Source organism: Carica papaya, chromosome 9 (genome assembly GCF_054855325.1).
Source record: "Carica papaya isolate Zhongbai chromosome 9, ASM5485532v1, whole genome shotgun sequence".
Classification (NCBI taxonomy): domain Eukaryota; kingdom Viridiplantae; phylum Streptophyta; class Magnoliopsida; order Brassicales; family Caricaceae; genus Carica; species Carica papaya.
In genome coordinates, this window is record NC_142317.1 from 28899249 (window position 1) to 29016309 (window position 117061).

At 36.3% G+C, this 117061-nt stretch overlaps 4 protein-coding genes across 15 annotated transcripts in view; 3 read left to right on the top strand and 1 right to left on the bottom strand.

The window, feature by feature from the left end:
• LOC110807564 (S-adenosyl-L-methionine-dependent methyltransferases superfamily protein) overlaps positions 1 to 563 on the top strand; it is a 2697-nt gene extending 2134 nt beyond the window's left edge. For both annotated transcript variants that reach the window (XM_088211762.1, XM_088211763.1), the window contains exons 4-5: positions 1 to 88; positions 193 to 563. The exon at positions 1 to 88 is cut by the window's left edge and continues 26 nt beyond it. In XM_088211762.1, the coding sequence (XP_088067888.1) occupies positions 1 to 88; positions 193 to 320 (216 nt within the window). In that variant the 3' untranslated portion in view covers positions 321 to 563. The remainder of the gene's footprint in view (positions 89 to 192) is intronic.
• A 13230-nt stretch (positions 564 to 13793) lies between these two features.
• On the top strand, positions 13794 to 58634 carry RHL1 (root hair initiation protein root hairless 1 (RHL1)). Of its 8 annotated transcripts, XR_015816430.1 has the most exons (13): positions 13795 to 14176; positions 14824 to 14934; positions 23770 to 23856; positions 23954 to 24150; positions 37967 to 38085; positions 39903 to 40108; positions 44083 to 44119; positions 44203 to 44252; positions 44442 to 44487; positions 51148 to 51440; positions 51544 to 51664; positions 52766 to 52800; positions 57889 to 57933. XR_015816430.1 is itself a non-coding variant. In XM_088211660.1 (12 exons), exons 1-12 carry the CDS (start codon positions 13865 to 13867, stop codon positions 58228 to 58230), a joined length of 1281 nt encoding a protein of 426 aa, XP_088067786.1. In that variant the 5' UTR covers positions 13796 to 13864; the 3' UTR covers positions 58231 to 58634. The 8 variants fall into 8 exon arrangements, 6 of the variants coding, with proteins under 6 accessions (XP_088067787.1, XP_088067791.1, XP_088067788.1 ...); XR_015816429.1 differs by having other exon boundaries at positions 51148 to 51664; XM_088211660.1 differs by lacking the exons at positions 51148 to 51440; positions 51544 to 51664 and adding an exon at positions 58195 to 58634 and having other exon boundaries at positions 13796 to 14176.
• Positions 58635 to 61941: 3307 nt separating this feature from the next.
• Positions 61942 to 66835, bottom strand: LOC110807563 (putative metal-nicotianamine transporter YSL5). Its single transcript, XM_022032724.2, has 6 exons — positions 66227 to 66835; positions 64102 to 64259; positions 63822 to 63919; positions 63577 to 63711; positions 63246 to 63435; positions 61942 to 63131 (listed from the first exon to the last, which is right to left on the bottom strand). Exons 1-6 carry the CDS (start codon positions 66774 to 66776, stop codon positions 62019 to 62021), a joined length of 2244 nt encoding a protein of 747 aa, XP_021888416.1. The 5' UTR covers positions 66777 to 66835; the 3' UTR covers positions 61942 to 62018.
• Positions 66836 to 91178: 24343 nt separating this feature from the next.
• On the top strand, positions 91179 to 104325 carry LOC110807561 (uncharacterized). 4 transcript variants are annotated; one of them, XM_022032720.2, is made up of 8 exons: positions 91179 to 91887; positions 94531 to 94656; positions 94734 to 94777; positions 96306 to 96414; positions 96490 to 98849; positions 99389 to 99493; positions 99581 to 99755; positions 103966 to 104325. In XM_022032720.2, exons 1-8 carry the CDS (start codon positions 91825 to 91827, stop codon positions 104140 to 104142), a joined length of 3159 nt encoding a protein of 1052 aa, XP_021888412.1. In that variant the 5' UTR covers positions 91179 to 91824; the 3' UTR covers positions 104143 to 104325. The 4 variants fall into 4 exon arrangements, with proteins under 4 accessions (XP_021888412.1, XP_021888411.1, XP_021888410.1 ...); XM_022032719.2 differs by having other exon boundaries at positions 91181 to 91887; positions 94543 to 94656; positions 103948 to 104325; XM_022032718.2 differs by having other exon boundaries at positions 91182 to 91887; positions 103948 to 104325.
• The last annotated feature ends 12736 nt before the right edge of the window (positions 104326 to 117061 follow it).

The following is a 117061-nucleotide window of genomic DNA, read 5'->3' on the forward strand; positions in this document are numbered from 1 at the left end:
GAAGGAGCTGTTGCGGACCTGTTGGACACACTTCGAGAACTATGTGGAAGTCAAACAACCATCTTTTTGGCTGGAGAACTTCGAAATGGTGAAAATCACTTGCATTCTCTTTATCTAATGCGTGTATGTGAACATGTGAATTTAGTTGTGATAAATGATCTTTTAGGTTTCTTACATATTCTCATATTTCAGATGCTATCCTTGAATACTTTTTAGAAGCTGCATTGAAGGATTTTGTGATTGGACGTGTTGCTCAATCACATTGGCATCCAGACTATCGCAGCAGTCGAGTTGTGCTGTATGTCCTAGTGAAGAAGTGAGATAACTGACGTTGCTGATTCCTTCTTTTTCAATCTTTGTCTGTCATTATACTGAAAACTACGTGTCTATGTCATATGTCTATTTTATGAGTATTAGATAATATAGGGATAACTAGGAAGATTATTACAAATTATGTTTCGTATCTCCATACAGAATGGTGACTGCTTAACAAATATTGTGCTTTTCTAAAGATACACTTCTAGGCAACATCATATATACCCCATCCATACCCATTCTAGTAACCATGAACAATGTTGGATAGTTTCTTTACGAGTATGTTACTCTCTTTATCTACTAAATCATGCATCATGATGTGAAACCAAGATCAACGTGCAATTCAAATATACAAATACACAATTAATATTAAAATTTATTCCTAAATAGATTATTTTATTTAATCCACAATTAACTTGTGAAGAATTAAGGTATTTGAGATAAAAGAAAATGAATTGATTAAAACCTCATAAGAATATTTTGATAAGTTGAAATTAATTTTTAGTGCAACAAGAAAGTCGGAGAACCTTACAAATAGCAAACTAGTCATCGACTATGGAATAACTATATTGATTCATTGGATGATTAAACAATTATAAGAGGGTCTATTCATAGGAGAACTAGTAAGATTCCTAATAGAAAGATTACTTAAAATATAACTCTTATCTAACAATCATACTATTTTTAGGTGGCATAAGGACTCTTGATAAGGAGGACTCTTACTTATATTATAATTTTTACATGATATATTACACATGATAGGGCTCTTTATTCTTCATGACATTGAGGTGGAAAACCAATCATGATTTTGTGAGATAAGGATTCTTTTACTTGGTCAAGATATGAGGAGTGATATGAGAGTCCAAGATTTTAAAGACTCATAGGTTTTGTTTGGATAAATTTCAGTGATGGTTAATTAATGTATAGTAACTACAGTAATTGAATGACAATAACACATTATTGTAATGGTAAAAAAATTTTACGTTTGGATAATGGTATATTAATGTATGTTAATGATATATTTTTGTTTGAATGATAGGATGGTATGGTTATATTTTTAGCTAAATTATTAATTTATTCCTACATATTATATGTAATAATAAATGGTATAAAAGAAGTATGTAAGGAAAAAATAAATTATTTATTAATATCATTATATTTGTATTTAAATAAATAATTATTATATATAATTAAATTAAAATTTTATATTTAATAAAATAAATAATAATTATTTATATTATCACATTAATTTAATGAGTTTTTAATTGTCATGACATATATAAAATTAATTAAATTAGAGAGGGGATATAATAGAAAACAAATAGAATGTCCACTAAATACTACTAATTTGTTTGTTTAAAAATTCACTCTAAAATTTGTCAGTCAAATACCATTTGTTACTATTGGAAATTGAAACAAATACGATTTTTTCACGCTCGTAAAATACCGTACATTAAAATTTTACCATTTATTATGATTCAAACAGAGGGTTAATGCTTAGCTTTTAGAAGAGTGTTTGGCCGAATGTCCATGCTTTGTAAGGTTGATATGAGTTGTAGAAGAATTACTGGCCTCCTCTCCCAATGGCTAAATGAATTTTGCCTCTATCTTTCATGAGTCTTCAAATCCGGGCCAAGCTTTCCTTCTTTATTGATATATTCTTGAACATAAGCTTGAAAGACTTGTTTCAATTTCTTGGTCATCTTGTGATTGGTTCACTTGACATCATGATATCCCTTCCATGTGGCCCATATGTACCTTGAGTTGTGTCCATCTTATGCTCATCTCTGTGTGGCCTTATCTCCATCATTTCCTCTTTCTTCAAAAAGATTCGTCATCGAATCAGTTTGTTTATATCAAATTGAAACAAGAGTAAACTAATTGAATAAAAATTAGAATATACTAAATTTAGAATCGGTTGGATAAGAACATAAAATAAATAAGATAAATTAATATTTATCTAGTGCTTAAGCTCTGATACTAATTTAATGTGGAACCTAGGATCAACATGTAATCTAAACTCACACATATATAATTAATAAATAAATCATTTATATTTAATTCACAATTAACTTGTGATTAGAAGTAAGGTGATTGAAATAAAAGAAAATAAATTGATTAAAACGTCATAAAAATATCTTGATAAGTTGAATAAAAAATGATTGAATTTAATTTAAATATTTTTAAATAAAATATTTAAATAAAAATCTATTATTTTTTAATTAATTCAAATAAATTAAATACATTTTAACACTATTAACTATACATCTACATGAAAGTTAACCTGTCAAGACTTTCTCCATTAATTCCATGGTGTCCACATAACACTAAAAAAGATTAAAAGTATTTTTATCTCAATGCAAATATAATAGTTATAAATATTTTTAAATATCAAATGTTAATAAATTATGTTGTAAAATATACACAAAATTTATTTATATAAGTTATTTTTATTATATATAAATTTATTAGACTCATTTATTATATAAAAATAAATTTAACACCCGCGTGGAATGTAACAACCCCAGAAATTTAAAAAAAAATATATAATAATAATTTGAGTGCGGAAGTAAAATAAATGTTAATGTTAACATTCCTTACACAATAACTCAAAAGTACTAACAAACATCACAGAACAAATTTTCTGAAAGAAATACGAAAAACTGAAAAAATAAAGGAAACTATAAAGTATCTAGCATCTACTTGTAGCCTTCTTGCGGATTGGGCTCGGGAACCGGGTCTTCCTGATCTGAAATGGTTAAATAAGAGGTGAGCTACACTGACCCAGTAAGGATATCACACTATATCGCCATCACAGAAGTAAAAATTGGTAGAAAATCAAAACAACCAATGGAGCAGTAGATTTAAACCAATACATTTATTTAAAATAAAACCATTTACCCTTTTTTCTTACCATTGGGGAATTTATGAAAATAAATTATAAAAGCAATAATATCATACAAATCATAATTTCATGCATAATCAGTAACATAAAACATATCATAAATTCGTATTCGTTAACAATAATTAATCATTACCGTTTCTCGTTTCACCAGCCTACTAATATCCATGAGGATCCATAGGGGTGTCCCCGCTACACGTGAACCATCTTAATTCAAGAGCCGTCTCCATATCCCATCCAGTATGAGCGCCAAGACATTAAACCTCAATATCTCATCTGGTATGAGAGTAAAGTGGGCCGTCCCCATACTGTAACACCCAAAAATTTCCTTTATTATTTTGTTATTTATTTTTATTTTATTTCAATTTTTATTTCAATTTTTGTTTTATTTTGTTTTATTTTAATTTTTAATTTATAAGGTTTTAATTTAATTTAATTTAATTTAAAAGAAATAAAAATAAAAATAATAATAAAATAAAGTAAAATTATTTTTTGGATTTAGAAATTGATTTTGGAAAAAATATGTGAAAATTTGGATTCTGGAGGTGTTTTTGAAAAGAAAATCGAAAACCGGGAGTTAAAACGAAATTTAGAAAAATAGTGCCACGTCAGCAGCCCGGTCAGCAGCTCCGGTCAACCAAGACAAGCCGCGTGGCAGGGACGCTGACGCGGGAAGCCACGCGGGACGGAGACATGTTGGCGATACGCGTGCGCGCGATCGGACGACCCAGATCCGTTTCCGCGCGCACAGACGGCCCAGATCAAAGGTGCAGTGGACGACCCATATCTCACGTGTGCGGACGATCCAGATTTGATCACGCACGGACGGTCCAAATTTATTTCTAATTTAATCGCGATCGGACGGCCCATATTAAATCATGATGGACGGCTTAGATTAAAAGGGAAGGGTTATAAATAATCGCATCCACACCCAACCCCAAACCTTAGCCAGAACCCTCGCCGGAGAAGACGACCCAGCCACTAGAGGAACCAGTGGCCGCCACCCGCCGCCGCACCGGAGGCCTTTCCGGCCGCCAAATGAGGTAAATTTTCTCTTATTGACTCGTTTTTCGATGTCGAACCTCCATGTGGCCAAATCGGAGCCAAACCACTAACTGATTGCCTGGAAAACACCGTTGAAGTCCAGCGGCGCTGCCGCAGGTTTCCTCAATTTTTGCCTCCGATGAGGCCCTTCCCGTTTTCCGTTCGATGTAATTTTTATACCATTGTGACCACCATTCTTTTCTCTATAGGTTGACTGGAGTAAAACACCGAATCCCAACTCGCGCTGGAGGAGCTGCCGTACTCGAGAGTTTTGCCGCCAGTAAGTCTCGGTTTTTTGAAATTTTTTGGCCCACCAAGGGTCCTAGGGGTATTTTATCATAGGAACCAATGCAAGTTGATCGAATTCAGCCAAAAAGGGCTAACTCGAGGTGGATCGCCTCCGCGGGCGGCAACACCGTCATCAAAGCACGGCGGAGCCGCCGTGCCAGAATTCTTAAATTGGTCAAAAGGGCCCTGGGTCTTATTTGGGGTTTTTTTTAGGGACATGTGCAGGTACCAGAAGTGTATTTCAGTTTCCAGGAAAAAATTCAGGGAATCTAGGGACTGCCCATAGGCGCAGTGAGAACCCGATTTCAGATTCCAAAAATAAGTAAGGATCTCTCACCCTATTTCCTATCACGACATTAAAGCCTAATAAATGATAAAACGGTATTTTATGAATTAATAGATATGTATAATTGATTAAGGTTGCCAATGGAGCCCGAATTTGATATATTTTCGGTGAGGTGTTGTTTGATTTATTTTGCAGTTTTGAATGCATTATGGTGCCTGATGTGTTTATTCTATGGTTTCGTGTGCATAAATCACGGTTTCATTTATTATGCTTTGAATTATTGTGAATCCGATGTTGTGTCGCCGTGTTTGGTGTCCATTACTGATTTACATATGGTTTTGGCACCCATACCGGACGGGGTATGGGGACGTCCTTGGAATTAAGTTATTAATATAAATGGTTCACGTGTAGCAGGGACCCCTTATGGATCCCCATGGATACTAGTTGGCTGATAAAAAAAGGGATAATTGTTGCCTGATGATTGAAATATAAAATCATGATATGTGTTATGTTGCAAAGTGTGCGTGATCTTATGATATTTATGATATAATTGTTTTCATAAATTGTTTTCATGAATCTCACTGAGGTAGGTGGACAGTAAAGGATTTTATTATTGATAAATGAGTTTATTATAAATTATGCTCCATTGATCGTTTTCGTTTTCTACCAACCTTTACTTCTGTGACAATGAGATAGTGTGATGTCTTTACTGGGCTAGTGTAGCTCATTCCTTACTTAACCATTTCAGATCAGGAAGACTTGGTTCTCGAGCTCGTTCTGCAGAAAGACGGCGAGTAGAAGCCAAAGAATTTATTAGTTTTTCTTACAACATTCATTCAAAGTATTTCCTTTAAGTTAGTTTATTCTTTCATACTTTAATTCGTTTTGGTTATTGTGTAAGGGATGTTAATCATAATCTATTTTATTTCGCTTCCGCACTTAGAATAAATATATATACATTTCCTTTTAATTTTCGGGACCGTTACAGTTGGTATCAGAGCCGCGTTCTCCGGACCCGTCCCTTACACAATAATACTTAGAGGAATACCAAACTGAGAATTATTACTCAACCCTTCCTTGTGAAATGCAGGTGCAGAGAGATGAGGAGAGGGAGACCCCCACTTAACCGAGCAGCTCGGAATGATTCGCTTCGGGAGAATGTTGACAGAATATTTGAGATGCTCGAAAGGATCATGGCTGCTCAACAAGGTCGAGAGGAGAGAAGGGAATTACCTGACCCTCCCCCACTACCATATTTTGAGCCAACGCTACAGCGGGCGAATTCCGAGCCACCCCGCCAAGAGCCTGCTCCTCCACAGTACCATCCGGTACCACCGCCGCAGTATAATCCGGTGCCTTAGCCACAATATTACCCAACACCGTCACAGTATCCCCCACTATATCAGCAGGTGCCACCATAGGGCCCCCCCAGTCTATCCTCAACCCGGCCCAATCGCTCTTCCAAGGGACTCAACTCCTTCCCTAATTGACCCGGGCTATGTAGAGAGGTACATGAGACTAAACCCTTCTACTTTTGCAGGGGAGTCCTCTTTCAAAGATGCCTAGTACTAGTTGGCGAAGACAGAAAAGGCTTTGAAGACCTTAGGAGTGGTTCCTGAGCAGAGGGTTACTCTTGTTTCCTACATGCTGGTGGGGGAAGCAGATCGTTGGTGGGAGCTCAAGCAGATCACCCTGCCCACGCCTGTCACTTGGGAGTAGTTCCTAGCAACCTTTCATGCTAAGTACCTCCCCGAGCACATCCGATATTTAAAGGAGACGGAGTTTGTTCAGCTGGTCCATGAAAACATGACAGTGTCAAAGTATGCTCGTAAGTTCCTAGAGCTAGGCCGATACTCCCCTGAGACATTGATGGATGATGGCAGAAAGGCCAGGAGGTTCTAGTGGGGCCTCCGCCCATAGATCAAGCGGCACTTGTTGGTACTAGAGCTCAAGACATATTCAGTTGTTCTGGCAAAGGCGCAGATCGTGGAGAGGAGTTTCAACATTCTTTCCCAGTCATCAGGGAGTCACAGACTCTCAGTTCCACCCCGCAGACCAGCACCTACTGCACCTGTCCAACAAAATAAGAGGCCCAGACCGACGATCCAGGCTCCCCCTCAGGCTCTAAAGGCAGCACGTGGCAAGATCTGTCAGCATTGCGGCAGAGATCACAGGGACCGACCATGCTATCGCCTCAACAACACCTGTCGCATATGTGGTAGTGCCCAGCACTATGCGAGAGAGTGCCCGAGGAACCAGAACCAAGGAAGACCTCCTTTTCAGGACAGGGTTTATAACCTCACACAGTAGGATGTCGACGCCGACCCAGACGTGGTATAGGGTATGTACACTATCTGTGACCATATTGCTCATGTTTTATTTTACACTGGTGCATCGCATTCATTTGTTTCACATGTTTTTGCATCCGAACTTAATGTATCACCTGATAAACTCGATTCAATGTTGTTTGTGTCTATTGCTAGGGGTGAAACACTATTAGGGGAAGTTGTCTATAGGGCTTGTGCCGTGGAGATAGCAAATAGGAAACTGAGTGTAGATCTAATAGAGTTAGACACGGAAGATTTTGATGTAATTTTAGGGATAGATTGGCTAGCGGCGTATCACGCCACCATAGATTGCTTTAACAAGAATGTTGTATTTAATCCTACTAATGATGAGCCATTTACAAATTAATAAAATTATTTAATACTTATTCCTTAATGGCAAGTTTCCTTAATTTTCAAGTACTTTAACCTTGCTATTTTCTCTAACTAGGCAAGCCCAAGAAGGAAATTTGTATTCAAGAGATTCCGGTAGTCCGAGACTTTTCAGATGTGTTTTCGGACGAACTGTTCGGACTGCCAGTGGAAAGGGAAGTTGAGTTCACTATAGACCTATAACTTGGTACCCAGCCCTTTTCGGTTGCTCCTTATCGCATGAGCCACATTGAGATGGAAGAGCTGAGGAAATAAATCACTGAATTGCAAGACAGTGGTTTTATTAAACACAGTGTGTCTCCTTGGGGTGCCGGAGTCACGTTTGCCAGAAAGAGAGATAGAACGTTGAGACTGTGTATTGATTACAGATGATTGAACAAGGTCACAATCAAGAACAAATACCCCCTTCCCAGAATTGACGACCTCTTCGATCAGCTGCAGGGTGGACAGGTCTTCTCCAAAATAGACCTGCGATAAGGTTACCATCAGATGAAAATAAGAACAGAAGACATCCCCAAAACGGCCTTTCGAACCAGGTACGGGCACTATGAGTTCCTAGTCATGCCATTTGGGCTAACCAACGCCCAAGCCATTTTTATGGATCTGATGAACATGGTCTTCAGAGAATTCTTAGATCAATTTGTTATTGTCTTCATCGATGACATCTTGGTCTACTCAAAAAGCAGAGAAGAGCATGTTCACCATCTAGCCCAAGTTTTGCAGGTCCTCAGAAAAAAGAAGCTATATGAAAAGTTGAGTAAGTATAGATTCTGGCTTGAGCAGACCACCTTCCTAGGACACATTATATCGAAGGAAAGAGTATTAGTGAATCCCGAAAAGGTTGAAGTAGTACTTGGCTGGGAAAAGTTGACATCAGTTAAGGAGATCTGTAACTTCCTAGGAATGGTAGGTTATTACCGCAGGTTCGTCGAAGGATTCTCTAGTCTAGCGGCTCCCCTAACCCGGCTCACAAAGAAGAATGCCAAGTTTGAGTGGAATGAGAACTGTGGGAGAAGTTTTTCAGAATTAAAGGAGCGGCTGACCACTGCACCCGTACTGGCTTTACCGAGTGGATCGGGGGGGATATACAGTTTATAGTGATGCCTCCTATCTAGGCCTAGGTTGTGTTCTGATGCAATATGGGAAGCTCATAGCTTATGGGGTCAGACAGTTAAAGAATCATGAGAAGAATTACCCCACCCATGACTTGGAACTTGCCGCAATCATACGCGCCTTGAAAACCTGGCGCCATTATTTATACGGAGAGACCTTCCAGATCTATACCGATCATAAGAGTCTGAAGCACATATTCACTCAAAAGAATCTCAACATGCGTCAGAGAAGGTGAATGGAACTACTTAAATACTATGATTGTGAGATCTTGTATCATCTGGGTAAGGGCAACGTGGTGGCAGATGCCCTCAGCAGGAAAAGTGCAGGTATCTTAGCCCATTTAATGGTTTCAGAACGCATGCAAACTGGGGCTACACAACAGGTTCTGCTTCAGGACCTGAAGAGAGTCGCATGTTTGGGTTGTCTGACCATCCAGCCTGAGTTAATACAGAGAATAAAGGAAGCCCAGTCAGTCGACCCCGCCCTGGTAACCCACAAGAATGATGCAGAACAGGGAGTGAGCTCAGAATTCTGAATCTCTACCGATGGGTTACTCCGTTTTCAGGACAGGGTGTGTGTCCCAGACGACAGTGAGTTAAAGAGAGACATCATGACAGAGTCCCATAGCTCCAAGTTTGTCATGCATCCCATAGACACCAAAATGTACCAAAGCATGCGACTCCGGTTTTGGTGGAATAGGATGAAGAGGGACATAGCTGGCTTTGTATCTAAATGCTTGGTATGTCAGCAGGTCAAGACAGAGCATCTACACCCAGGCGGGTTACTTCAGCCCTTACCGATTCCGTAGTGGAAGTGGGAACATATCGCCATGGACTTCGTAACGGGATTACTCAAGGCACGTTCAGGACATGACGCCATCTGGGTAATTATTGACCGGCTTACCAAGTCTTCCCACTTCTTAGCCATCAGGATAACCGATCTCTTGGACAATTTGGCAAGAATGTATATCCGAAAAATAGTCAGATTGCATGGAGTTCCAGTGACAGTGGTATCCGACAGGGACCCTAGGTTCACTTCTCGATTTTTGAGTAGCTTTCAGCAGGTCATGGGAACAAAGCTGTCTCTTAGGCCTTCTATCCTCAGACTGATGGACAATCAGAAAGGACAATCCGCACACTTTAGGATATTCTCCGAGCTTGTGTCCTTGACTCTGGGGGCCATTGGGACGACCATATACCCCTGATAGAATTTACCTACAACAATAGTTACCAAGCGAGCATTGGCATGGCTCCGTATGAGGCATTATATGGGCGCCCATGCATATCACCGATTTGTTGGGAAGAAGTGGGCGACAGAAAATTGTTCGGCCCGGAGTTGGTGGAGGAGACAACGTCTAAAATAGTTAAAATTAGAAAGAACATTTAGACGGCTCAAAGCAGACAGAAGAGTTATGCGGACACCTGAAGGAGAGATTTAGCGTTTGAACAAGGCGACCGGGTGTTCCTTAAGGTCACTCCTTTCAAGGAAATTAGTAGGTTCGGCGGAGCCGCCGTGCCGGAATTTCGAAATTGGCCAAAAGGGCCTTGGGTCTGATTTGAAATTTTTTTGGGGACATGTGCAGGTACCGGTGTTTCAGTTTTCGGAGAAAAATTTAGGGAATCTAGGGATTGCCCGTAGGCGCAGTGAGAACCCGATTTCAGATTCTGAAAACAAGTAAAGATCTCTCACCCTATTTCCTATCACGGCATTAAAGCCTAATAAATGATAAACGGTATTTTATGAATTAATAGATATGTATAATTGATTAAGGTTGCCAATGGAGCCCAAATCTGATATATTTTCGGTCAGGTGTTATTTGATTTATTTTGCAGTTTTGAATACAGTATGGTGCCTGATGTGTTTATTCTATAGTTTCGTATGCGTGAATCACGGTTTCATTTATTATACTTTGAATTATTGTGAACCCGATATTGTGTTGCCTTGTTTGGTGTTCATTACTGGTTTACGTGTTTGTGTTTGATTGGATAATTGAGATTAAGAAAAATGGTCAAAAAGTATGTGAATTGATAATGGATAATGTCGACAGGCTCACTAGATATCCTGGGAGATGGTGGATGGACCGGGTCCATAGGGAACCCTACCGGGAATGTGGTCTCTCATATCGGACGGAGTATGGAGGCTTTATGTGTTTTAGCGCCCATACCGGACGGGGTATGGGGACGACCCGTTTTACCCTCATACCGGACGGGGTATTGAGGTTTATGGTTTTGGTGCCCATATCGGACGGGGTTTTGGGACGGCCCTGGAATTAAGTTATCAATGTGAATGGTTCATGTATAGCGGGGACCCCTTATGGATCCCAATAGATACTAGCAGGTTGATAAAAAAAGAGGTAATTGTTGTCTGATGATTGAAATATAAAAGCATAATATGTATTATGTTGCAGAGTGTGCGTGATCTTATGATATTTATGATGTAATTGTTTTCATAAATTGTTTTTATAAATCTCACCGAGGTAGGTGGACAGTAAAAGATTTTATTATTGATAAATGAGTTTATTATAAATTATACTCTATTGGTCGTTTTTGTTTTCTACCAACTTTTACTTATGTGACAGTGAGATAGTGTGATATCTTTACTAGGATAGTGTAACTCATTTCTTACTTAACCATTTCAGATAAGGAGGATTTGGTTCTCGAGCCCATTCTGCAGAAAGACGGCGAGTAGAAGCCAAAAAATTTATTAGTTTTCCTTACAGCATTCATTCAAAGTATTTCCTTTAAGTTAGTTTATTCTTTCATACTTTGATTCGTTTTGGTTATTGTGTAAGGGATGTTAATCATAATCTATTTTATTTCGCTTCCGCACTTAGAATAAATATATATACATTTCTTGTTAATTTTCAGGGCCGTTACAGATCACAATTTCATGCATAATTAGTAACATAAAACATATCATAAATTCGTATTCGTTAACAATAATTAATCATTACCGTTTCTCGTTTCACCAGCCTACTAGTATCCATGAGGATCCATAGGGGTGTCCTCGCTACACGTGAACTATTTTCCTTAACAATCTTAATTCAAGAGCCGTCTCCATACCCCGTCCAGGATGAGCACCAAGACATTAAACCTCAATACCCTGTTCGATATGAGGGTAAAGTGGGTTGTCCTCATACCCCATCCGGTATGAGCGCCAAATGACCAAGTCTCCATACCCCGTCCAGTATGAGACAACGTTTACGGTAGAGTTTCCTATGAACCCGGTCCATCCACTATTTTCTAGGATATCTAGTGAGCCTGTCACCTTATCCCTTATTAGAGCACATCCATTCCTATTTGTCCTTAGTCTCTGTTACCAAATCAAATATAAATACATAAATAAGTAAACATGCATCCGACAATGCAATTATATCTTAGATCCTAAAATCAAATAGTGGTCAAGTAAAACAATAATACATGCATTTAAACCATACAATATATAAACCAGATATCATCATGCGTTTAAACTGTAAAATAAATTAACAGAAATCAATAGGAAATGTTGTCAAAATTAGGCTCTATTAACAATCCGTAATTAATTAAGCATATCTATTTAATTTGTACAAAATAAACCGTATTATTTTTTATTTAAACTTCAATTCCATGATAGGAAATAGGGTGAGGGGTCCTTATTTGATTCGACGGTGAAAACTAGATAGTTACTGCGTTTACGGGTGGTCCCTAGGTTCCTTGAATTTTTTTTCAGGAACTGAAATGCGCTTACGGTACCTACAAGTATCCCAAATAAATCCAAAAATCAGACCCAGGGCCTACTCGACCAATTTCAGAATTCTGGCATGGCGGCTCTGTTGTGCTCCAGCGACAGGCGGCGGCGATCCGCCTCGGGTTGGCTGTTTTTGGGTGCTTTCGGCCGAATTCAGCCGAACTTGCACCGATTCTTGGGAGAAAACATACTTAGGACCCTCGGTGGGCCGAAAAAATGCAGAAAACTGAAACTCACCAGCAGTGGGGCTCTCCGGTGCGGCAGCTTCTCCGGCTTACATTACGGTTGTGTGTTTTGCTTCGGTCAACCTGTAGAGAAGGAAACGATGGTCACAACGGTGGAAAAATTACATCGAACATGAATCAGAAAGGGCTTCATCGGAGGCGTTTTCTGAAACACCTCGCGGCGGCGATGCTGAGCTTCAGCAGAGTTTTTCGGCCAATCGGCCGGTTGTTTCACTTTGATTTAGCTATGGGTGGGTTTAAAATTGAAATTAGTGCAAGAAGAGAAATTTTTACCTCGTTTGGATGTCGGAAACTGCTCCGGTACGGCGGCGGGTGACGGCGGTTGGCTCCCCGACGGCTGGGCTGTCTTCTTCAGCGAGGGGCTCTGGCTGCTAAGGTTAGAGTTTGTGTACGAATTGGGTTATTTATACCCATCTGCTTTTGATCTGGGCCGTCCATCGATTTTAATCTGGACCGTTCGATCGCGATTAATAGGGAGTGAATCTGTACCGTTCATCGCGATTCAATCTAGACTGTCCGTGCGCGATGCAATCTGGACCGTTCGTGCGTGCGGGAACGGATCTCAGCCGTTCAATCGCGCGCACGCGGATCGCTCACGTGGCTCCCCTCGCGTGGCCTCCCGCGTCAACGCCTCTGCCATCTGACACGTCCTGATTGGTCGGGGTTGCTGACCGGGCAGCTAACGTGGCGTAACTTTTTTAAATTACGTTTTGACCTCCGGTTTCTGATGTTTTTTTCAAAAAATATTCTTAAAACCTAAATTTTCACATATTTTTCTCAAAATTATTTTTCATTAAATCTCTAACTAATTTTTACCATTTTTATTATTATTTTTATTAAATCAAATTAAAATTAAATGAATTAAATTAAAATTATATAAATAATAATTATATTTATATAAAAAATAATAATAATTAATAAAAATAAAAATAATGAAATGTTTGGTGTTACATGGAATAAGCTTAAAAAATGTATGTACAAACACCTTTTGCAGTCTGATTTATTTTTTCTTGCTTATCATTTAATATTCATTAAAAAAAATTTAAACACCTTAAAACATAAATAAAATTTAGTACTAAAAAAATAAAATGTTTTCTGTATTAATTTGGAAAGGTAGCTCAAAATTAATTATTCTTCTCGTTTAAAATCATAATATATCGAAATTGATTTCAATTTTCCACCCCCTTCCCCTCTCCAAACACTGCCATCTTCCCGCTTTTCCTATTGAATGGCGCGAGGTGGTTCGTCGTCTTCAAAGAAAGGCGAAGAAAATGCTGAGTCCATGGAGCGGGGGAGACTGAAGAAGCTTGCCTTAAATAACAGCATTCTCTCAGATGCTCCAGCAAAGTTCTTTACGCTTTTAAGTCCATCGAACCAGGTAATCAAACACCATGGCAAAGACATTCTCAAGAAATCACAGCGCAAGAATCGTTTTCTCTTCTCTTTCCCTGGCCTTCTCGCTCCCATATCTGGCGGTACGATCGGGGAACTCAACAATTTGGGTACCAAGAACCCCGTCCTCTACATCGATTTCCCTCAGGTTGTCTTTCTCCCATTTTTTTTTCTCTCATTTCTTTTTCTGAAATGCTCCTGTAGATTTGTTTGTCTTCTGGGAGAAGGCAAGCTTTCTTGATTAATTGCACTTTGTTGGTATTTTGATAATTTTTATGAGTCGGGTGAACATAACTTGGGGATTTCTGTTTTTGAGTTTGAATTAGTGAAGAGGAGCAATGAAATTATGATTCTCAAACATCTAATGAAACAAAAAGGGTTAGCTACTCTGTGTTAAGTAAATACAGTAGGGTTTTAATTTTATCGTCGGTCGAAGAGCGAGAAGGAAGCATTCATTAATAATATTTTCATAAGTAGAATAGAATAGGAGATTAAGAAAAGCTTCAGCCCGTTACGCATTCCTTTTTTTGTTACATACAAACATGAGAAAACCAAGTCTCCTATGTGGTTTGAGAGGTAGGTTTTGTATGAGGGCGTTGTTTCTGCTTCCATAAGGGTTAACGAAAAAAATAAAAACACGGACTTCAGGTCTTATTGCTACTCATTTTTTTGGGACTTTGAAGACATGAAGAACTATTTGAGTGGTACATAATTTCTAATATTGTATTTTCTGCAGTAACTAGATGTTGCACCCCAATCATTTTGTTTAAAAATGAAATTTCTTCTTTCTTTTAGGGTCGAATGAAGTTGTTTGGAACAATTGTGTATCCGAAGAACAGATACCTGACCCTGCAGTTCTCTAGAGGAGGAAAAAATGTTATGTGTGAGGATTGCTTTGATAACATGGTTTGTTTTTCCTTCCCTTTCTTTCTTTTTCTCATTCTCATCAATTATTAGCTGCTTACTTGGTAGTGATAGTTTTTATGTTTGGCTTTTCCTTCCCTTTTCCACTGTCTTATTCTCTTAAATTGTAAGTGGCTTACTTGTGCAGTGCTAGTTTTTAGGTTTATGTGGTTTATTTTCCCGTTAATTTTTTTTATAGAAAAAGAAATGGCACCACTAAGAAATATATTGTCTTTGGTTGAAAAAAATTGTATTAATAAGAAAGAAGAGATTACAAAAGGAGGTAGATTAGGTACGGGTTTAGGAAAAAAAGGAAAGAAAAAGGAAAACGAGAAAGGCCAACTAATCTTGCGAAAGAATAGCTAGCCAATCTCTATAAAATACCATGGGCCTTTGCCTAAAAAGACGCAAAGAAAGAAATCTTGTCCCAAAGAAGCAAGAAGTGGGGGAGATGATCCCTAAAAATTCTAGCATTTCTCACCAGCCAAATCGTCCACATCCTACCAAAAAACCCTCGTTACGTATGGTTTTGATCACCTTCTTAAAACTTACACCCTGCAGAATCGGAGAAATAAATCCATCAATTTACAAGGAGAAACTCAAGAAACACAAAAAGAGTATCACATGTTCATGCCAAATTCTCCAAGCCACTTTTCAATGCAAAGATGATAATGAGGCTTCACACCTCTAGGGCACATTGCATAAATCTCTGGTGACAAGACCCGATTCAGTCTGCAAGCTTGAAGCATATAATTAGTAAAAGCCTATCTAAAATTGTGGTTTGAAGGAAAAGTTTTACCTTAGAAGTAGGAAGAAGCTGCCAGAAACTCTAATTGAATACATCATTACATTATGAATCAGAAAGCCAAGATAGACAAAAGAAAGAAAACCCGAAAGATTGCAGAGACAAAATTTCACAGCTAAGGTTATTTGGAGAAGGCTGAAGAAAAAAACATGTCATCAGCTTCTTGATTGGCGATATTTTTCAAGAAAAACACTCCAAGAAAGGAATTTGTCCATATGGTCCAAAAAGAGGAAATGGAATAATGGTGAATATGGGACAAGTTATGGAGTCGAGGAAAAGGAGAAACTGGAGGGATATTCAATCAAAATCTTTTCCCAAGAAAGAAATTGAGAGCCATCCCCCACCTGCAATATGAGCAAGGGTAAAAATACACATAGATATTAGAAATAGTCTTATAGGGGCTCTTGTATGTGCTTGGAAACATTGAATTTGGAGTCTCATCCATTTTGACCAAAGTTACTCTTAATAACCCAGTGCCATAAAGAATTAGGCTCCAAACAAAGTTGCCATTATCATAAGCCCAAAAAGACACTTTTACAGAAAAGAGCCAATACGAAGATTCTGATCATTTTTTGGGCAAGAAACACTTCCCTTCATTAACTAAATAGTCTCTAACCAATTCACTTGAGCTCAATTGACAGAGAGATCTCGTAACTCTCTCCATTTTTTTATCAACACCTCTAGTCAATCAAAGAAAAGTGATAGAGTGGGTGTGAGAAGTAAGAGGGCATGTAAGGGTGATGGTAAGAGAATTCAAATATTTTCATTATGATTAAATCAAATATAGATTTGGTTTTAGTATCAATAAAATCTAGCATGTGATTACTAAGTGATCATACTTTTTGACATTAACACAATTGTGCTGTTTATAACATAAAACCTAAACTGCTTTAGATTTATGTTACATACCTTCTGAATGGTCCTTTTAGGGTTTTCCACGTTCTAAATCCTAACTGTAAACTTGAAGTTACAAATTATTGTTGAGCCTTGGCGGACAAAAACCTTACCCAAAGTTGAATCTACCATGAGAAAAAGCTTATAGTCAAAACCCTAAGATGTACTAGGTTGTCAGGGGTTGGGATTTTCTTGAAAAAAATTCTTTCTTCATTCTCCTTCCTAATGGTTGATGCCTTGTATGCATAGATCACACACATTACACAAAAGGTACAATTTCAGATGATAAGGTATCATCTTAAAAGAACAAAAACAGAGAAGGAAAAGGAAAAATACATAAGTTTTGTTTTTATTTTTTTAGCTTTGGGATAAAAGTATGTGATGTCCCATAGAAGCCTAGAGGAAAACTCGTAATTTTCCCAGAAAAATCTCTCATAATTTTCTGGTACAATTTGTGTAAGTGCTCTATATATTTCAAATTGTCCAAGCCATGAGGAGCTAAGGGCTATATTTATAAGCACCCAAGGAAGAACAATTTTCAAGTAAAGGTAGAAAAGTTAGTTCTACTTGGAAACTCTTAGCAAGTTTGGACAAAACATGGTAGTTCCATGTCAAACCCAAAATTTTCATTTCTTGCAAAGTTCCATGGCCAAATATGGTCTTATAAATGTATTTAGTTTCAATGATTAATCTTATATCATTATCTCAAAAAAAAATGATTAATCTTATATCATGTGTAGGTTTAGATTCAGACTATGATGACACTTTTCTAGTTCCATAGTATGATAAGAGAAATAAGGAGAGTGCTAGATCCCTTCCCAGTCGGCCTTTGGCTGGCCATCAAGGCCGACCACACCGGAAGGGGGTCCAATGCTTCATAGTGACTGAAAGTTCTTGGCTATAGAGAACAAGTCATTCAACCTGATTTGCGATGGATGGAGATTAGAGGGATTAAGGATCTGCGAAAACGGTTGAGGATTTTGAAAGTCCATCTTCCTAGACAAGTCAGAGTTCAAATGATTCCTGGATGCCTTTGAGGATTTCTGGTGGAGGAGAAAAAGCGTAAGATTCACAAAATATTTTCTGGGGTGGAACTACGAACTCTGGTTTTCGTTTGGCAGCAACAAAAGGGGATTGTATCTTGTGCAGTCAGTGGTATGGGGAAAAAAGGTAAAAAGAATATTCATTCCGGCAGGAGACCAGAGGAAGGGGTGGTGGATGTTCATGAAAGTGGCCTTTGAGCTGACAAACTAGTCGGTTATCAACCCGGAGATGAATACAAAAGCTGGTAAGAAGACAAGATGATGTTGGAATGAATGGCCACAAAAACCCTGCAAAGTATCAATCAAATGCTCTCACTGTGAGGTACCAATTCATTTTTCTACAGAAGTAGGGAATTAGTAGTCGTATGTGGTAGCGCTCCAAAATGGGGGTGGGGGGAGGAGGGCAGAGGAATCGGGTAGCGCAGAAGCTCCCATTGAAGAAGTTGGGTTGGGTTGGATCTAAACCAGCTGGGCCAAGAAACTTTTCCAGTTACGCCCCAGGCCCAAGTCGCTTTGGGTCAAGGAAAAGGGCAAGTGAGAACCATTTGGGCCCGGTCCAGAAATCCTTTGGGCCAAACGGGGAAAATTGATTTTCTAGAGCAGAAAAAGGAAAATGGATCATGGACCAAGCCTTGGTGGCGGCAATCCTTGAGCCCAAAAGCCCTGAATATAAGAGGGAGTGGGAACCTGTTGGTAGCATCTCGACCAGAGGAGAGGCTTTGGGGTTGAAATATCCGAACACTGTTTTGAACCCTAGTGAGGGCTCTAACGAAGACGAAGAGGTAGAAGAGGAAGTAGATGCTGAGAAAAAATCGGAGAATTCAGCAAAGATTGCTTGCGGTTAGGAGTTGGGGAGTGAAGAAACCTATAGTTCATTCCCAAAGGGTCAAATTGTCGAGGCTCTCGACCCTATTATGTCCCTGAGGAGTGAGCTTGATGACAAAAGGGTAATTATATTGATGAAATATGGATTGGTGACAATAGGGTGAGAAGCAACAGTGACATGAGGGAAGCTGCTAAAGGGTACTTTTAACATCTATACAAGGATGACTTTGAGAACGGACCCAAGCTTGATGGGATGCAAATCAGTAGGCTAACTAATAAGAGCTGTATGCTTCTGGAAGAGGGGTTTTCCGAGGAGGAAATTCATTTGTGCCTGAGGTTGTGCAGCTGGAACAAAGTTCTGGGGCCGGATGAGTTTAATTATGAAATTTCTTCAAGAGTTTTGGTATGTTCTCAAGGATGATGTGATGGAGCTCTTTAATGAATTCCATTCTTTGGGGAAATTTGTAAAATCAATTAACTCCACCTTCCTTGTTCCTATTGCCGAAAACCATGGAGTCAAAGACATTAAAGATTTTAGGTCTATAAGTTTGGTTGGCTGTATTTACAAACTTATAGCTAAAGTCTTGGTGAGAAGATTATCCCAGGTGCTTGGTGAGGTTATTGGGGAATGCCAGCATGCTTTTGTTGAAGGCAGACAGATTTTAGATGCTATTATGTCGGCCAATGAGGTTGTGGATGACTTGGTGGCATGTAAGAAGGAGGGCTTAATTTGCAAGTTAGATGTGGAGAAGGCTTACGATTATGTAAGCTGAAATTCTGTTGACTACATGATGGGTAGAATGGGTTTTGGGCAAAAATGGAGAGGTTGGATGAATACATATATGTCTTCTACTTCTTTTGCTGTTATCATAAACGATGGCCCTTCTTCTTTTTCCACCGCATCTAGGGGCCTTTGCCAAGGGGATCCTCTCTCCCCTCTCCTGTTCGTCATTGCTATGGAGGCTTTAAATGGCTTGATGATGAGGGCAAAGGAGCTACAGTTTATTGAGGGGGTTGCAGTAGGCAGTGGGGAGCACTTTATAGAGGTATTGCACTTTTTTTTGCTGATAACACACTGATCTTTTGTCCTCTGAAGGTCAAAGTCTTACTGTACTTATGATGTCTTCTTTGGTTTCAAGCTGTCTTAGGCATTAATATTAATATGAATAAATTTGAAATGGTGAGGATCGGTGGTGATGGGGTTGGAAAAAGGTTTACGAGGGTCTGGGCTGCAAGGCTGTCTGTTTACCTATTAAATACCTTGGGGTCCCCTTTGGGGGCTAAATTCAAAGATGCGAAATCTTGGGAACCAGTGGTTAACTTGTTTGAAAGAAGGCTAGCGAGGTGGAAGAGAAATTTTCTAAGGAGGGAGGCTAACTTTAATCAAGGGCACTTTTGCTAACCTTCTCGTTTATTTCCTCTCCACCTTAACGATTCCCGTATGTATTGCAAAGAGACTGGAAGTCCAGTGTCGGTTTCTTTGAGGTGACAAAGATGGGCATAGAAAATACCACTTGATCAAGTGGGACGATGTTAAAAAGCTGTTTAATCAGGGGGGATTAGGCATCGGGTCTTTGGTGGATATGAACAAGGCTCTCCAAGCAAAATGACTGTGGAAATTTCTCAAAGATGATAGTTATCTCTGGAGAAGGATTGTTCAGATGTGGTGGGGTAACATTGAGGCTTGTACTGCTGGGAGAGGGGACAGAAAACCTCACGGTCTGGGGCTTTAGAAGAATGTTCTGTTCCAGTGGCCCCGATTCAGGGACTGTATTTGCTGGGATCTTGGAAGAGGAGACATGATTAAATTTTGGTATGATGAATGGTAATTGAAGAGGTCTACAGAGAAGTTAATGGCAATATTGAGTGGATGATCAATGTCACTAGAAACTTAACTGATTGGGAGGTAGGCGACTATCTCGATCTTCTCCAAATCTTGGCTGCCCAAGAGGTTAGCTCTGCTAGCGATCAAGTAAAATGAAAATTGGAAAAGGATGGTGTTTTTCCAGTCAGATTCTTTTATAAACATATTATGAGGGAAGAGTTTGGTAGAAGCCATAGTTTTCCTACCCTACAGATTTGGAAACGGGGGTACCCCTTAGAATCGCCTTCTTTGGCTGGGAAGCTTGCGGAGAATGTATACTTACTATCGATAAGCTGAAATCTAGAGGACAGGTGTTTGTCAACAGATATTTTTTATGCATGAATGCTGAGAAAACTTGTGAACATTTGCTGCTGTGGTGTTCTGTGGCCTACGAGCTATTGACCATGATTTATGACTTCAATTAGTTGATTGCGGGATCTGTTATTGATGAGGTGTGGGCTTGGAAGGACTTGACAGGAAAAGAAATACGGTAAAGATGATTCCTTTAACTATATTTTGGATACTTTGGAAGGAAAGAAATTGTAGAGCATTTAAGGGTAAAGAAACTGACCTGTATAGGTTAAGGGACAGATGACTCCACTATTTTGGTGTTATTTTGCTAGATTATGATATTATTAGAGATATGGATTTCGGGACTGTCATTGACACTCTAACACACTTGTAAATTTTTTGTACATGACCTTGTTAATATACTTCTCACATTTTTTATTTAAAAAAAAAATATGATAAGGTAAAAGATAAAGTTACTAATTCTTAGATTAGGAATAGGATTAGGTTTTATCCAAAAACCAACCAACTCCCTTTAGCCTAATCATCCCAAACACCCAAGAGGGCATTTTGATCCTTTACCTTTCCACATGTAGCTTCCTTGATGGGCTAATTTAGTTCTCATAGGCTAAAGGTTTATTTGCAGTGACGCAAGCTGATTTGAATTAAAATCTCACCGGGATATATTCAATTAGTACCTTCTTTAATGAGGTTTGTACCTAATCATATAACCTAAACTCATTTAGAATATTTAGAATAATTCCTTAGTCCAATAATTAACCAACAATTAATTACATGGTCCATTAAGCTTTAAGCCCAATTAATTTGATTAAGGCATTTAATTAATTAATTGCTCTTATATATAGCCCACATTTAGTTAAATTGATGTAGTTAACTTAATTAAATATTTTTCTTGCCAATTAATTAATTATCTGATTCACCTCAATTCTCATCAAGAATTGGGGTCAAATTAAGATCCAAACAATTTTTTTGAAATAAAAAGTAAAAAAATTTTATTAAGTATATGCGCCAAGGGGGTACCAACCAATTTATAAAATTATTTATGCAATATCAATTAATTCTCCTACTTCTTCCATGTGATTTAATTGTTTTCCCATAATCAAAATGCTGAGTGTTTGGAACCACCGCTCTCTCAATCTATATATTCCTTCTTTCAATCTTTCAAAAACTTTTTTATTTCTTCCGTTCTCGATAACCAAAAAAGTTGCCAATGGAACAGCCTCCGACACTCCTTTCTATTGGCTAAGCCTTTCCATGCCGGGAGTTCTTGCATCACAGTACAAGGCACAACCCAATTAATTCTTATCAGCCCCATAGGCAATTGTCCACAAACTATGCACCACATGACACCAAAGTAATAAATGATTAAATGTCTCTTCTGCCCTCTTGCATAAGCAACACCAGTTAACGAATATCTTACCCCTCCTTTTTAGCTTATCAATAGTCAAAATGCTCTTCTTTACTGCTTCCCGAGCGAAAAAAGCGACCTTGGGGGGCTTTTATCTTCCAAATATGTCCATATAGGAAACTACTCTCTGCGGTCTCTTTCTTATTCAAGTGCCTTTAATAAGACATCGTTGTGAAATGCCCAGTTCACTAAATTTCCAAACCAGTTGATCATATCCTTCGTTGCAAATAGTCGACTCAAGCATGGACGGTAAGGTTTTACATTCATTTATTTCCCAATCGTTGAGGTTTTTCACTACCTCCACGTGCCACTCCTTCGGACCCTCAGTATCAACATTGACCACTTTAATAGAAATATTTTTATGTCTAGCGATAACATATATCTGCAGAAACCTATTCCTCAACACACCACCCTAAATCCAACAATCCGACCATATTAATTTTGACACCATCACCAATTTTCCACTGATACGCTCCTGAAACCTGTCTCTTCGATGCACAAACTACGCCGCATCCAACCCCCCATGCGGCCTTGTCATCACTTTGGCAAATCACCCTCAACCTGATGTGCCATACCTTGTCTCAATGATCCTCCTCCACAGGGCATTCTTTCCTTCATAATCATCACATCCACTTCCTTTGAAGCGCCTTATTCATCACAATCATAGATCTCAACCCCAGTCCCCTCTCACTTAAAGGTCTCTTTATTTCCTTCCATGCCACCAGGTGATATCTCTTCTTCTCTTTTGAGTCTCTCCACACAAATCTGCACTGTAGGGTTTCTAATGTCTTTGCAACAGTTACTGGCATCAAAGTAAGTGGCATGTTGTGAACAGGCAGCTTGGACAGAGTACTCTTTATTAGAGTTAGTCTTCCCCTCTCTGAAAGCAAACTTCTCTTCCACCTGTAAGTCTCTTTTCAAATTTTGCAGAAAATATAGAAGCATACATCTTAAGTGAAGAAGAGGATTCTCACTCAGTTGATAAAACACCAGAGTATCATCCTCAGAAGAATCTTCATTATCCATAAGAAACTTGATACTTCTATTCATGAGATAAATAGTTTTTGACTCTCTTTATGAAATATTTTCTAGATTTCATTTCCTAAATTTGTGTATTTCATTCCTAAAACTATATAATTTAGTTAACAATAAAGAGAATATAGTAAAAATAGTGATTAGGTTAGAGCTTTTAGTGTTTTTAAGAAAACTAATTTGTCTGTGCTTTGAATTATTCTGCAATAATGTACCTCTTACATGTTTTCGAATAAAGAAATTCATAAACACAATTTTGAAAATGAAAAATAGAAACATAAAGCAAAGGGAGCCTTAGTATCACTTATATGCTTTTCACATACAAATCTACATATGTAGTTAATGTATATCCAGTGGTTGGTTCACCACAATTGTTGCGGTTCATTCTTTAACTCCTAATGGAATGACAAAGAAATATGTTTGAAAAAGTTTTTTAAATAAAAAATTAGTAAACTTTCTTTAGCCTTTTTCGTAGTTATCTACCAGCTCTTTAGCTTGGTAACAACTCTTTTTCCCACCAAAAATCATTTGAGCTAGTTTTCAAAAAGTTAGAAGCTCTAAGATATAACCATTGCAAATGGGCCCATAACTTTTTTTATAAGTGATCTTTCTGGAAAGCTGTTGGATTCTTGACCATCAAGAATTTTGATTTGTCCAGGTCGTATTTTCTGATGTCTGGTGGATCGGAAAAAAAGATGAGAACCCGGAAGAAGCCCAATTGGACTTCCCAAAGGAACTGAGTGAGGTTGCTTCTTCTGTTGATATTTAGGTCGGAAATTTATGTCATGCTTTTTTGTTTTTGGCATAATTTGGAGACAATTCCCTTTGATTGTTGATTTCAGGGACAACCAACGGATTATGACTTTAAGGGTGGGGCAGGCGTGGTGTCTAAAGGGGTTCCTAAAATTGCAACCAGATACACAGAGCAGCAATCCCCTGAAGCTAATAAAGATGATTTAGATGATGAAAAGAATTTGAATGATAAGATTCAAGAAACACCACTTCGACAGTCTAAGAGAAATGCTCAGAAAAAATTCAAGTACTAAGCCAACTATCTCAATGTCTCCTTGTTTCCATTTCTCGGCTGATCTTGATAGCTCATGGCAATCTGTTTTTGCTTTTTAATAACAAAGAAAAATTTATCAGAGAGATAAAAAATACGTGGAGGAGGATAATAAGTAATCTTCTATAAGAAAAAGGTAACCAAGAAGTAAGGGAAGAAGCAATGAAATGAAAAAATAGTTTTCCAGTCCCTTTTCAGGCTTTGTGGATAAGAGTTTATCAAGGAGCTGGAGTTTGAGGACAGTAGGATGTCTATAGACTCCTCTTAATATTGAGGCTGATAAGTGACTCTGTGATGAGGAGGATATTTACCAACCTTTTGTTGATGAGTTTAAAGTGAGATGGTTAAGGAGGCCTTTTGAGGATAATGAAATTAGAAGTGCAAGTTTGGCATCTTGGGGTTGCCTGATGGTTTTTCAATTGCATTTTTCAAAGTTGTTGGGAGGTTTGTCAAAAGAGACTTGTTAAAGGTTTTCCAGTAGGTTTTTCTTGAATGAAAATATTGGAAACAACATGAATTCAACCTTTATTACTTTGATTTAAGAAAAAAGATATATCATTTTATTAAAATAGCAGATTTGACTCTTCTTCGGAGAACAAACTAAATCCTTTTTTGCCTTGTGAGTCTCTTGGTTACTTGAGTGGGCACCTGTTATGTTTATATTTCTCCAATGTTCCTTACATTTATTGTTCGGATAACATTTGGTTTAAATTCCTAATTAGTTAGGAATCTGTGTAAAACTAAATCTTTCTTTTCTCGTCTGAAGATGTTTAGCTGTGTTCTTTATGCTAGAAAGTAGCCAAAGGATTGAGATGAAGAAGTTCGGACAAACTCAAAATACAAGAACAGGACACTCATGATGCTAATGTATGTACTCGTTTTCTATTGGGTGTTTTTCCTCCAACCTTTGGCAGTCTCACAATTCCTTTTTTTCAGTTTAGCAATCCCATCCTTTTTTTGGGGCTAGGAAAAGAAATTTTATTAAGGAAAAAATAAGAAATGTACAAACAAAAAATGGTTAAAATCCTTACAAAAAGAAAAAAATAGGAAGAAAACAAAAATAAGAAGGTAACAATTTTTCTTAAAAGAGAAATATATTATCTTCAGAAGCACCAATGGGGTGCAAACCCATAAAATATTTACATATATAATAAAATATCTATTAGGGCATCTAAATTCTCACAAATAAAAGAGGATGATTCTTAATAAAAATATTTAGGTTGCGAACCAAGAGTCCTTAAATCTACCAAAATTATTCTATGAACCCTAAAAAGCTCTTCTATTTCTTTCCTTCCAAATTGTTCGAGAGGTAGTCAGCAGAATACGCCTTGAAGATCTCTTATCCTTGTTTTTTTTTTGAAAGAAAAGTATAAAGAATATATTGATATGAGATGTCAAGGGGACGCGCCCATGTGCAAAAGATTTACAAGTTAATAAGAATATCTACAACTGACCCTAAATCTTCAAAATGGTTAATGTTATATTCCAAAACAGTGGAACCAAAAAAGTGTAGCCATTTGCTCACAATGTTGCCAAATATTTCTTCCTTTCCTTCAAAGGCTCTATTGTTTCTCTCTTTCCAGATAACCCAGAAAATTGTGAGCGGAATGAGTCTCAATTTTTTGTCTCTCCTGCACACTAGATCCCAAGCAAATAATTCTTCTTGAACAGAGCCAGCCATTACCCAACTAATGTCAAGTAGACTATATACCATAGTCCACAGCTTGTGAGTGATAGGGCACCAAAGCAAAAGGTGGTTACTAGTTTCAGCATTGTTTTTGCATAGATAACATATGTTGGAAAGGGAAAAGCCTCTTTTCATAAGGTTGTCAGTGGTCAAAATGCGTCCCTTGGAAGCTTCCCAAGCGAAGAAAGAAATTTTTGTGAGAGCATTTGCCCTCCAGATCAATTTAGCAGGAAAAAAATTTACCACAATTATGTTATATCCCACAAGATAATTATAGTATGAGTTTACGCTGAAGGAGCCTTTGTTTTCCAACTTTCAGATCAACCTATCATCAGTGTTGCTGAGCTGAATGGTGTTCAATACTGCCAGCAAATTCTCGTATTCCACTATTTCCCAATCTTTTAGATTCCTATTGACCACAATGTTCCAACCAATGCCATTATTTTTGTCAAAAGCATCCTCAATTGTCATCTGTTTATCCTTAGCGAGGGCAAAAATAAAAGGAAACCTGATTTGCAGATTATAATATCCACACCAGAAATCAGACAAGAACTTGACTTTGTTGCCTTTTCCCACTTTCCATCTAGAACACTCAAGAACAGAATGATTAGTGTTAGAGATTCCCTTCCACAAGCTCATACCAAACTTACTTCTATTCAACAACATCTGATCCTGTCTTCCCTTCAGATTCCATTTGCAATCCACCACTTTTTTCCATTAACTGTTAGTGTCATTCTAGTATCTCCAAGCCCACTTACCATGCAAAACCTTATTCAGAATTTTCAGGGACCTCAGACCCAAGACTCTAGGATTTGATGGGACTTTTGACGTCGTCCCAATTTACAAGATGAAACTTTTTTTTGCTATCCTCATCCCCCTATAGGAAATTACATTGAATTCTTTCGAGTCTTTTAGCCACTTTTTCCAGAATAGTAAGGGTTGAAAGGTAATAAGTTGGGAGGTTGGATAGTGTACTCTTGATAAGGGTCAATCTCCCATCTTTAGACAGATAATTTCTCTTCCATGAAGCAAGACGTTTTTCAAAGTAATCAATAACCGGTTCCCAACAGTTTCCATTCTTATGCTTCGCCCCAAGAGGTATACCAAGGTATTTAATAGGTACATTTGCCGTTTTGCATTCCAGAACCCTGGATAGGTCATCCAACTTGCAGTTATGCCCAATCCCAACCAATTCAGACTTGCTTAAGTTGATTTGTAAACCCGAAACAGCTTGGAAGCAAATAAGAATACATCTTAAATGTAGGAGCATGCTAACTTCCGGTGACAAAAAATAAGAGTATCATCAGCGAGGAATAAGTGGGTTATCTCCATTTTCTTTTCATTGCCCACCGAGATTCCTTTGATGAGATTTGAGTTCTTAGCTTGTTCAATGAGCTCATTTAATGCTTCCATTACTATAATGAAGAGTAATGGGGAAAGGGGGTTACCTTGTCTTAAGCCTTTAGATGCCTTAAGGAATGTAAACGGGCCGCCATTTATTATAACCGCTTGATCCATTTTCTCCATTTCTTACCGAAACTGAACCTGTCAAGCATGTAATCAACAAAATTCCAGCAGACATTATCAAAGACTTTCTCTATATCCAATTTACATAAAATTCCTCTTTTCTTAGTTCTCGACAGCTCATCGACGACTTCATTAGCTATCATTATGGCATCGGTGATTTGCCTACCTTGAATGAAAGCGTGTTGACTTTCTCCAATGATTGAATTTAGGACCTTAGAAAGTCTTTTGGCCAAAACCTTAGATAAAAGTTTATAAACACAGCCCACAAGACTTATGGGTCTAAAATCAGAAAAGCAGTTGACACCTTCCTTTTTGAGGATAAGAACAAGAAAAGTAGAGTTGATAGTTCTAACGAAGGATCCACGCTTATGGAAATCATTGAAGAAATTTAGAATATCGTCTTTTATCACATACCAGAAATCTTGTAGAAATTTAAAATTGAAACCGTCGGGTCCCGGTGCTTTATCACCGTCACAATCTTTTAGGCAGTAAGTAATTTCATCTTCAGAAAATTCAGCCTCAAGAAGTAATCAGTCAGACTCTTCTATTTTATTGAATTGAATGTTGTCAATTTAGGGTCTTTTTTCAAACTTTTCTTGGTACAATTGACTGAAATGATTTTTTGCAGCCTATCACATAGCCACATTGCCGCTGGTCTGATTACCATTAACAATGATTTCCTCCACATAATTGGTCATTCTTTTGTGATTAGCCAAACTGTGAAAGTACTTTATATTCTTATCCCCTTCTTTGATCTATTTTTTCCTAACTTTTTGCTTCCAAGAAATTGCTTCCATGTGTAATCTGTTGGGTAGTTCCAATCTCAAATTATTTCTTTTTTCATTGAGATCTGCAGTCAGCATAGACTTACTCTCTAAACTGTCTAGAGCATCCATCTCCTGCATCAATTCATTAATTTTGTTTTCTTCCCACATCTTTAGTCCATTTCCTAATCTCATGCTTAAGTCTGGAAAACTTCCTAGATAGTCTGAAGCTTACTACCATCCTCCACCGGTTCATTCCAAACATCATTGGCCATGATTTTGAATCTATCAATTTTGAGCCATTTATTATTCAGACGAAATGGTATAGGTCCCCATTGAATCCCATCAGAAGATAAACCTATTGGAAAATGGTCAGAGATAGGGCGAGTGAGTACCTTTTGGTTAATGCCCGGAAGAGACAAGAGTATATTGATGGAGACCAAGAATCTATCAATTCTGGAGTACGAAGGCTGTTCCTTTGATTACTCCAAGTCCATCGACCCCCCTTAAGTGGTAGATCCTCTAAACCAAGTCTGTCTATTTTTTCTTTGAAATTCCGAGCGATGGAAGTAGAAAAATATTCACCCGATCTCTCTTCACGCTTCAAGACCATGTTAAAATCTCCACCAACCACACCTTTATCACCCCAGTAGTTCTGCAATTGAATCAACTCCTTCCAGAAATTTTCTGTGTCAGTGGCATTACCTCGGCAGTATATTACAGAGAAAAATCATTTTTCATTATTGGTTTTGTTAACAAAGAGACATGATAAAGAAGACCCACCACAGATATAGTTAATGCAGTCAAAAAGGTCTTTTTTCCAGCAAATGAGAATACCACCAGCAGTGCTGATGGCCGGAAGGAACAGCCAGTCAACATCCAGAAGATTCCACATGCTCTTGACGGTTTTGCTGTCGATGGAGGCCAGTTTGGTATCTTGAATGCAAATTAAGTCTGGTTTCCATTGATTCATGCATCCTTTGATGATATTTCTTTTTTTTGGATCATTTAGGCCCTTAACATTCCATGATATTATTTTTCTGATAATTTGGATTCCTCTTTCGCTTCCCCACTGCTGCTTGCCTTTTTGCTTCTCCCTTCATAATTAATAGAAAATTGCAGTCCTTTCAATTCTCGCACTCTCCCCTCAGTCAATTTTTTCTTTCCTTTACTGACAGCCTCATCACCTTTCTTTTTTTCCAGGTGCTATTTTTTCCAGTTCAGTAAATAATGCCATCGCTTGTCCCTTGTGACCATCAAAAGTGACCCCCAACAGTTTGCTCACCCGTACGATATTGCGTCTAACCCACGAGGTGTAGAATTGTTCACCGCAACTTTCAATCATATCAATAGGCTTTGCCATGGGCTCCTGAGTCATGTCATGTGAGATGGGATACACTGGTTCTTGTACTAAGACTATCTCCAACTCTATCTGTAAAGGAAGAGGAGTTGGAGGGCACTCACCTATAGGATTGCTTGATTTATCTGGTTCTTCAGACACTGGAGAAAGAGGAGAAATGTTGCAGTTTGTTTCAGAAATAAAACTTGTTGCAGAATACGTCTCCACATCAACCATTAAGGTTATTTCCTTCAACTCCTCGGAAGACACATTGTCGGGCTCACTCTGCTCAGAATTTATCTTGTTGCCAGCATTTGTACCCAGCCTTACCAGATTACATCGGGTCATGGGCTTCTGCTTGGGCCTCCAGACGCATTTAATTTTTTGGACTTTTACCCTTGGTTTTTTGAAAAGCCTCCTTGCTTCTTTGCTGGACCTAATATGGTGTATCGCTTGCCTTTGTCAGCCCAGGGGATTTTGGGTTTCTCCCCAACATCTTTAATCCCTGGATATAACTGATTGACTGGCTTTGATGGGGTACTGGTCTGATCCGAGTGTGTCTTCCGGTTTGGGAGATGAACTGAGTGCCCGCGAAACCCTTTCCCCTTTGAAATTCAAACTTTTTGTTTCTGGTTTCCTGGTCGGGTAGCGTTTTCTTCACTTGAGATGTGCCAACTGTGTCCGATTGCATCACTACGTCAAAAGTTCTAATTTTCCATGTGGACGACTCAACTCTAACATCTTGGTGGCAATGTGGACAACGGGCCGAAGAGGAAAGCATAGGGGAGATGTTTCGAGTATCATTAGCAGAGCGAGTCAATGTTTGTCCCTTCGGCAGTGAGTCCTTAAAAGGGTTCACGATGGGGAACTCCGCGAGTTCAAAGATAGATTTCATAATCCGCCACCATCCCCCCAACTTCGATTGCCTCTGTGATGAAGATTCTTCTATGTCTCTTACCCCAAGTTTCTGACATAACCAGAAAACGTGGTCTTTTGTTCCAACCGAGAGCTAAACTCAGTGATTGGTGTTTTTCATTCTGACATTTTCCCCACGTTCGGCCACCTTTGTTCCAGTAGAAATCACTTAGGATCTCAATAAGTCAACGAACTTCATTTTGTCCAGTGAAATCGAGATTCTAAAGCTGTGATCATTTTCGCTAATTTTCAGACTGTCCATTTTCTTACCAACCCAGGCAATGTCGAATGATTTACTCTCTTTGAGAATAAATTTTTTGTTTTTGTTGTCCGAAATGGTTGCTAGGGAATCATCTTCCTTACCCCATATGGCCGACATGGCCGAGTAGACAACCTTGGGAATGATCCCCTATCCTTTGTGCCAAATTTAGCTGCAATATTGTCCTCTAAAAACTGTCCTGCTCCATTAGAACCTCTGTAACCATTTTCCTTGGAGAGTACTATTAACTTCAACTAAGATCTCAATCCCAAGCCACCATTTTGAAACAACCGTTTCACCACCTCCCAAAGATGGTACTTCCTTTCTCACCGGTATCATTGTAGAGAAACCTACGCTGAATGGATTCCAGTTTTTTGGCCACACTAACTAACATCGTCAACAGAGACATAAAGTAATGGGGATATCACCAAAGTGTTTTTGATAAGAGTTAATATACTACCATCAGACAATTTATTTCAAAAAAAAAGAAAAACCACCATCTGGCATTAAATTTCTCTTTTAGCCTACCACCAAGATTCAAACCTTGCAACCACACGCTCTCAAGTCAAAACTTCTTTATACTTTGCCACCAATGACAATCCTAGGTATTTAATTGGAAGTGTGGCATCTTTACATTCGAAGATACTAGCTAGATTGAGGTTTCCACATCGAATTATACTAACTCTGATTTGGTTAGGTTAATATTGAGTCTGAAGACTGCTTGAAAGCTTAGTAATGCACATATGATGTTGAATAGAGTCTCATTGTCTGGTTCACAAAATAAAAGCATGTCATTTGCAAAGGACAAGTCACCTCTATTGCCCTCTCCTCTTCCTGCTTCCCTTCACCCACCTTTAAATCCTTGGAAAGCTCTAGGTCCCTAGCCTGCTTTATCATTTTGTTCAGCAACTGCATGACAATGATGGAAAGAACTGAGGTTAGGAGGTCACCTTGTCTTAAACCACTAGAGCCCTTGAAAAAGATGACTCTTATTCACCATTATAGTGACAAATGTAGAAGAGATGCAACACTGTTTCCGCTAGCATCATCTGTTTCCAAAACCAATTCTATTCAACATATACGCTTAGAAATCCCTAGTTCACATGACTGTGTGCCTTATCCATATCAAACTTACATAACATCCCATCCAGTTCCTTGGGGACAAGGTTGGTGTTGAAGGGGACGGTATTGTAAGTATCCGGGTGCAATACGGAGAAAATGAGTAAGGAACATTAGAATGTTGGGGGAACACAAGGAGAAAAATGGAAACGTTTGGAGGGAATCCAAACTCTTAAAAGTCTACTGTTTAAAAAAATATACTTAGCATGCATCCAGAGAATCCTGAGGGTGACTTGTCTTGATCGCAGGTGGCGTATTTAATTCTCTCAAACCCTAGGTCAACCAACTGCTTCCTCTTGCATCTTCATTCGATGAATGTAGGGATTTCCTCTGCAACTCTTTGGTTCCATGGGGATGATTGGCTATTTATGGACTTGTTCATTCATCTTTTCCTTGTCTATAATCCTACATTTTCTGAGATGTAAGCATGAAGTGAATTATTTTGAATATATTTTCATCATCTGCCTCAAGAACTTCTGTATTTCTCTCACGGATTCTTCCTCCTCTTGTCAGTCTATTTCTCTCTCTCAAACTACTCTATTTTTCTCTCGGCTTTTCTCTCTCTCTTTCTTTAAAACTTGAATCAATTACCATTCAGATGCAAACTATGTATCAGGTTCGTAATTACTGACCTACCTCCTTTACTTTCCTAATGCTACGTCAAAAAGTCCAAAAGAATTCCAGTTTTGTTTCTTGAAGGCAACCTACCTCTAGTTTTCATCTTGACATACAACCTTTAATAACCGCCATTTTATTACAATTATTCAAGCCTCTCACATTTCATGAAATTAATCAACCTAACATGAGGCCAATATTGAAGTTTCCCCTTATCTTCTCTTTACAGCTAATGAGAAATCAATCTTGTGATAGAGTTGCTAATCAATCTCTATCTAAAGCAAACAAAGATAAATGTATAAAGTGTTCATGTTTGTTAAACCAAAAAGAAGCTACCATGTATCAGGTTCTTAATGTTTGATAAATGTATAAAGTGTTCATGTTTCTCTATGCTTTTCTCTCTCTCTTTCTCTAAAATCCAAATCACTTACTTTTTAGACGCAAACCATGTATCAAGTTTGTAAGACTGACCTACCTCCTTTGCCTTCCTAATGCTATGGGTCAAAAAATCCAAAAAAAAAAAGAGAAAAAAAATTCCACTTTCATTTCTTGAAGGCAAACCACCTCCAGTTTCCATCTTGACATACAATCTTTAATTTTTTTGAAATAAAAGTATGAAGCTTGTATTGATGTAAGATGCTAAGGGAGCACCACCCATGTACAAAATTTACATCTCAATTAGTATATCTACGATATCACCTAGATCTTCAAAACAAGCAAGATGCTAAGGGACATACAATCTTTAATAATGACCCTTTTATTAGAATTATTCAAGCCTCTCACATTTCATGAAATTTATCAACCTAACATAAGGCCAATACTGAAGCTTCCCATTTCTTTCTCTTTGCAGCTAACATGAAATTAATCTTGTGATACTTGCTAGTCAATCTCTATGTAAAGCAAACACAGATAAATGTGTAAAGCATTCATGTTTGGCTGACCAAAAAGAAGCTAAGAAAGACAACTTCTTCCCAAAGAATCATAAATGGTGAAGGGTATACACCAAAAGTTCTTGCATTTCTTTCAAGTCAAATCACCCATAACCCAACAAAGAATGCTCCGCACCATAGAGCTTTAACCTTTTTCTTCAAATATGAGAAAAAAATAATAGATGATTTTGAGTTTGTGCTACTTTAAAACACATCACACAAATCCTTGGGGATACAGCTCAATTTGGTCAATAAACTTGTTGCAAACCACTAGTATTTAGCATGTTTACAAATTTAGTACAAACAAAAACGTTTTTAGAAATGTCATTATGAGAGGTAGGATTTTGAGTTAAAAAAGCATGATTGGATTTGCCTTAGGGTTCTAGATACTAGGTTCTATGGTTTCCTTTATTGCATAAGACAAGAGAATCAAGTAGGTGACATGAAGAGCACATACCATCAGCCTTGCAGTCATTATTTGTAAAGAAAGACATGTCCAAGAAAGGGAATCGTTAAAGTACCCTGAGAAAGAAGAAATGAAGACTGGATGAATTTGGGACAAATACCCAGACGAGAGAAAGTATACCATTATGATCAAAACAATTGGGAGGGTGTTGGTTATTTTTAGAAGTCCCTAACGGATGGCCAATATGTTCTTGTAAAACTTTAGTCCTCTTTGTCGAATGTTGTTATGTGCATTTCCTGCCTCTGTTGTCAACTCGATATCCTTTGGGCATTGCCCGTTCATATTGTTGGTTGGCTCATGATCCTCTGCTTTTGCATTGAGTAAATCTTGTATACATTCAATCATTTCTTCATCTCTCTCATTCACTCTATTTTCCACCAATCTCTCTATTGGATCATCCAATGGGGATTCATTCATAATGTTTTAACTCCATAAAGTCAAAAAGAAAAAAAAGGAAACCGTTTTCAATTGAGTCCACATGCTCATCCTGCTTCCCTTGGTCCTTTTCACCACTGTGCTCTTCCAAAATAGTACATATTTTCCCCTTACCTTTACAATTATGTGCACGCATCTCTTTTAGCTCTCTTGCCACTATCCATCCGGAACCTTTCCTTTGCATTGTTTTATGCAGATCTGACACCCTTTGCTTGCATGATAGTAAACTTTGCAAGGTATTATAACTCTCAACTTCTGCCTTTGATGATGCTGGGAAGGGCGTTGGTTTCACAATTATTGATTTTAGGCGAGTTTGGGTTTCTATTAATGGTAGCATGTCTAACAACAGTGCATCTTTTGTCAGCCACTTTTTGCCTCCGTCACATGCAACTCTTCTTGTTTTCCTCCCTTTGATAATTTCTCCAGTCCTTCCAATTTGGATCACTAGACATGGATTTATTGCATTGGTGGTTGGACCGTTGGTGATTGCTCTATCTATCCCTAGCTTCACTTTAGTTTGTGCTTGCTTTAATCAACTAGAATGCATTGGGCCTTTATCCTGTTTTCTTGGGGTCTAGTTGAAGCAATTAGTTTCTCCCTTTGAACACACTCTAGAGATAATTTTACAAACGCTCATAATTAAACTGGTGGAACAAAAATCGAACATCTTAGTAGAGCAACCTTTTGAGGGATTAAAATGATAAAAATATAGAATTCATACTAATACCTATCTTTCCATTAAAAATCACCTTTAATAATATACCAAGAACTTTGGAAGAAAGGCAATAGTAAAACCATCTCAAGAGCCTTATTAATTCCAAGGTCCCAAATGACTCTTGATTTTGATCTCATTAAATGTATCTGAATCCAACTAGCATGTTCCCTATTACCCAAACACCAATCAAGACCTTCCTGGGGAAGGTCGATTTGGTGATCTTATTCTTGTATAGTATTTCATAAAAATCTGTCTTTATTGGTTAAATGCTTTTTGGTGCTTCTGGCAGGAACCGAACTCTTATTTTAGCATCAAGTTAACAAAAACATTTATAGGGGTAGCAGGAATATATAGATGTCTTAGCAAGGGGGTCCATCTCTCATTGAGGTCCCTGGGAAGCCATCTCATATACTCGTTTCTTCCATCCACCCGCCCTAAAAATGGTAGATGGTTCTAGAGTGCTGTTTTGGCAGAACACATGCATGGGTGATTGTTCTTTGGCCAACCAATTCCTATGATTGTAAAACCTTTCATCCAATCACAATGATTCCATCTTTGCTTTAATTACATCATAGAGGGTGGAGTAGCCTGGAATTTTTATTTCGATTGTAACATATCCGATAAGAAGATTCCAAATAAATTCAACCTCCTAATTTGGTTGGAACCAATTCACCTAACCCCTCAGCCTAACACCAAAATTCAGGCATTAGATTCTACGAGTCAATATGCTTGTAAGTCACCCAAAACCATCATGTTGTTGCCAAGGACATCTGTAAAGCTCCAGTTCCGTCTAAGTTCAGCGTGTTTGTATGAACAACCATTCATTGAAGGCTCAACATTAAGGAGATGTTACAAGTCGGTCGGCCTAACAAAGTTTTGTCCTGGACAGTTGCATTATGTGTTACAAGGGAGGGGAGACTCATTCTCACTTGTTCCTTCACTGTGAGATGACATAAAAGGTGTTAGATGAGATTAGTTAACCAATTTGGTATAAGCTGGGTGACTCCTCCAATAGTAGAGAACTTTATGAGAGTGTTTTTAGGGAGTAAGGATAAGGAAGAAGGCAAAGCCACTATGGCAAGAGACTCTTTTTGCTGGTTTGTGGAGTATCTGACTCGAGAGAGACTGCAGGATATTTCAGCAGCGTTACTCCTAATTCAATGAGCTGTGGGAAAGAGTGACATTCTTGGTCACCTTGCCAAGGGTCGTCGAAAATATTTTGATTTATCAATTTTTGAGCTTCATTGGAACTGGGAGGCGATCTTCTATTACCATAAGCGGCTTTGGCTGTTTGCTTTTCCTTGATTTGTTTTTTCCTTTTACTTGTCTGAGGAGGATATCTTAAGGCCTGTTTGGCCGGATATTAGTTTTGGTTTTTGCATTTTAAAAGCATTTTTTTAACCAAACTGTAAACTTCAAAGTATGATTGGTAAAAACCAAAGTTAAAATATGTTTTTGACCAGTTTAAATACAAAAATACAATATGTAGTTTTTAAAAAACGGCTTTGACTTACAAAAAAAAATTGTACTTGAAATATCAAAAAGCCATTGAGTCCTTCCAACCACATGTATGCAGCTGCAATGATGAAGGAATTATTCTCTATTGCATATCCTTTTTAATTTCCTTTTGCAATAGCAAATTTTTGTTCTTTTCAGCTAGCTCTTATTTCTTGACTCAATTTTAGTTTTTCCGATAGTTGAAATTAAGAATTTTTGTTTTTCCAGAAGTTGAGATTAAGTTTCTCAAGTAAATGGAGCTGGCAACTCATTGGTGAAAGTTTCAAATATATAGACCACTGCTCATTGCCATCTGGTCTTCATAGTTCTACAACTCCTTTCTCTGGACCACTCTCTTCGTCCAAGCAGATGCCTCCTCTAGTGCTCTCTCAGGAGTCCATCACACTCACCTCCCTCATGATTAATCCAAAATTGATAAGGAATTCATCCCTTCACCAAAAGAAACAAGGTAAGTCGAACAGAAAAGTATTTAGAAAGATGGTGTCTTGGGGACAAACTTTTGACCCCCTGGAGGTTATTTCTCTGAAAATGTTAGAATTATCAATATTTATTCTAAATATCGAGACTAAGTGGTGTGAAAGCCGCATCATAGTAGATCTATGAAGATAATTCAAGGAAAAGTACCAGAATTTTTCATAGCACAAACTGACATTTGTTGCGAAGTTGTGCTCTTAAAGGTTCTACAGTACCTAACTCTAGGGTTCTCTCCAAGCAGTACTAAACCTGAATTCATTATCGGTCGGAAAGGGTGGAAATTCTTGAAGCGAGTTATCACTTGCATTTGTTATTGACTTATACTATAAGGCCTTCTTTTTTGGAATTGTAGTTTTACTTTCTACTAAGAGGGCAGCAGACTTTTCCATAGATCTTTACTTTCAACTTTCCTGAACCTAACCAGAGTTGATTCTATTGCAGAATTTGTTTCATATGGTACAAATTCTGTAAAATCACTCCTTTCGAGAATCTCAGAAGAAATTGAAACATGATTGTTTTTATTCTTAGCGTGCTATGAACTGTACTGTAATTTGGTTGATAACTTTATCACACTACAATTACTCTTTCGTAGAAGGTATATGTCTAATTTTTCTATATAAATTATATATATATTTTTTGAACATGTCCAGGACATGGGATGCAGAGTCCTTTGACTCACTCATTCTCGTAGAGAAGAGTGAAAGTATTAATTATCCAATGGATGATTTGCATTTATATATTTTTTTAAACATGCTTAAAATGCTACATAAGATAACCTATTTTAGCTTTGCTTTTCAATTTAAGTGAACTGCTGGATTATCATGAGACGATATGCATTTATGGTTGCTTCACCATTTTTCTTCTTCCTTTTTTTTTTTTCTTTTTTCTGCCAGACTTCCAGTCATATTTCCATGTACCTTAGATTTAGCCCTTATCTATCATCATTTACTGGTATTCACAAGTTCTTTCTGGCTGAATGATCATATTGTTTAGAAATTAGAAGTTGATCAATTTTCTTGTGTTCATGCAGATTTGTAGAAGTTTCTTCTGAAGATGAATTTGTTGGAACTGATGCTGATGTATTTGAAATAGAAGAGGAAAAGGCTTGCGTGAAAGTTGGGACATCTACTGGAAATGATATACTTGGAGATATCCTAGTTCAAAATAACTTGATCAGTTAGCATCTTCTTGATATTGCATTTTTTCCTGTCATCATTGTTGGAAAATTATTTATAAAGCCCAACTTTTCGTTCCTTTTTATGCCCTATGACCTCCCGAGTGGTAATATAAGTGATGCTATCAACTTGTTCGGACTTTGAATTTAAACTCATAATCGCAATGTCAAACCAAAACACAAAAAAATATTAGCTCTCCCTTAAAAGGAGATCTAGAGGGAAGTTATGAGCATTATGTTCATGGATAACTTCCATACCGAGGTTAGCGCGATTGATATGTTTAGTGCTCTCCCTGAAAAAGAGGTCTAGAAGAAAGTTATGAGCATTAGGTTCATCTATAACTGCCAAGATTAGCATGATTAATTATTTTGGCCCACCCAAGTATTAATTGCATGACCTTGAGTATGAACTATAAATTGGTTGAGATTGAAACTATTTGGATTGAAATTGGTTGATAATACCTAAAGTAATGCATATCTTCTGTCATAGTATCAGGAACATAATATTCCTAATAGTATAGGATAGTAGTTAGGGGATTCTATTGATTGATCTGATTTGGTGTAATTAATTCCTGGTTTTTCTCTTTGCAGCAGCTATATATACGTATGAATATGCTGTTTCTTAAATATGATAAATTCATTTTTTTTCTCCAAATTTCACATGGAACCAAAGTCGTAGGCTATTTTCTGCATTTTGTTGGCCTTCATTTCTCTGTTTATGCTTTGTTTTTCTATTAATAGAAAAAAAAAATTTAGTTTGCGGCCTAGTTTCCTCAAGCCTGCTTTAGTATGCATCTGTCCTAATGTAATTCTCTGTCTGTACTCGTACACACCAAAGGCGGCCCCGATGCAGTATCTCCTCTGTTTTGATCTCTTCTTTTTTCGCTGTGGCCTTAGTTACTGCATAGTTGGCACAATATCTGCTGTTGGCTCCTTTATTGGACTTGAATTCTTTGACCACAGCCTTAATTGCTAGGATCCTTGTTGAGGAATATTGAATTAGTCCTTGAGGCATACACCGATATAGATATGCAAGTTCACCAGTTGATAGGTGGTTTGCTAATGGTTGTTGTAGTTCTCTTAGAGGCAATCTTGTGAGCTAAATGAGTAACAAGTATAATGTGGTTGTTAGATCAAGTGCAAATGTAGAGTTCAGAGTGATGACACGGAAAACGTGTTAACTATTAATGACTTGAGATAATTTAAAAGATCTTCTTAGGAAAGAAAAGATAGTTTAGAAGATTTCAGGATTAGATAGGAAGGTCCAATGAAATTATTGTGACAAGAAGTCTACCAATATCATTTCTCACAACCTTACACCATGTGACAGAATGAAGCATACTGGAGAAGATAGGCACTTCATAAATGAAATTTAGATAGTGGATTGAGTTGTATCTGAATACCTAAACTAATGGTCAAATTGCAGATGTGCTAACAAAAGGACTCAGTACTGCTGCGTTCCAAGGACTTATCTCCAAGTTGGGAATGATAGATGCATATTCACGAGCTTTAGGAAAAGTATTCGGAAATCCATCGATGTTCTATCTTAATATTAGAAAATTAATCTTCCCAAAAATATAGTATACCTATTAGGGAATTCCACTCTTATATAGATTTGATTTGTTGCAATCCTTTCCTTTTTTTTTCTTTGTTGTAGTTATATCTACTCATGTATATGCTCCTTAATATAGAAAAACCATTGCATGTTTCATCATGAATTATGAAACATAATTGTTTATGCCTCAGATACTATTATCTTTATCATTGATTGATTTCCTTAATTGGTGGGTACAATTCAATAATTCTTGCCCCAAGTTTGTTGGCAATGAAAGTGAGGTTCCTGCAGAAATGCAATCATCCACACCAATTGAATTGTCTACAATGTCAGCAACTAACACTCAGAAATTGTCTCGGTCTGCTGTTTCAGCAAGTAAAGAAAAATCTAATACTCTTGTTCAAGCGACAATATCTACACTCTTTAAGAAAGCAGATGAAAAGGTATTGTGTTTATTAATTGAGGGTCTTCAATGTAGTCGGTGCAATTTCAACATACAATGCAGCTAGTTCTCTAAGTGGATAATGTGGTACTTGGTGCACTAACATTTATATACGTTAATTTGTTTGCACCAGTATAATTTGTGCATACAAAAATATGCATTAATATGTGAATACACATTTGTGAACTTGACAATTTTGTGCATGTACACATGCATGCATGTATTTAGAGTTTATCTACATGTTGTATTTATTTCTTGTTATTGGAACTATTGTAAGTGTACATATGGTAGGTGATAAGAATAGTTTGGTATATATTTTATTGAATATTACATTCCTATATATATATAGGTTTTATAATAGGAAAAATGAAATAAACAATTAATTATCATTAATTACATAGGGTGTAATTTACTTTTATACCCTTTAACTTAATTCAACACATAGTGTGTAACTGACTTTTATATCCTTTAACCTAATTCGCCATTTCTCTAACACTCTGTCAACACCCTTAGTCATGGTAGTTGAACTGAAAGAGAAGAAGAAGAAGCAGAAGAAGAGAGAAATTTTATTTCTTTTCGGATGTTGTCTACAAGTATAGATAGATAGCTTTTTATAGGCTTAAACGCAGTGTTTGCGCCGAGGATCTTTGGCCCTAGCGGTGGTCGGCTGGTGATGGCATATATGTAGGTAATAATATAATAAAAGAAATCCTAACCTTAAATGTTCATTTTTTGTAATTTTTCCTTTTTCATCATTATTATCCTAACAATACTCTCCCCTTGAACGTCAACTTGTCCTCAAAGTTGAGTTATGAAACCTTTTCTTAGAGAGTCCATTCCGTAACAATTTCCTCCAACACCATCATTGTTTTACTTGCGCAACAGTGTCTGGGAAGTACTATTTTCCACACTTATAGCAAGCAGCCATTGCTCTTTTATGTTTTTTCTCCCTTCCTATGGTTCGGAGCAGTTGATTATAATTTTTTTTTGTTTTAGATCCTTTCAAGAATTTGACAACTTTACCAGTAAAATATGAACTTTAGAGCATTTCTATGACAGATTGTTTCCCGAACCAAGGCTTGCTCAAGACTTCATTAAGTGTGTGTGGCTTGAGCAGCCTTATCATCAGTTTTAGTTCTAGTTTGAGTCCATTAATGAAGCTGGATATAAAGAATTTTTCCGATAACGTGGGGATTTACATCCATGAGAGAGCGTAAGTGCTCTTCATAGTCGAGAACAGTACCTGTTTGAGATAATTTATTGAATTACTCTATGAAATCCTTTTACGATGGTCCCTCGAATGTATGACAGAGTTCTTCCACAAAATACTAGTAATTCATGGCATCCATTTTGGGTAGTCACCCATGGTACCATATATCGGCAACTTCTCTTAAATATAGGCAATATAATCTCCATTTTTTGCTCGTTAAGAGTGTTGTGAATAATAAAATATTTCTCATACCTTCGAACCCACCTGCGAGGGTTTATTCTTTCGAAAAGTGGAATTTCCACCTTGGGAAGGGAAATAAGTTGGTTGGAACTAGTTTGGTGCATAGGATCCATTGGGCCGGGTCGGTTGAGATTAGTTCGGGTTGCAACTAGACTAGTTCGGGTCAAACAGGTTTGGGTTGGGTCAAATTGGTTCAAACTGAATCGGTTCGGTTCAGATTGCTTCGGGTTGGGTTGGTTTCGTCTGGATCGGTTAAGCCTGGACCTATAAATAGGTCTGAAGCGAAAAATCCGGTTTTAGGAATTTGTGGAGCCTCTGAATCCCAACTTTCTTTCTCTTCTTCCTCAAGTGCGAAGGGCGGCGGGAGATTTGCCCTCAACCCGTGTGCAGCTTTGAGCGCGAAGCAGGTAGCGTAAATGTCCTTTGCTTGTGCATGGCCGTCATCTAGTTTGTCAGGGTCGGCATCCTATGGCACGACGCACCATCTTGTGTTGTCTCCTCGTGTGTGAAAGGATGCGGTCGGTCTCCTTGCAGTCCGAATCGGTTGTCGCTTGGGCTGCTGGTCTCGGCTTCTCTTGATGCGGCGCCTGCCCGCATACTAGCTCCACCATGTGCTCAAACTAATGGTGGAATTGACGGTTCATTTCATATACATCTTCCATGAAGGCAATTAGTTTCTGACAACGTCCTTCATGTTGAGTTCGAGCGTTTCAGGTTTCTCCGACTCAACAATTGCTGCCTTCCCTTTGGACCTAAGGTAGGATGCGACACCAGCGAAGGATTCAGCCGGTTCTGGCTCTGATTCCACCTTGTTAGCATCCTTAGTTATGATAGTTGAGTTGAAAGAGAAGAAGAAGAAGAAGAAGAAGACCGAAGTCGAAGAGAAATAGGGAGATAAATTTTATTTCTTTTCCATTAATGTCTACAAGCATAGATAGATAACATTTTATAGGTTTAAACACAATGTTTGCGGTGAGGATCATGCGACTATTTTGGCCCTAGCAGCGGCTGCGGCTGGTGATGGCAGATCCGTAGGTAATAACATAATAAAAGAAACCTTAACCTTAAATGTTCAAAAAAAGACCCTTTTGCCCATTTTTTGTAATTTTTCCTTTTTACTCTTAATATCCTGACACACTCTACCTTAATGTGGGGGGTAGACGTTGTTTATCACCAGTTTGCCAATAAGAGTCTAGAATGCTGGATTGCTTAGTCTTTAGTTAACACATCTGCCACTTTTTTGGCTCAAGAGATCATAGAGTTCTCTCTTAATGAGCATTGAATTTCATTCAAGATGGGTGAAGGTAAGAGAACTCCGAAATATTAAATAAATTCTAAAAGATATTCATGTTCATTGCCCCATAATTGGATCCATTAGCAGGGACAATGACATCATTCTTCCACATGATTGAGAAATGTAGGATTTTGAGTCCTTATATTCTTGAAGTAAAACAGGATATGTCCCCATCTAAGGTGACTTGACTCTAGATGAATGGGGAAATGACCCAAAACCTAATGCAATATCTGTTTCATCAAATTAGAGCTATCATCACCCCAAGCATTAATGGTTTAGAAAAGATTGATTCGAGATGACCTCATTGGAGATCTTGGAAAGCCATCTCACTGCTCTATAATTTTCACATGTTCTATAATTTTGACAAAAAAATTTGGTCCTTGGAGTTTTTGAGTGTAAACTTACAATCCTTCTTTATCTATCTTTCTCATGACCATACGAACTAGAATGTGGCCTTCACCAATGTCTTTTTGGAAGGTGAATGCTCTCTCAAAGGTAAAAGATTTTGTCTAGAAAGCTGTTCTTAGCTGGTAAAATACAAATAATTTGTCCTAAGCATGGAAGCTCAACCGTGTTTTCCCCCTTAATTTGTTTTTTTATGTGCTATCAGAAGGCTAAGTCACATAGTCATATACGACAAGGATCTCGGATGTTTCTGGTGTTAAGTGGGTATATACCTCCTTTTCTATCTCTTTCTTCCTCGTTTTTAGAAGAACAAGAAGGAAAGCGTGCTTCAGAGAGGTACTCCTTTTACTAGTTTGGTATTGTGGTTGAATAGAAATGCAAGACTCTATCTCGGTTTTTACCTCCTCCATTTCTTTGAGGTTAGATGACGATTTTCTCTTTGCTTTGGGCTAAGGCACATGATATTATAGAGAAATCTCTTCTGTTATTTTGCAAAGAGATTGGACTTTAGTTCTCTGTTAATTATTGTTTTTTTTTTCTTTTTCTTCATTTTAGGATGATGTCCTTTCTCGGTCGATGTACATTTCTCTTCTCTCTCCCTAATAATATCTCTTTTTCATAAAAAAGAAAGATGTGAATATATATTTTACTGTATTTGTTTGTGCTCTTGGGAGTACGAAGTTGACTCTGTGGTCTTTGCATCTCTGCCTTTCACCTTCAATTCTTTTTCACTAAAGTCTTTGATGCACCCCTTCCAGTTTATTACATTTTTAGAAAAATTTTCAAGCAGAATTGCTTCCTAATATAGCCATTTTATTTACAACAGGTGTCAAGAAATTTGGAGAAGTCATCATCTTCAAGAGGTTGTTACTCTTCCAGTTTGCTTTTCGATATATAATAATATTGTCTAGATTATTCAAGATAGTGATTGTCGATATTTTAATAGGTCGTAGGCTGAAGTTGCAGGATAATGATCTGAAAAGGAAAATTGATGAGGTTAGGAGCTCTCCATTTTGAGAATCTTTCATCTTGTTTTACTATTCCTATGAGAATATATATTTTCTCCTTATTTACTTTTGATCTCTTCCATCTTCTATGGAAACTGAATAATGTTGACCAATTGTGGGCTTCAAATGTGTAGAGGTACAGACTTCTAAAAGTGTTATTCTTTTTCTTGTTTTGTAGGGAAAAGAATCTAGGAAGAAAAGGAAAGTAATTGTAAAGAACACTGGTTAGTTTCAATCCTTTCTCTCTTTCATGTTTGCACCACAAGTGTATGGTTCCTATATAATTGTATGAACATGGTGCATATCTGCACCACCCAGGCATTTAATAGGCAACTATATTTTGTCTTGATAGAAGGGAATAGCTACTAAAGGAAATAAACATGTTCCTCTTATTTGTGCTTGAGCTGAAGCTTAGCAAAAAAATGCCTAGTGCTGGGATTTTTTTTAAATGAAAGAATTATTGTTGGAAATAGAGGAGAAGAAAAGCTCATCAATGGAGGCAAGTAATCTCCAAAACATTAAAACAAAAAAAAGAAAAGAACAAACAAAAAAACAACAGAAGATGGTAATTTATGTCATGAAAATTTTATTGCGAAATGTCTAATCCTAAAGGAACCATGAACCTTAGCCTAAAGACATTATAGGAATATCATCTGACCCCTAAGCAACATAGATTTTTTTTTTTTGAGATAAAAGAGAAAATATTATTATGCGCAAAGATATCAAGGAGGTACCATCCGAAAGCACAAAATTACAAGTCGATCAGGTGGTCCATTACAGTCCCAATATCTTCCCAATCTAATATGTCATGACCAATTAAAATAGAACCAAAAGTATGAAATTATCTATCTCTCATATTTAAAATGTCTATTTTAATACCCTCAAAAGGGCTAATATTTCTCTCCCTCCAAACTACCCACATAATAGAAATCGGAATAAGGAATAATTCTTTTTTCTTTTTACATGAACCAACTAACACCCACAACTCTTCACTAGCACTACCCGCCATAACCCAATTCATCTCCATAATCCCATACACATACTCCCAAATTTTGTACACTATACGACATTGAAGTAACAAGTAGTTGTAAGATTCTTCATCGGCCTTGCACATGTAACAACTATTAACCATCATCATACCTCTTTTTCTCAACATATCAATGGTTAAGATTTTTTCTTTAACAGCTTTCCAAATGAAAAAAGTCATTCTAGGTGGAGCTTTTGACCTCCATATTTGCTTAAACGGTGCTGCCTTGACATTCTTCTCACCATTTTTGACAATAAAATTGTAGTAGGACTTAACAAAAAAGCCTCTTTTCTTGTCCACTTTCCAAATTCTTTTGTCCTTCAGATTTCCCACCTTAAAATCAGCAAGACAACGAAGCAGATTACAGTATTCTACCTCTTCTTCATCCTTCAAATTTCTCCTAACCTGAATAACCCTACCCCCCCTTCTCAAACACCTTCTCCACAAGAATATCCCTCTTACTAGCGATCTCAAAGATCCTTGGGAACTTATCTTTCAATTTGAAGTCACCAGCCCACTCATCCTTTCAGAACTTAACTTCAGTTCCATTACCCAACTGCCAGCATATGCAGTCATAAAATTCTCTGTCAATCCTAATATTCTTCCACAAACTAGAACCGTGACGTTTATATTTCCTTCTTCTTCCCCCATCCCTTTCCCAATCACCGCATCTAGTCTCCACCATCTTTCTCCACAATTTCCCATTCTCATTCACAAACCTCCAGAGCCATTTGCCATGTAAAGCAGAATTCAATTTCGAAATAGATCTCAACCCCAAAACTCCCTTATATAACAGTTTCTTCACCTCCTCCCACTTAACTAAGTGAAATTTTCTATGCCCCTACTCATTAACCCAAAGAAACCTCCAGAGCCATTTGCCATGTAAAGCAGAATTCAATTTCGAAATAGATCTCAACCCCAAAACTCCCTTATATAACAATTTCTTCACCTCCTCCCACTTAACTAAGTGAAATTTTCTATGCCCCTACTCATTAACCCAAAGAAACCTCCAGAGCCATTTGCCATGTAAAGCAGAATTCAATTTCGAAATAGATCTCAACCCCAAAACTCCCTTATATAACAATTTCTTCACCTCCTCCCACTTAACTAAGTGAAATTTTCTATGCCCCTACTCATTAACCCAAAGAAATCTGCATTGTATCATCTCTAGTTTAGTGGCGATGCTGGCCGGAATAGTTAAGATAGAAAGGTAGTAAATTGATAAATTTGTTAAAGTGCTTTTGATCAATATGAGTCTCCCCCCAAGAAAGAAAGTTCCGTTTCTACCCTGCAACACAGGTGGATGGAAATTAGCCCCTTTTGGAAATATCTTTGTTACATAAGATAAAGTAGGTGTGATACCAATGGTGTACAAAATAATAAAATGTATTTGAAGTTGTTTTACCATGTGAAATGAATACTCGCAAAGTAATTTGTAACAGAACGGAAAATGACAAATTGGGAATAGGATTGCAATTGAGACTCTTAGGAAGCATCCTTGCCTTCAATTATTTTACAGAGGATCTTATGGAAAAACTGGTTTTTAGATGACTTGCCCTAAGTATAGAGTATTAGGAAGAGGGATTCACTTAATGTACCTCATGTGGCTTGGAAGAGAAGTTAGGGTAGTATGATTGATCTAAATGCTTTATTAGTGAAAATTGAAATAACTTCTGTGTAGTGAAACCTTTAAATTTTGATAACTGGTCCTTACAAGTAATATTGTTGACCTCCAGCTTTCAAAATCAAAGCTTCATCTTTATGAGGCTGAAATAAGAGGTAGGTGTTGAATCACTATTTTTGGCTATATGTTGACATTAGGGTGGGATTAAAAATAAAAGGAAAAGCTTGCGAGTCTTTCTAGAAAGGTGGCAACACATTTATATTAAGTGTTCATTTGCAAGTCTAAGTAATGCAAAACAAGTAACAGTTATGCTAGCTTATACAGTGGATAGTTTAAAAATAAAAAATATTTAGGTGAGAAACAGATGAGTTAAGGTAGGTAAGAGGAAATTAGAGGTCAAAGTGAAGAAATATTTTTTTTTGAAATAATCTTTTTTTGAAGTAAGGTCAATGTGAAGAAATATATGGAGAAATAGAGTGGAAAAGATAAGTTAGACAGAACAATCACAAGAATGACCACAAAGAGAGGTAACATGGAAAAAAATTCTAAGAAAAAATTATTAATTTATCATTGTTTACTCTTTTTGTTGGTAGGTAACCTCTATATATGGAATGAACAAATAAGGAAAATTATAAAAGAGGAAATCTAAATAATTCTAATTCCTATAATATTTAGATTTTTTAAAAAGAAAATTGAAGTATTATAATGACTAAATAAAGTAAATAACCAAAATGACTTAGAAGTACAAGATAATCATAATTACCAAAATTTTTCTAATAGATTTTTTTTGCAAATAAAGGTCTTTTTGTTTTGACATCATTCTGTGGTGAAAACTCAACCTTGAGTTTGAAGAGGCCGAAGCATCAAGATAGCAAAGGCTCGAGCATGATCTCTAAAATCACCTAAAAGTAGGAGTTTTTGATGAACTTTATAGAAAATGTTGAAAGTTAACCAAAATTATAAGTTCTTTATAATCATAAAACCAATGAAACGAAGTAAAATCACCCCAAGAAATATGTTTAAGTATCATAAACGGGAACCCCTTCAATAGTAGTATTAGGTTGAACAAGATTATTGAAAGGAATAAGTTGCTTAACATCGTTAATGTGAAAAGCAGAGATCTATGATGGCAGTTCCCATTGCTTAAATACGGGCCACCATGAAAGAAATTGCTACCGTCAGTACTAGCATGAACTGGCAAGATGCAATTAATAACTTTATTTTTTTAAGGACAAACTTTTTGTTTCTTTTGTTGGGATTTTTTTTTCTCCTTTTATGTAGTATAAAGGTGTGAACGTTAGAAGTTAGGTTCTCATACTAATTGACACAGGAGTTGGCAGTTAAACCAACTTATCCTATATATAATTTAGGATATAGGATATTTTCGGTGGGAAACCAAAGAATAATTATAGGCCAGAAGAAATCAAATATTAAAGTGAATAATATAGAGAGAATTAGATCGGGCAAGATAGATTAGACAAAAACAATAATAAAAAAGCGAATACTGAGAGAGATAGTCAAGAATAAAACCTTAATACACATAATTTATTTTCATTATTGGTGCAGCTAGTCTTTATTTTCATTATTGGCATCAGTTACAACTAATAAGGAAAGCAAAAAAAAGAAAACGAAAATATTGTAATCCCTATAATATTTAGAATCTACTAAAAAAAAACTAAAAATATTAGAATGCTTAAGTAACTTAAAAATAAATAATTTTTTTTAAAAAATAAAAGTGAATTATTATCATGCACAAGATACCAAAGGAGTACTACCTTTATACAAAACAGTTACAAATTAATCAAATGGTCAATAACTACACCCAAAATTTTCCATTCTTTAATATCGTGACCAAATAAGGTAGAGTCAAAAGTGTGAATTCATCTATCTGTAATGTTAACAAAATTAATCTCTGTTCTCTCAAAAAATCTAACATGTCTTTCCTTCCAAATCACAAAAAAATGGTAAGTGGAACGAGAAATAAATGCCCCCCCCCCCTTTTTTACGCAAACCCTCCAAAGCCCAAAGTTCTTTACTTACACTATTCGCCATAACCCAATCCGCCCCCATAAGCTTTAAAACAGAAGACCAAATGCCATAGGTTACAGAGCATCCCATCGACAAATGATAACATAAACCCTCATCAGTTTTGCAAAAGTAACCCCTATTTATCAGCACATTCCCTTTCATCCTTAACATGTCAATTGTCAAGATCCGATCTTTAGCCGCTTCCCATGCAAAAAACATGATTCTAGGTGGAGCTTTAGATTTCTAAATTTGCTTAAAAGGAGCTGTCAAACTGTCATTGTTCTCTCTCATGGTAAGAAAATCATGGAAAGATCTTATAGAGAAGCCCCTCTTTTTGTCAATCTTCCACACCCTTTTATCTTTGTCCTAGACCAATTTAAAATTAGATGAACACAGTAACAAGTTCATATACTCTTCCACTTCAAATCCTGCAAGTTTCTTTTAATTGGAACATTCCAAGCCCAGCCTCCACCAATAGACTCATAAGCCTTCTTCACCCTCATCTCCTTATCTCTGGCTACAACATAAATTCTAGGGAATCTATCTTTTAGTTTAAAATCCCCCGTCTATTCATCATTGCCAGAATTGAATATCCTCTCCATTACCCACCTGCCACCCCAAGCATCTCCCAAAAATGTTGCTGCCATCCCTAATTTTCTTCCACAACCCCATCTCGAACAGTCTTAACTTTCCTCTTCTCCCCCTCTCCCTCTCCCAATCTCCCCATCTCACCCTCACAGCCTTCTTCCACAGCCGCTCTTCTTCGATGGAAAACCTCGATAGCCATGTACCTTGGAGTGCAGTATTCATCTCTCTAATAGATCTTAGACCAAGACCCCCTTCCCTAATGGGCCTCTTCACCTTTTCCCAGTTCACCAAGTAATATTTTCTATCTCCCTTGTCATCACCCTATAGAAATCTACATTAGATTTTCTCAATTTTTTTCTGCAATGCTAACCGGAATAGTTAAAATAGAAAGATAGTAAATAGGTAAGTTTACAAGGGTACTCTTGATCAAAGTGAGTCTAACCCCTTTAGAAAGGTAAGCGATGTTTCACCCCACCAACCTCCTTTCAAATAAGTCATCCACGGGCTTCCATGTATTAACATTTTTATATTTAGCTCCCAACGGAATCTCAAGGTACTTAACTGATAAAGGAGTAACCTTGCAACCCAACATCCGTGTCAACCTCCTTTCATCCCCCGTATATGCAATTCTAACAATTTCCGTCTTTCTCAAATTAATTTTCAGACCCAACACCATTTGAAAGTATAGTAAAATATATCTCAAATACAACAACGCATTAACATCAGGCTCACACAAAACAAGGGTGTCATCAGCAAAAAATAAGTGAGAGACCCTCACCCTTGTATCCCCCTTCCCCATCGATATACCCCACAACAAATTAAGTTCCCCCGCCCGGTCCATCAGTGTACTAAATACCTTCATCATCATAAGGAACAGTAGAGATGAAATAGGATTCCCTTGCTGAAGATATCTAGATACTTTAAAGAATGTCGATGGACCAACTTAAAAATAAATAATAATAATAATTGAAAAAATAACTTCAATAGAAAATTCATTTCAAACTAAGATCTTCTTGTTCTACATCATTCTACCTCAAGTTAAAACTCTTCCTTGAGTTTTGAAATGACAGAGCATCAAGCTAACAAAGGCTTGAACAGGTTCATCAAAATCTTCAAGAACTCGAGTCTGTTGATGATCTTCACATAAAAACTTAAATTCAATCAAAATTATAAATTTCCTAGGATCATAAAACATAAATGGAAAATGAAATCATCCCAAGAAACATGTTTAATATAGTAATAATGAACGAGAAAAAATTCAGTAGTAGCATGAGTTGGAAAAAAATTAAGGAAAGTAATAAGTTGCTGAACATCATTAGCATAAATGAAAACAACTTTAACAAAAGCAATTTTCTTGAGTAGCAACTGGTGGTGTTATAGCCTTTCAAGTTTTTCATTTTCTAACACAATGAATGTCAAGCCTACTCATACACGGGAGCTCAGTTTTTAATTCTTGCAGAACATCTCATTCTTTCTTAACAAGTCTATTTTAGTTGACTGCAATTATCATATATGCCACGATTATTGAGAGAACTTTTAACAAAGACAACTTATTCAATACAATGATGTTGAATGTAATTAATTATTGACTTATCGTAGTACTTTATGCATCTATAGGGACAAGAAACTTGGTACAGCATATCCTATGTGGATAGATTATATGATGAATTGCACTAAAAGTTTTTTGGATGCCATGTCAAGTTACCACCTTTATTGCTCATAATGATGGTAAGGTGCAAATCTAACCAGACATCCAAAGAAACTGGTAGAATACATTGGAAAACTTCAAGACTTGGTTCGAATCAGTTGAAAAATCAATCCACAAGGATCTGAATCGGAGTGGTCAATCAATCTAGTAAACATGTGTGAACCAGTCAACTAAAAATTCCTATCACCAATGTGCACGTGAGGTACTACTGCCGATTTTAGTTCATTGGGGAAGGTTGGTCTTCCTGTTACAAATTTGTCTCATCATGATGGTTCTATCTCAGTGGTCAGTGTCACTTGTGACAGATGGAATCAATGATTGGAATTTAATCTAGGCTGGTCAGAGCTATCTGGTTGTTATTATGGTGGCAGTGTCATCCACTGCTCAGCGATTGCTGACAGTTTGTGCTAAGGCTGATAATAACAGGTTGTTGGTGTGATCTTTTGACTTTTGGATTTTAGTTTTTTAAGGAAAGCCCAGAACTATAATTAGGGTTTTTTTATCATGAGAGTTTTTTTTTTCCTCTTGCTTGCAATTGACAGGGTACAATATAAAAGTTCATTTTTTTTTTTCAGAACATAAACATTTCTTTTTCAGCTGGGAACCGCATTTTTTTCTTTTTTGTATGTAGTGTAAAAGTGGCTGACGGTGGCGTGGAAGTTGGCTCTAATACTAACTAAAACCAGACGAGGAGCAATTGTACTAACTTATACCTGGATGGTTTAGAAATGGTAGAAATTTAGGTGAGAAACAAGATAATAAAAATAGGCTAGAGAAAATTAGAGATCAAAGTGAATAAATATAGTGAGAAATAGATTAGCCAAGAAAAGTTAGACAAATATCAGAAAAATGAACATAAAGAGATATAAGAAAGAGTAAAATCCTAACGAAGGAATTCTTAATTCATTATCGTTCATTTTCTTTATTGGTAGCTGCTAGCTTTTACGTAGATATTTGTTATAACTAACAAGGGATATTATAAACGAGTAAATCTAAAATATTCTAATTCTTATAATGTAAAGTCTACTTAAAAGAAAACTAGAATATAATAATATCTGAATTATTCTAATTAACCTAAATAACTTAAAGATAAAATTTCTTTAATAGAAAATTTATTTCATGTTAAGAGCTAGTTCTGCACCACTAGGTTTGCATAGGTTGATGACTTTTTTGCATCTAATGCTTCAAGAATTTTCTTGTCTTGGTGTTTAATCATGTAAACGGTTGAAATTTTGGGACATAGCAAAAAATGTGAATAAAATCTTAACTACGCAAAGGAAGATGAGTACAAATGTTTTATGGTTTCACTTTTATAATTTCTGTTGATTTAAAGAAGCTAGCAAATATCAGATGCAAAGGAAGCCATAGAAACCTTTTATGTGTTAACGAAAGGTCGTATGTGGTTTTGAATTTGCACAATGGTTATCCATTCTAGCTTCTTCAGCATCAAGCCAATTTATGTCTTTGTAACACATGCATGCAAGCCTTAGGAAATCTAGGTTGTAATTGGCCTCTTTGAAATTGTAGGGACAAAAGCCGCATTTGGAAAGAAAGAATATGAGGTACTTTCTTCACTTTTTTCATATACTTGATGTCTCTTTGCACGCATTTTATCTCTCTTTTCTTTGAAAATAAAAATTTCTCATTCTCCCAAGTCAAGGGTGCTAGAAGAATTAGTTGTTGAATTTAGAGGGTATAATAAGAATAAGAGAACTAAGAATAGGAACTAAACTATGTTCTTTAATAGACTATACAGGACGTATTTACTCTCCGATGCTTATATAAGCTTATATAAAAAACCTCAACTTATTACAAATAAACTGAAGTAGATAAGAAAAAACCTCAGTTAAATGAGAATCACTTGATGAATTCCACAATGCTTGCAAGGAAATTGAAAAATGTAGTTCCATAGAACCATTTCTCTGAATAAGCTCAGCCAAAAACTTGCAATAAAGTTAACGGGCAAATACTTGAATTAGAGCTCAGTCAAAAATGATAAGCTCAATCAAGTATTGACATTCAGTGGGATGGCTATAAACTTTAACAACAACTTGTCTCCAACTTCTAACTTATCATAAACTTATCTTTATTTTTTTAGTGGAATCCTTAATTCCTTAAGAAAAAAGCTGTTAAGCTGTTAAAAAAAAAAAAAGAACTTAGAGAGCTTTTTCCTTAAGGAATTAAGGATTCCACTAAGAAAAATAAAAAATAATTTTGTGATAAGAAAAAAGCTGTAGAAGTTGATAACATTTGTGTGACAGTTAAAACTTTTTCCTGTGCAACAATCTGTGAAGTTCAACAACTTTTGTGGGCTTAGTCTTCACGGCAACAAACTGTATGGTTAACAAAAATTTGTGACAACTAATCTCCGAGCAGCTTGCAACTAAGTATAAACTTTATTTATTACAATAACTAGCCTCAAATAAATTAAGTCATGCACCTATTTTAACTTTCCACTACATTACTAAAAGTTAAGTGGGCTTGATCAAACACAACCCCCAAAAACTATAACTGCAGTTGGGAAATCTAGAAACATGATTAAGGAGGGATTACATAATCTCAAAAGCATCTAAAAAGTTTTCAAGTAGGTGATCAAACCCATAAACACACCTCACAAGACAAGGAAGAGAACATTGAGACAACTCCAGAGAAGTGCAAATGACCAATGACTGGTGTGGACACTCACGTGGAGAAAACATAAAAATAGATTCATAACGGGTGGCAAACCAGATTTTAGAGACTGGTGGCATGTGAGACAATGTTAAGCAAACCTCTAGGAGATAGTTACCCAATATTGGCAAGACAAATTAGAGGTCATTTGTAAGTGGAATTACTCCAAACTTTTCAAATCTGTATCGTTCTCTCTCATATTACTCGTTTTCTTCCTAACAGTGAAGGTCAAAGAGGAAGAAAGTTGACTAATGTTCGGTGTTGGAACCTGTGGAAGAATGAATGTTGTGTATATTATTGAATTAGAATGCCCTATATATACATATTCTTACGATAAAAAAAAGAGACATACAATTAATTACATAGATATTTTACTAGTAGACCTTTTATCCTAATTATACAAATATACACTTTCCTTTTTATTGAATATTTTTCAACACTCCTCCTCAAACTAATGAAAGATATTGTCCATTTCCAACACAGAAATTGTCATATGATATCCAGGATTGCTTAACCCTCTAGTTAACACATCAACAAGCTGTGAGGTGGTGGGCATGTATGCCGTGCAAATCACATCACTATCTTGTTTCTCCTTAATGGTTTATGGCGACCTCAATATACTTGATTCTATCATGTTGTACTGGATTTTGTGCTATACTAATTGCTGACTTGTGTATAGGACCACTAGGACCTTCCGATTCAACTTTGAAGTATTCCAAGATAATTTTCGACCATAAAAGTTCATTCATCCCTTGGACCATTGTCTAGAATTCTGACTCTATACTTGGTTTGACTACTATATTTTGTTTCTTACTTTTCCATTATGATCAGTTTCATTCGAGAAAAGCACAGTAACTACTAGTGGATCTTTTGTCTGCTGATGATCTTGCATAATCTGCATCAATATAGATTTCGATGATCAACTAGTTGTTTCTTTTAAACATAATACATTTTCTTGGTGCACCATTCAAAAATGGAGTACCCGATATGCAGCTTGCAAGTGTATCTCCTTTGGCTTGTGTATAGATTGGCTTATCATGCTTATTATGTAGGCAATATCTTATTTGATGTGTGACAGGTATATTAGTTTTCCAACCAGTCTTTGGTACGTTTCCTTGCTAGCATCCGAGTTTTCTTCCACTAATCCCAGTTGTGATTAGGATCGGTCGGGGTAGCAACAGATTTACATGCTAGCTTGTCAGTTTCATTGAAAAGATCAGTGACTTATTTCTGTTGTGAAATAAATATCCCTGCTTTAAAGTGGTCTGCTTATATTTTAAGGAAGTATTTTAATTTTTCTAATTCCTTGATTTCAAATTCTCTGGCCAGACATTGCTTGAGCATTCTTTACTCTGTTTCATCATTACCTGTCACAATTATCTCATCTACATACACTTGGAGGGTTGTGATTCTCCTGAATTGGAATGTTTAATAAATAGGGTATTATCTCCTAACTCTGTTTGTAATCCATAGTTAACATAACTCTTGTCAATCTTTCAAACCGTGCTCTCCGAATTGCTTGAGCCTGTATAGTGACTTTTTTGGCTCATCCACTTGATTTGCCTATGCATCCTTAGTAAATCTTGGAGGGATTTTCATATAAATCTCTTCTTCGAATTCTCTATGCAGTGAGACATTTTTCACATTAAATTGTTATAATTGTCAATTAAAATTTACAGCCGAAGAATAGAACGCATACAAATTCCTTTTTGCCATTGGTTTGAAGATCTTCTAGTAATCGATCCCAAAAATTTGGGTATATCCTTTGACCAATAATCTTGCCTTGTATCTCTCTATAAATCCATTAAATTTATACTTTATAGGGAATACCCACTTGACCCTACTGGTTTTTTCCTTTTAGGTAAGTCCATCATTTTCCATGTTTGATTCTTCTCGAGAAGTTGTGTTTCAACTTTCCTAGCATTTTTCCATTTCTCATTGGTCTAAGCCTCAAATGGTGTATTAGGAATAGAAATACTGTTTAGACTCATTAAAAAGTTTTTGTCAAGTGACCGACTTGACTCAAATATTTGCCCGAGTATATAATCCATGATCATTCGAGTGGTCCTTTTGAAGCATTTAAATCATGTGAGAGAGAAAATATATCCGAGTGCGCCAACAAACTTATACCTGTGCATTTTTCTAGGTCCTTGAGCCTGCTTCTTAAACATTCAATTTCAGTTTGGAATTCACTAAGATCAGTGGGTTTCTCCTCTTCATGCTGGTTGACTATATGGTTCGTCTGCAAGGCTTACGTGGAGTATTTCAATACCCTCATTCGTTGCTTGAGGTAGTGAGTTTTCTGTGAAGCGTCCAACATATCTTTTTGTGGTTGACTATATGATTTGTCGTCTTGCAGAAGGTACACTAAAAATTATCCTTGTTATCTCCTTCTATTAGTGGAGAGTCAATTTGACTCGGTTCCTTAGTTGGTTGACGTGGTTTGTTACCCTTAGATATCATGGTTGAGCTATAATTGGAGCAAGGTTCCAGTATAACACCTCTTCTTTCTTTTTTTCTACAACTACAATGAAAATGCTCTCATTTAGTGGAGGCATGTTGTCTGTTCCCAATATTTGAACCGTCACCTCGTCAAACATTGAGGCTTGCCTTGAACTTTTGACAATGACCCAGTGTCTACTATAGACTGTTGCAAGGATGCAACAGTCCAAGAAGTTTGCGGAAAAAGATAGGACTGAACTAAAAATATTAAAACTAATAAGTCTGGAGATACTAATCCTACTAAGATAAGAAATTAATAATAATAAGAATAGGTAAATAAAATAGGAAATACCATTAATACAAGTAGACAAACTAAATATTATAAGAATAAAATACTAAAATTACTAAAACTATAATAATAAACCGCTAAATAGTATGGTAATTTTGTATCTAATAAAATTATAATTTCTTAACTACTTAGATAATCTATAACTACTCTATTTTGCATCGCATATATTGAATCATCTCTAGCTTTTTCTCTTTCTTTGCAATGATTGTGTGAGGGTAGAATAGCAAAAAGAACAAATTGACTTGATTTTTTTTAGCCTTTCTGTGACAGAATAAACACAAACAGGAAGTAATAATAACGTTGAGAGTATTTTATGTAACTGTAAAATGAGATAGTAAGTTGTAATGAAGTTGAAGTTAAATGGATATTTTTATAATTTACCATATATAGTGAGAAATCCTAATGATATTAGTTTTGAAAATAGTCTCTTGTAATAAAAGAATTGTATGATTTATATAGGAGTTTAATTATAGAACGCATGCAAATCAGATCCTGTTCCCTTTTCTTCTTCTTTAAGGATTAGGATTTTTTAGGGTTTGAGTTTAAGTGAGCTAGCATGTTTGGATTTTATGGCCACTGATACCATGAAGATATGGTATGTTTAAATAATTTATTCATATTCTTAAAGAAAGGAGCTTGTGACTATGTTTATTTATATGCTACTGAGATGTGTAGCATTTAAATAGTTTATGTGGAATAACTTTTACATCGCAGAAAATAACTCTATGCTTTCAACTCCTAACACTGGGATACAGTTGAATCTTCTGGAAAGCTGGAAAGGTGGTATTCCAGTTGAATCTTCTGGAAGTTCTATTACCAATGACTTTATAGGTGTAATCAAGTGCCTCTGGAACCTGTAAAACTGTGAGATTGGTTTAAAATCATCACATACAAAGTGCGAACTTTCTATGATTATTATACAAAATATAGTCTTTTTAATTTTAGCATTTTATGGTGACTTTTCCATTAGTTTAACAGTTTTGGTTTTGTATTGTTTCTCCTATCATCCAGTTCTTTTTTCCCGTTTTCCTATTCACTTTAGATTACTAATTTAAATAGATGCCTAACGTGTTAAGTTGAATTGTTTGTTAGATGAAACTCGGTTTTTTACTTGTTTGAATAGATCTTATCATGGCGTATGCAAGAATCTGTTTTGATGAGTGATTAACATCCCAAATAAATGCTGTAGGAAGAAGACGATGATGACATTGATGAATTCTCTAGCACACCGAAGGTCCGGCTTCCTTTTAACTTGTATATTTATATATGCATTTGTCTTGCAGATATATGAATGAAATTATATTGGTGAGATCAATTTTAAGGAGATATAGCATAAGCAGTATTGCAATATAAGGAGTCTGGTGATGACTATTAAATTAGTTAGATTTCTTTTAGGAATGTGTGGGTGCTGGGAATCAGCAACGCTGGTTGCTGTGAAGAAATATATTTCTCACAGACTGGTTTCCTATATTCTATTTGAATTTATTTTTTACAGGACACTAATGGAAGTGATGAAGATTGGGCGGTTTGACATGGTGATATAAAGTAGGATTGAAGCATTTATTTGCTGTCCATACAGCTAATAATTTCCTAGAGGAGCTTACACTTGTGATTAGCCAGCCATTGGCTTCGTAATATAATATAATCTCAGATCTGGTGATCTTATCCGTTGCTTGCTTAGAGGCTACTAGAGTTGGAAGCAGAACAGTGGAAGGAGTAGGATTAATATGGGTGCATAAATGCCATCACCTGAATCTTTCTTCAACAAATTTTGCAAGTCAATAAGACAACGGTAAAATCTGAAGCCTATGAATTTTTGATATGTAAAGATATTACCAACTTTTGCAAAGGTTTTCTTCTTTTAGCCTATATTACAACAGTTTATATGTACTTTTATATTATAGTTTATATATAAAATTCCAGACTTCATTGTCATTCTTTTTTGTTCTCTCTTCTTAAATTCTTCTTTTTCCTCTATTTGTCATATCCAGTGGTTGGTTATCCTTCTAATTCAGTCTCTGTGCAGTTCGTCGTTATTGTCTACTATGGTATGTGTGTCTTATTCAAACCCTAGAAATCAGTATGGATAAATTTCTCTTACTTGTGTGGAAAATGTACAATTGCTGAGAAATTAGGCTTTATGTAGAAAATGTATATATATATATATAGCTTGGATATAAAGATGCACTCTTTTTATCTTTCCAGGAATTGATAACTCAATTGTTGTAACGGTCTCGAAAATTTAAATGAAATATATGTATTAAAAATGTCAAATGCGGAAACGTAATAAAAATTTTGATTAACATTCCTTATACAATAACCAAAACGTACTCAAAATATGAAAGAACAAACTAACTAAAAGAGATGTTCGAGATAAGAACTATAAATATAGCTATGGAGTCTTTAGGCGTCCATTTCGCCGTCTTCCTGCGGAACGGGCTCGAGAACAATATCTTCCTGATCTGAAATGGTTAAATAAGGAATGAGTTACACCAGCCCAGTAAAGACATCACACTATCTCACCGCCACGGAAGTAAAGGTGGGTAAAAAATAAAAATGATCAATGGAGCATAATTTATAACAAATTCATTTATCAATAATAAAATCCTTTACTGTCAACTTACCTCGGCGAGATCCATGAAAACAACATATGAAAACAATAACTTTATAATATCATGAAATCATATACACTTTATAACATAACATATATCACACCTTTACATTTCAATCATCAGGAAACAGATTTTCTCTTTTACCAGTCTACTAGTATCTTTGGAGATCCATATGGGGTTCCCTCTACACGTGAACTATTAACATTTACGACCTGATTTCAGAGCCGTCCCCATACCCCGTCCGGTATGGGCACCAAAACCATGAACCTCAATACCCCGTCCGGTATGAGTGTGAAACGGGTCGTCCCCATACCCCGTCCGGTATGGGCGCCAAAACACATAAGGTCTCCATACCCCGTCCGGTATGAGAGACCACGTTCTTGGTAGGGTTTCCTACGGACCCGGTCCGTCTACCATCTCGCAGAATATCTAGTCAGGCTGTCCACATTATTCATTTATCAATTCACATAACCTTTTTGCCTTTTTCCTTAATCTCAATCATCCAATCATACAAAACATGTAAACCAGTAATTGACACCAAATAAGACAACACAGTATCAGGTTCACCATAATACAAACCATAATAAAAGAAACCATGATTCATGCATACGAGACCATAACATAATTACATCAAACATCATACTGCATTTAATACTGAAAATTAAATCAAACAATAATAGACCAACACTGTATCAGACTCAGGCTCCATTGGTAACCTTAATCAATTATGCATCTATAAAATTACACAGTATAGTTTAATTATTTATTTAGCTTTAATACCATGATAGGAAATAGGGTGAGGGGTCCTTACCTGTTTCGGGGTCTGAATTCGACTCTACAGTGCGCCTACAGTCTGTTCCTAATTTCCTTAATTTTTTTTCGGGAAATTGAAACGCACTACTGGTACCTGCATGTGTCCCAAAAAATCTCAAATCAGACCTAGGGCCCCTTTCGGCCAATATCACAATTCCAGCTCGGCGGCTCCGCTGTGTTCCGGTGACGCCGCCGCCGCTTGCGGCGGCGATTCGCCTCGGGTTGGCCGTTTTCGGCCGAATTCGGCCACACTTTCATCGGTTCTTGCGATAAAACAACCCTAGGGCCCTCGGTGTGCCAAAAAATCACGAAAAATCGAAACTTACCGGCGGCAGTGCTCTCGGGTGCGGAAGCTCCTCCGGCGTGAGTCGCGTTTTGATGTTTGGCTCTCATCAACCTGTAGAGAAAAAAACGGTGATTACAGTGGTATAAAATTGCATCGAACGGAGGTCGGGAAGGGCCTCATCGGAGACAAAAATCGAGGAGGGGCGCCGCGGCGCTGTTGGGCTTCGGTTGGGTTTTCCGGCCGTTTGGCCGGTGGTTTGGCTCCGGTTTGGCCATAGGCGGACTCAGCATCGAAAAATGAGTAAGGAGGAGAAAATTTACCTCGATCGGCGGTCGGAAACTTCCCTAGTGCGGCGGTGGGTGGCGGCGGCCGGCTCCTCCAGCGTCTGGTTCTTCTCCGGCGAGGCACTGGCGGCTAGGGTTTTTGTGATCAGGTGTGGGTGGGGTTATTTATACCCTTTGCCTTTTAATCTCAACCGTCCATCAAGATTAAATCTGGACCGTTCGATCGCGATTTAATTGGGATTAAATCTGAGCCGTCCATCGCGATGCAATCTGCGCCGTCCGTGCCTGATTGAATCTGGGCTGTCCATGCGCACATTTGATTTGGGCCGTCCTTGCGAGCGGGAACGGGTCTGGGCCGTCCGATCACGCGCACACGGATCGCCCACGTGGCCTGTTCCCTGGTCAGCGTTTCCTTCCCACATGGAGCGTCCTGGTTGGCCGGGACTGCTGACCGGGCTGCTGACGTAGTGCTGACATGGCATAACTTTTCTAAATTGCGTTTTGACCTCCGGTTTCTGATTTTTTTTTCAAAAACACTCTCAGAATCCAAATTTTCACCATTTTTTTCTAAAATTAATTTCAATTAAATTCAAATAATATTTTTACCAAATTTTATCATTATTATTATTTTTATTTTCATAAAAGTAAATTAAATTAAATCAAATTAAATTAATTAAAATTCAAAAAGAAATTCAAATAATTACAAAATAAAAATAATAACACTTGGGTATTACAATTGTAACATAAGCATATTGTTCATGTAAATTAGTAATATATCTTCACTAGAAAATTCTTAATTCCTCCCGTCAGTAAGCTGAGTATAGGTTTATGAACTTGATTTATATTGAGTAATAAAATATTAACCAACCGTAAAATATAAAAAAGACTTAACTTTGGCTACCGCGTTTCTTTCAGTAATTGATTACTTTTTATAATTCAATAATTAAATTAAAATTTTAATATAATAAATAAGTAAATCACTCAAATAATTCATCCAAAAATAAATAATTTCCTCTTTATCCTTCCTTTTGGTGGGTGCAACATCCAAAAATAAATAAATAAATAAAATCCCAACCTTATTGTTTTCTCCAAAAATCCATCTTTATCGACCCTAATTAATCACAGTTGTCTACCCAAAACAACCATCTTTTCAAACCCCTAATATTTTTTTTAATTAGTACGATATTTCACTCTGCATACCCTTAATGTCATCTACTAAAAGGCTGATGAATAGAAAAAAAGAATAATAGACGAAATGCATGGTATAGATTATAGTATTATCAGTTTACATACAAATGAACTATATACTCGTCTATGGTGTGTTCTATGACCCCAATAATTTATCAATTCTAGCGGACGTTGCCCTTGAAAAAAACCCCATGCAAATTGGTGGCTTAACTCCAACAAGAGCTAGTATAGAGCCGGGCAAAGTCCATATCCCATCCCCACAAATCAATCCAGAAGCCACTGCAGGCCCAAATGCTTCTGCATTGACCTTGTTTCTCTTCTCCCAGATGAACAGAATCAAGCTCCCGACGCACATGTCAATGGCAAAATATGGGCCTATGTAAAAGGGTATTGCCATTGCCATTGGAAGTGGAATGAAGCGTGCCCACTTCTTCCCTATGCTGTCTTTAATCAGGTTTATCAGAACAGCTGCTCCGAAGAACACATAACAGAGAAGAAGACAATCTTTCGGTAGAGATGCCAAACCTTCCACTCCCAGTCTAGCCATGTTACGATAGACTGTGGCAAAGGGTGCGGGATATGAACTGTTGGGAAGTCCCATATCATCGAAAGCCTTGAAGAAGAGCCAGAACACACAAGGTGATATCACACAGCCCATTGCAGTCCCAATCACTTGGCTCACGAACATGGACCTTGGCGAAGCAAGGGTCAGATACCCAGTCTTGAAGTCCTGCATCAGGTCTGATGCTGTGGAAACAATGTTCATCATGACTCCACAGGCTGCAAGGCCAGCAAGAACGCCACCATGTGAAGCACCGGCCCATGCCCCAATTATGAAGATTGCCAGTTTCCCATAGGTTGATGCCAGGGACCAATCTGTGAGGCCACATCCATATGCATTGCAGAAGGCCAAGGTGGGGGCAAATATATAAATGACTAGTATGTAATACCATTTCAGTTGGTCGAATATCTGCGGAAGAGTAGCTACAGAGATGATTGCAATTACCACATAACCTCCCATGGCAAGCCATGATGGGATTTGATCTTTGAGAAAGAGATGAGTGCGTCGCTGCTCATCATAAGAGGACTTGGGGCTTGCAGCTGACGGAACGTCTTGAACAGGGAGGCCGGATCTGCTGCCACAGTTTCTTCCTCGGAGTTGAAGGAACAAAGCAAAGAGAGTTCGACTTAGCACCTTACAGAAGTTGTAAAGTCCGTCACCTAGAATCATTGCAATTGCAATAAATACCTGAACTCAAAGTAAGAAATTAAGATTAGAATCAACAAAGATGTTCATCTTTTAATCAGAAACATATATGTGTAGACATATACTTATGGATTAATACGCTTGATTGGAACTTGCCTTGTAGGCCTGAAGGCCGTGCATGTTGCCGGGGCCAAGGTCTCTAGGGTACCATTTTCCCTTTGTAGTTTCTATTAAAGGCCACATTATGCCCCAAGATAAGATTCCTCCTAGCAACACTGATATGTTAATGATATAGGGACAGATCATGCCTACTCCAACATATGTTGCAGAGAAATCGAAGTTGAATCTGGTCCAATAATTTAACATCAAGGGTATCAACAAAAAAGTAAATAAAGCAAAATGCATCTTTTGCAAAAACCAGTAAAGATAATGTTGTTTCATATCAGAGATAAGTGCAGAAGAGTTAAAAAAAGCACACTCTGCATACTTGTATTCACGTGCTTTGAGTCCAAACGTAGGGAAGTTCACGAAACCACAGCTGTCTCCAGCAGTAAAGAACCATTGGAAGAAACCCCACAGGAAGCTGAAGGAGAAGAACTTGCTCAACTCTCTCACTTGTTTCCTATAGGAGAGCAAACATTTAGAATGGCCTTGAAACTTTGTGCTTGCATTAATAACTAAAAATATGACTAATAGCAAGATGAATTAATGCAGTTAGGCTATGGGACGTACTTTGCTAACTTGGCTCCTTCAGGTGTGTGAAAGCTGTTAATAAGATGCGCAGTTGCGGTCCCACTCGGATAAGTCAGTTTGAAGTCTATGATCATTATCTATAACCAACCATATAAAAACATGTGAGCTTGAACCAATTAATCAACTTATAGATATGAGTGATAAACATTAATTAAGAGTAACATTAGTCAAAGTTATTCTTTCCTGTGTTCCATTTATACATTAATCCATAATTGAATTTACAAAGAGCCAAGAGAAAAGGTAAGCTGAATGAGTGTACCTTTCGGAGGGGCACCACCGAGCAGAGGCCAAGAAAGCTAACAATAAACAGAAAGCCAATTATCCATCCCAGGTCTGGGTTTTTGAATCCATGAACTGTGTCCCCTGATTCCTTGGCCACTCTTTCACTCATTGCAAACAGATAGCTCCCGAATCCACCTACAAAATTTTCAATCTCTTTGTTTTAACTTTTTTATTTAGAAAACTCTTACTACAATACTTCATTTTTTGGTGAAGTACACAGTTACTCCAAAGCTTGGGATTTAGTTATAACCGAATCTATTAATTTAGAGAAAGTACAATGCAGTCCTTCCCCTAGGTTCTCATTATAGAAATATGTCAAAGGACAAAAATAGCCCACAGCTCATTTTCATGATTTCCCTCCCATGCAATCTCTCAGTTTAGTTTTTTTTATTCTTTCCGATCTTGTTTATCAAAAACAAAACCAAACTGGAAGCCCTAATATTCTGCTGTGGCACATTGAAGCTTCTGGCTACTGAGAGCAAAAGTTCCAATTCAGGGAGGGATTGCATAGGCCAAGTTATGTTTGTAGGGATGAGAAGTAAATTTGTAATCGGCCAAATGGAATTTCTTTTTTCTGTTTTCCACTCTTATATTTTATAATCAGGTTGCAAACATCTTATTTAAGAAGACTTCACAGAAACCTCTGATCACTATGTTCTCATGGAGGAGGCTCCTACTTGTATTTTCTTCTTTAGCTGGATTTTCGATCCTTACTTCATTGATTAATCAACGATGAATTAATGTCTATGTGACAGAACATTAATTCTGTTTTTTTATTCTACAAATAGGATTATTTATGCTTTTTTTCCCCCATCTATCACTCATCTCGTAAAAGTCAGTTAATGTCGTCTAAAAAGAAATAGGTGTATATAAAGTTAGTTTTAAAGTCAGCTAATATCTTCTAAAAAAGAAAAAGTTATTCAGTCCTAAACATAAATTACAACATTTATTATGATAGTAAATTGTTTTTTGAAGACCAATTATGTTGATTTCTTTACAGGATTTGAATGGTAAATTATTTGTATCAAAGAAAGAAAAAAAAAAGTACACTGTATAAATAATTTGTGCATACATTAAAGCTAAAAAAGTTGTCTGCCAATGGTATAGCATGATCTTTTATTATTGAAGTAAAAAATTAGCAAAAACTAATAAACAGTAAAAGAAATAACACCAAAATATATTTCATTAATAAGTAGTAGGAGCCAAAAAGTATGAGAAATCAAACAATTGCAAATAAATTGAAATACAGAAAAAAAGACAAAAAAATATTTTGTTCATATTTGTTTATAGCAATTCCATAATATTAAGTTTCTGTTTTTACTTTTAATGTTTGCTTAAAATTAATTTTTTGCCAGGTAACTACTTGTGTCGCCATCATTCATCAAAAGGTTAAAAACTGATTACTCTTCTCCTACTATCCTAGTGGAGCCCAATCCAGATGAGAAAATGACGCATACTGGTTCCAGTTCGTGGATTATATAAAAGTTAAAGTGCTTAAATTATATAAATTAATTATTAGAACTCTTTTAAGAAATTATTGCAAATGAACAAGTGGACCTCTAAAATTAATTAAGAACAAAGAAGACATATAATAAAGCTATTTTTACATCACAAATAATATTTGTTTAATGAAAGACTCTAGAATAGTTTTACCAAATGAATTGTTAATTTCTTGATCAAGACCATGAGGTCAGTCAATTGTCATTTTCTGAGCACGGTTCAAGTCTTGCCAAACGTTACTCCAATAAAATTTTGAGTTTTCATTCTTTTTGAAAGCAATTTAGCTCAAAAATAAAAATGGATTTCATTTTTCTTTTCTGGAAGACATGACGATGAATTATTAATATTAAAATTAATTATATATATGTATGTTGAAAATATTAAATCAATGAACAATTTTTTAAAAATTTTAGTCATCTTAATTCTTAAAATGCAAATATCCAAAAACAACTTGCAGTTTAAAAATTTTGATAAAATCTGATTTCAGGAGCTGAGTTTTTTTCCTATTTTTTAGATGAGTTATTAAATTTTGAATCTAATAAAATATCTAAAGAAATAAATGCAAAGACGATAAGAAAAATGAGACAAGGAGAGATACACACCGCTGAAGGCGATGCCGGAGGAAGCGACGACGCATGTCTGGATAACAGTGTTCTCCTGCCGCGTAAAAGGCTGTCTCAAACGGCCGTACTTCTGGAGGAGCTTCGTCCACGTCTTGACGAAGAAGAAGCCTAATAGACCCGCAGAGACATTGAGAGAGGGGATAATACCAGTCGTAAGGTTGAGTTTCATGATGATGAAACTAAACAGTACGCTCAGCACCATACTCACTACAACCGCTCTCACCGTCAGCTGATTCCTCCATGGCGGCACCTCTCTACTCTCAAATATCCTCTCAACCGACATCGGCTCCTCATCATCTTGATCTCCGTTACTATTATTCCTCTTCGCCTCCTGATCTAACGATTCGCCTTCACCGTCGAAATCTCCAGAAGTTTTCCGATTATCCATTCCGTTGTTGTTGACCGGAAGAAATTGGTGACTAATCTCGTGGATTGAAGAACAATACCAGTAGAAGTAGAAGAAGTGGGGTAGAGATGAGGCAGAAATGAAAGCGAATCTTTCGTTTTCTTCGAGGAGATCCTCAACCATTGATGGCACAACCTGCGCGTGATGTTGGCTGCAAAGGAGAGGTGACTTGACTTGTTGACTGTTGATAGATCAGTACATGAGTAGAATCACAATTCCCAATTCGCAATTTCCACGTCATTTAAAAGTATTTTTTTAATAAAAAATAATTAATGGAAGTGGACATTTATTTCTTTTTTCCAGACCAACAGCTGGATATTTCTTTTTCAATATTTTAAGAAATAAATTGTCAATTTAATTTTTTTAATTTTATAAAATATTTATTTTTTTTCATAATTTACTTCTTAAATTTGAAAATTTGCATTTAAATATAATTTTTAGATGATTCTTATTAAACTTAAATAAATTAATTAATCAGTTTTGTTGAATTTTTAAAGTCAATTTTAATTGTTATTGTTTTAAAATTTTATTAAAATTATTTAAATAAAAATAATAGTGTAATAAAAATTCACAAAATAAAATAATTTTATGAAATCAAAGAATAAATTACAATAAAAAAAATTAAGCTAACAATTTTTACCCTAATGATTATTTCCATTCTTTCTCTATATTAGAGATTCATTTTAATTTTTAACTTGTTCACATTTTTATATATTATATTGTGTTTAAAAAATAAAAAATATTTAAAATATAATTAAAATATAATTATTGACTAAAATAATAACTTAATGTTAGAATTTTGATTTTTATTTTCAAGATAAATTTTGTAAATAATTTATTATTGTAATAATGTTTTAAAATTTTAATACCAAATTAATTGATAATAAGTTTTAAAAAATACACAGTTTGTCTGGACACAAATTTTACTTTATAACTTAAAAAGATATCTTAAAGAGATGATTTGCCTTTCTGAGGAATGTAGTTTTGTCTGGATTTCTAAAAGTGGAATAAAGCAGCTTATCTTATCTATTTAGTTTTTTACATATTACCGAAAAAAGAAAAAAAAAGAATCATGTTGGAACATCTAAAATATTAAAATATTTTAAGATAATGACAACAAATTTGAAGGGGAATTATAATATTATATTAGCTTGTTAAAAAAGTATGATTTAATACTCATTTATATTTATTTCAAATTATATACTTATGTTTTAAAATTATTAAATATGTAAAATTAAATAAATAATTAAGTACTCTTGCTTATTTTAAAAAATATTTATTTTTTAACCCTCATGTTAGATTAAGAAGTAATTAAATTTAAAATACAAAGTTTTATCATATTTTAAATAGATTTAAAGTATTTTAATTTCCATCTACCTACAAATTTTTAGTTAATCAAAGTTTTCAATTGACTACTATTAATGGAGGAATATATTTAACAATAAAATAAAATATTAAGAGATCTTATGTATTGAAGTGGATCACCATTATTATGATCTCTTCTATATAAAAATAAAATTTTCAAAAAAATGCATAGCCATTGTTATTTTAATAACTTCTGGTACAATCGAATTGGGTTTAATATGATATTCTATCAGGATGATATCACATTTAATTTTATGAATTCTTCATGAATATGGAGTGGTTCAAGTCTCATATTTTTATGTTATTTTTTCGAATCTGCGTGATTGACGGCCACACGAATTTAGAAAATGAAGTGGACATGACACATGATTAGGAAAGAATGTGACCCATGGTGGATATGCCCGGAGAAAAAGACTTGTGTGTGTGGCTGATCGCGTGATTCCGCTGGTCCATGGTATTTTTCGGCGTGATTCCACCAGATCTGTGCCAGATTTGAACGCACAAGGTGTTCTGTGGTGGTTGCCAATTGAGTCACAGCGGTAAACGACAGTTCTAGCAGTGGTGCATGGTGGTCCAGCATGTGGTGTGTGTTTAAGCGCGTGGAGTCGCGTGTTGGGCGTGTGGTGGCACACAGTGACCCCAGTGACATGAACTTTGCATTAAAGATGAAATCTATCCACCTTTGTATTGTAGTTATTTTCGAAGTGTTCATCGTTTAACACACGTAATTTCTGTTTCTAAACGAAAAAAATATTCGGGTAATAGCAAAGACATGGAGATGATTATAAATCAGAACCAATGAGGATCCCTGTAACACCCAAACTCTTATTTATTATTTTTATTGAAATTTTATAATTTATTCATAAGGGTGTAATTTAATTTAATTTAATTGAAATAAAAATAATGATAATGATAAAAATGGTTAAAATTATTTTTTGGATTTAATTGAAAATAATTTTGGAAAAAATGGGTGAAAATTTGGATCCTGGGGTGTTTTTGAAAAGAAAATCGAAAACCGGATGTCAAAACGTAATTTAGAAACGTTATGCCACGTCAGCAGCCCCGCCCAACCAGGACACGCCACGTGGCAGGGACGCTGACGCGGGACGGAGTCACGTGGGCGATCCGCGTGCACGCTATCGAACGATCCAGATCTCACGCGTGCAGACGGCCCAGATTTCACGCGCACGGACGGCCCAGATCTCACGCGTGCAGATAGCCCAGATTGAATCACACACGGACGGCCCAGATCGCATCGCGATGGACGGTCCAGATTTATTTCTATTTTAATCGCGATCGGACGGTTCATATTAAATCGCGATGGACGGCTGAAATTAAAAGGAGAAGGTTATAAATAACCTCACCCACACCCAACCCCAAACCCTAGCCGCCAGTACCCTCACCGGAGAAGAAGACCCACTCACCGGAGGAGCCGGCCGCCACCACCTGCTGCTGCACTAGAGGATTTTTCGACCGCCAAACGAAGTAAATTTTCTCCTCTTGGCTCGTTTTTCGATGCTGAATCTGTCTATGATCAAATCGGAGCCAAACCACCGGCCAATCGGCCAGAAAACACCGCCGAAGTCTAGCGGCGCTGCCGCAGCTTTCCTCGATTTTTGCCTCCGATGAGGCCCTTCTCGATTCCCGTTCGATGCAATTTTTACACTACTGTGATCACCGTCCTTTTCTCTACAGGTTGACTGGAGCAAAATATCAAATCGCGACTCGCGCCAAAGAAGCCGCTGCACTCGAGAGCTCCGCCGCCAGTAAGTCTCAGTTTTTCATGATTTTTTAGCCCACCGAGGGCCCTAGGGTTGTTTTATCGCATGAACCAATGCAAGTTTGGTCGAAAACGGCCGAAAAGGGCCAACCCGAGGCAGATCGCCTCCACGGGCGGCGGTGCCGTCGTCGGAGCACGGCGGAGCCGCCGTGCCGAAATTTTAAAATTGGCCGAGTAGGCCCTGGATCTGATTTTGAGTTTTTTTGGGATACGTGTAGGTACCGAAAGTGTGTTTCAGTTCCCGAAAAAAAATTTAGAGAATTTAGGGACTGCTTGTAGGCGCAGTGTAAAACCGATTTCAGATTTCGAAACAAGTAAGGATTTCTCACCCTATTTTCTATCACGGTATTAAAGCTCAATAAATGATAAAACAGTATTTCATGAATTGTGTATAATTAATTAAGGTTGCTAATGGAGCCCGAATCTGATGTATTTTTCGGTCAGTTGTTGTTTCATCTATTTTATAGTTTTAAATGCAGTATGGTATCTGATGTGTTTATTCTGTGGTTTCGTATGCATGAATCACAGTTTCATTCATTATGGTTTGAATTATTATGAACCCGATGTTGTGTTGCCTTATTTGGTGTTTATTATTGGTTTACGTGTTTATGTTTGATTGAATAATTGAGACCAAGAAAAATAGAAAAAGGTATGTGAATTGATAAATAGATGATGTCGACAGCCTAACTATGTATCCTAGGAGATGGTGGACGGACTGGGTCCGTAGGGAATCCTACCAGGAACGTGGTCTCTCATATCGGACGGGGTTTGGAGACCTTATGTGTTTTGGCGTCCATACCGGACAGGGTATGGGGACGGCCCGTTTTACTCTCATACCGGATGGGGTATTGAGGTTTATGATTTTTAGTGCCCATATCGGACGGGGTATGGGGACAACCCTGAATCAAGTTATCAATGTGAATGGTTCACGTGTAGCGGGGATCCCTATGGATCCCAATGGATACTAGCAGGCTGATAAAATAGGAAAATTTGTTGTCTGATGATTGAAATGCAAGAGTATGATATGTGTTATGTTATAAAGTGTGTATGATTTTATGATATTATAATGTTATTGTTTTCTTATGTTGTTTTCATGAAGCTCACCGAGGTAAGTGGACAGTAAATAGTTTTATTATTGATAAATGAATTTATCATGAATTATGCTCTATTGGTCGTTTTTGTTTTCTACCAACCTTTACTTCTGTGATAGTGAGATAGTGTGATGTCTTTACTGGGCTAGTGTAACTCATTCCTTATTTAACCATTTCAGATCAGGGGTTCCCGAGCCCGTCCCGCAGGAAGATGGCGAGTAGACGTATAAGGATTTCATAGTTTTATTTATAGCATTCATTATTAATATTTACCTTAGTTAGTTTATTCTTTCATACGTTGAATACGTTTTTAGTTATTGTGTAAAGGATGTTAATCATAATTTTTATTTCGCTTCCGTACTTAGAACTTTTTAATACATACATTTCATTTTTATTTCCGGGGTCGTTACAGTTGGTATCAGAGCCGCGTTCCTCAGACTCATTCCTTACACAATAATGCTTAGAGAAATACCCACCGATAAATCGTTACTCAACTCTTCCTTATGAAATGCAGGTGCAGAGAAATGAGGAGAGGAAAACCCCCACTAAACCGAGCAACCCGGGATGATTCGCTTCGGAAAGATGTGGACAGAATATTTGAGATGCTGGAAAGGATCATGGCCGCCCAGCAAGGTCGAGAGGAGAGAAGGGAGTTACCCGAACCTCCCCCACTACCACGGGTTGAGCCACCGCTACAGCAAGCGGATCCCGAGCCACCCCGGCACGAGCCTGCTCTACCACAGTACCACCCGGCACCACCGCCGTAGTGTGAACCGATGCCCCAGCCACAGTACTGCCCAGCACCGCCACAGTACAATCTGGTGCCCCCACTATGTCATCAGGTGCCACCACAGGGCCCCCCAGTCTATCCCCAGCCGGGCCCAGTCCCTCTTCCACGGGACCCAGCTCATTCCTTGATCGACCTAGGCTACATAGAAAGGTACAGGAGACTGAACCCTTCCACTTTTGCAGGGGGATCCTCTTTCGAAAATGCCCAGTACTAGTTGGCGGAGACTGAGAGAGCTTTCAAGACCTTGGGAGTGGTTCCTGAACAGAGAGCTGCCCTTGCTTCCTACATGCTGATAGGGGAAGTAGGTCGTTGGTGGGAGCTCAAGCAGACCACCCTACCTACACCAACCACTTGGGAGCAGTTCTTAGCGGCATTCCATGCGGAGTATCTCCGTGAGCACATCCGACACCTAAAGGAGATAGAGTTTGATCAGCTGGTCTAGGGAAACATGACGGTATCGGAATATGCTCGCAAGTTCCTAGAGCTTGGCCGATACTTCCCGGAGACATTTATGGATGAGGGCAGGAAGGCCAGGAGATTCCAGTGGGCCCTCCGCCCAAAGATCAAGCAACACTTATTTGTACTGAAGCTTAAGACATACTCAGTCGTTCTAGCAAAGGCGCAGATTGTGGAGAAGAGTTTCAACACCCGTCCTCAGTTAGCAGGGAGTCACCGACCCTCAGCTCCACCCCACAGACCAGCACCTACTGCACCGGTCCAACCAAATAAGAGGCCTAGACTAGTGATCCAGGCCCCTCCTCAGGCTCCAGGGGCAGCACGTGGAAAGATCTACCAGTATTGTGGCAGGGATCACAAGGACTGACCATGCTACTGCCTCAACAACACCTATCGCATATGTGGTAGTGCCCAGCACTATGCGAGAGAGTGCCCGAGGAACCAGAACCAAAGAAGACCTCATTTTCAGGGCAAAGTTTACAACCTCACCCAGCAGGATGCCGACGCCGACCCGGATGTGGTACATGGTATGTACACTATCTGTGACCATATTGCTCATGTTTTATTTGATACTAGTGCATCGCATTCATTTGTTTCACATGTTTTTGCATCCAAACTTAATGTATCACCTGATAAACTTGATTCAATGTTGTTTGTGTCTACTGCTGGGGGTGAAACACTATTAGGAAAAGTTGTCTACAGGGCTTGTGCCGTGGAGATAGCAAATAGAAAACTGAGTATAGACCTGATAGGATTAGACACGGGGGATTTTGATGTAATCTTATGAATGGATTGGCTAGCGGCATATCACGCTACCATAGATTTCTTTAACAAGAAGGTTGTATTTAATCCTCCCAATGAGGAGCCATTTATAAATTAATAAAAGAATTTAGTACTTATTCCTTGATGGCAAGTTTCCTTAATTTTCTAGTACCTTAATCTTGTTATTTTCTCTAATTAGGCAAGCCCAAGAAGGAAATTTGTATCCAAGAGATTTCAGTAGTCCAAGACTTTTCAGATGTGTTTCTGGACGAACTACCCAGACTGCCAGTGGGCAGGAAAGTCGAGTTCACTATAGACCTACTGTCAGGCACCCAGCCCATTTCGGTTGCTCCTTACCGCATGAGCCGCATTGAGATGGAAGAGTTGAGGAAATAGATAACTGAATTGCAAGACAGTGGTTTTATTAGACACAGTGTGTCCCCTTGGGGTGCCGGAGTCACTTTTGCCAAGAAGGGAGATGGAACATTGAGACTGTGCATTGATTACAGAGGATTGAACAAAGTTACAATTAAGAACAAATATCCCCTTCCCAGGATTGATGACCTCTTCGATCAGCTGCAGCATGCACAGGTCTTCTCTAAAATAGACCTGCGATCAGGTTGCCATCAAGTGAAGATAAGAATAGAAGACATCCCCAAGACGGCCTTTCGAACCAGGTACGGACACTATGAGTTCCTGGTCATGCCATTTGGGCTAACTAACGCCCCGGTAATCTTTATGGATATGATGAACAGGGTCTTCAGAGAGTTCTTGGATTAATTTTTTATCGTGTTCATCGATGACATCTTAGTTTACTCAAAAAGCAGAGAAGAACATGCTCACCATCTTACCCAAGTTTTGCAGGTCCTCAGAAAAAAGAAATTATATGCAAAGTTGAGTAAGTATGAATTCTGGCTTGAGCAGACCGCCTTCCTAGGACACATCATATCGAAAGAATGAGTATCAGTGAATTCCGAAAAGGTTGAAGCGGTACTTGGCAGGGAGAAGTTGACATCAGTTAAAGAAATTTAGAGCTTCTTGTGGATGGCGGGTTATTCCCGCAGGTTCGTTGAAGGATTCTCCAGCCTAGCAGCTCCTCTAACCCGACTCATAAAAAAGAATGCCAAGTTTGAGTAGAATGAGGACTGCGAAAGAAGTTTTTTAGAATTAAAGAAGCGACTGACTACTGCACTCGTACTGGCTTTACCGAGTGGATCGGGAGGATATACAGTTTATAGTGATGCCTCCTATCTAGGCCTGAGTTGTGTCCTAATGCAACATGGGAAGGTCATAGCCTATAGGTCCAGGCAGTTAAAGAATCATGAGAAGAATTACCCCACCCATGACTTGGAACTTGCCGCAATCATACACGCCTTGAAAACCTGGCGCCATTATTTATACAGAGAGACCTTCCAGATCTATACCGATCATAAAAGTCTGAAGCACATATTCACTCAAAAGAATCTCAACATGCGTTAGAGAAGGTGGATGGAACTCATTAAAGACTATAATTGTGATATCTTGTATCATCCGGGTAAGGGCAACGTAGTGGCAGATGCCCTCGGCAGGAAAAGTGCAGGTATCTTAGCCCATTTAATGGTTTCAGAATGCAGGCAAATTGGGGCAATACAACAGGTTCGGCTTCAGTGTGAAATAATAATATTATAAATATCATGAATTCATATATAATCTATAACATATCATATATAAATACTTTTATATTCATATCATCAAACAACAATTATCCCTTTTTATCAGCCTACTTGTAGTCATGGGGATCCATAGGGGTCCCTGCTATACGTGAACTATTTTCCTTAACAAACTTAATTCCAGGGCCGTCCCCATACCCAGTTTGGTATGAGCGCCAAAATAATAAACCTCAATACCCCGTCCGGTATGAGAGTGAAGCGGGCCGTTCCCATACCCCGTCAGATATGAGCGCCAAAACAATAAAGTCTCCATACCCCATCTGGTATAAGACAACGTTCATGGTAGGGTTCCCTATGAACCCGGTCTGTCCACCATCTCCCAGGATATCTAGTGAGGCTATTATCTTATCCATTTATCAAATCATATCCCATTCCTATTTGTTCTTAGTCTCCGTTACTAACTCAAACATGAATACATAAACAAGTAACGTACATCCAACGAGGCAAGTATATCTTAGATTCCCAAAATCAAATATTAGTGAAGTAAGCAGTGATTCATGCATTCAAAACCATAGAATAAATAAACTAGATACCATAATGCATTTAAACTGTAAAATAAATCAAGTAAGAATTGACAGAGAAATATGTCCGGTTCGGGCTCCATTAGCAACTGTAATTAATTATGCATATCTATTTAATTTGTACAAAACACATTATTATCATTATTCAGACTTCAATTCCATGATAGGAAATAGGGTGAGGGGTTCTTACCTACTATGACGCCAAAAACTAGATTTTCACTGCACCTACGGGCGGTCCCTAGGTTCTTTGAATTTTTTTTCCAAAAACTGAAACGCACTTATGGTACCTACACATGTCCCACATAACCCAAAAATTAGACCCAAGACCTACTTGGCCAATTTTGGAATTCTGGCACGGCGACTCCGCCGTGCTACAGCGACGAGCGGCAGCGATTCACCTCGGGTTGGTTATTTTCGACCGAATTCAGCCAAACTTGCATTGGTTCCTGTGAGAAAACACCCATAGGGCCCTCGGTGGGCCAAAAAAACATAAAAAATCAAAACTTACCGGCAGTGGGGCTCTCCGGTGTGGCGGCTCCTCCGGATTGCGTCGCGATTTGGTGTTTTGCTCCGATCAATCTGTAGATGAGGGAACGGTGGTCACAATGGTGGAAAAATTACATCGAACAGGAATCGGGAAGGGCCTCATCGGAGGTAAAAATCGAGACAACCTGCGGCAGCGTCGCTGGGCTTCAGCGGCGTTCGCCGGCTAATTGGCCGGTGTTTTTGCTCCGATTTGGCCATAGGTGGGTTTATAATCGAATTCTGAGCCAATGGTAGAATTTTTACCTCGTTTGGCGGCTGAAAATTGCTCCGGTGTGACGGCGGATGGCGGCAGTCGGCTCCCCGACACTGGGCTGTCTTCTCCGGTGAGAGGCTCTAGCAGCTAGGGTTAGGGTTTATGTGCGGATGAGATTATTTATAACCATCCGCTTTTAATCGGAGTCGTCCATCACGATTCATTTTGGGTCGTCCGATCGCAATTAAATAGGAAATGAATCTGGGTCGTTTATCGCGATGCAATCTGGACTGTCCGTGCCTGATTTAATATGGATTGTCCATGCGCGTGCAATCTGGGCTGTCCGTACGCGTTTTCATCTTGGTCGGCCGTGCGCGCGAGAACGGATCTCAGCCGTTCAATTGCGCGCACGCGGATCGCCCACGTGGCTCCCTTCTGCGTCAGGGTCTCTACCACGCGGCGCGTCCTAGTTGGCCGGGGCTGCTGACTGGGCAGCTGACGTAGTGCAATTTTTTTAAATTACGTTTTGACCCTCCGATTTTTAATTTTTCTTTTAAAAAATACTCCAATAACCCAAATTTTCACTTTTTTTCCCAAAATTATTTTCAATTAAATTCCTAAATAATTTTTACCCCTTATTATTATTATTATTATTTCAATTAAAATAAATTAAACTAAATTAAATTCAATATATTATTACATAAAAAATAATTATATTCCAATAATAATTACAATTCTAAAATTTTAAAAATAATAATAATAAAATAAAATAAAAAGAAAGGGTTGGGGTGTTACATAATTGGTAAGAGCCCATGTTCCTCGGAACCGTCCCTTATATCATTAGGTTTAGGTCATGAGGTTTAGAGTTAAAATAAATTAGCCAGTACACACGTTAGGATATGTTTTGGAACTTCCTCCAAAATATATGTGGATGTGAAGAAGTATGATTATAGTTTTAAAAGCCTAAGAAAGTAGAAGTTACAAGGGTTGGAATGTGATAAATCTAGAGATCAAATAATTAGGGCTTCACTCTGAAGCCAACTGGAGATGGCAAATAAGCAACAACCATAATCTATCATATTACATGAAACCATAAAAAACTTAAATACTACCAAAGGAATTACCTCTAGGAGCAAGTGAATAAATTTTTGGGAAAGACCATGAATTTCCCTCGAGTTGGGAAAAAAATTTTAAAAGGGAAAGATTCCCTAAAGCAAGAAGAAAATCCTTTAAATGGGATAACAACCTTTAGAGAGAGAAAATTCTCCTAAGTGGAGGAAAACCTCTCAAGTAAGTGGGTCTTAGAAGAGCCCTCTTATGTAATCAGATAATTACTTAAATATTTTAAAGGTTCAAAAGGATAAGAACCTGCTCTCATCCTTGAGGTGAACTATCTTCACCTTAGGAAGTGTCTAAATTTTGGATAATGTCGATATGTTCCTAACCATTTCTTTTTAGTAATATGATAATGTGTTCAAAGAGGTAGTTCGAGTTGTAATTTGAGGACTTATTTAGATGTACTTTCAAACTAATACAAGACATTTGGGCTTAAACTTTTGCTACCATTAAATTTGCTTATAGTAGTTATGCTATCTAATCCATTGTTGAATCATGTCTTTCAAGTTTTCTTCATCAATGTTTACTTATAGACATGTTTTTCTTCATAGTTATTTATAATGATTCTTATCATTCTTAACCAACAATATCCAATCACCCAATCAATTCTCAATTTGCATAGGAAAATTAAATGTAAGATTGCAATTAGTACTACAAGTTATAAACTTGCTATGTTGTGAACTAAAGGACCAAAGAGGTTGTTATTGTTGATAACATCATGATTTGTATCAAAATCATAACGTAATAAAGAGTTTAGAGACTTGGACTATTTTTTCATTTTAGAGAGCTTTGACGCAACCTATTCACTTGATTTACTTATCACGTGGATATTATTCGAGTTTTTATCATAGATGACATCTTTTTGAATTGAAACAACCTTTAGCCTCTTACTTCTCCTACCAGTGATTTTGCAAATACTTAGGTTCTTAATGCTCCAATATTGCTATCTTCAATAATAAATATTATTGAGGATATTTTGGTCAGTTGGTAATTTACCTCCAATTGATTCCTTATGAGATGGAAGACTCTTTCCTAAATTCATTAGAGACCAAGAAAAAAAAAAGAAATTTTAAAACAAATGGACTCAAAAGAAAGCATTTTGGGAGACCAAATAATTATTTAGTACTTTGATAAAATATAGAACTCTTGTGAATCTTCTTTAGGAAGAACGAATACCCTAACCATTCCAAATTCTTATTGAGATATCATATAGGAGTTATAATGTTGCTTCAGAAACCCTTAGACATTAAATTATCATATGCTTGATGGACATAAAACTTTTATATCAGATTATTAAAGTATGCCTAGTTAGAACTATTCTTTATGAGAGTCTTTATCCCTCCTAAATTAAATTTCTATGGGAAAAGAGGATATCCTAAGGATATGTCTTAACTACAAATCATTAATAATATAACAATAACTCATAATATAATTCTCTTATACAAAAAAAAAACACAAAAATAATACAGTACACTAGATAAACCTTCAAAGAAAATAGAATTCAGAGTGATGCAGCAGAAGTATGGTATGGACCCATAAACCACCACACATAAAAGATTTATCTTTAAACCATATAAGGATCACTATATGTGAACTAAGTATAATAGAAACCCTATGATCAACCCTACTATTGCTACAGACTGGCTCCAATACGAGAGTATCCGACCTCCCGACTCTCTCATCTAGGAAAGACCTTAAATTTTCTCAACCATTAATAAAAGTATGCTCGGTGAAGATGACTAATCATGAAAAAAAGGGAGACAAGACAACTATAAATCTAATATCCTACAAGATCGATGTTCGATAAGGATACTAAAAACCAACTTTCCTAAAAGTAAAATTTCTAAATATAGTACGACTAAAAGTAAATTTAGATGACCAAAATTAACCCAACCAAACCTTCATTAGCGATTAATTATGACGATATTTTCTAATAATAAAACTGTTAGTGTGAATAACCCTCACATATTGTTTGTTTATTCTTAAATTGGAATGTAAAATTTGAACGTTATACAAATATATCAAGATGGATCTTTAAAGTTGACACTCTTAAATTAAAAATTAAATACACGAAGAAATGTTTTCAAGTCAACAAAGACTAAATGAAAATACGACAAACCCATGAGTCATATCATAGTGTCATATATAAGAACAATCACTTGCAACATTGGGAAGTGAAAGGTGTAGTACTTAACCATAAAAGGAATGGAATAGGTAGAGAATATAATTAATTCTAGCTACGCCATTCTATGACCTCTCTATCAAATACTCTTAATAATTTGCAGTAAGAAGTATGAATTTCATAATCGCTTACTTAAAGGGACTTTAAGAAAAATCCAATCAAGTATTGAGGTGCCTTAGAAATTGTTCAAACTTTGATGGAGTAAAAGTACAATTTCATTCAACTAAGAGTAACTTATTTAAGCACCATACCTGTTGAGTAAAGAGGATGAAGCTTCGATACTAAAAATTTTCAAAATTTTCAAAGGTAATTTTTGGAAATCAAATAACAAATGATTTTCACTTAAGACATATGAAACTTGAGGGAAGGTAAACATACCATAGTGTTGGGGTATTTTGGTAATTAAGAACTCATCATTGTGAAGAATAGAGAATGAGGGGTACATTAGGAATTTTTTAATCTTTGACAAAATTAAAGGAACTGTACGAGTTAGTTAAAAGATAATCTATGTAGACATAAAGCCATTGAATATGAAACAAAAAAGCTCTTGAAAACTCTAATATCTTACTTGATTCGTAAAATAATATTTGGAATTAAGAGAAGCACTTTTAGCAAGTATACCTTAATTATGGGAGCTAAAAATGATTTGACAATGAACTAAACAGATCCCACGAGTAACAACATTATAATGAAACCATTAGGTTGAAGAGGAAACTTAGAAACGAGTAAGGATGTCTTCAAACTACCTAGTCATTGCAAATTTGGAGGATCAAATTTATTTTAAGCGAGGGCGATTGTAACACCAGGCCCAAAAAATGGAACCCAGCCCAAAACTGTGCATTAGGAAAAGCCAAAGACAAAACGACATTGTTTTAAAAATTTCTAAAATGACGTTGTTTTTATTAAAAAGGGAAAAAAGGCAAGTAGAGGTGTGTGCTCCTTTGGAAGCCGAAGGAAGAAAATAAGAACACACCTGCATGTCGAAGAAAAAGAAAGAAGAGGCATGTACGACTCCCCTTCCCGGCCTATAAAAAGGGAGAGACTTGTTCTGTCAGAAGGAGATCCCGTGCATGAGGAGAGAGAGATCGGAGCATAGAGAGAGAAAAAGGGTCGCGTGAAGAGAGAAAGGGAGAGAGAACAAACATGACTGACGACAAGGTGGATCTGGTACGCGCGACAACTGGATTTACGTGACTGATGACCGCGTGAATCTAAAAAATGAAGTGGAGATGATGCACGACCAGGAAAAAATGTGACTCGCAGCAAATCTACTTGGAGAAGAAGACTTATATGTGGTGGCTGATCGTGCAATTCCGTTGGTCCATGGTGCTTTCCGAAGTGATTTTACCAAATCTGTGCTACATTTAAATGCATGAGGTGTTTTGTGGTGGTTGTCAATTAACTTACGATGGCGAATGGTTGTTCTGGCAATAGTGCATAATGGTCTGACATATGGCGCATGTTTAAGCATGTGGCAATGCGTGGAGGCACGTGTGGTGGTACAGGTGACCCTAGTGACCTAGACCGCGCGTCAAAAGTAAAAATCTATCCACCATTATATTATAGTTATTTTTGAAGTTTTTATCGTTTAACACGTGTAATTTTTGTTTATAAAAGAAAAAAAATATTTGGATAATAAGAAGGACGTGGAGATGACTATAAATCAAAACCAGTGAGGATTCCGACATCTCTTCGATCATATTTTAGGTAAGAGAGTGGGTTATTCTTATTTAGAGATGCTCATATTTTTATAAAAAAAAACTATTTTCCTTAAAATGAATATTTTATAGGTTTTTTAAATTGTTTAAGTTTCTAACATGTTTTAAGTAAACTCATCATGTGTATGTATATTATCGTGTGTGGGTGCTTTAGAAATATATGTAATTAAATGTGTAAAAACAAGTCTATGTGTATGATATGATATGCATAAACTTATATAAACATGATTTTTGTGTATGCATAATGAGAGCATGAACATTAGAATATGTGCAAATGAATAGTTCGTAAATCAGTGAAAATGAATTAGGCACAGTGTATATATAACACCCAAAATTTTTATTTTATTTTTATTTTTATTTTATTTTAATTTTTATTGGAATTTTGTTAAATTTTATTCTATTTCAATATTTAATTTATAAAGTTTTAATTTAATTTAATTTAATTTAGTAGAAATAAAAATAATAATAATAATAAAATAAGGTAAAATTATTTTTGAGATTTAATTGAAATTGATTTTGGAAAAAAAATGGTGAAAATTTAGATTATGAAGATGTTTTTGAAAAGAAAATCGAAAATCGGGGGGTCAAAACGCAATTTAAAAAAATAGTGCCACGTCAACAGCCACAGCAGCAGCTCGGTCAGCAGTTCCGGCCAACCAGGACACGCCGCGTGGCAGGGATGCTGACGCAGGAAGCCACGCAGGACGGAGACACGTGGGCGATCCGCGTGCGCGCGATCGGACGGCCCAGATCTCACGTGTGTGGACGGTCCAGATTTGATCACGCACAGACGACCCAAATTTATTTCAAATTTAATTGCGATCGGACGACCCAGATTAAATCATGATGGACAGCTCAGATTAAAAGGGGAGGGTTATAAATAATCGCATCCACACCCAACCCCAAACCCTAGCCGCCAGAACCCTCGCCGGAGAAGACGACCCAGCCACCGGAGGAACCGGCCGTCGCCACCCGCCGCCACACCGGAGGACTTTTTGGCCGGCAAACGAGGTAAAATTTTTCTCCTTTGCTCGTTTTTCGATGTCAAACCTCACTGTGGCCAAATCGGAGCCAAACCACCAGCCGATTAGCTGAAAAACACCGCCGAAGTCCAACAGCGTCACCGCGGGTTTCTTCGATTTTTACCTCCGATGAGGCCCTTCCCTTTTTCCGTTCGATGTAATTTGTATACCACTGTGACTACCGTCCTTTTCTCTACAGGTTGACTGGAGTAAAACACCGAATCGTAACTCGCGCCGGAGGAGTCGCCGTACCCGAGAGCTTCGCCGCCGGTAAGTCTCAGTTTTCTAGAATTTTTTGGCCCACCGAGGGCCCTAGGGGTGTTTTATCACAGGAACCAATGCAAGTTTGGCTGAATTTGGCCGAAAATGGCCGAAAACGGCCAACCCGAGGTAGATCGCCGCCGTGGGCGGTGGCGCCGTCGCCGGAGCACGGCGGAGCCGCCGTGGGCGGTGGCGCCGTCGCCGGAGCACGGCGGAGCCGCCGTGCCGGAATTTCAATATTGGCCGAAAGGGCCCTGGGTCTGATTTGGGGACATCTGTAGGTACCGGAAGTGTGTTTCAGTTTCCAAAGAAAAATTCAAGGAATCTAGGGACTGCCCGTAGGCGCAGTGAGAATCTGATTTCAGACTCCGAAACAAGTGAGGATCTCTCACCCTATTTCCTATCACGGCATTAAAGCTTAATAAATGATAAAATGGTATTTATGAATTAATAGATATGTATAATTAATTAAGATTATTAATGGCGATCAAACCTGATGTATTTGTCAGTCTGTTTCTGTTTGATGTATTTTACAATCTACATGCAATATAGTATCTAATTATTTATTCTGTGGTTCTGTATGCATGAATAACTGTTTGATCTATTATAGTTTGAATTATTGTGAACCCGATGTTGTGTTGCCTTATTTGGTGTGCATTGCCGGTTTACATATTTATATTGATCGGGTAATTGAGACTAAGAAAAAATAAGGATGGTATGTGAATTTATAAGTGGATAAGTCGGCAGCCTCACTAGATATCCTGGGAGATGGTGGACGGAACAGGTCCATAGGTAACCCTATCGGGAACGTGGTCTCTTATATCAGACAGGGTATGGAGACTTTATGTGTTTTGGCGCCCATACCGGACGGGGTATGGGGACGGCCCGTTTCACCCTCATACCGGACGAGGTATTGAGGTTTATGGTTTTGGCGCTCATACTAGACGGGGTATGGGGACGGCCCTAGAATTAAGTTATTAATATGAATGGTTCACGTGTAGCAGGGACCCCCTATGGATCCCCATGGTTACTGTTATGCAGGAAGACGGCGAGTAGAAGCCAAAGAATTTATTAATTTTCCTTACAACATTCATTCATAGTATTTCCTTTAAGTTAGTTTATTCTTTCATACTTTAATTCGTTTTGGTTATTGTGTAAGGGATGTTAATCATAATCTATTTATTTCGCTTCCACACTTGGAATAAATATATATACATTTCCTTTTAATTTCCGGGGCTGTTATAATATACAGGTAAAAAATATGAGTGTTGTGGTTATAGGGATTATCCTTTAGATTCCAGTAAACTAGTAAGACTATATATATATGTAAAACTATACATGTATCTGTATGTATAAAACTATTGGTATAAATAGTGTGCATATGTGTATTGGTTGATGTTTGAATAGTTGTGAAGGTTAAATAGTGTATCATAATGTGTGTAAACAGTGTATACATATCATGAGTGAAAATATGTAAGTATCTACTTTGTGTAGGTAGGTATGTTAGAGTGATGGGATTGAGTTGTAAAATAATAAATAAAAACATTTAAAAGACGTGAAAATCTATTTAACGGGTATCAACGAGGGGAGTATGTGTGTGTGTGGCCATTTTGGCAAATGAAGTGTGGTGAACCCTACCTGTGGATATGAATTTAGCTAGACATAGCTTGAAAGTCTCATACATAATTGTTTCGTGTTTAGGTGTATGTGAAAAGTAATAAGTGATATTAAATACATAATCGTTTCGTGTTTAGGTGTATTGGGGAAGTAATAAGTGACAAATGATAAGTGATAAGTGATAAGTGATGTACCCACATAGTAGAAGAGATTCTTAATACCCTCATTGATGCTCACAGAAACAATATCGCATGATAAGACTCTTAAAAGATGTAAAAATGGTAATTTTGAATCTTAATAAAAATATAACTGAAGATGAAAGTGTAATTGAAAAGTGAGAAAAGAAAGTGAAAGCAATATTGACATGTGCAATTTTAAACAATTCAACAATAAGTGCAACTAATTGTTAGGAAGTGTAAGATGAAATCAGTGAATAATGTTACTCGATTATGTAAACGTGATGTTATAATATTTTTTATGTTTGGAAAAATCCTATGTGAAATAGGAAATTATTGAGATATATAAAATTATTGTTATTATATTATTTGAAAATTGGTTTTAAAGAAGATATGCATTTGTTTTGTGAATCTTGTGTGATTGAGTGTGTGCATGTCTTTGTTTTGGACACTAACCCTCTTTCTTACTGTGTCCGTGAAGTTCACCCCAATTCACACTCTTAATACATATTAGTTCAGATCAAGAGTAAGTTCAAGATTGAAGAAAGACTTTGAAGAATGTTTAGTGATCTTGAGAGTTTTGTCTTGTAAAATTGATTTAATTATATTATAACGATGCAATGTAAAGAATTTTATAAGCCTTATGACTTGTAATTTTGTATAGAAAATGATTGATCTTAAGTTTTTGCTTGTTGCTGCGTAAAATTATTAGGTTATGTGCGTGAAATAGTGCTTCTTTCTCTACAGAGAAAGCAGGTCGTTACACTATCAGGATGATTTCATATTTATTTTTATGATTTTTTCATGAATATGGAGCGGTTTAAGTCTCTTATTTCTATGTTATTTTATATTCAGATTTCACTAAACTCACCAAATTTTTTCATTGCATCCTTGAGTAAGAGTTTTATTAGTTATTGAAAAGATGGAAGACTAATTCTATCTAAGTTATAAAAAAACAAAAATAGTGAATTTCTTTTACCTAAATCATTAAAAATGTAGTATGTTAGTTATGTTTACAAAAGCAATATCCAATTTACATTTGGTAAGATCTTCAAAACTCTAGTTAGTATTAGTTCAAATAGTGGATATGAATTATTTAAAAATTGAACCTATCATAAATATTTGTATTATTTACTTACTATTTTAAATTAATATATTATTATCTTTCTTTTGTAGTTTTTAAAAATTATAGATCTCATTCTTTAATCATATGTTTCTTCTCTTTCTTTTATTTAGGAATTGTTCATCCTCTTTTTAAAAGTTCGCCATTTATCTAGTGGTAATAAATTAAATTAAAAAGGTGCTTATTTATAAAGGATTTCTAAATGGGTGAACATCAATTAGGCAATAGTATTTAATTTTTAACATCAATTGTTGAAATATATGAATTTTTTTCGATGAAATGACAAACACTTAATAAATTAACATTGTTTTAATGTTTTTAAAAGAAAAATTATAGCAAAACTAAAGCAATAAAGTTAGAGTATAAACATATATTGGATATAAGCGATAGAGGAAAAAAAAAAGAAAGATCTAGTGCTTGGAGATTGTATGAACACACTTGGAAGAAAAGATGATAGAAGATAAAATAAGGTAAGGGATTATCTTCACTTTTTGGCTTTAGATTTAATTTTAAAGAATATTGAGAAATCCTATCTAAAGTTCCTAATTTATGCTTAAGTTTTTCTATGTGAAAAATTATTTTTTAAGTAAGATCTTAAAGCTTTTCTAAAGTTAGAGAAATTTTCAAATGATTTTTTAATCTATTATTGATGTGAGCTGTTTATGTGACAAATATTTTGAAAATGATGTTTATAAATGAAATAAAGTTAAAAAATTGAGGATAAAAATCTTTTATTTTATAGAAAAACAATGAGAAATGTGATGTGATGATATTTTCATCACATAAAATATTTTTTTTCATAAAATAATGAACATGTGATATGATACTAGATGTAACAAAAATTTTGTAGCATTAGTGTGCATGAGAAACTAAAAAGAAAAGCATTTTTGGCTTTTAAAACAACCAAAACAATACTCTTATGTGAGTGACAATCAGTTTTTGTTTTGGCACTATAAGAGGACATCTCTATCTCATTTGTGACAAATTTGGAGAGAAGAATTCAATTCGTTAGAAGCCAAAAAGCTCTCATATTCTCTTAAGCCTATATTTTTTAGTCTCTTTATTCTTTAACTTGAAATTTACATTTGGAGTAGATTCTTTAAGGTAATCTTTAGAAAACTCGTTGGGCCTTTAAACATTCATCTGTTTGTATTTAAATAAATTTGAATATGAAAACTCAAATATTTCAAGCAAAAACTCTTTATTTATTTTTTGATCCCTAATTTTTCAGTGTCGCTGTTCTTCATTTTGAAATCTACTCTTAGAAATAGATAACTTGAGATAGACTTATATATGTTCTTTGGCTTTTTTTTTTGTTATTATTCATCTAGTTGGGTTTAAACAAACTTTTGAAAGATTTAAGAGCCAAAGCTTGACTTAATCTTTTTTTTTTAAAAATTTCATTCTCTTTGAGCTTCAACTTTAATATCTATAGTTGGTTAGAGCATATTTGAGACTTTATTATTTCATGTACTTAAAGTTTGAAAAGTACTTATTAGAATAATTCTTTTGAGTTAAGCTCTTCAAAAATAAATATTTTGACCAAAATCTTGAAAAATTATTTTAGAGATTTCTTTGAGCTTCATAATGTAAATCTCCTTTTTGTAAGAAAAACTTGTAATATTTCCTTCTATTCTTTTGGGTTTTGTATGAAGAATGTCAGAAAACCTATTGGGAATTGAGTGTTTGAGAGAAATACTTGTAACATGAAGGTAGATATCTTAAATAAGAATGTCATTTGTAAGATATATGGGAAACTCTTAAAAATTGAGTGTTTGAGATAAACACTTGTCAGGTGAAGCTAAACACCTTAAATAAACATTTGATTTGTAAGAATGGTGTTAAAAACCTCTTGAGAATTGAGTGTTTGAGAGAAACACTTATTAGGTGAAGCTAGACATCTTAAATAAACATCTGATTTCTAAGAAAAAGTGTAAAAAACATCTTGAGAATGGAGTGTCTGAGAGAAACACTTGAACGGTGATACTTAGCACCTTAAATAAACATTTGGTTTGCAAGAAAATATGTTAAAAATCTCTTGAGAATTGAATATTTGAGAGAAATATTTGATTAGTGAAACTTGACACCTTAAGCAAGGGTTTAATTTACAATAAGAAGTGTAGAAAACTTATCGATAATTAAGTATTTGTGTAACACCCAAAACTTTTTATTTTATTATTATTAGAATTTTATTTGATTTTATTTTATTTTAATAATTAATTTATAAGGTTTTAATTTAATTTAATTTAATAGAAATAAAAATAATAATAATGATAAAATGAGGTAAAATTATTTTTGAGATTTAATTAAAAATGATTTTGGGAAAAAGGGGTGAAAATTTAGATTTTGGGGATATTTTTGAAAAGAAAATCAAAAATCGGGGGTCAAAACGTAATTTTAAAAAATTGCGCCACATCAACAGCCCCAGCCAACCAGGACATACCCCGTGGCAGGGACGCTGACGCAGGAAGCCATGCGGGACGGAGACACGTGGGCGATTCGCGTGCGCGCGATCGGACAGCCCAGATCCATTCCCGCACGCACGGACGACCCAGATCAAAAGCGTGCATGGACGGCCCAGATCTCACGCGTGTGGACGGCCCAGATTGAATCACGCACTGATGGCCTAGATCGCATCGCGATGGACGGTCCAGATTTATTTCTAATTTAATCGCGATCAGACAGTCCACATTAAATCGTGATGGATGACTCAGATTAAAAGGGAAAAGTTATAAATAACCTCATCCACACCCAAACCTAAACCCTAACCACCAGAGCCCTCGTCGGAGAAGACGACCCAGCCACCGGAGGAATCGGCTGCCGCCACCCACCGCCGCACCGGAGGATTTTTCGGCCGCCAAACAAGGTAAAATTTCTCCCATTGGCTCGGTTTTCGATGCTGAATCCATCTGTGGCCAAATCAGAGCCAAACCACCCGCCAATTGGCCGGAAAACACTACCGAAGCCCAGCGGCACCGCCGCGGATTTTCTCAGTTTTTGCCTCCGATGATACCCTTTCCGATTCCCGTTCGATGTAATTTTTACACAATTGTGACCACCGTTCTTTTCTCTACAAGTTAACCAGAGCAAAACACCAAATTGCAACTCGCGCCAGAGGAGCCGCCGCACCCGAGAGCTCTGTCGTTGGTAAGTCTCAGTTTTCTGTAATTTTTTTGGCCCACTGAGGGCCCTGGGGGTGTTTTATCACAGGAACCAGTGCAAGTTTGGCCGAATTCGGCCGAAAACGGCCAACCCGAGGCGGATCGCCGCCGTGGGCGGCGGCGCCATCGCTGGAGCATGGAGGAGCCGCCATGCCGGAATTTCAAAATTGGCCGAATAGGCCCTGGGTCTGATTTGGGATTTTTTGGGGACATGTGCAGGTACCGAAAGTGTGTTTCAGTTTCTGGAAAAAAATTCAGAGAATCTAGGAACTACCCGTAGGCGCAGTGAGAACCCAATTTCAGACTCCGAAACAAGTAAGGATCTCTCACCCTATTTTCTATCACGGCATTAAAGCTTAATAAATGATAAAACGGTATTTTATAAATTAATAGATATGTATAATTAACTAAGATTGCTAATGGGGCCAGAACCTGATGTATTTGTCGGTCTGTTCCTGTTTAATGTAGTTTATAGTCTAAATGCAGTATAATATTTGATTGTTTATTCTGTGGTTACGTATGCATGAATCACTGTTTAATCTATTATGCTTTGAATTATTATGAACCCGATGTTGTGTTGCCTTATTTGGTGTGCGTTACTGGTTTACGTATTCATGTTGATTGGGTAATTGAGACTAAGAAAAATGAAAAGGGTATGTGAATTTATAAATGGATAAGTCGACAGCCTCACTAGATATCTTGGGAGATGATGGATGGACTGGGTCCATAGGGAACCCTACTTGGAACGTGGTCTCTCATATCGGACGGAGTATGGAGATTTTAAATGTTTTGGTGCTCATACCGGTCGGAGTATGGGGACGGCCCGCTTCACCCTCATACCGGACGGGGTATCGAGATTTATGATTCTGGTGCTCATACCGGACGGGGTATGGGGACGGCCTTAGAATTAAGGTGAAAGGTTCACGTGTAACGGGAACCCTTATGGATCCCCATGAATACTCGTAGGCTGATAAAAGAAGAAATTTATTGTATGATGATTGAAATACAAAAGTATGATATGTGTTATGTTACAGAGTGTGCATGATCTTATGATGTTTATAATGTTATTATTTTCATAAGTTGTTTTCATGAATCTCACCGAGATAAGTGGACAGTAAAGAGTTTTATTATTGATAAATGAATTTGTTATAAATTATGCTCCATTGGTCGTTTTTATTTTCTACCAACTTTTACTACTATGACAGTGAGATAGTGTGACATCTTTACTGGGCTAGTGTAGCTCATTCTTTACTTAACCATTTCAGATAAGGAAGACTTGGTTCTCGAGCCCATTCCGCAGGAAGACGGCGAGTAGGAGCCAAAAAATTTATTAATTTTTTTTATAGTATTCATTCAGAGTATTTTCTTTAGTTAGTTTATTACTTAATATCTTTAATATATTTTGATTATTGTATAAGGGATGTTAATCATAATCTTTTTTATTTCGTTTATGCACTTAGAATAAATATATATATTTCCTTTAAATTTCCGGAATCGTTACAATTTGAGAGAAATACTTGAGTGCTGAAGCTTGCAACCAAGATAAACAAGTATTTGTAAGAAGTGAAACTAGGTACCTGAAAGACAAATATTTTTAAGATAATAGAAATACTCAAATGGTTAACTTGTTGAGAAGAGCTAGGTGCATGTGGGTAGCCGAATAAATACTTGGATGCAAGTTCTAATTACCTCACGACCACATATTCTATTTCACCAAATAATATAATTAGTATTTCATGGTTTATTAGATAATATCAAGTCCACATGAGGCCACATATTCTATTTTATCAAATAATAAAAATTTGAGTGGAACTTTTTGATGAATATGGAGACTTCAAAAATAAAAGTTCATTCTAATTTAATTATTTCATATACTTTATTCAATATAGCTACAAATTTCAAAAGGGTAAATACCTAATGCTCTTATAATGTTTCAAAATGTTTAAATTGACTCATACAATAATTTTTGGTTGAAACACAATTTATATTTTGAAAATTTTTCTGAACAAACCCTTATAACTAACAGTCTTTCAAATATCGTTAGATGAATATCTAAGTGGATAACAATATAACCTCATGGACATTAGAATTACTTTTAAAGTCTTTATGCAATTCATGTTTTCTTGAATAAACCATTGTACTAATTTTGTGTTTATATAAGTCTTGTACTTTCTAATTTTATTCATATAATAGAATTATGCAGTGGTCTAAAATTGAATTGGATCGTACCATATCTAGCCTGATTGAGATTAAAAAAAGCATATCTAGCCTGAATTAAAGATCATACTATATAAGATTTGATTCAATACATCTGCACTAACTTTTTGGTCCATGTTAGTCTGGGCCAAATCAAGTTATTATTTTTTTTAATTTTTGAATAATTATTTAATAAACATTTAATAATCATTTATAAATATGTAAACCATAAATTATTTAACACTATACAACTAATATAATTAATTAAAGAAACAAATAGAAGCATTAAAAAAACATAAACTAATGAGCAAATCCTAAATAAAATAAAATATAAATTAGTATATGTTGTTGAATATTCATCCATAAATTACATATATCCATTGTATTCAAATATTAAAAATATTTTAAAAATATTCATCCATAAATAACATATAGCCATTCTATTAAACTATTAAAAATATTTTAAAAATATTTCATGCTTGGGGATAATGTTTATCTTTACATGTAAACCTTTACTAAAAATGTGGTATGTAATATATATTAAAAATATCATTCGAAACCTAATAAAATTGTGCGCACGTGGACATAACGTGGTACGTAATATATATATATATATATATATTTAAGATAATTAAGATAATTAAAAAATAAATATTTAAATATTCTTTTTTCTCTTTTTCTTTTCCTTCCAAAACTTTCTCTAATTTTCTTCTATTCTTTTCCTCCCCAAGCACTAAACCTGCTCTCATTTTCTGCACTTCATTGCCAGTTGAAATGAAGATATGACAACTGTTTAAACTTCAATAATAAATTTAGTCATCCCAACCTTTTGTTTTTTACGCCAATCTCAAATCTTATTCTTTCTTTTATAAGCTTTATGTTTCTACCAAAAAAAAAAAAATAAAGAAGAAAAAGCTTCTCAGTCCATTCTTGAAACAATAAGAAAACCATTATATATATAGAACAAATGGATTTCAAGCTATTGTTTTTTTATGAAAAAAGTTGGAATTTAGTTGGAATTGGTTGTTGGAAATTCTGAATGAATAATAATCTGGAAGAAAATGAATTATCAATGGGGTGCTCCCAGTATTAATAATATACCATACAAATCAATTTCGGTTACATGAAATGGAGATTGTGATGTATATTGTTTATATGTGTATATATAGAGAAAGATATATATATATATCCATATATATATCAACTTTCCAAAATTTCCATGCGAAATTTTGTCCCCCCTTTTTCCAACTCACGTGTCTCCTCACTTTCTCGCTCCCCTTTTCTAGCTTATTCAAGAGAAAAATTGCAGTGAAAGACAGAGAGGAAGAAGAAAAACTTCAATAAAGTATATAAAATAGATAGATATAGTGATAGTTGTATTTAAGTATGGGCAGAAAGAGGAGCAAGAAGAGAGGTGTTATGGAGAAGATTGACCAGAAGTCTCCCATGGTTTGTTCTTTCTGTTCTACTTTCTTTGCAAATGTCTATTTGTATTCTCTCTCTCTGTAATCTTGAATACTTCCATTTCCTTTTTATCTAAACAATTGAAGGGTAAAAGAGTATGTATGTGTGAGATTATTTTTATCATGGGTATATCTAATTGAGATGAGGGTATATAGGAGATAAGCAAATTCTTGTAGGTAAATCTAAAATTGGCTAAAATGACAGTTAAATTTAGCTGTGATTTCTGGGGGTTGTTATCTGATCCTCTTAGCTAAATTTGGGGAATCTTTTGTTTGAGGGATTTTTGGGGGTTTGATTTTTTCCGGGTTTTCAGTCAATTTTTTAGCAGTTTTACATTTTAATCGATCAAATTAGAGTAAAATTCCTTCTTGATTGTTGATTATGTGACTGTTTGGAAAAATTGTTGAATGGGGTTCTTTTGATTTCTGGTAAGTGATCTGCTGCCCTCTTGAACTTTTATTCAGACATTTGGGGCTCTCTGTTTTATGGATTTTTACCCCATTTCCTGCCCATGTTTCAAGTTCTGATTATTTACATTTTTATTTGCAATTGCAAGAACCAAGTATGATTTTTTTGATTTAGTAGTTAAATATCAAATCTTAACTTAATTCTTTAAGAATAACTCTTGAACGAAAAACAGTTTCCTCAAGGAAATGGGCATGTCAAACGTTTAAGTATAGTCAGATCACCAGTAGGCTTTTTGCGTGTAATTTATGGTGAAATTTTCATGTTTTGGCATTTGTTTATCGACACCATTCTAAAATAAGGGTAGACTATTTTTCAAAAGTCAGAAATTTATTTATAAATAAATGTATAATGAGGAAAATATGTGCTAGTTTCTGGTAGATGATTATGAGGAAGATAATTCCTTTGTTACAAAGTGTTCATACAAAAAATGCTGAATTTCTAAAGGATTATATGTTAGATATTGTCTTTAATGTAATAACCAGTGGGGAGACATGTTAATACATGAAGAGTAGTAGAAATATGTTTTCTAGTATTATTTAAGTATCAATATTTGTTATAGATGTAAATTCTAAAATATGTTAGCATCCAATAGTATTATCTTATGGCTAATTCTTAAGTGTTGTTTACTTGTATGTTAGGAAGATGGTTGATTGAATGAGTGATTTCATTTCAACTTAATAACATGTTTGATTTAGGTATTTCTCCATAAAAGACATGTCTATAATTCATTCTATGCAGATGTCAGATGACTACAGCTAATCCCCTAGAATTATTGTTTATTAAGTTTTTAAGAGAAGTAATCCGTGTTAATTTTGAATTTCAAAACCATTCTATGATGGATCTAATAAAAAAGGGAACATGCTGAACTTCTGGGGGACTTAGGCATAAGGTAGCTAAGCCAAAGCCTTTAAGTTTTCCTGGAAAAAAGCCTAAAGAGTAGCTGAATTGAATATTGGTTATGTCCTCAAGGCCTAAAGTTTTATTCACCCTTTCAACTCCCAATCCAAAGGAGCTCTGAACCCATCAAAGAGCTTAGGTTGTCGGATCCTCTTCTTCTAATCCCGCCAAAAGTTATTCCCTTTGTTTCTAGAAGAAGTTATTTGCCCTTAGTGATTATCTTGTGATTAAGCTACAAAGCCCATTGGCTGGAACACAACATCTGACTAGCAACCAGACTGAGCAAATTGGCTCCTCTGCATAGGTTGGGGATTGTGTCCTGGGAATAACCTAGCCTAGAGGAGGCAGATGGGATCTTTTCTAGGGAGATCTAGAGGAGTCAGAGCTACTTGCAGGCTGTTGGAACAAGCTAGAGGTTTTTGTTCAAATTAACATGTCAAATTGGGAAAAAACCAACATCAAAATAAGGAGCTAAGGAGAATGCATCGAGTTCCATTATGGTGTTTGTTGGGTTGGCAAGAAAAGAGAGAGGAAAGGGTGACTAGAGTAGGATGTAAGGATGCTTGAGTGCACCATCATCTACGGTGAAAACAACATGGTAGTTTATGAGTGTGGAAGGGGTAAGGAGAAATTTCCTTGTTTCTATTTGTTTCCAATGATTATTTTGGAATACGAGGCGTCTTAACAACCAAAGTAAGAGAGCTCTGATCTCGAGGCTTATGGAGGAATTGGGAAAGAGGATTTACTCTGTTTGCAGGAAATAGGAAACAAAGATTAATGTTCTGGGGGATGGTTTCGTATAATTCGTGTGAAAGAGATAGATAGGTCGGTTTGTAGGTTGGTTTAACTCACCAGTTGGTAATTCATGTGGTGTTCAAGTGTTAGAGAATCGGAAAACTTCTTCGAGTCTCTAGAGAATAACATGTTCTCCTTGTGCTGTATTTTTTTATTTCTCAATAAATTCCTAGTCACTTTATACTTCTGATTCTCTTGTTAGTTTTGATATGCATAATCAGAAAATATCTTTACCATAAATTACTTTGAATTCCTAGTCACTTTATAATTCTGATCTCTATTTTAGTTTGTGAATTAACCACTTGCTAGAAATGTTGGCCCCTTCTTGCATAATTCATTCTTCCCATAATGTGGTTGCTAATAACGTGGATCATCAGATCATTGAAAATGATTTTTGGGTGAAATTACATTGGATTTAATCTTCTTTTTTATGTTATTGTTCTTAAATCACGCTGCTGAAATGGGTAGGCACAACAAAAGATGCAGTGTGCTCTTGGAAGAACCCGTGGTGATAACCAGAAGACTGCAAATGGAGAAAACAATTACTCATCAAGGAAATCTTTAGAGCAAGAAAATTCCAAAGCACTGTCACAGGTCACTATTATGATCTCAGTACTTTAGCCTTTTTTTTTTCTTCTATGATTTTGTACTGACTTTCTGTCTTTCTTCAGGATTTTAAAATATCCTCTGTCACTTGGAGGAACACTGATCAGAGGTAATATGGATTCTAGGATATCCGTTTATTTTTTTCTTGCCATTGAGAGTGGTTAATCTGTCAAGAAAGAAATCAATGTTTGTGTTTCCTTATATTTAACCACATTTCTCAAATTTTTGGTGACTTTCATGGTCTTAAGATCCCTGTTCGGATTTATTTTTATAGGCAGCCACTCAATTATTCTGGGTTAGAAAATATGGTAAAGATGTTTCTTATATTTTGCTTAATTAACTTCAATGTGCATTTTTGTTGAATTTACATGTTGCAAGTATCTTTGTTTCTCTTTGTACGGCATGCATGATTCCATCCCTATATCCTACCTGAAGGACACTCTTCCTTTACATGCTTTTCCAAGTGCTTACTTTATAGAGACGTTTACATCCCCACTGACTCAAAATTCTTCCTCTTTGTGGGTGTTGAACATTTATTTGTTTATTTATTATTATTTTTTCTGTGAACACTACATTCAGCTCCTAAATTGTGTCAATATTTCCTATATAGAAAAGATAGTGGAAAAATATATTAAAATAGCAAATCACATAATTATCGTAAAAATTATTTGTTAATTCTAAAAACATTTCATCTTAGCTTCACTATTCATAGAGATACCTATGAATATAAAAAAATATCAAGAATAGAGTCTATAATAGAAGTATAACCATAGCAGAACTTAATTATTTTGGACATGTAGGAAAGGACTATAAAAAAATAGCTTAATATTCTCTGGTGGATTCTATAGGAAAGTTCCTATTCTCTTACAGTCCTCAAGCTGATGCTTATATTAGCTTAATTTTATTATAAATAAAAAAAAGGAAATAAAAATTAAAAGTAAAGTAAAAAGTTATAGTCTGACAAATTTATACAAGGTAAGGGAAATTCCACCAACCACTGGTAACAAGGTTAAGATTGGCAAATTCCATGAACTACAATTCCAAACGAGATGAACCGAGGATCAATTCTAATACTCGTGTTCAGAAAGATTTTACAAAACAAGCTCAACCAATAGTAAGGTACCATGTACCATTAACAACAATCATAAACCTTCCATAAGCTGCAAATCATGGCAACAATTTATCACCAACTTAAGTCTCAAACATATTCGTCTAAAAGGAAGTTTCAGAAGTATTATTATTTGCTGCATTTGAGACAAGCGCCAGAACTTCATCAAACATTGAACAGACTAGAATTTTCGCCACTAATATTACTAGTGGCTCCGTTAAACATTGATCCCAAATGCAACAACAAAACTTGTCCTTGTCGATGCCATGACCCTCCTAGCTTAACAAAGAGATTTCAAACTCTCCTCAAACTGATCTCTGACAAGCTTATATCTTTCCTCAAGCATAAATGTATTTGCTTGGCCAAGGAGCTCATGCTTTGGAAAATAACGTATTTTGGTTCTACATACTGAAAATTAGACTTTATTTCATTCATCTGATAACATTCTTATAAAAAATGAATTATTTTGTTTACTTATCTATGAGATTATTATTTTCTTATTGTTAATCCTTTGTTATTAAATTTTTAGGTGTACTGTTTTGACATTTCTTATGCCTGAACTTGATGGAAATTTGAGAGTGGTTGCCCTCCCACTGCAATACTTTAATGATGCCAAGCACTTGAGATCTGGATGTCAGGTGAATATGAACAGTTTATTCCTGGTTCCCTCACCATCTACTAATTCTTTAATGATTGATCAATGTCATATACAGAAAGTGCCTTCCCGTGGTGCTACTTTTCCTGTCAAGTCATTTGCAACCAGAAACTTCCCTCCACCTAATTGGCAAAGAAACAGAACCTCAATAAAGAAAGCGAATGAATTCTCTGGCAATTCTTCTTGTCAGCATTGTCTTACGTGCAATGGTTCCTCTGCTTTAATTCCAAAAGGAACAAATGCTATGAATTCACCTGATACTGACAAAAGCATTGGTGGTTTTAAGAAAGAGATGGCAGCAAAGAAAAATACAAAAAGCAAGGGAAGAAAGAAGCAAAAAAAGAAGAAGAGAGATTCATGTGAGTCTGATCCAACTGAAATACAAGTTTTACCCAGTACCTGCGGAAGTTCGAAGTCTGAAATCTTTGGTAACAAGGAAACAGATAATGGGGATGGACTAGTATCTCATGACAGGGATAACATAATCAATTCTAAAGGCAACAGCAACAGTGTTATTGAATTTTCCGAATTGAGTAAGAAATCTAGGCCTGATGTTGAGGTGGTGGATGTATCAGTAGTTCAGAGTTATACTCAGGCGCAGCCTTTCACTTGTGATATCAACAGAAGATTGGAGGAAACACATATTCCAGAGATCAGTTGTCATGATAAGTATGACTTACAAGGGTCAAATTCACTTACTTTAGGCTCTAAGAGTGCTGATACTGGTAATTCACTTATTCTTGGCTCAAAGTGCAGTAAGAAAATTGGCAGAAGTTCAAGCATCCAAAAGCTTGGAGGTCATCCTGGCCATACAGGAAAGGAGAACAATCATGTGTGGCAACGGGTTCAGAGAAATGACTCTGATTTGAAGAAATCAAGCTCTGAATGCTCTCAGTTGGATCCTTTGCTGGAAAGGAGCTTTAATGTTGCTAAAATTAATGCAGTTTTCAGAATTCAAGATAAGAAGAAATCAAAACATAGAGTTGTTAGAAAGTTGAAAAGAAAGATTAATGTAGAGTTGAAACAAGAAGAAAATATTTATTTCAGCAGGGATTCTCATCGCAATACGGTTCACGGTTCAGATGCTCATGGAGATACTCATATCCAAAAAAATGAAAAACTGGCTAGCTCAGCTCTAGTTAACAGTAACAAAGGAATTCTTACCAACACTTATCCAGGTTGTCCAGTGTATTTGAAGCTGTCCAATACAAATGAATACATGAATTCTAAATCAGTTCAAGTTTGTCCAGGTGATTTGGAATCTCATTATATTGACTCTAACGCTCCCTGCACTCAGAATGTGGAATGTCAGGATGCCTCATTGCCAAAATCTCGCATCTCTTTGAACAAATCAAATTTAGTTATAATTAATGAAGTTTCTCAAAGGGAAAAGAAAACCTGTCGTTCAGAAAACAGTAAGCAGAACCATGGTTCTGGATCTATTCTGCAAAAATGGGTGCCAGTTGTAATCAAGGATCCTGATTTGACAATGTCTATTGGATCTGGCAGTTCATCATTAGAAATTTCTGAAGATTGGAGTTCAGGGAACTCCATAGAAGAGAAAGTAGATTCTACTTCCCAAGATCTTTTGTCTTCAGAGAATATTGGAATTGAAGAATTTGAAAAATTAGATGAAGATGAAAGCAGGAATCAGAAGTTGAGAAGCCTGAATTCCTCAATGCTCAAGGAGCACGCTGCAGCTAATTGGGTGCCAGGTGAATCTGAAAAAAATTCTGTGCTCACAGCTGATTCAGATGAAATTGGCAGGGCAGTGAGAGATGCTTGTAGGGTACAAGTGGCTTCCAAAGCTGTCGGAATTGAAACTGGCAGTCAAATTGGGGAGTTTGAGAAGTTTCTACACCTTTCTTCTCCTGTTGTTTCAAACATTAATTTAATACCTTGTACGACATGCGTGGGGTATCAAATTGGACGTAAAGTTTTGTGCAGGCATGAGAGACCCAATATCCCATTAGGAACCCTGTGGCAGTGGTATGAGGAACATGGCAGCTATGGTTTACAAGTGAAGGCTGAGAATTATGAAGATACAAAAAGACTAGGTCGTGATCTTTTTGAATTTTCCGCATATTTTGTACCTTATTTGTCAGCAGTTCAGCTCTTCAAAAACTTTAAACATCATTCCATAAAGGATAAAAATGGGTTATCTATTCATCAAACGTCAGAAAAGAAATCTGATGTTGATCATCCTCCAACATATTCAGCAGTTGTTCCTAAGCTTCACACAACTGATACAAGCATCCCATTGCATGTGAACAGTGCTTGTGAAGAATCATATTCGCTTTCTAATAAAGAAAGCTCTTCTGTTCCAACTTTTAGCATGGCATGGTCTGGTGAACTGGAGCTGCTTTTTGAATATTTCGAGTCAGAGAAGCCTTGGCAAAGACGGCCTCTATATGAAAAGTATTTTCTCTTTTGCAGCTGTTTAGTTCTCGCTGTTTCAGTTTCATGGATAATCATTTATTGTCATATTGATGCTGTTATCAAGAGCTTTTGTGCAGGCCGCATTATTACAATCATTAAAGCTAAATCCTAATGATGTTTGTATCTTTCCCTTGCTTGATCACTCATATATCTGATAATTATTATATCATCTGCTTGCATTCGGCCATTGAACATAATTGAAACTTTGGCTATGCTGTAGCGATTCTTCTACTATCTTGAATCTTTTGCTTTATTGTAACAAAACAAATATCCATCGATGGCTATGGTTTTCTTTTCTTTTTTTTTTAATAATCAACTGATTGATATTATCTGGTTGGTTCCGTTATTGTTATTCTTGAACAGCTTCACATGCATAATAATTGGAAAGAATAATTTTAAGAATTACATAGAATCCCTTGTGAGAATTAGAAACTAGTAAGCTTTTTTTTTAATTTTTTTTTTCTTTGGAGTCTTCTGGTTCTCGGCAGTAAAATTATCTTCAATTTTGTTCAATCCAGGGTGCAAGATCTAGTAAGAGGTAACGTCCCTTCAGAGTGCACAATGTATGGGGATCCAGCTAACTTGAACTCTATAAATATACATGAACTTCATCCTGGGTCCTGGTTAGTGCAAAAAAAAAAGTACTTTTGAGAGTAAAGAATCCTTGTATTGCCACAATACTTATTCACTTTTTTGCACAATGGTTACAGGTATTCGGTGGCGTGGTACCCTATCTACAGGATACCGGATGGCAACTTTTCTGCAGCATTTTTGACTTATCATTCACTTGGCCATTTAGTTCCAAGAAGTACCAAATTCAAGTGCCAGAATATGTGTGTGGAAATAGAATCTCCAGTTGTGGGTCTCCAAAGTTATAACGCTCAGGTATATGGAGATAGCTGTTTCAGTGGCTTTACTTTATTAATGATATTATGAATTATTCTTTTTAATATTGTTCAAACTTAAAAGAGGAATTATGATTTTCATCTATTAAGTTTTGGCCACAAGTGTGTCCATAAACCTAGGCCCTTTCCCTGTCTTATATTATTACTTAAAATGCTTAAATTTATAGTTTCTGTTAGCATGTTTACATTAATCCTGTGTCCTATATTTTTCTTTCTTTTTTCTGTTACCATATACATAATTTCATTTTGTTCATAAACTGAATGCATAATGTGAAGCATGTCATGGAATTAAAGGTGGAAGTAATCTGCCTATTCTCTCCAATAACTTGTACCCTTTTAATTGTATGAAGTGGGTACTGGTTGTTCCTGCCTCTTCTTTTATTTTCTTTTTTTTTCCTAAGACAAACAGATTTGTGGAAAGTTGAGATAATATAATAAGACAGGTCTATGCAAGTAAAATATTAATCGAATTGTATACTTCTGTGCTCAAGCACTCCTAGATATTACCATATATAGACCCTCCATAATTCAACAAAACTATTCTCAATCTGTATTTCTTTGCTTTTTATAACATATACTGTTAGGGTTCTCTGTTGTGGGCCCTTATTCACTGTCATACTTGTTTATTGACTGAGAACTTTTTTTCTGATATGGGGGTGTTTTAGTGAATTCTCAATATGAGGCCGAATCCTTAAGGTTTCAGTTGAAGGTGGTAGTTTTTAAGTCAAAGCATCACTAAATTCACCAAACAAAAAGAATTTTAGGAGAGAGGGAGTACAATGGCTGGCAAGTAATATCCAAAGATTTGAAGATCATCAAAAGAAAGCTCCTTTGTCCATCTTGTAGGGAACCAAATAGGTACAGTTTGGCAGAGGTGAAGAAGAACTTGCGGGGTTGTTTCTGGTCATAACAAAATACTTTGGGGGATGCTGGAAGAATTTGTCACTGATACCTGAAGTGAGGCAATATAGGTTGGAGTAGTTTGGGTCTCTCAATTGCAAAAACAAAACCAAGTAAACATCACTTTGAAAGAGAAGAAGGATCCAAGGAATGTCCTAGCAAGGTCAGACTGGCGTTTGGAACAGAGGTCAGCATGGAGGTGAAGATAGCAATCAGGTGGAGATCTAGCTGGTATGTCGAGAAGGAGCTTATTTTGGAATCTGAGTCAATTTTCAAAAAAAGTAATTATTGCAGAAAGAAATAAGGTTTAACTCAAAAATGAGAAGATTTTGCCAGATAGGGCTGTACCAGCTGATTTGAAAGTGCTGGAGGGTAAATTTCTTTTAAATATGGTTGACCGAAGCAGGTCCAGAGAGATTTTCTAGACGGAGAAAGCTAAAAGGTCTCTGAAACATCAGCATGCCTCTCTTCTTGACAGAATTTAGCCTTCTCTAGAAGTCTAAAGATAATATTCTTCCGAAAATTGAGGTTAATCCACAGTTGACTGCAATCAGTTCGGAAAAATGACCACCCAAGTAACATCTTAAGACTTAGAAATATTCTGAAGAAGATTGACATTACTCCTAAGATACAATCAATCATAATTGCTGCCTCCAAGGAACCCAATGATCTGCTTGTAGCATCTCCAGAGTTATCGGCTGGACAACCTGTAGAAGTCCCAGGTAACAAAGGTATAAAAAGGTGTCTTGAATCCAAGGTGATCCAAAGAAAGAAAACAGAGTTTCTGGTGATTGATGTTTTATTAAAAGATGGGTACTTGACATCTTGAAAGCCAATGGCTGGGGAGGTAAAGATAAGAATATGCAGAGTTGATCTGATGAAGATTCTTGAGATTCTCTCTTTTTGGTCTCTTTATTTGAGTTGGAGGAAGGTGTTGAGAACGATCTCCTATTTGGTTCCACTTTGAAGACTTACTGGTTTATGAGCATGGGAAAGAGGATTTAGAAAATGTGTAGAGGATCGTTAGGAGTCATGATGAGTCAGTTTTGGATGGTGTGGGAATTCTTTCTAATGAACCATCTCTTGTGGGTGAGAGGATGCTAGGCCTGTGAATGCAAAGTAACTTGCTAGAGTCTTTAATCAAATCTCCAGAAAACAAAATCCTAGTCCTACGTGAGAAGTGGAACGTCCTTCATCTCTTCATCTCTTTACATAGTTACATCTTTGCTTAGTCTTCATCCTGTCAGCTTTTTAGCTAATTTACCCTTGCAATCCAATTTGTGGAAGAGTAATATTGTGTGTTTTATTGAATATTAAGGTCTTATATATATTTTAGCATGAACAATGAAAGGAAACACATAATTAATTATATATGTGGGTATTTTACCAATATTTCCTTTACCCTAATTGTACTTAATGTACACTTTCCAACACTCCATCTCAAATTGATGAATAGATATTGTCTATTTCCAACTTGACAATAATTGTTTAAACCCGGAGTTATTTAATCCTCTAGTTGACACTTGGCACGTTGCAAGATGGTGGACATGTACGGTGTACATATCGAACCACTATCTAGTTTTTTCTTACTAAAATGTCTATCAACTTCAGTATGTTTGGTCCTGTTGTATTGTGCTGAATTTTGAGCAACTTTGATCATCAATTTAATGTCACAATAAAGTCTTATAGACTCGTCCCATTCAATTTTCAAATCTTCCAAGATCATCTTCAATTATAAAAGCTCATATACTTCTTGTTTCATTGCACAAAATCTTGACTCCGCATTGGACAATGCTACCATATTCTGTTTTTTACTTCACTATGTAGTCAGATTTCCTCCAAAGAAGGTACAATAGCAAGTGGTGGACCTTTTGTCTAATACTAATGGTGCATAATTTGCTTTAATGTATGTTTCAAGAAGTAAACTTTTGTTTCTTTTGAAACATAATAACTTTTCCTAATATCCCCTTCAAGTGGCTGAGTATTCGGTTTGCTGCCTGTGAGCGTACTTATTTGGGTTTGTACATAAATTAACTTATCAGACTCATTGCGTAGGCAATATCTGGTCTTATGTGTGACAAGTGTACCAGTTTTCCAATTCAGTCTTTGGTATATCTCTCTGTTAACTTCAACATCTTTTTATACCAATCCCAGTTTAAGGTTGGGATCAATCAAGGTGCCGATAAGTTTGCATGCCAATTTACTTGTTTCTTTCAAAAGTTTGTTGACATATTCTTGCTATGACATGAATATCTTAACTTTTGTATAAATCACTTTTATTCCGACTAAATATTTTAATTTTTCCAATTCTTTGATCTCAAATTCTCTATGCAAGAATTGTTTGAGAATTATTTTTCGTTTATCGTTATTTTTCACAATTATATCATCCATATATGTTAAAAAAGCTGTTACTTCTCCTGAATCTTAATGCTTAATAAACAGAGTGTGATCTTCTTAGCTCTGCTTGTATCCTGTTAGATATCATTATTCTTGCAAACCTTCCAAACCATGCTTCGAGAATTGCTTGAGCCTGTAAAGTGCCTTTCTTATTTTATACGATTTATTTGCCCCTACCTCCTTGATAAACCTTATAAGATTTCCGTATAGATTTATTCTTCTAATTTCCCATATAGAAAAATATTCTTTACATTAAACTGTTTTAATTTTCAAATAAAATTTGTAACTAAAGATAGTAGAACGCATTATATTCATTTCCGCACCATGTGAAAAGTTCTCTTGGTAGTGAATTCCGTAAGTTTGGGTATACCTTTTTGCCATCAATTTTGCCTTATATCTCTTTGTAGTTCCATTTGGATTGTACTTTATAGTAAATACCCACTTGCATCCTTCCAGTCTCTTTCCTTTAGGTAGGTCCACTAGTTCCCATGTTGGTTTTTTTTTTTCTTTTTTTTTTTTTTTTTTTTTGTTTTTCTTTTTCTTATCACACTCTTTTCTTCTTTCTTCTTTCCCAAATGACTTATTTAGTTTATCACCTAGTTTCTGATGATTGTTATATAAGTTTTAGGTGATTTAAGAGGTGAAGAGTGGGTGATATTCAAGAGGGTCACTCTCTAACTAAGCTTTATGCTATCTGTGTCGAGTAGGTCATATATTTAGCTTTCCCACTAACTTGTTCTGTTGCATTTACCGCCAAACCATCAGTTTTCAGATTATGGCTTGTATAGTGGTAATAAAAGATCATTGTTGAAGAAAGGAAAAATGAAAAAGCTTGATGTTTATGTGTACAATGATGAATTGATGAAATGAAACAGGACGAATGCTGGTTTCAGTTGAAACGTGCTGGCGTGAATCAGAGAGCAGAAAGGGAAGGCTTAAGTTTAAAAGAGAGATTAAGGACGCTTGAAAAGACAGCATCTGTAATGGCAAGAGCTGTTGTCATGAAAGGAAAACAGATATGTAGAAACAGACATCCCGATTTCGAGTTCTTCGTCTCTAGGAAACCATAGATAGGGAGTTGTTGATGCAGCTGATGTATAATTTTCTCTTTTCCATTTTTATTAGTGAAACTAGTTCCAGTCTTTTGCACGATCCTTTGTTAAAGGAGTGCTTTGTTGTAATGACTGTAAATATTTAGCCAGTTTTTTTGAAGATTTTTTTTTTGGTCCCAGTTCAATCATATAAATTTTGCATGGATAGCTTAATGAATATATAGACCATTAGTAATTTAACAAGACAAAATATATTACCTTCTTAAGATATAAAAATAAAATAATTAGTAATTTTAATTAATTAATAACATAATTTGCTGAAAAATATATTGACCGGTAATTATATAATAATGTACTTGGTCTACATTATTAATGATGAAGTAAACTAAAACCGTAGGGGTAACTTGCATTTTTTCTAACACCTCTAAATATTTTAAAATTAATAACTTCATTAATTTTCATACAAATCATGTAATTTTAATATTTAGAAAATCTTATGATATATAGGTTAGAGCTACATAGTTTTAGTGGCGGAGATTTAACCAGAAAAACCACAAAAATGGCTTGAAACTCCACTGCTATGCAGTTTTTGGTTTTCTGCAATCTTTAAGTCTTTCAGAATTCAGATTTTCTTTAATTTTTATCCAAATCATGCAGTTTTCTGTTTATGGAAAATATATAAAGTATATACTATAAATTAAATATTTGCTTCGAAAAAACAAAACATGGTTAAAATACTATTATGCACGATTCACTGCAGCACTTAATTTTCAATATTCATATTTTTCTTTCATTCTGACTAAAATCACACAATTTTAGTATTTATGAAAAGTTTAGAGTACGAAAACTATAAATAAAATACAGAGGTGCTAAAAAAATAAAAAAGGTGGTGAGAGTGCTACTGCAATAATAACTCTTTCTTTGCATGCATATATGTTCTTCTTTTAGTTTCTATGTTTAGATGTCATCCAAAGGAATTCTAATTTAGAATTTAGAATACTAACTTTCTAGTTACAAAACTCCTCTTCTTCCTCTTATCTCTTTTTCTGTTCCATTCTCTTCTTAGAGTTTTATAGTTTTTTTTTTTCGCCCAAACCATAATAATTATATATATGTATGAGGTTGTCTTTTCCATAATTATAAGAAGACTTATAACTTATACTAAACTACAAAATAAGCTATAAAATATTAGTACAATCTCTCTTTAGTCCATGACTAATTGATAATTATTTAGTTTACTGACCTTGCTATTACTTACAATATATTCATGTCTCATGGAGCTCAACTAATAATTGAGGAAGACGAGAAAATAGTTCTATGTACTCAGGAGCACTTCTCCTCCATCATTTCATAAGCAAAAATTATGTTGTTACTTTTTATCTCTTAATATATGGCTACAAGCAAAATAATTTTTTGTACAAAAGATTATATCTTACCAAGAATAATTTATCATGTCATCATTTTTTCACAAAGTTAATCCTCATATTTACAATCATATAAGTATTCATTAATACATTCTCCATGGGATATTCTTAGAAATATACCATAAACCCATTCTGTGACATGTATTTGAAATTTTTTTTTTGAATTGCTTTAGAAATGGTTTGGTCTTAACCGATCATTATTATTTTTAGTGGTTAATCACCCATTAATTTTATTATATAAATAATAAATTATACCATTTCTTACAAGTTTAAATTTTTAAGATAATTGGTTCAGTTTATTACTTAAATTAATATCAAAGTTAACGTTTAAACTTTGGGAATATCATCTTCCTATGACTTGTTCACTCATTCTTTTACTTGTTGGCAGACTTATAAGTCTTTTTTGAGTTTAAGTACCCATCCTAAACTTAAAACCTATAACTTTGACATAAAAGTAATAAATTATATTTTTCTTGTGCAACTCAATATCTAGAGATAATTGATTCAAAAACCAATTCAAAAAATTCAACGGTCAAGAAAATGATGTATCAAACTTATTAGGTGACAATTATTAGATTTTTTCTAATATGTGGACTTAATGTAAATCTTGGTATGTGTATCAGTGTAACAACCTCAGAAATTTCAAATGAAGATAAATTATAAATTTAGTTCGGAAACGAAATAAATAGTTAGGGTTTATATTCCTTACACAATAACTGAAAGTACCAAATATGACTTACGAGAATAACCCTCCTAAAAGAACAACTAATAACCAAGAAAATGAATTAAAAGTACAAAACTGAACGTCCTACTCGCAATTCTCTTATGGACCGGGCTCTGGATCTTGGTACTCTTGATCTAAAATGGTTAATGAAAGAATGAGGTACAATAACCCAGTAAAAATATCACGCTACTTACCGACACAGAAATGAAGGTTGGTAGAAGTTATAAAAATAACTAATGGAGCTTTAAATTAAACAAAATCGTTTATCATAAATAAAATCATTTACCGTTTACTTACCGTAGCAAAATTTACAAAAACACAACCTATAGAGGCAATAACATAGCACATATTATAATTTCATATGCAATCGATTAGAACGATAATTTTTTCTTTTATCAGCCTACTGGTATCAATGGGGGTCATAAGAATGTCCTCCCAACGCATGAACCCTTTTTTTTAACATTTCCAATTAACGAGCCGTCCTCATACCCCGTCAGGTATGAGGGTGAAACAGATCGTCTCCATACCTCGTTCGGTATGAGCACCTAATTACCAAACCTCGATACCCCGTCTGGTATGAGGGTGAAATGGATCGTTCCCATACCTCGTTCGGTATGAGCTCTTAATTACCAAACCTTGATACTTCGTCCGGTATGAGACAGCGTTCACGGTAAGGTTTCCTATGTACTTGATCCGTCCACCATCTCCCAGGATATCTAGTAAGGCTGTTGTTTCATCCATTCACTTAATCAAACAATTTTCTGACTTTCTTTACTTTCTAGTTTTTCAATTCAACCATAATCACATGAAGCAAGCAACACATGCATTCAAACTATAAGATCAATCAATCAGGTATTATCATGCATTCAAACTGTAAAATAAATCAACAGAATCAACAGTGAATAACTTACAGTTCTGGCTCCATTAGTAACTTGTAATTAATTGTGGATATTTTTTAAATTGCACAGAATACCATATTATTATTATTAATTAGACTTTAATTCCATAACAAAGAATAAGGTGAGGGATTCTTGCTCAAATTGATGTCTGAAATGCTAAACTTGTTGATTGCGCCTACTGGTGGTTCCTAGGTTTCTTAAATTTTTCTTCGGGGATTAAAACGCACTTTAAGTACCTAAAAATATTTCAAAAAACTCAAAATCAGTGTTAAGATCCCTTTTTGGCCAATTCTAAAATTCCAGCACGACGACTCCACCGTGCTCCGACGACGGCACTGCCGCCTGTAGCGACGGTTCGCCTCAGGTCGGCTTTTTTGACTATTTTCGACTGAATTCAGTTGGTTTTGTATCAATCCTTACGAGAAAACACGTTGAGGAGACTCGATTAAAAAAAAATTAAAAAACCAAAACTTACCAGCGGCAGGGTTCTCCTGTGCGGTGGCTCCACCGGCTCACATTTGCGGTTGGGTGTTTTGCTTTGGTCAACTTATAGAGAAGGAATCGGTGATTACAATGGTGGAAGAATTACGCAGAACATAAATCAGAAAGGGCCTCATCGGAGGTATTTTTTATATTTTCTCACGACGGTGCCGCTGGAATTTACCCGCAGTTTTTGGTCAATCTGTCAGTCTGTTTGCTCTGATTAGACCATGGAGGTGTTTAAAATTGAATTTCGAGTAAAAGAGAAAATTTTTATCTCCTTTGGCGGTCGAAAGTGGCTCCGACGAGGCGACAGCGGTCGGATTCCTTTCCGGCGCGGGGGGGGGGGGGGGGGGGGGTCTGGCCCAGGGTTAGGGTTTTTTTGTAAAGAGAGTTATTTATATCTGTCATCTTTTAATCTAGATCGTCCATCGCATTTAATCTGCACTGTCTGATCGCGATAAAATAAGAAATGAATCTAGACCGTTCATCACGATTTGATCTGGACCGTCCAATTGCATTTAAATAGGAAGTGGATATGGACCATTCATCACGTTTAATCTAACCGTCTGATCATGTATGGGGAGGAAACGGATCCGGACCGTCTACGCGTGCAGGAACGAATCTGGACCGTTCGATCGCGGGCATGTGGATCGCTTGCGTGGTCTCTCGCGTGGCACTGCGTCAGTGTCCCTTGCCATGCAGTGTGCTCCAGTTCGTCGGGACTGCTGACTGGGCATCCTACATGGCATAATTTTTTTAAATTACGTTTTGACCCCTAATTTCTTTATTTTCTTTCAAAAATACTCCCATAATCTAAATTTTTACCCATTTTTTCCAAAATTATTTTCAATTCCATCCTCCATTCAATTTTCTCTATTTTTTACATTTAATAATAATTAAAAAAATAAAATTCAAATTATATATTAATTTAAATATTACAAATTAAATTTCGAGTATTACAACTCGTCCCCCTTAAAAGAAATTTGGTCCCTCAAATTTGTCTCTCTTTTATTCAATCAAACAATCAGGAATAGTGGGCTCTGAAGTCTGATTCTAGTTCCCATGTGGCCTCTCTCGGTGTGTGATTCTGCCATAGGATCTTAACAAAAGAAATTTCTCAATTGCGGAGTATTTTGCTCTTTCGGTCCACAATACCGACCGGTACTTCCTCGTATGACAGATCCTTCTGAAGTGAGAGAAACTTGTGACCAAGACGTGAGAGGGTTCCATGTTGTACTCGCGTAGTATGGACACGTGAAACACATTTGGACCCTAGAAAGTTTTGGAGGTAGTGCCAGTCTGTAGGCGGTGCCAATTCGGTCTAAGATTTTAAATGGCCCAACAAACCGGGGGTTTAGTTTCCCCCTCTTGCCAAACCTACTGATTCTCTTGAAATGAGTGACCTTAAGGAACACCTGATCACCTTTCTCAAATTCCAAATCCCTCCTCCGGGTGTCCACATAACTCTTCTACTTGCTCTGAACCGTCTGAATGTTCTTCTTGATCTTAACTATTTTGGCTATAGTCTCCTCTATGAGATCTGGGCCGAATAGTTTCCTATCATTCACTTCTTCCCAACATATCAGCGATCTGCATGGGCAGCTATACAACGTCTCGTACGGAGCCATGTCAATACTTGCTTAGTAGCCGTTATTGTAGGCGAACTCTATCAAGGGTAGATGGTTATCCCAATGGCCCCTGAAGTCAAGAATATAAGCTCAAAGCATATCCTCAAGTGTGCAGATCGTCCTTTTTGACTGTCCATCGATCTGATGGTGGAATGCAGTACTAACTGACAGTTTCATTCCTATGACTTGTTGAAAGCTATACCAGAACCGAGAAATAAACCTAGGGTCCCTATCAGACACTACTATCACTGGCACTCCATATAATCTGATTATCTCCCAGATATATATTTTACTAACTTATCCAAATGGTCTGTCATCCTGATGACCAATAAGTGGGAAGACTTGGTAAGCCGATCAACAATTACCCAGATGACATCATGTCCTGAGCATGCTTTAGGCAATTCTGTCACGAAATTCATTGTGGTATATTCCCACTTTCACTCTGAAATTGGTAATGGTTGAAAGTAGTCCGCTTGGGCATTGATGTTCTACTTTGACCTACTGACATACTAAACACTTAGAAACAAAGTTAGCCACATCTCTTTTTATCCCGTTCCACCAAAATTGGGATCGCATAATTTGATACATCTTAGTATTTTCGGGATGCATGACAAACTTTGAGCTATGGACCTCTGTCATGATGTTCCTTTTCAGCTCACTGTTACCTGGAACACACACCATGTCTTTAAATCTAAGCAACCCATCGGTAGAAACTCGAAATTCGAAATTAACTCCCTGTTCTGCACCTTTCTTGAGGGCTACTAAGGTGGAATCGACGGACTGAGCATCTTTTATTCTTTGGATCAACTCAGGTTAAACAGTTAGGTGGGCCAAACATGTGACTCTCTTCAAGTTCTAAAGTCGTACCTACTGTGCGGCCCCTATTATCTTACATTCTGAAACCATCAAGTGAGCTAATGTACCTGCACTTTTCCTACTGAGTGCGTCGGCTACCACGTTACCCTTACTCAGGTGATATAAGATGTTGCAATCATAGTTCTTGAGGAGTTCTATCCATCTTCTTTGATGCATGTTGAGATCCTTTTGAGTGAATATATATTTCAAGCTCTTATGGTCGGTATAGATCTAAAAAGTTTCCCCATACAAGTAATGGCGCTAAGTCTTCAAGGCGTGGATAATTACGGCAAGCTCTAAGTCATGGCTGATGTAGTTTTTCTCATGACTTTTCAACTTTATTGACCCATAGGCTATGACCTTCCCATGTTGCATCATAACACAACTCAATCCTAGATAAGAGGCATCACTATAAACTGTATATCCACCCGATCTGTTTGGCAAGACCAACACAAGTGCAATAGTCAACTATTTTTTTAGTTCTGAAAAACTTCTTTCACAGTCCTTACTCCACTCAAACTTAACGTTCTTCATTGTGAGCCAAGTTAGAGGAGCAGTTAGGCTAGAAAATCCTTCCACAAACCTGTAGTAATAACCTGCCATCTCCAGAAAGCTACGAATTTCTTTAACCAAGGTCAATTTTTCCCAAATGAGCACTGCTTTAACTTTTTTTTTTCGAGATTCACTAACACTCCATCCTTTGATATGATGTGTCCTAAGAAGGTAGTCTGTTCAAGCCAGAACCCACACTTACTCAATTTTGCATACAACTTCTTCTCTTTGAGAACCTACAAAACCTGAGTCAGATGGTGAGCGTGTTCTTCTCTATTCTTTGAATAGACCAAGATATCATTGATTGATACAATGACGAACTGATTTAGGAATTGTCTGAAAATCCTATTCATTAAATCTATAAAGATGGCTAGTGCGTTGGTTAGTTCAAATGGCATGACCAAGAACTCGTAGTCCTCGTACCTGGTTCGAAAGGCTATTTTATAAGTGTCTTCTGCCTTGATCTTTACCTTATGGTAACCTGAACACAGATCTTTTTTTGGAGAAGACCTAGGCACCTTGTAACTGATCAAAAAAGTCATCGATCCTGGGGAGGGGGTACTTATTCTTTATCGTGACCCTGTGCAGACCTCTATATTCAATACATAACCTCAATGTCCCATCTTTCTTTCTTATAAATGTGACTCCAGCACTCCAAAGAGAGACACGGTGGCGGATGAACCCATTGTTCTACTACTTCTTGACTTATTTTCTCAATCTTCCATTTCTACATGACTCATTCGGTAAGGAAAAACTGAGATAGGTTGTGTGCCAAACTAAAGTTCTATGATGAATTTAACCTTCTTATCCACTGGTAATCTAAAAAATTCATTAGGAAACACATTTGGGAGGTTTCAGACTACTGGGGTATCTTAGATATAAATTTCTTTCTTAGGTTTGCTTAGTTAGAGAAAATAATCGAGTAAAAGGGCTATGAGAGAATAATATTCAAAACTTTTATTAGCTTGTAAATGACTCTTTGTTAGGAGGTTTAAATATAATTTTTCTTATAAGAACAATCCACGGTGGCATAATACGTCACCAACCAGTTCATCATTGGAAATACATCAGGGTCCCCCGTGTCAACCTCTATCAGACCCATCATGGGTGAAACCGAGTCTCGTGGAAGAGGGGTTAAATTGTGCTGGGGATGGACCGGATGGCCCTGTGGTGGTAATAGATGATACAGTAGAGGCATCGGATTATACTGTGGTAATACCAGGTGATGCAGTTGGGGCACCAGACCGTACTGTGGTGGTGCCGGATGGTACTATGGAGGAGTAGCGTCGTATCGGAGTGGCTCAGGATCCTTCCGTTGTAGGGGTGGCTCAAACCGTGGCAGCAGATGAAGGTCAGGTAGCTCCCTCGTTTTCTCCTGGGTCTACTAGGTTTAGTGGGAGTCTTCCTCTCCTCATCTATTTATACTTGCATTTTACAAGAAATGGTTGAATGGTCATTTATTGCTTTTGTTGTTTTCTAAGGATTTTGTGTAAGAAATGGTTCTGAGGAACGCAGCTCTGCTACCAACTATAATAACCTTGAAAATTCTAAATATAGATAATTATAAATTTAGTGCAGAAACGAAATACATAGTTAGAGTTTATATTCCTTATCTAATAATTGAAAGTACCAAATAGGGCTTACGGGAATAACCTTCCTAAAAGAACAACTAATAACTAAGGAAATGAATTAAAAGTAAACAACTGAACGTCTTACTCGTAATCCTCTTGTGGATCGGGCTTTGGATCCTGGTCATCTTGATCTGAAATGGTTAATGAAAGAATGAGCTACATTAGCTTAGTAAGAATATCACACTATTCACCGACACAGAAATGAAGGTTGGTAGAAATTATAAAAATAACTAATAGAGCTCTTAATTAAGTAAAATCATTTATCACAAATAAAATCATTTACCGTTTACTTACCGTAACGAGATTTACAAAAAAATAACCTATAGAGGTAATAATATAACACATATTATAATTTCATATGCAATCGGTTGAAACGCTAATTTTATCTTTTATCAGCCTACTGGTATTCATGGGGTCCATAGGGATGTTCCCACAACGCGTGAACCTATTTCCTTTAACATTTCTAATTAACGGGCCGTCCCTATACCCCGTCTGGAATGAGTACCAAATTACTAAATTTCGATACCCCATTCGATATGAGAATAAAACGGGTCGTCCCCATACCCCTTTCAGTATGAGCCCCCAATTACCAAACCTCAATACTCTGTCCGGTATGAAGCAACGTTCACGGTAGGGTTTCCTATGTACCTGCTCCGTCCACCATCTCCCAAGATATCTAGTAAGGCTGTTGTTTCATCAATTCACTTAATCAAATAATTTTTCGACTTCTTTTAATTTCTAATTTTTTTAATTCAACCATAATCACATAAAGCAAGCAATACATGCATTCAAACTATAAGATCAATCAATCAATCAGGTATTATCATGCATTCAAACTGTAAAATAAATCAACAGTTAATAACTTCCAGTTCTGGCTCCATTAGTAACATGTAACTAATTGTGGATATTTTTTAAATTGCATAGAATACTGTATTATTATTATTAATTAGACTTTAATTTCATAACAGAGAATAAAGTGAATGATTTTAACTCAAATTGATACCTAAAATACTAAACTTGTTGATTGCGCCTACTGGTGGTCCTCGGGTTCCCTGAATTTTTCTTTGGGGATTAAAACGCGCTTCAAGTATTTAGAAATACTCCAAAAAATCCAAAATCAGTGTTAGGATCCTTTTTTGGCCAATTCTGGCACGGTGGCTGCGCAGTACTCTAGCGACAGCGGTTTACATCGGATCAGCTGTTTTTGGCCATTTTCGGCAAAATTCGGCCAGTTTTGTATCAATTCTTACGAGAAAACACATTAAGAGGTCTCAGTTGGCATAAAAAAATAGAAAAATCAAAACTTACCGGCGACAGAGTTCTCTGGTGTGGCAGCTCAACCGGCTCACCTTTTCGGTTGGGTGTTTTGCTTCGGTTAACATATAAAGAAGGAAACGGTAATTACAATGGTGGAAGAATTACACAGAACAGGAATCGGGAAGGGCCTCATCAGAAGCTTTTTTATATTTTCCCACGGCGGCACCGCCGGGCTTTGCCACAGTTTTCGGCTAATCTGCTGGTCTTTTTGCTCCGATTTGGCCATAAGGGTGTTTAAAATCGAATTTTGAGTAAAGGAGAAATTTTTTACCTCATTTGGTAGTCATAAGTGGCTCCGGCGTGGCGACAGCAGCGGTCGGTTTCCTTTTCAGCGGTTGGGTTTTCTTCTCCAGTGGGGGGGTCTGGTAGCTAGGGGTTCATCGCGATTTGATTTGTGTCGTCCGATCGCATTTAAATAAGAAGTGGATCTGGACTGTTCATCATGTTTAAATCTGATCGTCCGATCGCGTTTGGGGAGGGAATAGATCTGGACCGTCCGTACGCGCGGGAATAAATCTGGACTGTCTGATTGCGGACACACGGATCTCCCACGTGGTACTGCATCAGCGTCCCTTGCCATGCGGCGTGCTACAGTTCGTTGGGGCTGCTGACTGGGCGTCCTACGTAGTATAATTTTTCTAAAGAGCGTTTTGATCTCCAATTTTCGAATTTTTTTTCAAAAATACCCCAATAACCCAAATTTTCACCCTTTTTTTCCAAAATTATTTTCAATTCCATCCTCTGTTTAATTTTCTCCATTTTTACATTTAATAATAATTAAAAAATTAAATTATATATATTAATTTGAATATTATAAATTAAATTTTGGGTATTATAATCAGACTATTAATTTAGTGGACTCATTTAAAAGTGATCAAATATGATTAAATAATATTAAACCATAATGTATCGAGTTTAAGTATAGGCTTATAACGTGCAGATACTATTTTTGTGATATTCTCATTTTATGATGGACGAAATAAGAATTGCAAATATTTATCGATATAAAAGGCAGTTATAGTTTTCGAATCATAAGGTTGCTATTTTATTTTTCCGAAATTTCATCGCCAAAAAAAATTAATTTTTAGGTATCATGTTGATTCGAAAAATTCTACCGCCGGATGTGAACAATTTTTCTAGGATGAATCTAGTTAAGCTTCTGCTTACATTTCTTATTAATTCAATACGAGATTGTGTGTTTAGTTTTTATAGATCTACGAATTTAGGAAATATTTTTATTTCTACAATTGGTATAAGAACATTTCTCATATTAGATTTTTTGATAAAGCTTTTCTTTGTTTTGTAATTTTGGATTTTGGATTTAGAATTTTGGATTTTGGATTTTATTTTTTATTTGGCTAAATTCATATATATATATATATATGTAGAAATATATGCAAAAGAAATATATATGTATAAACGTATATATATATATATAAGGATTAGAAATATGTATATATGAATATTAGAAATATATATATGCATAAGTTTATAATTATATATGTATATTAAGGATGTATATATATATATATATATATGAGGCAGAAAGCAAGAAAGAAAAGTAGCGGTCGACCGCCGCTGCATTAAGAAGAAAGTTCGACAGTCATGCGACCGTTTGGCAACCAAAATGGCTGTTGAATCTCACGCGTAACGATTGGAAATTTTCACTTGTTAATATAGCCTTTAAGAAATAGCCATTAACGGCTGCATGAGGAAGAAGAAAAAAAAAAGTTTTGGGCTTATTAAGTTTTATTTTTTGTGTTTCAAATTTTTAAGTTATGTGGGCTTGGTCCATAAGAAGGAAAGAAAATGAAGAAAATAAGAAAAGAGAAAGGCCCATTCAGCTGCCAACGCAGCCTAGACCCAACCCGATCAAGGACTCGATCGAGTGTTGACCCAATTCGATCAATGGTCAATGATTGACCAGTCAATGGTCAATAGTCAACGGTCAGCTTTTGACCACAAAATTTTTTTAAAAAAGTATTTTTGGTCATTTTGTGATTGATTTTTTTCTAATTCAATTCAAATTTAATTTTAACTTTGAATTTTAATATTGATATGTACTTATACATATTAAAATAAATTAATTTACACAATATGTCATCAAAGTGACATCTCTTATGGATAACTTATTTATTTCATAATATAAAAAGTTATATGAGTGTAGTTTATTTGAATGTTAATCCGTCTAAAGGAATGTTAATATTTAGCATTATTATATTTCATTTTTGTAGTAATAAATATGTGACAGTTATTCAGTATAATATGTGAACTTTAAATCGGCCCGAAAAAAAATTTATTGTTTGATGTGTTTTTATTATCTATATTTAATTACTGTTACAGGATATCACTTATAAGTTAATATCTAAAAATAGAGTGTTAATAGAGTGCTCGATATGTTAATATGAAAAAATATTTTTATTTAAAATTCATTATTAAATTTTATTATTTATAATTTTATTTGAGTATTAATTTATTTATTTTTTTGTATGTTCTCTATTCAGCTTCCTTTTCTACTAAAAGTATCATTGTGAATGTTAATTCTATTCCAATGTTGAATGACACAAACTTCAAGTAGTGGAAGAATAGTATTCGATATGTGCTTGGAGTTATGGATCTGGATTGGACTTTACGGGTTGATCAATCCAATCCGATTACTTTTGATAGTATCCTTGAGGAAAAGAAAGAGTTTGAAAGATAGGATCGGTTAAATCGTATGAATATATTGGTTATGGAATAGGTCATTATAGAGATTTTTTCGATGTATTATATCTGATGAGATCACAACAACTAGAGATTTCCTTCATTATCTAAAATAGCATTTCGCCAGAAGTAATAAGGCCAAGACATGTACACTTCTGTCGACTCTTGTTTTCATGAGGTATTAGAGAAATGAAAATATCAAAGAGCACATAATGGAGATATCACATGTGCATGCAAAGCTCAAGGCACTTAGAGTAGAATTGTCAGAAGAAGTACTTGTGTACTTTATTTTGATTTTTCTTCTACCACAATTCAATCATTTTAGGGTGATATACAACTGTCAGAAAAAAATTTGAAATCTGAATGAGCTTATTTTACATTGTGTTTAAGAGGAGGAAAGAATTAAGTATGAGAGGACAGAGAGTGTTCATTTTACAATAATCTCAAAGGATAAGAAGAACAAGAAAAAGAAAACAGGTAAATCTATTGCAGTTCTAGTACAATAGAAGAAGCAACAACAGGTTCATACTGAAAAAATTTGTTTATTCTGTAAAGCTCTGGGACACCAGAAGAAGCAATGCGTTAACTATCATGTGTAGCGCACAAAGAAATGTATGCTTCTTAATTTTGTTTGTTTTGAGAAAAATTTAACTTCTATACCTACATACTCCTGATGGATAGATTCTAGTGTCACACACAACTCACATCAGTGTGTCTATGC

What these genes read in the sequence shown, in the direction of transcription:
- LOC110807563 (XM_022032724.2), bottom strand. Translation starts at nt 66,776, where the DNA reads ATGGTTGAGGATCTCCTCGAAGAAAACGAAAGATTCGCTTTCATTTCT. An exon ending in GAAGGAGCCAAGTTAGCAAA is followed by an intron (nt 63,712 to 63,821) that starts GTACGTCCCATA and finishes GCTCTCCTATAG; the next exon opens with GAAACAAGTGAGAGAGTTGA. An exon ending in ACGGCCTTCAGGCCTACAAG is followed by an intron (nt 63,132 to 63,245) that starts GCAAGTTCCAAT and finishes CTTTGAGTTCAG; the next exon opens with GTATTTATTGCAATTGCAAT.
- LOC110807561 (XM_022032718.2), top strand. Translation starts at nt 91,825, where the DNA reads ATGGGCAGAAAGAGGAGCAAGAAGAGAGGTGTTATGGAGAAGATTGAC. An exon ending in ATTCCAAAGCACTGTCACAG is followed by an intron (nt 94,657 to 94,733) that starts GTCACTATTATG and finishes GTCTTTCTTCAG; the next exon opens with GATTTTAAAATATCCTCTGT. An exon ending in TGGAGGAACACTGATCAGAG is followed by an intron (nt 94,778 to 96,305) that starts GTAATATGGATT and finishes TTAAATTTTTAG; the next exon opens with GTGTACTGTTTTGACATTTC.
- RHL1 (XM_088211660.1), top strand. Translation starts at nt 13,865, where the DNA reads ATGGCGCGAGGTGGTTCGTCGTCTTCAAAGAAAGGCGAAGAAAATGCT. An exon ending in TTAAGAAAGCAGATGAAAAG is followed by an intron (nt 40,109 to 44,082) that starts GTATTGTGTTTA and finishes TATTTACAACAG; the next exon opens with GTGTCAAGAAATTTGGAGAA. An exon ending in AGTAATTGTAAAGAACACTG is followed by an intron (nt 44,488 to 52,765) that starts GTTAGTTTCAAT and finishes TTGAAATTGTAG; the next exon opens with GGACAAAAGCCGCATTTGGA.